Source organism: Ranitomeya variabilis, chromosome 2 (assembly GCF_051348905.1).
Source record: "Ranitomeya variabilis isolate aRanVar5 chromosome 2, aRanVar5.hap1, whole genome shotgun sequence".
Taxonomy (NCBI): Eukaryota; Metazoa; Chordata; class Amphibia; order Anura; family Dendrobatidae; genus Ranitomeya; species Ranitomeya variabilis.
In genome coordinates, this window is record NC_135233.1 from 845881342 (window position 1) to 846025520 (window position 144179).

Genomic DNA, 144179 nt, shown 5'->3' on the forward strand with positions numbered 1-144179 from the left:
GCTGCAGTCAAAACCTGATCTCTTGGTAGTAAGAAACTTGCTGTAAGAAAAAGCAGGTTTTGTTTAGTTTTTGTTGCGTTTTTGTGATGCTACTTTTGTCTCTTGTGTATGCCGATAAAGTTTAGTGTTCCCCCAAAAAAATCTGGTTTGGGCACCAAAAACGCATCAAAACCTGATACCTGCATTTTTTTCAGCGTCTTTTTCACTACCCATTGCTTTCAATGGGCGAAATACACTGAATAAACGCTGAAAGAAGTGACATGATGCATTCTGCAAAACTTCAAATTTTGCACAAAATACTGAGGACAAAAAACCTAGCTGTGTGCAGGAGATTTGTGAAATATCATAGAAATAGTTGGTACTGTAAAACGCAGCAAAACACATACATGTGAATATATGTATACATATATACATATGTATATGTATCATAACAGTGAGAAGTCCCACGTTTAGCTCACAGAGCTTTGTGTAGACCTGTGTTTCTGAATCTTTTTAAATCAAGTCATTTCTGCACTCAAATAACATCAAACTCCAAGTATATTAGAAATACATGAGCACAGAGGGAGTAGTAACCTTCCCCTGGCCCATCACCATAGATATGGGTACCCCTTGGGGTAAACAATTGTTACGAACCTAGGGAAAACAAGGCACAGTTGTACTCTATCTTTATTTTTTTTGCTGATAATAGGTTTGTACCGCTTTGCAGCATCTGAGCAAGAGAAACAAAAGTCAATAAGAATTTGTCTCACGAAGCATCCAACATTAAGACTGGTGTATGAAATGCCAGTCTTGGAGCTCATGCAGAGTGCGTAGATCTCGATCCTATTACTGACCGTAATGTACAAACTGACTGCGGGTCTCCCGATGGAGCGTGACAGTTTAATATATTTCTAAGAGGCTGTCATGCTTAAGTCAGGAAACCCACAGCCAGACTGTGCATTGCGGTGATGGGACAGAGATCCATCAAATTCTCCATGATCCCTTAATGAATAGGCGCCAATGACATCAGCTCTGCTCACCAGATGAATTGGAAGTGAGTATCACCAGAAAACCCTTTTAAATCTCTGTGTTGCAAAGGTGTAAATGAATAGTGTCAGGACATACAGGTGTTTATCACAAAATTAGAATATTGTCAAAAAGTTAATTTATTAATGGTGGAATCTCCAGCTCCTATATGACCATGCACATGTTGAGTTTGGGTGTAATTATGGAGTGACAGTTCATATTGCCTCCTTGTCCAATACATCATGTTTACTGCTTAATATTCAAAAGATTATATACAATACATGATTATTTGATGGAAAAGCTGAGATCACAGTGTTATTGATATATTGCACAGATATCCTTTGTTAGTCATGTTGTTCTGCCAGCCATGTTGGCAGGTGGCTGTTTGTTTTGAATTTTGAAAACTTAATAAAAATTTATTGGAATAAAAAAAAAAGTGAATTTATTTCAGTTCTTCAATACAAAAAGTCAAACTCATACTGTATATTATATAGTCATTGCAAACAGAGTGATCTATTTCAAGTGTTTATTTCTGTTAATGTTGATGATTATGGCTTACAGGCAATGAAAACCCAAAAGTCATCATCTCGGGTTTCCCTGACAGAGAGGAGCCAGAAGACCGCAGCTTCTGATTTCTCCTACACTGATTAGAAGCACTTCACCTTCATATTAAAGGTGCAGGCTTCTTTTAGCAGTGCAGGGGATAATCTGCTCAGTTGAGAGCTCCTGGAAGCTTTCCTGCATTAAAGCTCAACTGTTCAAAGTTAGTCACTCCCATCTCATCTCTGGGCCCTGGCTAGCACTCATTGTCAGAGTTAGCTTATGCTGCATGTCTGGATGGTGTTGATGGTTGTTATTTGAGAAGATTTGAGAAGATATTTGGTGGATTTATCTGTTACTATTGCTAGGTTTTGGGTGTGTGATTATTCCCCTTCTCCTACTTTGGTTTAGCCCCATCCTCCACTCCCCGCTGCATTCCTCTGTTGTTTGTATGAGTATATTTGTATTTTTTGCTATCCCTATTCGTATTACCTTGTTAGTCTAGTTGGTGTATTACACTACTACTCCCCTCTTCCCTAGGTGGGGGAAGGGTACAGACTGAGGTCGGATTCAGGAGCTAAGGCAAGGTACATGGCCCAGGCATCTTCACCATCAGAAGCAATCCAGGGAGCAGGGCGAGCTAGGGAACCCCTAGCATTAGGGACAGGACACCCAACACCAGAGTCATGATACCAGGATGGGGGACATACATACCAGGTGTCACACTGCTGCAATGCAGGTAGGTGCAGGTTCCACTAGATGGCAGTAGAATTGAAGCAGTACTGCACTTAAATAGAGCTGACCTGCAGTGCAGCAGTGAGGCCACCACAGGTGGCAGATTAGTCAAATCCTAAACTGTAGCGCAGTACTAAAGGAATAAGCAAACTCATGGTCAGAGACAAGCCAGGGAGTCAGTAACGGTCAGGAGCGGATAAGCCAAAGATAGAAGCAGGTCAGGATACAAGCCAAGTCAAAACCATGGAGTAAGCACACTAAAGCGAAACATGGAGTCAAGAAGGGAATAGGGGAAAACAGAGACATGGGTTCAGACAGCAAATGAAGCAGGACAAATAAAAGCAATCAGAGTTAGCTACAGCAGCACTAGGCAAAAACTATAACTGGCATAGTCTGCAGGAAGCAGCGGCAATAAATAGCCAACCTAAACCCAGACAGAGGCCGAGAAAGGTTAACTCTTGACATGACCAGACCAAGAAAAAGAGAAAACAGGTCTCAAACCTGGTCTGGATCATGACACCAAGATGAGGTATATATGTATATACCAGGATAAGGGACATATATATGGATTGCCCCATGGGGCCATGGGGTACTCGGTACCGGGTCCTGCGGTTCACAGGGGGATGTCATGGTGGCTGACCCGGTCCATGGCCCTGAGACGTCCGTGTAAAAAGGAAAGGTCTTTAAAGGGGAAATGTTTGTGATGCCACCTGTGGTATTCGGTCAGGGTGACCGACGCTGCTTTAAGGGGTCCGCTGGGGTGATGTTATGGCAGCTAGATGGAATACCTTCCTACAGGTGAAGTATGTCCCCAGGGCTTTCCAGTGTGTAGATGGTGAATGATGAATGGCGCAGTGAAGAACGAGGACACAAGGTTGCAGTCTCTTTACCTTTACTGAAGACTTCAGCATCCACAGTCCAGGGCACCAGATCACAGGGCAGGCAGAGTCCAGCCAGCTTGGAGGCATGTCCAGAGTCCCCTTTGTCCAGGTGGAAACCAGTAGCCTTCCTCCAGCGCTGCAATGTTGTAGTCCCTTACTGCTAAGCTTCTCATAAGGTCCTCACAACTGTTGTAGATGTTGTGTCTCTCTCTCTCTGTCCCCCGGATAGGATATGACAAACCCGTATGACTGGTGTCTTGAGGCAGTTTATAGGGACTCTATCATGCCCCAGCCTCTAAGGGGTGCCACCGTGCCTCCTGGGTGTAGGGCGGACAGGTAACGTGAAATTAGCTGTCCTGCCGGTCTCTGGAGCAAGGCATAAAGAACATTACTCCCTCGGTGTTTCGGCCACCAGGCTTCTGCGCCTCAGAAGGAGGCAGCCTGTGTAGGGCTGGTCCCCTTCTGATATCCACTCCTTTGCTACGACTTCTTTTGCACGCTCGCTGCAATACAATTCTGCCTTTGATGTCTCTTTCCAGGAGCTGCAGCTCTGAGGGCATGCACAGCTCCATGTCCTTCTCCTTTGCTCTCTGACAGGATCCCACCCCTGCCAAGGACCAACTAGCTACAGTATATATATACTAGATGGTGGCCCAATTCTAACGCATCGGGTATTCTAGAATATGCATGTCCATGTAGTATATTGTCCAGCCACGTAGTATATTGCCCAACCACGTAGTATATTGCCCAGCCACGTAGTATATTGCCCAGCCACGTAGTATATTGCCCAGCCACGTAGTATATTGCCCAGTGACGTATTTTGCCCAGTTACGTAGTATATTGCCCAGTGACGTAGTATACAGCACAGAGCCACGTAGTATATTGCACAGCGACGTAGTATACAGCACAGAGCTACGTAGTATATTGCACAGCGACGTAGTATACAGCACAGAGCCACGTAGTATATTGCCCAGCCACGTAGTATATTGCCCAGTGACGTAGTATATTGCCCAGTGACGTAGTATACAGCACAGATCCACGTAGTATATTGCACAGCGACGTAGTATACAGCACAGAGCCATGTAGTATATTGCACAGCGACGTAGTATACAGCATAGAGCCACGTAGTATATTGCCCAGCCACGTAGTATATTGCCCAGTTACGTAGTATATTGCCCAGTGACATAGTATATTGCACAGCGACGTAGTATATTGCCCAGCCACGTAGTATATTGCCCAGCTACATAGTATATTGCCCAGTTACGTAGTATATTGCCCAGTGACGCAGCATATTGCACAGCGACGTAGTATACAGCACAGAGCCACATAGTATATTGCACAGTGACGTAGTATACAGCACAGAGCCACGTAGTATATTGCACAGCGACGTAGTATACAGCATAGAGCCACGTAGTATATTGCACAGCGACGTAGTATACAGCACAGAGCCACGTAGTATTTTGCCCAGCCAAGTAGTATATTGGCCAGTCAAGTAGTATATTGCTCAGCTACGTATGTCACAGGTTAAAAAATAAAAAATAAACATATACTCACCTTCCGAGGGGCCCCTTGTAGTTCTGTTGCCTGTGTTCGGTGCAGGCGGCAGCTTCCGGTCCCAGGATGTGATGACGTTGTGGTCACATGACCGTGACGTCACGGCAGGTCCTTCTCGCACAGGCGCACAGGACATGTGATGACGTCGCGGTCACATGACCGTGACGTCATGGAAGGTCCTTCTCGCATACCATCCTTGACACCGAAAGGTGCCGCTTGCATAGAGGGGTCACTGGAGCGTCGCGAGGAGCGGCAAAGGCGGCGGAAGGTGAGTATATAATAATTTTTTATTATTTTAAACCTTAGATGTTTTTACTATTGACGCTGCATAGGCAGCATCAATAGTAAAAACTTGGTGACACAGGGTTAATAGCGGCGATAACGGAGTGAGTTACCCACGGCATAACGCGGTCCATTACCGCTGGAATTAACCCTGTGTGAGCGGTGACTGCGGGGAGTATGGAGCGGGCGCCGGGCACTGACTGCAGGGGAGTAGGGAGGGACTAATCGGACTGTGGCCGTCGCTGATTGGTCGCGGCAGCCATGACAGGCAGCTGGCGAGACCAATCAGCGACTTGGATTCCATGACAGACAGAGGCCGCGACCAATGAATATCCGTGACAGACAGAAGGACAGACAGACAGACGGAAGTACCCCTTAGACAATTATATAGTAGATAAATATATACAGTCATGGCCAAAAGTATTGACACCCCGGCAATTCTGTCAGATAATACTCAGTTTCTTCCTGAAAATGATTGCAAACACAAATTCTTCAGTGTTATTATCTTCATTTAATTTGTCTTAAATGAAAAAACACAAAAGAGAATGAAGCAAAAAGCAAAACATTGATCATTTCACACAAAACTCCAAAAATGGGCCAGACAAAAGTATTGGCACTCTCAGCCTAATACTTGGTTGCACAACCTTTAGACAAAATAACTGCGACCAACCGCTTTTGGTAACCATCAATGAGTTTCTTACAATGCTCTGCTGGAATTTTAGACCATTCTTCTTTGGCAAACTGCTCCAGGTCCCTGATATTTGAAGGGTGTTTTCTCCAAACTGCCATTTTTAGATCTCTCCACAGGTGTTCTATGGGATTCAGGTCTGGACTCATTGCTGGCCACCTTAGAAGTCTCCAGTGCTTTCTCTCAAACCATTTTCTAGTGTTTTTTGAAGTGTGTTTTGGGTCATTGTCCTGCTGGAAGACCCATGACCTCTGAGGGAGACCCAGCTTTCTCACACTGGGCCCTACATTATGCTGCAAAATTTGTTGGTAGTCTTCAGACTTCATAATGCCATGCACACGGTCAAGCAGTCCAGTACCAGAGGCAGCAAAGCAACCCCAAAATATCAGGGAACCTCTGCCATGTTTGACTGTAGGGACCATGTTCTTTTCTTTGAATGCCTCTTTTTTTCTCCTGTAAACTCTATGTTGATGCCTTTGCCCAAAAAGCTCTACTTTTGTCTCATCTGACCAGAGAACATTCTTCCAAAACGTTTTAGGCTTTTTCAGGTAAGTTTTAGCAAACTCCAGCCTGGCTTTTTTATGTCGCGGGGTAAGAAGTGGGGTCTTCCTGGGTCTCCTACCATACAATCCCTTTTCATTCAGATGCCGACGGATAGTAGGGGTTGACACTGTTATACCCTCGGACTGCAGGGCAGCTTGAACTTGTTTGGATGTTAGTCGAGGTTCTTTATCCAACATCCGCGCAATCTTGCGTTGAAATCTCTTGTCAATTTTTCTTTTCCGTCCACATCTAGGGAGGTTAGCCACAGTGCCATGGGCTTTAAACTTCTTGATGACACTGCGCACGGTAAACACAGGAACATTCAGGTCTTTGGAGATGGACTTGTAGCCTTGAGATTGCTCATGCTTCCTCACAATTTGGTTTCTCAAGTCCTCAGACAGTTCTTTGGTCTTCTTTCTTTTCTCCATGCTCAATGTGGTACACACAAGGACACAGGACAGAGGTTGAGTCAACTTTAATCCATGTCAACTGGCTGCAAGTGTGATTTAGTTATTGCCAACACCTGTTAGGTGCCACAGGTAAGTTACAGGTGCTGTTAATTACACAAATTAGAGAAGCATCACATGATTTTTCAAACGGTGCCAATACTTTTGTCCACCCCCTTTTTTATGCTTGGTGTGGAATTATCTCCAATTTGGCTTTAGGACAATTCTTTTTGTGTTTTTTCATTTAAGACAAATAAAATGAAGATAATAATACCAAAGAATTTGTGTTTGCAATCATTTTCAGGAAGAAACTGGTTATTATCTGACAGAATTGCAGGGGTGGCAATACTTTTGGCCATGACTATATATATATATATATATATACACTCACCGGCCACTTTATTAGGTACACCATGCTAGTAACGGGTTGGACCCCCTTTTGCCTTCAGAACTGCCTCAATTCTTCGTGGCATAGATTCAACAAGGTGCTGGAAGCATTCCTCAGAGATTTTGGTCCATATTGCATGATGGCATCACACAGTTGCGGCAGATTTGTCGGCTGCACATCCCAAAGATGCTCCATACAAGGCAGGATGGATCCATGCTTTCATGTTGTTTACGCCAAATTCTGACCCTACCATCCGAATGTCGCAGCAGAAATCGAGACTCATCAGACCAAGCAACGTTTTTCCAATCTTCTACTGTCCAATTTCGATGAGCTTGTACAAATTGTAGCCTCAGTTTCCTGTTCTTAGCTGAAAGGAGTGGTACCCGGTGTGGTCTTCTGCTGCTGTAGCCCATCTGCCTCAAAGTTCGACGCACTGTGCGTTCAGAGATGCTCTTAGGCCTACCTTGGTTGTAACGGGTGGCGATTTGAGTCACTGTTGCCTTTCTATCAGCTCGAACCAGTCTGCCCATTCTCCTCTGACCTCTGGCATCAACAAGGCATTTCCGCCCACAGAACTGCCGCTCACTGGATTTTTTTTCTTTTTCGGACCATTCTCTGTAAACCCTAGAGATGGTTGTGCGTGAAAATCCCAGTAGATCAGCAGTTTCTGAAATACTCAGACCAGCCCTTCTGGCACCAACAACCATGCCACGTTCAAAGGCACTCAAATCACCTTTCTTCCCCATACTGATGCTCGGTTTGAACTGCAGGAGATTGTCTTGACCATGTCTACATGCCTAAATGCACTGAGTTGCCGCCATGTGATTGGCTGATTAGAAATTAAGTGTTAACAAGAAGTTGGACAGGTGTACCTAATAAAGTGGCCAGTGAGTGTATATATATAGCGCACGACTCTACTTCAGTATACTCTCAAAACTAATAATTCTTTATTACAATTCATCATTTCATATTACAATCTCAATAAAACATAAAATTCAAAGAAAGCACACATGATGCAGAAAACAAGTTCTGGTGGTAGGCTGTCATATTTTTAAATGATTACAAGTGTACATATTACCCAATGAGCCGGATAAATATATTAATATAATTATTGACAGATAAATATATATAAGAATCATCAACTTCTCCAAAAATTAATTACAAGTGTATCCATGACACAAAGTGAACAAGTAATAATCTTACAAAAGGAGAAAATTTTTTAGAATTTCATTTTTCAGGGCTGGTACGACATCATATATGCATCACACTGCACAGATGACGTCGCAACAGCTTTGGCTAATAAAAAGCCGAATCGGGGATGCCAGAAGATAAGAGACTTGAGGGCTTCCTGTCTAGCCGCTAGGTACCACTGACCTTGATGCTGGACTAGAGTCCTGCAAATCCATCCGCTCATCTCTAGTGTTAATAGAGGGCATTTTGAAAAGGGAGACACCAAATCAGGTGGTTTACCATAATAAGGCAGCTGGGTATAGCACTTGCATCAGGGTATTGCACTCCAAGTACTTCTGTGTTCGACGTCCAGCAAGCCACCGTCCATCCCGTCCACCAAGGCATAATGTGTCAAGATGCGGATGGGGCCCATAAGTATTTTGAATGGGATTTATAATCCCTCTTCCAGGCTTCCCTTGGTTATTCTATCAGGATCAATTATTATGGCTATCGCATATTAATATGTGCTGCCTGCTGGGATTGCTCAGGGCGCAGCTATTAATTGCTGTGGGCGGTTGCACCCATCATGGGGTATCTTACTATAGGCAGTGTGCCCTAGTCTCAGGGCGCCACCATCATGGTCTGCTGCGCAACCCATCCTTCTGCTGTGGTGTTGATCCATTTCTCTACATGACACATCTGGGAGGGGTGGTGGCTTACTGGATGCTGAACCCAAGAGTAACTGGAGCACAGTGCCCTGATGTGCAAGCAATCCTCAGCTGCCTTATTTCAGGTAAACCACCTGATCGGATGGCTCCCCTTATAAAGCACTCTCTAGTAAAACATTTCTTTAAGCTCCTTCTCAACACGCTGTCACGAAACACGCGTCAGGGTGCTCTTGGTGGAAACGTTAATTACTTTTGATATTTCAGACTGAAGTGGAGTCTTGATCTATATAGGATATATTTGAATTGATTATAAAGACTCATTACTTATTGGGCCAATTCGGTTGATGTTAATGATATGCAAACGGCCTAAAAATGCAATCATGGCCTACAGCATCTCTGGACTTGTCTCCCATCTAGCACATTTGGGACATCATTTGACAGAAATTGCATAGGGAGCTGCCAGCATCAGATCTTGATGATTTGTGTGTCCAAGTACATTTAACATAGCACAATATTCATGAGACAACCATATATACAGTGGGGCAAAAAAGTATTTAGTCATTCAGCAATAGTGCAAGTTCCACCACTTAAAAAGATGAGAGGCGTCTGTAATTTACATCATAGGTAGACCTCAACTATGGGAGACAAACTGAGAAAACAAAATCCAGAAAATCACATTGTCTGCTTTTTTATCATTTTATTTGCATATTATGGTGGAAAATAAGTATTTGGTCAGAAACAAACAATCAAGATTTCTGGCTCTCACAGACCTGTAACTTCTTCTTTAAGAGTCTCCTCTTTCCTCCACTCATTACCTGTAGTAATGGCACCTGTTTAAACTTGTTATCAGTATAAAAAGACACCTGTGCACACCCTCAAACAGTCTGACTCCAAACTCCACTATGGTGAAGACCAAAGAGCTGTCAAAGGACACCAGAAACAAAATTGTAGCCCTGCACCAGGCTGGGAAGACTGAATCTGCAATAGCCAACCAGCTTGGAGTGAAGAAATCAACAGTGGGAGCAGTAATTAGAAAATGGAAGACATTCAAGACCACTGATAATCTCCCTCGATCTGGGGCTCCACGCAAAATCCCACCCCGTGGGGTCAGAATGATCACAAGAACGGTGAGCAAAAATCCCAGAACCACGCGGGGGAACCTAGTGAATGAACTGCAGAGAGCTGGGACCAATGTAACAAGGCCTACCATAAGTAACACACTACGCCACCATGGACTCAGATCCTGCAGTGCCAGACGTGTCCCACTGCTTAAGCCAGTACATGTCCGGGCCTGTCTGAAGTTTGCTAGAGAGCATTTGGATGATCCAGAGGAGTTTTGGGAGAATGTCCTATGGTCTGATGAAACCAAACTGGAACTGTTTGGTAGAAACACAACTTGTCGTGTTTGGAGGAAAAAGAATACTGAGTTGCATCCATCAAACACCATACCTACTGTAAAGCATGGTGGTGGAAACATCATGCTTTGGGGCTGTTTCTCTGCAAAGGGGCCAGGACGACTGATCCGGGTACATGAAAGAATGAATGGGGCCATGTATCGTGAGATTTTGAGTGCAAACCTCCTTCCATCAGCAAGGGCATTGAAGATGAAACGTGGCTGGGTCTTTCAACATGACAATGATCCAAAGCACACCGCCAGGGCAACGAAGGAGTGGCTTCATAAGAAGCATTTCAAGGTCCTGGAGTGGCCTAGCCAGTCTCCAGATCTCAACCCTATAGAAAACCTTTGGAGGGAGTTGAAAGTCCGTGTTGCCAAGCGAAAAGCCAAAAACATCACTGCTCTAGAGGAGATCTGCATGGAGGAATGGGCCAACATACCAACAACAGTGTGTGGCAACCTTGTGAAGACTTACAGAAAAGGTTTGACCTCTGTCATTGCCAACAAAGGATATATTACAAAGTATTGAGATGAAATTTTGTTTCTGACCAAATACTTATTTTCCACCATAATATGCAAATAAAATGATAAAAAAAACAGACAATGTGATTTTCTGGATTTTTTTTTCTCAGTTTGTCTCCCATAGTTGAGGTCTACCTATGATGTAAATTACAGACGCCTCTCATCTTTTTAAGTGGTGGAACTTGCACTATTGCTGAATGACTAAATACTTTTTTGCCCCACTGTAACTTCATTGATAGCATTCCAAGGCGCCATGCCATTTGCGTGTACTTCTGTGTGGAGCGCTCACACTTGATACTGAATAAATAAAAAATTTTCTTTCCAATTTTTCATAATTTGTGTACTCCCTTTACACGCACATAGAAAGAGACAAATAATTCTTGCTGAGCAGTCTGGGAAAAGCTGGTGGGACCTGACTCTTGGACTAGTCAACTCATCCTTGGCCGCACTTTCAATTATGTTCTTCTCCCAAATGCTTAATGTTTCAAATTGAAGAATTGATGTTTAAGATCAAGATGCTGGCGACTAATTCATGGTGCTCGAAACACAGGCAGCAGCAATCAGCTGATGGTTTCCTTTTAATCTTCTATATTACGTTGCTTCCACCAATACCATAAATTCACATTAATAATGCAAAGGTATCTGACAATGCCAGAAGTTCATGCTCCCTTGCATACTGTACTGTAGGACTTGTTGATAGGTTGTGTGGTGGGAAGTGACCTGGCACTGTCCCCATCATGTGTAGTATGTGTTATGCCATAGAAATATAATGGATTATAGTATATCAGCTTTACAAAAAGGAAAATCATATTGTGCTGTCTACTACTGCCCTCTGCTGGTAATTTATGATATTGCAAGGTAATAAAAATATAAAGCTTTTTTCCAGTTTAAAAAAATATTGAAGCATCTGTGACTTTTTTTTTTACAAGCAGGAGGAACCAGTGATTATAAATGTCTCTATTTTCCAGTTCACAGAGACTGCGTCTATGTTAATATCAGTATTCTGGTCTGTAGACGTTACTCACATTCTTTATGATTTATCATGGGTTCTCCAATAAGCCTGATAGATTATTATCTGTCCTTGATTATTTTGATAAGTTGTCCAGAAAAAAAGAAATAATTAGGTTGCAAACCCTGGTGTACAGATACAGTCATCACTCATGTCAGTGTACATGTATCACAAGCGTGAAGAGTGATGGTATTTGCAACATGTTCTGTAGATTGTGATCCCTCGCAGGCAGGGTCCTCTCTCCTCCTGTACCAGTCGGTGACTTGTCTTGCTCAAGATTATTGTACTTTTTTTTATTTATTATGTATACCCCTTTTCACATGTAAAGACCATGGAATAAATGGCACTATATTAATTATAACAATAATAGTTTATAGGATATTTCAAGTGAACCTGTCACCTTGGAAAACATTATGTGCCGACAGATTTAGGAGTTATCTCCAGCTATATAATGTTACAATACTTCCTCTCCTCCTTACTGAAAGCACAGCTACTGGGAGAAACTTATTTCTTTTTAGGAGCCGCTGATTTTCAGTCTTGGGGTGTGCAAGGCTGCTGTAAGCACAACCCACTACTTTGTTTGGCAGCCAGCTCTGCAGTGTGTATGTACATAGCAAGCTATTAGTGATGAGCGCAAGTGCTCGTTATCCGAGTTAGCCTAGGGTGCTCGGGTATGCACTTACTGTAGTAGCGTGCGGGTGCTCGAGTGACATGTTCACGTCTCTACACCTGCATATTTCACAAAAAAACATGCGAGGATTGCACTTCCATGTCAGACAATCCCCGCATGTTTTCTGGGTGTATAACAGCCGCAAAACAAGGGGACGCGAACATGTCACTTGAGCACCAGCGATACTCTGCACATACCCGAGCACCCGCAGCGAACTTGAGTAACGAGCACTTGCGCTCATTGTTCTGTCCTTTCTAAAAGAAGGACACAAGGTTTAGCACTAGTTCTGGTTTTGCTGTGTTATAGCACCACCCAGTGGTGGATAAATTTATAACCTGTGTTTTTCATGTAATAATAGAGTGTTGCATTGTGGGTTTCAGCAAGGCATTCTGGGATGGGGAAATTCCCATTCTCTCTCTGTGCATCTCCCTGGACACACGCGTTATCTGCTGTTGGAACTACCTCACTTACTTCTAATCCTTGTTAAGTTTATCCGGTAAGGTCATTACCCCTGTTCCTACAATGTAGTGTAGTACAGTGTGTGATTAACTGTATAGCAGCCAGTACACAGGAAATGTGGTTACCAGGAATCTGCTGTATGTAGTTATGTAGAAGTTGCACCATACTGTATGTTTCCCTGTTAGTTGTAGTTGTGTTATCGTTTAGCCCAATACTTATACATATCATTTGTATTATTCTAGTTTTACCGCGCTCATGTTTACCAATAAACAAGTTAGACTACAGAGAACAGTCTGCTTATTTGGGAGACAGAAGTGGTTTATGCCGTATGTCGGATCACACACCGTATCAACGTGTATGAAGACAGAACAGTAAAACGGAGACTTAATACCAGCGGAGGCCAGTAAAACGGAAGCTGGGCGCCGGGATTACAGTAAAGGGAGGCTAGACGCCAGCGAAAGCAAATACACCTACGCAGCCGCTTGTACCACACCGCACTACCTGCAGATACCGCAGCGGCCGCCATACAGTCACAAGTACCGAGAGTGCAGCCCACCAAGCACCACACGTCTCAGTCCACGCCGAAGTCACCCCTACCCGCTCTGAGACGTCCTACAGCCTGCAAACGGACATAAAATGTCTGCAAGTCAAACATCTTCACTCAAGACGAGATCCCAAACAAGCCGCTCTAGCAAGTCTTCCTCGAAAAGGTCTGCCACCCTCGCCCGAGCAGAAGCTGAGGCGGCGAAAGTGAGATCCTCCTTCGCTGCACAAGAGATGCAGTTAAAGTTAAGACAAGCAGACCAAGAAGCAGAAAGAGCCCGCCAAGAAGCAGAAAGAGCCCGCCTGCAAGCAGAGCAAGAAGCAGAAAGAGCCCGCCAAGAAGCAGAGCAAGAAGCAGAAAGAGCCCGCCTGCAAGCGACCTTAGAAAGGCTTTCCGCTGAAAAAGAAGCAGCAGCCGCAATAGCCAAAGCTGAGTTTTTAGAAGCCGTGGAGTTTCCTGAATCCGAGCGAGGCAGCGACATACGCGGACCAGACCTTGATCATCAGGACCCTGCTCAACGCGTCTCAGAATATGTCCGCCAACATTCCAAAGTGGAAGACAACTCTGATCCGTTACACCAACCAGCCTATACAGATTACCAGAGATCCTTCCTCCGAACACCGTACTGGAAGCAGGAAAGTATACTGCGAAACGACATTGATCACCACTACCGTCCTACGGAACAGAAGGTACGGCCTCCGCCCAGACTGACAGGGACACCCTTCGCCACTGAACGGGTTTATACAGACTTTCCTATGCCAGAAGCTCCTACCAGGTATGAGGATGCACCACAAACACCGCATAACAACAGCACACCAGCTCACGTCGGCACAGACTCAGCCACTATGAACTTTGCAAGGTTCTTTACCCGCCGGGAGCTGGTGACCAAGGGACTTGTAAAGTTCACTGATCAAGCTGAAAGCTACAGAGCATGGCGAGCCTCTTTTCAGAATGCCATCAGAGACTTGCATCTTTCCAGTAGTGAAGAGTTAGATCTACTGGTTAAGTGGCTTGGGAGCGAGTCAGCTGAACATGCCAAAAGAATCAGGAACATTAACATAAAGTACCCACACACAGGACTTCGTATGGTGTGGGAGAGACTCGAAGAATGTTATGGGTCAATAGAAGCTATAGAAAATGCTTTGTATAAAAGAATTGATGATTTCCCCAAGATAGCAAATAAGGGTTATCAAAAGCTCAGGGAACTGAGCGACTTGTTAATGGAGGTACATGCTGCTCAGGCAGAAGGTGATCTACCAGGGTTGGCATTCCTGGACACTGCCAGAGGTGTCAACCCGATTGTCCAAAAGCTCCCTTACAACTTACAAGAAAAGTGGGTCAGTCACGGGTCCCGTTACAAACAGGCTCATAAGGTACCATTTCCTCCCTTTGGGGTGTTTGTAGACTTTGTCGCTCAGCAGGCTAAAGTTAGAAATGACCCTAGTTTCGATTTCACTATGTCATGTACCGCTGCCTCTGGTGTAAAACCCAGTAAAACACCAGTGGCAGTCCACAAAACTAATGTTACCTCCACAGGTTTTCCTTCAGGGCAAGTAAGTCCTCTCCAGAAGAGGACAAACCGCAGGATCTCAGCAAATACTGCCCCCTACACAAGAAACCTCATCCTCTACTAAAATGTAGAGCCTTCAGGGAGAAGTCTCTAGAAGACCGTAAGAGTTTCCTAAAGGAAAACAAGATATGCTTCAGATGCTGCGCGACAACCTCACACTTCGCCAAGAACTGTGAATCCAGTGTGAAATGCACAGAATGTAGTAGTGTGGAACACAACACGGCCTTACATCCTGGACCACCCTCAGGGGTATCGTCGCAAGTAGAAGAGTCTGCCGAAAAACAGATGGACACTGACATGGACACCCCAGTGGTCACTTCTCGGTGCACAGAGATCTGCAAGGAACTCGTAGCAGGAAGATCCTGCTCAAAGATCTGTCTTGTCAGAGTATTCCCAGCGAGCCAACGGGATAAGGCGATCAAGGTATATGCAATCTTGGATGATCAGAGCAACAGGTCTCTAGCTAAGTCCTTTCTCTTCGACACCTTCAACATTGCTGGTCCCGGCTCTCCGTACTCCTTGAAGACATGTGCAGGTACTGTCGAGACGGCGGGGAGGAGAGCAACTGGATTCAAAGTAGAGTCTATAGACGGTCAAACCTGCTTATCCTTGCCATCAATACTGGAGTGCAACCAGATTCCAGACAACAGGTCTGAGATACCTACACCAGAGGTAGCAGCTCATCACACCCACTTGAGATGTATAGCTCACCTGATACCAGAGCTTGACCAAGGAGCTCCTATCGTCTTACTTCTCGGAAGAGACATACTACGGGTCCACAAGGCTAGAGGGCAGATCAACGGCCCACAAAACGCCCCATATGCTCAGAGACTTGACCTAGGATGGGTCATTGTGGGAGATGTCTGTTTGGGTGGAGCACACAGGCCGACATCAGTCAACAGCATGCTCACCAATACCCTTGAGAATGGACGCCCGTCTCTCTTCCAGCCATGCGAGAGTAGTTTCCTGATTAAAGAATTGCCACACCACACCCCTCCACCTTGTCCGTTAGCTGATCCTTCCTGTGAAGACCATGCATGCGACGGTGAGCAAGATCATATAGGGTGCACAGTTTTCCACAGGAAAAGAGAAGACAACCAGGTAGCAATGTCCATAGAGGACAGACTGTTCTTGGACATCATGGAGCGAGAGATAGTAAGAGATGAATCAAAGAGTTGGGTCGCACCTTTACCATTCAAACCACAGAGGCAACGCTTACCCAACAACAGAGAACTTGTCTACAGTCGATTTGTTTCCCTTACGCGCAAACTGCAGAAGGCACCAGAAACAAAACAACACTTCTTTACCTTCATGGAGAGAATATTCCAGAGTGGCCACGCGGAAATTGCACCTGTACTTCAAGATTCCGAGGAATGTTGGTACTTACCTATTTTCGGCGTGTATCATCCGAAGAAACCAGGTCAGATAAGAGTGGTATTTGACTCAAGTGCCAGATACGAAGGTGTTTCTTTAAACGACGTCTTCCTGTCCTGTCCAGACCTCAACAACAGACTTCTGGGAGTACTTCTTCGTTTCCGCAAAGACGCAGTAGCATTTATGGCTGACATACAACAGATGTTTCACTGCTTCCTTGTTAAAGAAGAACACAGAAACTACTTGAGGTTCTTCTGGTACCACAATAATGACCCCTACAAGGACATCGTGGAATATCGTATGAAGGTTCACATTTTCGGGAACAGCCCTTCCCCTGCTGTCGCTATCTATGGCCTTAGACATTCAGCCAGAGAAGGTGAAGCGAAGTATGGATCGGATGTAAGATCTTTTGTGGAAAAGGATTTCTACGTAGATGACTGCCTGAAATCCACACCCTCAGAGGAGTCGGCAGTCAGTCTCCTGAAAAGGGCACAAGAAATGCTCGCTTCATCCAATTTGAGGTTGCACAAAATTGCTTCCAACAGCCAGAAACTAATGGCAGCCTTTCCCTCTGAAGATAACTCAACCGATTTAAAAGACTTGGATTTAAGCACAGACTCCCTTCCCATGCAGCGGAGCCTGGGTCTACTCTGGGATTTGAAAAAGGATGCATTCACCTTCCAGATCAGCGAAGAAGAGAAACCCTTCACGCGTAGAGGCGTCCTGTCCGTTGTGAACAGCTTGTACGATCCTCTGGGATTTGTAACCCCTGTAACTATCCAAGGTAAAATGATGTTGAGAGACTTCACCCAAGAGACATCCGATTGGGATGATCCGCTTCCCAGCGATAAAAAAGAATTGTGGGAAAGATGGAAAAATTCTTTAGAAACCCTGTCAAGTCTCTACGTGGCACGACCATATGCTTCTGTGCCTTCATCAGAAATCAAGGTGCAAAGGCTTTGTATCTTCTGTGATGCTTCAACCAAGGCAATTGCAGCAGTGGCATATTCGAAAACAACTGACATCAATGAACAATGCCACGTAAGGCTTGTTATGAGCCGGACAAAATTGGCCCCACTCCGTGAACACACAGTACCCAGACTGGAACTCTGTGCAGCTGTGCTGGCAGTAGAGTTAGCTGAGCTTATCTCGACAGAAATGGACCTGGAAATCAAGGAAGTCGAGTTCTACACTGACAGCAAGGTAGTGCTGGGGTACATTTGCAATGAAACTCGTCGCTTCTATGTCTATGTCAGCAATCGGGTGCTAAGGATCAGGAGATCCACCGAACCTAAACAGTGGCACTATGTGTCCACGCACCACAATCCGGCGGACCACGCAACCAGATCCGTTGAAGCAAGACAACTTAAGGACACAACCTGGTTCACCGGCCCTACATTCTTATACCGTTCGACGCCATATGTGGACGAGTCAAACATCTTTGAATTGGTGGATCCAGAGGCAGATGAGGAAATCCGCCCTCAGGTATCCGTTCTACGTACTGTGACTAAAGACAATCACCTCAAATCCCACCGCTTCAACAGGTTCTCAACTTGGGACTCACTTGTTCGTGCCCTCGTTTGTTTAATTCATGTGGCTCGATCCTACAAGTCAACGTCACCCGCCATCCAGAAACCTTGCAAAGGTTGGCACCACTGCAAGCTTGCTTTTACCGTTCCAAGCATGGAAAATGCCAAGAACGTCATAATTCGTACCATACAACGTAAATGTTACGCCAAAGAAATAGATAACCTCAATAAAAGCCAACCCGTTTCCAGAGATAGTGTCTTGAAGAAGCTTGATCCAATCATTGACCAGGATGGGCTGTTAAGAATTGGAGGTCGTCTTCAAGAAGCTGAAGTGGAATTTGGGGAGAAGCACCCTATAATAATTCCTGGACATCATCATGTCACGACCCTACTTGTGCAACACCACCACGTCTTGGTGAAACATCAGGGACCACTGTTTACTGAAGGAAATCTACGAACTGCTGGACTATGGATAGTCGGAGCAAAGCGATGCGTGAGTAAACTCATTTACAATTGTGTGATTTGTCGCAAACTCCGTGGCGGGACTCAAAAGCCGAAGATGGCCAATCTCCCACCAGACAGACTTAGTACAGAACCTCCATTTACCAACGTCGGACTGGACGTATTCGGACCATGGTCTGTGGTTGCACGGAACACTAGAAGAGTCCAGGCCAATGCCAAACGTTGGGCTGTTATGTTCACCTGTATGTCCATTAGAGCAGTCCACATTGAAGTAATTGAGTCCATGGACACTTCAGGGTTTATAAATGCACTCCGACGTTTCATCGCCATCAGAGGTCCCGTGAAGCACATACGCTCCGATAGAGGTACCAACTTTGTAGGAGCAGTGAAAGAACTTCAAATTCCTTCCAACCTAGACACCACCGGTGTGGAAAGATACCTGAGTGAGCAGGGATGTACCTGGACTTTCAATCTACCACACTCTTCTCACATGGGAGGTGCTTGGGAGAGGATGATAGGAATAGCACGCAGAATCCTTGACTCCATTTTCTTGCAGGCAGGTAGTGCAAGACTCACACATGAAAGTTTGACCACATTCCTAGCAGAAGTTTCGGCCATCATTAATGCCAGACCGTTGACTTCACTTTCTAGTGACTCTGAGGATCCGACCATTCTCACTCCTGCCATGTTACTTACTCAGAAAGCCAGCGTTCTCAGCGCTCCACCTGGAGAATTTAGCAACAAGGACCTCTACAGACGACAATGGAGACAAGTCCAAAGTCTCTCCAATACCTTCTGGGACAGATGGAGGAAGCAGTACCTCTCCACCTTACAACCAAGGAAGAAGTGGCAGACCGACAAACCAAACATCAAAACTGGTGATGTCGTTCTCATGAAAGACAGCCAGTCACACCGTAATGAGTGGCCACTAGGCCTCATCACTAAAGTATTCCCAAGCAAAGATGGGAAGATCCGCAAGGTCGAGGTCAAAGTAGGCAAGTCTGGGGAAAGCAAACTATTCCTCAGACCAGTGGCGGAACTTGTCTTACTGTTTTCGCCAAAAGAACCTGTAGGTGGCATCGGTTGATGCCAAGCGGGGAGTGTTCTGTCCTTTCTAAAAGAAGGACACAAGGTTTAGCACTAGTTCTGGTTTTGCTGTGTTATAGCACCACCCAGTGGTGGATAAATTTATAACCTGTGTTTTTCATGTAATAATAGAGTGTTGCATTGTGGGTTTCAGCAAGGCATTCTGGGATGGGGAAATTCCCATTCTCTCTCTGTGCATCTCCCTGGACACACGCGTTATCTGCTGTTGGAACTACCTCACTTCTAATCCTTGTTAAGTTTATCCGGTAAGGTCATTACCCCTGTTCCTACAATGTAGTGTAGTACAGTGTGTGATTAACTGTATAGCAGCCAGTACACAGGAAATGTGGTTACCAGGAATCTGCTGTATGTAGTTATGTAGAAGTTGCACCATACTGTATGTTTCCCTGTTAGTTGTAGTTGTGTTATCGTTTAGCCCAATACTTATACATATCATTTGTATTATTCTAGTTTTACCGCGCTCATGTTTACCAATAAACAAGTTAGACTACAGAGAACAGTCTGCTTATTTGGGAGACAGAAGTGGTTTATGCCGTATGTCGGATCACACACCGTATCAACGTGTATGAAGACAGAACACTCATCACTACAAGCCACCAATAAAGTAGCGGGGCATGCTTACAGCTATAGCGCTCAGTATAGTCAGCATGCTGTAAGTCTAAGGTGACTGCCGCTCCCGTGCCTGAGGAAGAGACCTATAAGAAGTCCCAGAAGCTTGCTTTCTAACATCATTTATTTTATCTTTGTTAGCCATTAAAATGTATCATAACTACAAGGTTATCTTGTTTTTCCCAGAGAGCAATCTTTAGCGGCTCCCTGCACCGCCTATATGACTGAAAGCTGACTGCTCATGGGCACAAATAAATTCCCCAGTAGCTGCTCTTTCAGTAAGGTGGCTGGGCAGCACTGTAACACTATTTTCCTACAAACTAACCCTATATCTTCAGGTAAACAGCATTCTCCGAACCGATGCATGTATTGCACAGTTGAGAAAAATCAGTTTGGTTACCATTGCATAATCAGAGACTCAGCCGTATACTGTATATGCTCTCATTTCTACAAAGTGTACACCCTGTACTGTAAATATTAACCCCTGACCTCTTCGGGTATGTTTCCATGGTCATTATTAGGCAGCGCTTTCGACGCAGCACGTCCGCACCGTCCAGAGCGCTGCCGGCTTGGAACGCAGGTGATTCCGTATGTGTTCATTGAACCGTGTGGAATCACTGCACCCAATACATTGGACTGTTGATAGTTATCTTGCAGAGACTGAGCGTCTCCTCATGATAAATTGACATGCTGCGGTCTCGAAAGACGCTCTGCATGTCTGTCTCTGCAGGGAAGCCGGAGGCGTCCCTGGGCGCATAGTGGCCATGGGATATCTTCAAAGCCCATCCACTATCCTGTAACATCTGGCCGCTGCAGGTTTGACGCTGCGGATGAACGCAGCATCAAACCCACAGCATTTACTGAACGTGGAAACATACCCTTCCGGGTCTGACTCTGACCTGTTATCTATATATATAAAAGATAAAAGTGTGCGCGTCTGCGCGTGTGCGTGTGTGTCAGCCATGCCCCCTCCACTAAGCCCCAACCAATCACTAAGCATGAGTGTGTGTATATCAGCCACGCCCACTCCACATAGCCCCAACCAATCACTAAGCATCTTTCATTTCACCAGGGCTGTTTAAAAGAAGCTGAGCTGCGATTGGTTGCTATGAGCAACAGTTATCCTTGTAGACAGTTGTGGTAACTGAGGCCTATTATTCTTATCATTTCTATGGTTTTATCATCCTTTTGTAAAGCTGGAAATAACACAATTTATTACCATGCCGACACAGACCACCCTCTGCCACAGACTGCAGGGGGAGCCCAGAATCAGGAACTTCTCTTTTGGCATGAAGCATCTCATTAACTTAAAACTTCAAACACAGATTAAAAAAAGAAATAAAAAAAGGATTTCTCAAACCAAGGTATCATTTTAATCGGTGTAAAAGTGCCAACCTGACAATGTTGGCTCTGACGGGATCATGTGGGATATTAGGAGTAGTAGTCCGGTGGCTCTGGCTGACGGGATGATGTGGAATATCAGGGGTAGAAATCCGGTGGCTCTGATGGTATGATGTGTGATATTAGGGGAAGTAGTCCGGTGACTCTGGCTGATGGGACGATTGGGATATTAGGGATAGTATTCCAGTGGCTCCGGCTGATGTGGGATTTAGGGGTAGTAGTCCGGTGGCTCTAGCTGACGGGATGATGTGGGAAATCTATTCATCTTTGCACTGGAAGGAAAAACCAAAAATGTTGTTTACCAAAAGGCTCATGGAAGAGTTGAAAATAAAATACTATCAATATTTGGGTAATCATTTAGTCAATTTGTGTTGCAAATCTGTAGTGTTGAATATATGATGTGAAATGTTTTTATGTGCAATATAATAATTATAATCTATCTATATAATCGTCTAAGGGTCACTTCCGTCTGTCTGTCGGTAATGAAATCCCGCGTCGCCATCTCACGAGACCGCAATGCATTCTAGGGACCGGATCATTGCGAAGAGCATCACTAAACACCTCGCCTGGATCCGGGGGCCGCCAGAAGGTGAGTATATAACTATTTTTTATTTTAATTCTTTTTTTTAACAGGGATATGGTGCCCACATTGCTATATACTACGTGGGCTGTGTTAGATACTACGTGGGCTGTGTTATATACTGCATGGGCTGTTATATACTACATGGGCTGTGCTATCTACTACGTAGCTGTGATATATACTACGTGGTTGTGTTATATACTACGTGGCCTGTGTTATATACTATGTGGGCTGTGCTATATACTACATAGCTGTGCAATATACTACGTGGTTGTGTTATATACTACGTGGCCTGTGTTATATACTACGTGGGCTGTGCTATATACTATGTGGGCTGTTATACACTGCGTGGGCTGTGCTATATACTATGTGGGCTGTTATACACTGTGTGGGCTGTTATATACTACCTCACTGTGTTATATACTACGTGGGCTGTGTTATACACTGCGTGGGCTGTGTTATATACTATGTGGGCTGTTATATTCTACGTGGGCTGTGCTATATACTACATGGGCTGTGTTATACACTGCGTGGGCTGTGCTATATACTACGTGGGCTGTGATATACACGGTGTGGGCTGTGCTATATATATAATATGTGCGATATTGGAGCGGGATTTAAACACTGCTTCACTTTTTACTATTGATGCTGCCTATGCAGCATCAATAGTAAAAAGATATAATGTTAAAAATAATAATAATTAAAAAAATCATGATATTCTCACCTTCCGGCTTCCCCGGCAGCTTTTCTCGCTCCTTGTGATGCTCCGGTCCCAGTAATGCTTTGCCATAATGACCCCAGATGACGTAGCGGTCTCGTGAGACCGCTACATCATCATGGGTTATTGCCGCAAAGCATCGCTGGGAACGGACCTGGCAGGAGCATCGCTAAAGGCCTGGGCTGGATCCGGGGGCCGCCAGAAGGTGAGTATATAACTATTTTTTATTTTAATTATTTTTTTTTAACAGGGATATGGTGCCTACACTGCTATATACTACGTGGCTGTTATATACTACGTGGGCTGTACTATATAGTACGTGGGCGGTGCTATATACTACTATACTACGTGGGTTGTTATATACTACGTGGGCTGTGCTATATACTGCGTGGGCTGTGCTATATACTACGTGGGCTGTGTTATATACTACATGCGCAGTGTTATATACTACATGCGCTGTTATATCAATTCCAAACAACGTAGACAATCCAGCTCCAGCAAGATAGGTAAAAAAATGTATATTTTATTAATCCAACATGGCAATAAAAAGGAAAAAACTCCTTACAAAAGGTAGACCAAGCAGGTGATTGTATAAATACGGCTACGCGTTTCGACCCATATAGGTCTTACTCATGCCTATGCAATTCCAGGAATGAGCGTTATACATATAGCACATTCAGACCTCTGACACACCCCTCGTGTCACATGATTAGTCTGTAAGGTCCTGGAACCACATATATTCTAAATACATTTTAAAATACTACACAAAACACATTAAAACATCAACTGTAATGATACATAATTTTATTTCTCTTGTTCATGCCTGCAGGGAAGCGAGTATTTAAATTATAGATCCAAAAAGCCTCTCTCGTGAGTAGGCGTCTTTTTAGATCTCCTCCGCGATATGACAGATAAACTTTCTCAATGCCGTGCACTTTTAAAGGGAACCTGTCACCCCCAAAATGGCTGGTGAGGTAAGCTCACCGGCATCAGGGGCTTATCTACAGCATTCTGTAATGCTGTAGATAAGCCCCCAATGTTACCTGAAAGAGGAGAAAAAGACGTTAGATTATACTCACCCAGGGGCGGTCCCGGTGCGGTCTGGTCAAATGGGTGTCTTTGGTCCGCTCCGGCGTCTCCCATCTTCATTCCATGACGTCCTCTTCGGGTCTTTACGCCGCGGCTCCGGCGCAGGCGTACTTTGTCTGCCCTGTTCAGGGCAGAGCAAAGTACTGCAGTGCGCAGGCGCCGGGCCTCTCTGACCTTTCCGGCGCCTGCGCACTGCAGTACTTTGCTCTGCCCTCAACAGGGCAGACAAAGTACGCCTGCGCCGGAGCCGCGGCGTAAAGACCCGAAGAGGACGTCATGGAATGAAGATGGGAGGCACCGGAGCGGACCGGAGACACCCATCCAACCTGACCTCACCGGGATCGCCCCTGGGTGAGTATAATCTAACGTCTTTTTCTCCTCTTTCAGGTAACATCGGGGGCTTATCTACAGCATTACAGAATGCTGTAGATAAGCACCTGATGCCGGTGAGCTTACCTCACCAGCCATTTTGGGGGTGACAGGTTCCCTTTAAAGCCGTGATGCCCCCATTATGTTGCATATAAAAATGTTTTGACACCATAGAAATATTCCTATTCATCACATTAGGATTAGTAGCATCTCTAATGTGTTCAGTTACACGTGTTTTTAATTTCCGTGATGTACATCCTATATAGGAGATATGACATAGTGTGCAATCTACTTTATAAACCACGTTTTTGGTGTGGCAATTAATGAAGCTATTTATTTTATACTCTTTAGTTTTATCTGAGTTTTCAAAAATATTACCCGGCTGTATGTGTGCACAAGTGCTACAAGCGGGAGTACCACACCTAAAAAAACCCTTACAATCGAGCCATGTATTAGATCTGGCTTTAGATGAAACTGAATTCGGGGCAATTAAATCACCAATAGTTTGTGCCCTCCTTGCTACCACACTTACTCCATCCTTTAATATATCCAGTAATGTATTATCTTCATACAAAATAGGTAGTCTTTTGTTAATTATCCCCTTGATTTGATTAAATTGAGAAGAAAACTGCAAGCAGACGTACGGCTTTCCTTCATATTTTTTCTTTTTTTTTGTTATATACTCTGTGGGCTGTGCTATATACTACATGGCTGTGCTATATACTGCATGGGCTGTGCTATATACTGCATGGGCTGTGTTATATACTACGTGGGCTGTGCTATATACTACGTGGCTGTGCAATATACTATGTGGCTGTGCTATATACTACGTGGCTGTTATATGCTCTGTGGCTGTGTTAAATACTACGTGGGCTGTTATATACTACGAGAGCTGTGTTATATGCTACGTGGCTGTTACATACTACGTGGCTGTGCTATATATTATGTGGGCTGTTATATGCTACGTGGCTGTGCTATATACTACGTGGCTGTGCTATATACTATATGGGCTGTGTTATATGCTATGTGGGCTGTGCAATATACTACGTGGCTGTGTTATATGCTACGTGGGCTGTGTTGTTATGATCCTTAGTGGTTGAGGATCACAAATTACTCCAGCTAAGTAACAAACATAGGACAAGCTCTAGGGAGGTGGCAAACTGGACTGGCCGCAAATCTGAACCTATCCAAACACACTAGAAGTAGCCGGTGAACGTGCTTAAAAATCCTAGACGTCCCGAGCCAGCCTGAGGAACTAACTACCCCTAGAGAGAAAGAAAGACCTCTCTTGCCTCCAGAGAAATAATCCCCAAAGATATAGAAGCCCCCAACAAATAATAACGGTGAGGTAAGAGGAAGGCACATACACAGGGGTGAAAGCAGATTCAGCAAATGAGGCCCACTAATACTAGATAGCAGAAAATAGAAACGGGAATCTATGCGGTCAGTAAAAAACCCTTACAAAATATCCACTCTGAGATTTCAAGAACCCCCACACCAACTAACGGCGTGGGGGGAGAAACTCAGTCCCCTAGAGCAACCAGCAAGCGAGGAAATCACATTTTAGCAAGCTGGACAAGAAACATAATGAATGCTGATAATCAAAAAATGAACAAACAAAAACTTAGCTTGTCTTGGAGAGACTGGGAGCAAGGTAGTCACAAGGAATCTGAAGAGCACTGAATACATTGAAAGCAGGCAAGGAACTGAGTCTCCAGGTGAGCTAAATAGGAAACCAACCAAGGATAACGAACCAGCTGATGCTGCCAACCTGCAGAAAGACAACACTACACAGTACCGCTTGTGACCACTAGAGGGAGCCCAAAAATAGAGTTCACAACACTGTGTTATATGCTATGTGGCTGTGCTATATGCTACGTGGGCTGTTATATACTATGTGGGCTGTTATATGCTATGTGGCTGTGCTATATGCTACGTGGGCTGTGTTATATACTATGTGGGCTGTGTTATATACTACGTGGGCTGTGTTATATGCTACTTGGCTGTGCTATATTTCTCTGCTGTATCTGTGCATCATGAATCGTGGTATGTGATAAAGGGGGGCCCACTGAGACTCTTTCACCTGGGGCCCTCCAAAACCTGGAGCCGGCCGTGGCTTCACTGATTGGTCGCACCCGGCCGGGCGCAACCAATCAGCGACAGGCGCAGTCCGGCCGCGAATTGGCACGGGATTTGAACCACGCTTCGCTGATTGGTCGCGCCCGGCCATCCGAATCCTGTGTATTCATTGCATTATTCTTAAATCTTCATAAATAAACTACATACATATTCTAGAATACTCGATGCGTTAGAATCGGGCCACCATCTAGTTTGTTATAACTAACCACAGTTTGTTACTATGCCTGGGCAATGCCGGGCTCTTCAGCTAGTATACTAATATAATGGAAACACCTAAACTCCTTATAGCTAAGTCATAAAGCGTAACCTGTATACCAAAAAAGAGACCTGTATATATAGGCCATGTAAAAATTAATTACTTTATTAAACAGACATTTATAAAACCGATAAATAAATATAAAAAGTGAAACATCACAGAAGAGGCAAATGGTGGGTATGCCTGGATGTAAACATACAAATATTAGTCAGGCACCCTGTACATAGATTGAACAGCAGCTCTATCAAGAATTACATATACTGTACATACATCTGTGTGTGCAGAAAATACATATATCTACATATATCAAACTATTACATACATGTGACACCCCCGGAAGAAGCGTTATACGAAACGGCGTTGGGGTTGGGGACGTGCAGCTGTTATGGTCCTGTCTTTTGGGTCCTTTTACCTACTTCATTGCTTCAGGTCATGTACTTTCTTCCTTTTACCTATATAAATGTTGTACCCTTGACATTTCAGAAAGTAACATTATAGAATGTAACCTGCTGTGAACTGCTTATTTAGGATTTCCTCACTGCACTAAGCACTTTAATTTTGTTGTAACCCTGAACACAGACATAGCCTTAAAATGATTTATATGTTTTGAAACCTCAACCTGCTTTATATTAGAATGTATTCTTAAATGACCCAATTGTTGACCCAGACATTTTTTGCACTTCCCCCCTTGGAGGTTTATTCCCGACCTGTATTGTCTACTCATTTTTATTTTCATGTTTAATTTTAAATATATCTAAATAAACTATTGGTTTTATTAATATATTGTTGGAATCACTCTGTATCTCTAGACAGCGATATCTCAAGTGGTCTGAGATAGTGTATCTATGTTCACACTTTGCAGTTTTGCTACTTTTTTAATGCAAATTGTAAGTTGCGTTAAAGCTGCTTACAAAAAGGTTTTGCTTCATTTTTGCTTTCTCTTGTACATGTTGATAAAGTTTAGTGGCCCAAAAAAGCCTGATTTAACTTCCTCAGGTTTTTGCAGCAAAAAAATTATACTTGCATTTTTTGCCATGTTTTTACACTAAGGGCAGAGACAGACTGCCGTATTTCTCGTGCAACAATCTCATTGTAAACCTGGTACTGGCTGCTGGTTCTCCTGACCTGAGCTTGACAGCTGCATAGAAATACATCATACTGTCTTGCTCAGGTCAGGAGAGGTGCCGGCCAGTCCCTGCAGTGCGATGCGATCCTCGCCCTAGTTATACGGCAGTCTGACTCAGCCCTTACCCACTGTTTCCTATGGGTGAAAAAACCTTGCAAATACACAGAAAAAAAACGCTGAAAGAAGTGACATGCTGTAGTTTGCAAAAACGCAGCAATTTTCCAAATCAGACAGGAAAGTAGAACTAAGGTGTGGGCATGAGATTTCTGAAATCTCATAGACTTTGATGGTACTGTGAAACACAGCTTAAAATTTGCATTAAAAAATAAATGCAGCAGAAAAAAAACCGCAACGTGTGAACATATTATATTATATTATTATTATTATTATTATAACATAGCCTGGAGGTCTGTAAGCTCAGTACAGGATATAGGACAGCTGGACAGGGATATGGAGATGATGTTTGAGTCATTTCTCATAGTGTCCCATTTGGGCAGAGAACAATATTCTGTTGGCGGACCATCTTTTTTGGGTAAAATGTGTGAAAAAGAATTCTCCTTTTGCCCTTATGGCAATTGAGAAATACCTAAAATGCTGCGGAACACTGTAAATACTTCCCTTTATACATCTTACACTGCTTCTGGTCGACATCTTGTTTTCTTCATACTTCATAAGTGAAAGAAAACATTCAGATTCTTCCTCTTTCTTACGTGTTTTCCACAGATATCACTGTGACCGGATAACTTACCCCTGAGTAAGGCTGTGTTCAAACTACATAATTGGCAAGATTTATCAAAAGAAAAGCTTTGTTGTTCATAACAACCAATCACAGTGCAGCTTACATTTTACCAGAGGTGATTAAAAAATAAAATCTGAGTTATGATTGGCTGCTATGTGCAACAAAGAGTTTTCTTTTAGACCGTATTACTATGATAAGCCTGATGTTAGGGATTTGACATATTCCTCCAATGACAAGTTCAGACACAATGTTACATGAGCTCTCACTGCTCTTTGGTTACAGAAAGTCTGCAAAATTGTAAATGTAATCTTATGACTGCATGACTGTGGCAAATTATGACATGAAAAGTATTTATAAAATCTTTACATTTACCACACTCTTGCCAAATCCCGATTTTATCAGGAGAATTCTTAAAACTGGACCGCAAAAGGTACAGAATTAGCAATTCCATGCTCAGAAGATGCTGTATAGGGATGTAACACAGGGGTTGTTCCTTTTCAGAAAATGTTTTCTTATAGGTTGTGTTAATAATAATAATAATAATAATTAAAAAAAAATTACTCACCCTCCCTGGGTCCAACGCTGAGTATCTGCCACTGCTCCCGATATCAGCAGCTCTTCCTATGTAGATGGCACAAGCTGATGAGCTCAATGATTGGCTGCAGTGCTGTCAACGTGATGACAACGCTGCAGACAACAACAGACAACGGGATCAGTAGGGTAGGCTCCGCATTGGAGCAGGGAGGGTGAGCGAAGCACAGTTTGTTCTTTTACTACTAACAAAGCTTTTCTGAAAGGGGACAACCCCTTTAAATGTCCTAAACTTTGCAATGCAAAACTTACCTATTCAAGAAAATATCCAGAATTAGAAAAACATAGCTATTTTTTTCTAAAACTAGTGACAAACTTGTTCATAGGTTGTATGTGGTATTGCAGCTAGACTCTAGTTATGTCATTATGTTGTTGTAGCTAAATAGCAATACCAGACAACCTAAAAAGAGCAGTGATACTACCAAATATGCAGCTTGCAATACTCAGGAACATTGCAAACTTGGAGAGGAGGTTAGAGCTCACTGAGCATGTGCTGGCTGGCGCCAGTGATATGGAGGAGGGTGGAGGTGGGGAAGATCAGGACCCAGAAGTAGGCAGCTCTAACAGTTAGAAGAATTGGCAGCGGGAAAAGTGTCAGGAAGCTCAGTCTTGATCTGGCACAACCTAGTAAATATGCCTGTTTGGCTGGTATTAGGCATGCAAGCCCAAGACTGGGATCAATACAGCAGGACACTGTTCAAAATGACTGCTGTAAGAAGGAGGAGAAAGCAGTACAGCAAAGGCCAGACAGATTTTGGTGGTAGGGGACTCAATAATAAGGCAGACAAACAAGGTTATCTGCCGCCAAGACCGTGAATGCCGAACAGTGTTTTTGCAGGGTGCTCGGTTTCAGCATATTGTGGATTGGATAGACAGATTTCTATGAGGATCTGGGAAAAACCCAGAGGTCATGGTACACATCAGTACCAATGACAAAGTAAGAGGGAGGTGGAAGGTCCTTAAAAATGATTACAGGCAACTAGGAAAGGAGCTGAAGGCCAGGACCTCCAAGGTGTTTTTTCAGAAATACTGCCAATACTGCCACGAGCGTCACTAGAAAGGCAGAGGGTGCATAGGGAGATAAATAAGTGTGTTAGAAATTAGGGGAGGAAGGGTTTGGGTTCATGGAAAACTGGGTCAACTTCTCTATCAGCTACACGCTCTACAGTAGGGATGGGCTGCACCTCAATTGGGAGGGTGCAGCTGTGCTGGGGGAAAAAATGGTCAGATGGATGGATTAGCTTTTAAACTAGGATCTGGGGGCAGGGAGGGTAGTTGGACCAATAAGGGGATAGATAGAGTAGGCAGAGATATTGAAACAGTAGGGTTTATTGATGATTTAGGAGGGGCTGGGATATGCAAGTAAATTAGGGAGGTGAGTAGGAGTTATAAATGTGCTGATAGTATTGAATGTCTGCTAGCAAATCCAAGAAGTCTTGCAAGCAAAATGAATGAACTGGAGACTTATGTCGGCCACAGAATGCGATGTGGTGGATGTTTTGGAAACCTGGCTTGACAAAAGCCATGACTGGGTGACAAACTTAGAGGGCTACACTACTTTAAGAAAGGACAGGAAAGACAAAAAATGTGGAGGTGTGTGTATTTTCATTAAATTCAACTTTAGACCTGTGTTCAATGATGACTTTGGGGGGGGAGCTGCAACAAAGTAGAGTCAGTATGGGTAAATGTACATGGGGATGGCAATAATTGAAATCTGCTAATTAGTGTTTTGCTACAAGCCTCCTACTATAGTGGAACAGGTAGAGGATGAAATGCTGCAACAAGTTAAAAATGCAGCATATAATAATAGGGTCCTTATTATGGGCGATTTTAACTATCCATTCAATGGGACATAGAATCTTCTGGTTGTGTTAAAAAGCTGCAAGTTCTTATCTGCAATTCAAGACAATTACCTATCTGAGCTGGTAGATGAACCAACCAGGGGAGATAATCTGCTGGATCTGGTCCTATCAGATAGACCAGATACAATTTAAGGTCTACAGGTTGGAGAGCATTTGGGATGCATCAACCATAATATGGTAAGATTCAATGTAATATTCAATAAAACATTTCAAAGAGGAAATTAAAAAAACTGTAACTTTAGGAAAGCTGATTTCAACAAATTAAGGGAAGAGCTTAATTGTGTAGACTTGGACCATGTCATGGTAACTGTGGATACAGAACATAAATAGGGCATGTTTAAGGATGTACTACTAGAAACCTGTAGAAAACTTATACCCTCTTGTAATAAAATGTCCAGAAATAAAAAGAATCCACTATGGATAAATAAGACAGTATTATAACAGGCTGGGTGGTGGAATACTGTGCCGTGGACCAAGGAAAGCCTGGGTGGGCATGACTGGGCGCCTCACCAAATCCGACCTTGGAAACATGGCGGCTGATGATACCGTGATCCAAAGAGGGACTAAGGAGTTTTACCAGGTGCTACTCCACAACTGACCTTGGAAAAATGGCAGCTGACCCCCTAGGGCCTGAAGGAAGGAACAGTAGGGGATATGAGCACTGGGACCTGATAACAAACTTACAATGTTGCAAAGGCACCTCCATGCTGGAGGAGGTGCCTTACATAGTAAATGTCCTCCAGCAACTGGCTGGGGACACTTTAGAAGGACGCAGAAGAAGGAGAGAGCATGACAGCAGCGGCAGTGGCAAGTATGCTGGCGTCTCTGCCAGAGGAAGACAGCAAGAGGCAGAGACACCAGCACTACAAGTACATTCAAAATCTTGAAGTCCGAGAATACAGAAATAGCATTTCAGGAGTATAAAGATCTCAATAAGAAATGTAAAAAAGAAATTAAGCTAGCAAAGTTAGCCACTGAAACTCAAATTGCCAGCGACATTAAAATAAATCCCAAAATTTTTTATAAATACATCAATGCCAAAAAGAAAAAAGTGGATGGTATCAGACCCTGAAAATAATAACAAGATCATTATAGAGCAAAAAGAAAAGGCTGAGATATTAAACAGGCACTTTTTATCCATGTTCACCAAGGAACTGACTGTTCCAGGGACTATTCAATAAGGCAAAAATGAAAGTTCACCACCTGATATAACTAGTTTAACACAAGAAGTATGGCTGCATCTGAGCAAACTAAACATTGATAAATCCTCCGGGTCAGATGGCATTCATCCCCAGATATCGAGGGAATTGAGCTCAGTAATTGACAGACCGCTGTATCTCATCTTAGACTGTCTTGTAACAGAGTTGGTGCCACAGCATTGGAAGATGGCTGACGTGGTACCAATATTTAAGAAAGATAAGAAGCTGGATCCAGGCAACAACCGTCTGGTAAGCATGACATCAGTAGTATGCAAAGTTTTTGAGAGCAATATAAGAGATGACCTGCAGAAATATATTACAGAATACTATAAATGATAACCAGCATGGATTCATGAAGAATAAGCATGTCTAACCAACATGTTGGGTTTCTATGAGGAGTTAAGTGCAAATCTGGAAGTTAGTAATGCGGCTCATGTAATTTATCTGGAATTTGCAAAGGCATTTGATACTGTACCACATAACAGCCTTTTACTGAATCTACAGAAGCAAGGACTGTGGGAAACTATATGCAGATGGGTAAGGAATTGTCTAAAAGACCGGACACAAAGTCGTCGTAAATGGTACATTCTCCAAATGGGATATAGTCAGCAGTGGGGACCACAGCGATCTGTGCTAGGACTGACTATTTTAACCTCTTTATTAATGACCTTGTGGGTGGGATTGATAATCAAAAGTCAGTCTTTGCTGACGACACCAAACTATGTAAGATATTAAAATCTGACCTTGACATTACAATATTGTAAAACGATCTGGATAAGATGTCTGAATGGGCAAACACTTGGCAAATGAGATTTATGTTGATAAATGTAGAGTAACACACCTAGGACAGAGTAATCCTATTGCTGTATTTACATTAAATGGGAGAATACTTGGGACCATAGAACAGGAGAAGGACTTGGGTATTCTGGTTACAAGTAAGCTGAGCAGTAGAACTCAATGTCAAGCAGCAGCTGCAAAAGCAAACATGATTTTAGAGTGTATATAAAGAGAGATAAAATCCTATGATCCCAATGTATTGATACCCCTTTATAAATCACCTAGATGTGGCCTCACAGAATATGGGAACCAGTTTGGGGCTCCACATTTTAAAAAGGATATTCAGAAGTTAGTTCAAAAGCGGGCAACTAGATTATTACAAGGGATGGAAGGCCTCTCATATGATAAGAGGTTGGAAAAGTTAGGATTGTTTAGCTTACAAAAAAGATGTCTCAGAGGGGATCTCATTTACATGTATAAACATACGTGTGGTCAATACAAAGGACTGGTACATGAATTATTTCTTTAAAAGACCATACTAAGGACCAGGTGGCCCTCATTATGGGTGGAAGAAAGGTCCTTCCAGTAGGTAGTTAAGGGTTCTTTACAGTTAGAGCAATTAGAATGTGGAATGCCCTACCACAAGAGGTAGTAATGGCAGACACCATAACAGCTTTTAAAAAAGGGCTGGATGATTTACTCAATACACATAACATTTCGGGCTATAGATAATTTTGTCACAAGATGTATAATTGGTGGCGAAAGGTTGAACTTAACGGACCTGGGTCTTTTTTCAACCTATGAAACTATGTAGCTGCTTCTAAAGCAAGCCATGTTTTTCTATTCCTCTACAACTATTTTATGTGTTTGCAAAATATTATTCTAGATACAATTCGATGAAAGCCCCCCCCCCCCCCAGTAGTAATATCATAAATTGTGAGGCAGCTTAAGATGGGCATTTTATGCCAATGTAATTGCAGCGCCCCCACTGCCGCAGGGCCGAGGGGTACCCGGTACCGGGCCTCTGAGTCTCTGCTCTGGGGTTGTCACGGTGGCTAGGCCCCGGTCCGTGACCCTGCCGAGGGGCGCACAGTATCTGATGATAATGATAGAAGGATGTGGATAGTGGTAGTGGTGCTGTGGTGGTGCGGTGCAGTAAATAACGAGGACACCAGGTTGCAGTCTCTTTACCTCTTTACTGAAGATCTCTGGGTCCTCAGTCCGGATAACCAGGCTGCGCAAGTCCGGCCGGTCCAATGGCACCTCCGGAGTTCTCTTAACAGGTGGAAATCTGTGCCTTCCTGCTAGCGCTATGTGTTGCGGTCCTTCCCTGCTGTGCTTACGGAAAGTCCCCACAACCGTTGTGTCTGTTTCTTAAGTTCCCTCACAACTCGACTAGATGATGTTCTGCTAATCCTCCGTCCCTCCCTGATGTTACGGTTAGGACGGCACCCGTTTGACGGGTAGGCTCGGAGCTCTTCCGGGACCCTAGAGTCGCCCCTCTCCACAAGTTGCCCCCCAAGACTGCATAGGTGATTTAGGTGAGACAGCCCGCCTTTAACTGACTGTCCTGCCGTAGGTTCGAAGTATTGCCTGAAGCTGTATATAGAAATACTTCCTTCGGCGTTCCGGCCACCGGTTGTTTGCGCCTCAGTAGGATGTTGCCTCGGTCTTACAGCACGACCCCTACTGGTATTCTCCTTCTTGCTTTGATCTCGTTTCTCACTCAGCACAATCTATCTCGCTTCCAATCCCTCCTTGGGCACCGCCGCTATACTGAGCAGGCACGGTCCCGTTACGTTCGCTCAAGTTGCCAAGCCTCTGTCAGGATCCCACCCCTGACAGGGACCCCACTGAATCTTCTCCTGCAACACCCTCTGCCACAAGGTGTTGCCTGGCTCCAACCCAGTCAGCTTTCTGTCTAACTTCCTGCCTGACCCCCAGTTTTACCAGTGTGTGGAGAGTGGCCTAGTAAATAGAACCCTTAGCTCCCCCTGGAGGCCCGGCGGTGAAATGTATTGGTGTCTGTGATACCTGGTCAGATGAACTCCTTCAGTGCCATCAGACGTACCATAGCTCCCCTTAGTGGCGGAGCCACAGTACTGCAATGACCAGGACTCTGGGGCGCTGCACTCCCCCCTGGTTAAATCCAGTACTCCTGGACTGGGAAGAAAACAACAATACAGGTTAGCAAAAAGACATACAATTTTGTTGAGTGCAATAACCATAAGCTTATTTGAACAGAGCTTCCCTTTATGGGAGGTGAGGACACTTGAACGTTACAAACATGGTTAAATATTATAGCAACATGCTATAAATAACTTTTCTTACCCAACCGGGTATTCTACTTAGTACAAACTCTTGAACAATAATTTAACATCGCCTTTAAGGATGTACACTCTAAATCCGCTAAAGACCTTCTTATAATCACATTATAAGGCAATTTAACTTTTACATTCTCCTTCTTTAAATCTGCAGGACCGCCTGTCCTAACGGCGCCAGACCTACTGCCTCTCCTTTCTTACAGGACCGCTCCTTTCAGCCCGAGCCTTCTGTCTTTTCAACTACTATACACAGTATAGAACATAACATTACTTTCAGTTTAAGATCAATGAGCCATCTCTATATGGCTCCTAAGAGGACTCACTAACTAACCCCATACGGGTTCACTCTCTGTCCTCATTTTTCTATCAACATTATCAAACATTTTTCACAATCAACTTGTTAAATACACATAACTTTCTCATGCAAACATTATCATCACTTTCTTTTTGTCAAGACGTTATCGCTATCTCTCAGTCTTAAAGCAATACCATTCTTTAAATGCAACAAGTGAACATCCCCTTTAAGAGGGGACCAAGTCTCTATGAGGTAGTATATCTTCTCAAGCTACCAGTCCATACTCAGCAAAGGCTCCGGTGTGGTATCTTCGCAAAGAGTCCTTCTTTAAGTAAAACCAGTAGGGAGCACCTTTAAGAAGGTGCAAACTATTTACAAGCAGTTTGTATCATGCACTGTTCATGATTGCGGCAGTTCTGGAAACTTGTGCAAAACTTAGAAAAAGTAAACAAAACAATAGGGATCCCGGGTCAACAAAGGGATCCCTTTAAAAGTTAACCCAGGACGGGTTTGGCAGCAAACAGTAGACAAACAGTTAAGCAAGGAACTATTTACATTCTCGTGGTATCGAGGTTTATCTTCATAGTAAATCACAAGACATTAGCCGAAAGTGGGCGCCTTTCGACTGTGCAGGCCTTGATCCTAGGTCAGCAGCTGATGCCGCACCAGTATCACTGGTGGATTTCCCTGGTGCAGTCAGACCACCTGATGTCTGAACCTGAAGGCGGACTCTAGCCGCCAGCTCAGTCGCTGCAAGGAGACGTACGGCGGCAATATTGGTAAGATCTGTCACGTCTGGTTCCATCATGGTTGACGTAGCAGATGACGCTCTCCCAAGCTCACAGCGGCGCACGTTCCGGGCATACCACCCGTATGCACTCTGATGATGGGTGTAAGTCACCTGATCCCCCTTTTGCAATGGATCACCACTTCGGCCACAGCAGGGAGTCTTCACGTTGCAACTGGCAACGAAGACGTCAGTTAGTAGCCCCGATTCCTGTATGGAGCCCCATCCCCTCTTCGGGTGGAAGGCCAACACAGTGCCCCGCTTTACCATGTCCCTGTCATCACATGCAAGAGGCGATTGTTGTACCCTCGGTGGGTCGGTCAGCTCTGCCTATTTTTGCCTTTTCCAAGGTAGGATCAAGCATTGTTTGTATTGTTCCCAGGTAAGCATAGCAAGGGTGAATCCTTCCTCCCGAACTCCATCTGGCCCAACCCGGGGGGTGTCCCACTGGAGGATCACCCCATCTGGGCCCACGTCGATGGGTTCTCCTATCCTAGTCGGCAGCGGTGGTACCAGCTTCCCCATCGCATCGGGGGGTAACACCACTAGCTCCGCCGAGAGGAGCCGGCTTTTACTGGAGTGAGGGCCGGTCGCGGGAGCGGGATCGAGCGGGGGAGCAGGGGCGTCTTCCATACCTGCGCCTGATGCGATTCCACCGATGTCGATCCGGTCCATTAACGAGGGCGCTGGAGTTGGCTGCAGCCCGGACCGCGGCTCCTCCGATGTGGTCCCCGGATGCGGCTCCGCCCACCATGGTTCCTCCTCCACTGGCTCTGAGGACGGGATGGGTAGACTCAGTTCCGCGGCCGGTTCCAAGGAATTCAGATCCTTCCGCTGCGGTGGACGTAGGTCCGCCTCTGGTGGATGAGGGCAAGCCGGTGTCACTCCTCCCTTGTTCAGGCACTTGCTGTTCATCATCGCTGCCTGATAGTCGGTGGCAGTGCATGCACCTGGCTCCGCCATTCCTCCGAGGTCGAGCTTCTCCGTCACCCGCTTCCTGCCATTGCACATCAAGGGGTCGTCCTCTGCTTTGAGGCAGGTCTTCGCTTTGCAGCAGGAGGTGCAGGGGGCGGTCGCCACTTCTGCAGTCTCCTCCCATGGCACGCCCTCCTTCTTCGGTGTAGCAATGGCGGCGGTTTTTGGCGGGAACTTTTGGCGGCAAATGGCACAGCACAGTCTTTATAATAAAGTACCGTCCAAGCACAATAAATCACAGTTCCAAGGCACACATGACCTGATTCTTCAGGCTTAAGTAGATCCTGTTCGTGACGCCAAGTTTTGCAGCGCCCCCACTGCCGCAGGGCCGAGGGGTACCCGGTACCGGGCCTCTGAGTCTCTGCTCTGGGGTTGTCACGGTGGCTAGGCCCCGGTCCGTGACCCTGCCGAGGGGCGCACAGTATCTGATGATAATGATAGAAGGATGTGGATAGTGGTAGTGGTGCTGTGGTGGTGCGGTGCAGTAAATAACGAGGACACCAGGTTGCAGTCTCTTTACCTCTTTACTGAAGATCTCTGGGTCCTCAGTCCGGAATCCGGATAACCAGGCTGCGCAAGTCCGGCCGGTCCAATGGCACCTCCGGAGTTCTCTTAACAGGTGGAAATCTGTGCCTTCCTGCTAGCGCTATGTGTTGCGGTCCTTCCCTGCTGTGCTTACGGAAAGTCCCCACAACTGTTGTGTCTGTTTCTTAAGTTCCCTCACAACTCGACTAGATGATGTTCTGCTAATCCTCCGTCCCTCCCTGATGTTACGGTTAGGACGGCACCCGTTTGACGGGTAGGCTCGGAGCTCTTCCGGGACCCTAGAGTCGCCCCTCTCCACAAGTTGCCCCCCAAGACTGCATAGGTGATTTAGGTGAGACAGCCCGCCTTTAACTGACTGTCCTGCCGTAGGTTTGAAGTATTGCCTGAAGCTGTATATAGAAATACTTCCTTCGGCGTTCCGGCCACCGGTTGTTTGCGCCTCAGTAGGATGTTGCCTCGGTCTTACAGCACGACCCCTACTGGTATTCTCCTTCTTGCTTTGATCTCGTTTCTCACTCAGCACAATCTATCTCGCTTCCAATCCCTCCTTGGGCACCGCCGCTATACTGAGCAGGCACGGTCCCGTTACGTTCGCTCAAGTTGCCAAGCCTCTGTCAGGATCCCACCCCTGACAGGGACCCCACTGAATCTTCTCTTGCAACACCCTCTGCCACAAGGTGTTGCCTGGCTCCAACCCAGTCAGCTTTCTGTCTAACTTCCTGCCTGACCCCCAGTTTTACCAGTGTGTGGAGAGTGGCCTAGTAAATAGAACCCTTAGCTCCCCCTGGAGGCCCGGCGGTGAAATGTATTGGTGTCTGTGATACCTGGTCAGATGAACTCCTTCAGTGCCATCAGACGTACCATAGCTCCCCTTAGTGGCGGAGCCACAGTACTGCAACGACCAGGACTCTGGGGCGCTGCATAATGAATATGGAAACAACCTATGCCCCTAGCACTGGCGGGCACAGACAGAAGAGGGCCCTTCTGAAAGGACAATATACAGGCTCTTTGTAGCCTAATAGCTCATCATAATGCTCAATTCTACCTGCTTTTGGAGGTAATAGTGGGCCCCCTTATGGCCTCACAGCTTACACCAATGATATGTCCGCCCCTGGGGCCTAGTATCTGCTGTGGGATTAAACAAGGATGCAATAAGCACGTTGGATAGTAACATAACTGAACCTTTGTATAGCTGCGAGTGACATGTGTAGCAGCTACAGTATAGATTAAAAGTTTGGACACACCTCATTTAAAGATTTTTCTGTATTTTCATGACTATGAATATTGTACATTCACACTGAAGGCATCAAAACTATGAATTAACACATGTGGAATTATATACTTAACAAAAAAGTGTGAAACAACTGAAATTATGTCTTATATTCTAGGTTCTTCAAAGTAGCCACCTTTTGCTTTGATGACTGCTTTGCACACTCTTGGCATTCTCTTGATGAGCTTCAAGAGGTAGTCACCGGGAATGGTCTTCCAACAATCTTGAAGGAGTTCCCAGAGATGCTTAGCACTTGTTGGCCCTTTTGCCTTCACTCTGCGGTCCAGCTCACCCCAAACCATATCAATTGGGTTCAGGTCTGGTGACTGTGGAGGCCAGGTCATCTGGCATAGCACCCCATCACTCTCCTTCTTGGTTAAATAGCCCTTACACAGCCTGGAGGTGTGTTTGGGGTCATTGTCCTGTTGAAAAATAAATGATGGTCCAACTAAATGCAAACCGGATAGAATAGCATGCCGCTGCAAGATGCTGTGGTAGCCATGCTGGTTCAGTATACCTTCACTTTTGAATAAATCCCCAACAGTGTCACCAGCAAAGCACCCCCACACCATCACACCTCCTCCTCCATGCTTCACGGTGGGAACCAGGCATGTAGAGTCCATCCGTTCACCTTTTCTGCGTCACATAAAGACACGGTGGTTGGAACCAAAGATCTCAAATTTGGACTCATCAGACCAAAGCACAGATTTACACTGGTCTAATGTCCACTCCTTGTGTTCTTTAGCCCAAACAAGTCTCTTCTGCTTGTTGTCTGTCCTTAGCAGTGGTTTCCTAGCAGCTATTTTACCATGAAGGCCTGCTGCACAAAGTCTCCTCTTAACAGTTGTTGTAGAGATGTGTCTGCTGCTAGAACTCTGTGTGGCATTAACCTGGTCTCTAATCTGAGCTGCTGTTAACCTGCGATTTCTGAGGCTGGTGACTCAGATAAACTTATCCTCAGAAGCAGAGGTGACTCTTGGTCTTCCTTTCCTGGGGCGGTCCTCATGTGAGCCAGTTTCTTTGTAGCGCTTAATGGTTTTTGCCACTGCACTTGGGGACACTTTCAAAGTTTTCCCAATTTTTTGGACTGACTGACCTTCATTTCTTAAAGTAATGATGGCCACTCGTTTTTCTTTACTTAGAATTTGTATTATGGTAAGATAAAAGCAGCTAACAGTCTATTCAGTAGGACTATCAGCTGTGTATCCACCAGACTTCTGCACAACACAACTGATGGTCCCAACCCCATTTATGAGGCCGGCATCACACTGGTGTATTGCATCCGATGGGAGAGCATCGGATGCAATATGCTAATGACACTCGGCTCCTGCTCGCAGCAGAGCAGGAGCCGAGTGTCATGCGTCTGTGCTCCGATTCTCTCGCACAGGGAGGATCGAAGCACAGTTGCGGAGGAGGCGGAGAAATGAATTTCTCCATCTCCTCCTTTGCTGGGGTCCGCTTATAACGCACATCACTCGAATGATATCCGAGTGGTGTACGCTGTCTCACTCGCACCCATAGGTTTATATGGGTGTGAGTGAGCCGAGAGTTTTCCTCGGTCCGAGACAATCACAGCATGCTGCAATTGTCTCGGACTGAGGAAAACGGCCAACAAAAAGTCAGCTGGTGGGAGCTGCCCCATAGCTGAACATTGGTAGGAGTGCAATGCGATTTTTTATCGCATTGCACTCGGCCGTTTAAAACGCCAGTGTGACGCCAGCCTAAGGCAAAAAATCCCACTTATTAAACCTGACAGGGCACACCTGTGAAGTGAAAACCATTCCCGGTGACTACCTCTTGAAGCTCATCAAGAAAATGCCAAGAGTGTGCAAAGCAGTCATTATAGCAAAAGGTGGCTACTTTGAAGAACCTAGAATATAAGACATAATTTCAGTTGTTTCACACTTTTTTGTTAAGTATATAATTCCACATGTGTTAATTCATAGTTTTGATGCCTTCAGTGTGAAGGTACAATTTTCATATTCATGAAAATAAAGAAAAATCTTTAAATGAGGAGTGTCCAAACTTTTGGTCTGTACTGTACCTAGCCACCACTTTTCATGGCCACAAACACTACAGTTTTTTTAAAATAGTTCTAAGTAATAAATATTTGCATAAAAACCGCTGTGATGCAGTGACCCCTGTGGCAGCTACGGGGCGCTGTGTGTGCTCCTTGGGATATGCATGGAGGCATGTCTGTTGTTATAATGGAGGTGAAACAGTGACTGGCAGTGTTGTGAATGGCCGATATGTGTCGCAGAGGGAGTCTGCGTGGTAAGTCTGATGCAATGTTGTTGTTCTGGGACCTGTAATCCCTCAAGAGTTTGTACAGTTATGAAGGGAGACTTACTAGGCTAGTTATGTGAGTTGGGCGGGACAAACTAGCCACACCCATACACTCCCACCTGTGGGAGTGGTTACAGGTATATTATGTGACCAGGGTGTGGGTCATATGGTTGTTGTGTGGGTCTTGTGTGGTTCCTGTGTTGGATTTCCTGGGAGTAGGAATCCTGAAGAGCACATGCCAGTGTGTTGGACGGTCCCATGTGGGATGGACGTCTTGAATACCACACTGGGCAACCTGTGTTGGAAGACCTGGGAGTAGGCTTCCTGAAGAGCACAACCTGTGTTGGATCTCCTGCGAGTAGGGATCCTGAAGAGCACATGCCAGTGTGTTGGACGGTCCCACGTGGGATGGATGTCCTGAATAGCACACAGTAAGACTATGGTTCTGGATGGTCTATGTTGGGGAAGCTACCATCCTTCGGTGGCTCTGGACTGACTGATATGTGCCGGCCAGGCATGTTGGTGAACCCCGTAAGGCAGTTTCCCCAGGAGAGAGGACTGACGAGGAGTCAGCAGGTGGAACAGGAGCTCCCATAAGGTACCATTGACTGTTGGTGCTTGTGATAGTCAATGAACTTTGTGGTCTCCCATGGCAACTGAACGAGGTGAGGTTCAGCGTGTTTAGAGACCACGACCCAATGTCATGTGCGCTACATGACTAGGGACATTGGTGAACTGTTCGGCGTACGGACACCCATGGTAACTGGACGAAGTGAGAGGTCCAGCATGTTTAATGTCTGTGAGACAAAGCCGTATATGAAGTGTACAAGATAAAGCTGCAAGTTAATATCACCAGTTGGTGCCTATTGTGTTCTATGAAATGTATAACATGAACTGTGCATAACCCGGTTTATGACACTTTAATAAACCGTATGGACTGTTTTGTTTGGAAAAATCGTGCCTGACTACGTTAATCCCGTACTAAGCGAGTGTCCCCCAATACACTCAGTAAGTGCAACCTTACACGCAAAAAAACATTTCTGCCACATATTAAAAACCCTTTACATTATTAGAGATAGTAACAGTTCTATATTGTCTTACGTCTTGCTGAAGGGAGTGTCTGTGTCTTAGGGATGGAGGTCTAACAATGAAACCTGTTCCATTTTAGAAATGGGCAGTCCAGCCCTTTTCGCTGATCTAGATCACTTAAGTCCGTTCATCAGAAAGAGCCGGCAATTTAAGATTCTAAATAGATTCCTAATAAATATGTGCTCACCCCATTTTTTATGATCCAGCCTCAAACATTGGGGAGCTCTTCAGATGAGTTCTGATTTATTGTATTTTTTAAAAAGGAATTCTTATCACATTGTGGGAAAATCTTTCAGTTATGTTGCAAAAATCGCAGTGAGAGGACCATAGCACAGACGAGAAAGTTTATCATTAAGCATAAGGTAGATTTTTCACTTCCATGGATCTGCTCAATAAACAAATTATACTGTATTTTAGATATGTTGGATTGGTATTATCTCCTATACTGCAGCATGAGAGCAGACGAGGCTTTGGGCTCTCCTGCTATTCAGTATACTATACTGCTTGGCTAACGTCCGAGATTCCTAATGGAACCTGGTGCTCATAGAACTCTTTCTTTTCTCTTTTCCATCAATATCCAGTTTTGTACATTTCTTAAATAAAGTGTTTAATGTTCAGTTTGTCACTCTCAAATTATTCTTTTTGTATGAGAAAAATTGTTAAGAATATACAGTATGTATTAGAAAAGTTCAGTAATCAATACTGACTGTAGATAGATTTTCCAAGACTATTATTGTTGGCACATAGAATAGACTGCAATATCTGATCAGAGGATCTGATTCGTCAGTGGTAACCCAGGCACATTGTCTTACAATCAGTTGACACTATGCCTGGTACTGCAGCAGCTAATGTTGGTTACTCACGTCCGTGAAAGCAAAACGCGAACCGTGCTCAGATTGGAATACCTGACCCAACCACTGGGTATCCTGAGCTGCGATATCATGATCATGCATGCCTATGATGAGACAGTTGGGTCAAGTCAGGAGACCTACGAGTCAAGCAGTGAATTCAGATCTGAGAACGGTTCATGTTTCAGACGTGTGAAACCGGCCTCAGCAGCTGCAATACCAGGCAAAACTAATTGTATGGCGCGGTGCCTGGGTAAACAATGAAGAATGAGATCCCCACTGATCAGAAATTGATCAGACCATCTATATTACAGGATCAGAAAGCTCCTTTGGGAATCTTGGAAACCTGTGTGAACCCCGCCTAAATCTGACCTATCAACGCTACAAGTATATGTACAGCGCTGTGCCTGGCAAACAATGAAGTGATGGGTCTCCTTGATTTGTAGTACCATTACCTTTAAACTCATTTTTTTAGGTGATTGACCATTAGCACTACTTAAAGAGAATGCTACACGCCTCTGCCGCACACCTGTGAGCTGTGTGCAGAGAAGGCAAGGGCATCAATTTTTCTTTAATTGTTTTAAGAAAATTTGTCTTTCAGGATACTAAACACTAGAAAGACATTGCTGCTCATATCCTGGTTTAGCATTAGCATTTTCTGTTTCACTTTTGCCTTCGAACACTGACAATCAACCACATTGGGCAATGCTGATTTGAAATAAAAAGACATATTGTTGGTCACTCCTTTTTGTATATTTATAAGCAGAAATGATGGGGCATTGGGTGCGCAGTCCTTTCCCCAGAGCACAGCTACAGTTACTACTTACTATGCTGTTACAAGACCGGCGTCTTCATTCTGTATGTGTAATACTTAGCCATTTCCAGTAGGGGGAAACCTTACAGTCTCTTCTTATATTGCTGTAGAAGCTAAAAATATTTGCAATAGATAATCAAGGGAAAAAATTCCCTTTACTTCACGCCCGCAACATGGAAGATAATTATAGACGGCAAGTTGGCAAGCACATTATCTTCCTGCGTATACAGTATCTCACAATTCTTTACTCACTGTTTTCCACTTCTGGCTACAGGTTAATTATATTTGGAAACACAGGAAAATTCCTTTAACCTGACATTCAGTGTTCCAGAAAATAACAAATTTGGCACCTGAATGCAGCATGGTACTACAATATCATTTTCTAGCTTACAACGTGATCATAACAGTTTGAGAAAAATCATAGTTTTAAAAAAGCCAGATATAAGTAAAAGAGCACCTGCCTTTGTACCGGATTCAGCTTAGTTGACAGGTCTTCCCTTATACACAAACAGGGATAGCTCTGTCAATCAAGCTTAGCAGCTCGGGAAAAAACTGGAGGATAGCAACCCAGCAGACACTTTGAGCTCTATTCATTAAGACTGGCATTGTATATGGAGGTTTTAATGAAGGAGTGTTGTGGAGCAAGATGCACCTAATTCATTAAGAGGCACATCTTATGGAATATGCATTTGTGCGCCTCACCAGAAATGTTACTCCAGTCAGGGACCAGAGTACATCATCGATATAGCCTTTGAAGAATTTGTAGGGCTGGCTTTTCTATGACTCATCTTATCTATGATCCGCTCACTTTGGTGAACTTTGAAGGAACTTGCATGAAACCACCAAAAGTCACAAAAGCTTTACACAACTTTGAGTTCTGCAAAAATGCTGCAACTTTTCAAAGTGTTTTACACCAGAATTCTGGCAAAAACACTGATGAATCAGAGCCTTTGTCCCTACCCCAGCACTTAAATGGGTACTCTCAAGTTATCTGTTGATCAGCTCAGACCAATGCAGTCTCCTAAAGTCCTGGTGTCTAGCAGGGTGAAATCTCCTCCTCCAGTGACAGTTCTGATGAGTAGCAGAGCTGTAGTATAAGTAGAACTATAAAGCTCAGCACAAGCTCTTCTGTGCCACATTCAGCACTCAGTGGTTTGTTCTGGAGTGTGCTCTGTTAACACTGTATTCACACATAGAGAAATCAGGGCATTTGAACAATCACACAGCTCCAAACAGCTAGAGCAGTGATGATTATTATTATTATTATTATTATTATTATTCACTTTTATAGCGCCATTTATTCCATGGCGCTTTACATGTGAAATACGGGGCAAATATAGACAAATACATTAAACATGAGCAAAAACAAGGCACACGGGTACATAAGGAGGGAGGACCCTGCCCGCGAGGGCTCACAGTCTGCAGGGGATGGGTGATGATACACTAGGAGAGGGCAGAGCTGGTTGTGCGGCGGTTCAGTAGGTTCAGGATCACTGCAGGCTGTAGGCTTGTCGGAAGAGGTGAGTCTTCAGGTTCTTTTTGAAAGTTTCTATGGTAGGTGAGAGTCTGATGTGTTGGGGTAGAGAGTTCCAGAGTATGGGGGAAGCACGGGAGAAGTCTTGGATGCGGTTGTGGGAAGAAGAGATGAGAGGGGAGTAGAGAAGGAGGTCTTGAGAGGATCGGAGGTTGCGTGTTGGTAGGTACCGGGAGATCATGTCACAGATGTATGGAGGAGATAGGTTGTGGATGGCTTTGTAGCATTGTGAGGGTTTTGAACTGGAGTCTCTGGGCGATAGGAAGCCAGTGAAGGGCTTGGCATAGGGGAGAGGCTGGGGAATAGCGGGGAGACAGGTAGATTAGTCGAGCAACAGAGTGTAGGATGGATTGGAGTGGTGCCAGAGTGCTAGCGGGGAGTCCAGAGAGTAGGAGGTTGCAGTAGTCGAGGCGGGAGATGATAAGGGCATGCACTAGTGTTTTTGTGGTGTCACGGTCAAGGAATGCGCGGATCCGGGAAATGTTTTTGAGTTTGAGGCGGCAGGAGGAGGCAAGGGCTTGGATATGTGGCTTGAAAGAGAGGGCAGAGTCGAGGATCACCCCGAGGCACCGGGCGTGTGGGACTGGGGAAAGTGAGCAGCCATTGACATTGATGGATAGGTCTGGTGGAGGGGTAGAGTGAGATGGGGGAAAGATGATGAATTCTGTTTTGTCCATGTTCAGTTGTAGAAAGCGAGCAGAAAAGAAGGCTGAAATAGCAGACAGACAGTGCGGGATTTTGGTAAGTAAGGAGGTGAGGTCAGGTCCGGATAGGTAGATCTGCGTGTCATCAGCATAGAGATGGTACTGCATACCGTGGGATTCTATGAGCTGTCCCAGACCGAAGGTGCAGATGGAGAAGAGTAGGGGTCCTAGAACAGAGCCTTGAGGAACACCGACTGACAAGGGGCGAGGTGAGGAGGTGGGGTGGCGGAGGGAGACACTGAATGTCCGATCTGTCAGATATGATGAGATCCAGGAAAGGGCCAAGTCTGTGATGCCAAGAGATGAGAGGATTTGTAGCAGAAGGGAGTGGTCCACAGTGTCAAAGGCAGAAGACAGGTCCAGGAGAAGGAGGACAGAGTAGTGTCGCTTGTTCCTGCCAGTTAGTAGGTCATTGGTGACTTTAGTTAGGGCAGTTTCAGTTGAGTGATGGGAACGGAAGCCAGATTGTAATCGATCAAAGAGGGAGCAGGAGGAGAGGAGAGAGGACAGTTCAAGATGGATGTGTTGCTCCAGCAATTTGGAGGCATAAGGAAGAAGAGATATCGGGCGATAGCTAGACACAGAGGATGGGTCGAGGGAGGGCTTTTTGAGGATGGGTGTGATCTTGGCATGCTTGAAGGATGAGGGGAAGACACCTGTTGTGAGTGAGAGGTTGAAGAGGTGTGTTAGGGTTGGGATGAAGACCGTGGAAAGGTTAGGGATGAGGTGGGATGGGAGCGGGTCGAGCGTGCAGGTGGTGAGGTGTGATCTTGACAGGAGGGTGATTATCAAGACTTGCTGGGAAACCTGCTGGCTGGTGATGTTGAAAGAGTTATCACAGCATCTTTTCAAAAGATGAGAGGGAGGGTAAGAGAATGAGCAACTAACTGCTGTATAGAAATCAATGGGATGGAGAGAACTGACAGGTATGTTAAGAGTTAACTCCTTGGAATGTAATTACTGTGCACTATTGGCTAGGGTTTTGAGGCCGAACTCCATGGAAATGACCTGTACACTATAAAAGATAAAAGCTTCCATTGCAAAAGAATAACAGCAGATAGAAAGAGCAAGTCCAATGCAAACTTGCTTATTTTCATGCTTTTTGTCTAACTAAAGTAAGTTAAGAACTTGAGACTAACCCTTTAAGACCTGCTGGGAAGACAGTCGGCGTTGCTTTAGGGCTCGTTTACACTGGCCAACCAAAGGCTGTAAGCAAAGACCAATCAGCTATTTAATAGCCTGTTTAGAAAGGCCTACGCCACTTCTGATGCGCAGAGAACGATAGAAAAACATGGATTTCTCTGGAATAAGATATCAGATATCAAGATATCATTATAGTCAGCTGCCTGTGACCTACATACCATATAGACAGCTTAGGAGGGTTGATCCTAGTGACAGATTACCATTAAAGACGTCAGACTTCGCAGGCCAAGTTTAATTTACACATCTTCCGATATAAAAAGGGCTCTTGCACTTGTTGAAGGAAACTTGAGATTACTTTGTAATCATTGTTCAAATTGATTTTAATTTTCTTCCAACTCCCTTAACGAACAATTATTTTGCTTTAGCGTTTGTTTGGGACATACGGCGATGCCCTGCAGGCAAAACACAAAGTGCCGCAGGAGGTTTCAGCCATAGGAAGGATTTCTCCCTGTCAGAGTTTTCATTTTATAATTATTGCTTCTTTTCATTGAACACCTTAAATCCCCTAAGTTAGAGAGCAAGGTAGATCTCTAGCTAAAGTTGACCACAGTCTTGAAAAATAGTGAATGCAGAATTTGTTCTCTGTTATTGGCCGTTCGTTGTCATGTTTTATGTGCAGTATGTATATGTAAATCATTATACATGCTAGTAATTCGAAAAATAGTCACACATCAACCAAGTGTTGTAACGATCTGTGGCCAAACTTAGACGTTGTGTACATAGCTGTATCACCGCTCCATACAACCACTGAATAGCTAGTGTGCGACACTCTACAAGATGTTCAACATTAATACATTTCAGAGGCCATTTAGAACTTCAATAGAGATTTAATAAGATAAAACACAGATTACTTACAGCCACCACTAGTAGGATTACGGGCGCTCAATGTGAGTTATGCCGGGGTCACACTTGTGAGTGCAATGCGAGAAACTTGCGTGAGTCTCTTACATAATAATAATAATAATCTTTATTTATATGGCGCCAACATATTCCGCAGCGCTTTACAGTTTAACAGTTTCAAACAACAATCATAGGTAACAATGTTAGCAATACAATAATAAAGCAAAATAAGACGCAAAATAAGACGACCCTGCTCGTGAGAGCTTACAATCTACAATGAGGTGGGGGAGATACAAAGTACAGGTGTGTATTTACCATGATGTATTTACAATGATGGTCCAGCCATCTTCAGGGGGTGGGGGATAGATGGAGATAGTGGAAGGGCTACACACACACACAAACATAAAATGACCTTGATTAGTTAATGTGGTAGGCAGCTCTGACCAAATGTGTTTTGAGGGAGCGCCTAAAACTATGCAAGTTGTGGATGGTCCTAATATCTTGTGGTAGAGCATTCCAGAGGATTGGCGCAGCACGGGAGAAGTCTTGGAGTTGGGAGTGGGAGGTACGGATTAATGCCGAGGTTAGTCGAAAGTCATTTGCAGAGCGCAGCGGTCGGCTAGGCCGATAAACCGAAATGAGGGAGGAGATGTATAGGGGTGCCACACTGTGGAGAGCTTTGTGGGTGAGAAAAAGAACTTTGAATTGTATCCTGTAATGAATGGCCAGCCAGTGTAATGACTGGCGAAGAGCGGATGCATCTGAGTAACGATTAGCCAGATGGACAACCCTGGCTGCTGCATTAAGGATGGACTGGAGAGGGGAAAGTCAAGTAAGGGGGAAGGCCAATTAATAGAGCATTGCAGTAGTCAAGGTGGGAGTGGATCAGGGCAACAGTGAGGGTTTTTGTTGTCTCCATGGTAAGAAAAGGGCGGATTCTAGAGATGTTCTTTAGGTGTAAGCGGCACGAGCGGGCAAGAGATTGTATATGGGATGTGAAGGAGAGATTGGAGTCAAACAAAACACCCAGACAGCACGCCTGCTGCTGGGGTGTTATTATGGTGCCACCCACGGAGAGGGAAATGTCAGATTTAGGGAGGTTAGTAGATGGCGGGAGCAGAAGAAGTTCAGTTTTGGAGAGGTTGAGTTTCAGATAGAGAGCGGACATGATGTTGGAGATTGCGGACAGACAGTCAGTGGCGTTCTGTAGTACAGTGGGGGTAAGGTCAGGGGATTACGTGTATAGTTGTGTGTCATCAGCATAAAGATGGTACTGAAAGCTGATGGTCTGTCCAATTGGGGCTGTGTAGAGGGAGAAGAGAAGGGGGCCAAGGACTGAGCCCTGGGGTACCCAGACAGTGAGAGAAAGAGGAGATGAAGTGGAACCAGAGAACAGAACACTGAAGGAGCGGTCAGAAAGATAGGAGGAGAACCAGGAGAGAGCAGTGTCCTTAATGCCTAGTGACTGGAGTCTAGAGAGTAGGAGAGGGTGGTCAACAGTGTCAAAAGCTGCAGAAATGTCGAGAAGAATGAGCAGAGAGTGGTCACCGTTACATTTTGCTGTCAGAAGGTCATTGGTCACCTTGATGAGTGCAGTTTCTGTCGAATGTAGGGGGCGGAAACCGGACTGTGAAGGGTCTAGGAGGGAATGAGTGGAGAGGTAACGGGTAAGGCGGGAGTAGATCAGGCGCTCCAAGAGTTTAGAGATGAAGGGGAGATTGGAGACCGGTCTGTAGTTGTTTGTGCAGGATGGGTCGAGGGTGGGTTTTTTTTAGTAATGGAGTAATGATAGAGTGTTTGAAGGAGGAGGGGAAAATGCCAGAGGAGAGGGAGAGATTAAAGATTGTGGTTAGGTGAGTTGTGACAACTGGAGAGAGTGACTGGAGGAGGTGTGAGGGAATGGGGTCGGTAGTGCATGTAGTTGGACGAGAAGAGGAGAGGAGCTTGGAGACTTCTTCTTCTGTGATGGGATCGAATGTGGAGAGTGAGCCAGGGGAGATGCAGGGAGGGATGGGAGTCATTGCACTTGGTGTCTGGGAGCGGATTTCCTGACGGACATTGTCTATTTTCTCTATAAAGTGGGAGGCCAGGTCATCAGCACAAATGTCTGTGATAGGATCTTGTGCTTTTAGCCTCAGGAGGGAGTGAAAGGTGTTAAAAAGTTTCTTGGGGTTGCTGGATAGTGAGGAGATCAGAGTGGTGTAGTAGGTCTGTTTGGTGAGGTGAAGGGCAGAGTTATAGGTTCTTAACATAAAATTGAAGTGTGTGAAGTCTTCTGGTGTGCGCGTTTTCCTCCATAAGAAATCAGCACTCCTAGAGCATCGCTGGAGAAATCGGGTTTGCGATGTGAGCCAGGGCTGTTTCACTCTGTGTTTGGAGGTTCTGAGGGTGAGGGGAGCTACTTGTTCAAGGGTGCTTCTAAGAGTGTCATTGTAGTTATGTACGGCCAGATCAGGACATGAAAAAGAAAAGATTGGGGACAACGATGAGTGTAGGGAGTCTGAAAGTGTATGAGGGTTAATGGCATGTAGATTTCTGAATGTGTTGTAGGTAGGAGAGTGCTGGGGTGGGGGAGGAATTTTGAGTGTGAAGGATAGAATGTTGTGGTCAGAGAGGGGAAGTGGTGAGTTATCTAGGTAGAAGATTGAACAGAGCCGGACAAAGACCAGGTCCAGGGTATTACCGTCTTTGTGTGTTTCAGAGGTTGAGAGCTGTGAGAGGCCTAGAGAAGTGGTTAGTGATAGAAGCTGGGATGCAGATGTGGAAGTGGGGCTGTTAATGGGGATGTTGAAGTCTCCCAGGATAAGGGTTGGAAGCTCTGAGGACATGAAGTGCGGCAGCCAGGCTGAGAAGTGGTCCAGGAAGTGTGTGGGTGAGCCTGGGGGCCGGTATATGACCGCTACTCTGAGGGAGAGGGGACGAAAGAGCCTGATGGTGTGGACCTCAAAAGGGAATGAGAGTGATGGAACTGGGGGTATAATCTGGAACGTGCATTGTGGGGACAGGAGTATGCCGACTCCACCACCAGGTCTGTTTGTGGGTCTCGGGGAATGGGAGAATTGTAAGCCACCATGAGAAATGGCAGCGGGGGAGACAGTGTCAGAGTCCTGGATCCAGGTTTCAGTGAGGGCCAACAGATTCAGAGAGTTGTTCATAAAGTAGTTGTGCAGGACAGGAAGCTTGTTACATACAGACCGTGGATTCCAAAGGGCACAATTGAAAGAAAGAGGTGAGGGAGTGCAAGTAATATTAATAAGGTTAGTATGGTTTTGATATGAGGTAGGGTAGCGGTTGAAGTTGGGGGATGGGGGACCGGGGTTGGGGGAGATGTCCCCCGAAATCAGTAGGAGTAAGAAGATAAAAAGCAAGTAGTTTTTGTAAGTGTACAAAGTTTTTTTGTGCGGTGTGTTTGGGCAAGTTGGGCTGAGGTTTTCCAGGAAGGTGAGAAGTGCATGGGAGAGGGAAGGAGAGAGCAGCTGATGTATATGAGTCGTGGTGAAGGGGGGATTGGGCGGTGAAAGTGGATTGCAAGGGAACATAGGAGGATAGGAATAAAGCATTTTGATAGAAGGGAGAGCAGAGTGTGGGTTACCTGACTCCTGCCCTGACTAACTGCCATGGAATAACTGCTGTATCATGACGCTTATCTTCGTGACGCTTTCCTTCTGGGACGCTTGCGTGCACCCCTAAGGATGGTTCTAAATTTATAGTCCAGACTGCTGGGTCAGAAGAGATGGATTGTGAGACGAGGGTGGGGATAATTTGGCAGCTGGGGCCAGCACACCAGGGGGTGGTTAAATGATTAAACACATTGTGACTGGCAACATGCTATAACACCTTCACCTGATAGTATCTAGAGTGGCCACAGTAATGGATATAGATCAAACAGTGAGTAAATCGTACAATGCAACAAATGAAATATACCAATCATTAAGCAGGCACATTAAAATATGTTGTTAGATGGTAGAGTGGCAGATGACAGACAGCAGACAGAAAGCAGATGAAGTGTATACCATTAGAGTCTATAGCAGCAGATGAGACAGCAATCAGAGGTAGGAAGTTGCACCATTTGAATATGTTGCAGGAGACAGCAAGCAGAGGGACTTTATATCAATATCCGGCATTGCCGCCGGCACTCGGGACCGGAGCGGGCGACTGCATGTATTTCTGTGCAGCTGAACGCTCAGGTCCCGAGTGCCGGCGGCAGTGCCGGGTATTGAGGCGCGAGTTTCTCGCATTGCACTCGCAAGTGTGACCCCGGCCTTACATTGACATACGTGATAGACAGTATGCAGTGAGCTCCTGCAAGCTAACAATATCGGATCTTTCAAATCTATGTCTATGTTGGAGGATTTTTGGAGTTCACAAAACCAGAACTCCAAATTCTATAAGGATATATTAAGAATTTTGAACTTGAAAACAAAATTATAGAAGTTTTTGAGTCGCTGTAAGGTTCAGCTTTGCATGTATTACCATAAGGATGTGCTCATGTCTGCATTTAAACTCGGCGAGTACAATATGAGAAAACCTCGCATTGCACTCACTACAATGTTAGTCAGTGAGGCACTGATTTTTTTTCCCTCACCTGGAATTGGGGTGAGGAAGAATTTGCAGCATGCTGTGTATGGCCTGTTTCACACGTCAGTGGCTCCGGTACGTGTGGTGACAGTTTTCTCATGTACTGGAGACACTGACTCACGTAGACACATTAAAATCAATGTGTCTCTGCACGTCAGCGTGTTTTCACGGACCGTGTGTCCGTTTGAAAAACACGGAGACATGTCAGTGTTCGTGGGAGCGCACGGATCACACGGACCCATTAAAGTCAATGGGTCCGTGTAAACACGTACCGCACACGGATGCTGTCCATGTGCCGTCCGTGTGCCGTGCAGGAGACAGCGCTACAGTAAGCGCTGTTCCCTGCTTTGGGTGCTGAAGCCGGAATTCATTCCTTCTTCCCAGCAGCATTCGCTGGAGAGAAGGAATTAAAAATCAATGTTTTTTTTATTATTTTTGTGTGTAAAATAAAGATCCTTGTCACCTGCCACCTCCCACCTCCTGTGCGCCCGCCTGCTGGAAATAAAATACTCACCCAGCTCCCTCGATGCTTCCTCTCAGCTTGTCCTGTATGAGCGGTCACGTGGTGCCGCTCATTACAGTGATGAATATGCGGCTCCACCTCCCATAGGGGTGGAGCCGCATATTCATCACTGTAATGAGCGGCACCACGTGACTGCTCATACAGGACAAGCTGCGACGCTGAGAGGAAGCATCGAGGGAGCTGGGTATTTTATTTCCAGCGGGTGGGCGCACAGGAGGTGGGAGGCGGCAGGTGACAAGGATCTTTATTTTAAACACAAAAATAATAAAAAAACATTGATTTTTCATTCCTTCTCTCCAGCAAACACTGCTGGGAAGAAGGAATGAATTCCGGCTTCAGCACCCAAAGCATGGGACAGCGCTTACTGTAGCGCTGTCTCCTGCACGGTCCGTGTGGTACCCAGTCGGCACACGGGCGGCACACGGCTGCTGCACGTGTGCCACACTGATGTGCCACGTGAGCACACGGACACGGATAACTCCGGTACTGATTTTTCCGGTACCGGAATTATCTGGACGTGTGAGACTGGCCTATGGCCGCATGAAATGGGCAAAACTCACCAATGAAAGTCAATGTATGTGAGAAAGAAAAAAAAAAAAAAAGCACAAAAAAAAAAGCATGGGACACAGACCATTCGTGTACCATGCGATTTTTACACATCCATCTCATAGGAAATCCGATATTTCATATTCATCAACCAAGTACAGTAAATTCACAGTGTGAACCGTCAGAGTATAATAGAAGAGATATATATACATAGAATAAGAGAAAAAATGGCTTGGGTCAACATATTATTCTTAACCAACTGAGTGAAAACCGACAGCTGGGGGCTGATGTTTATAGTCTGGGAAGGGGGTAATAAACACGGAGCTTCCCAGGCTATTAATATCAGCTCACTGCTGTATACGTAACCTTTACTGGTTATTAATAAGGGTTGCTCCCCCCAAAAGAAATTACTTAGGGTCCGCCTATTTTTAATAATCAGCAAAGACTAGGCAGACAGCTGCGGGCTGATAATTGGCTAGGAAGGGCCCATGGATATTGGGAAGCTCCATGTTTATTATCCCTTTCCCAGACTATAAATATCAGCCCCCAACTGTCAGCTTTCCATCAGCTGGTAAAGAAATTTAACCCCTTCACCCCCAAGGGTGGTTTGCACGTTAATGACCGGGCCAATTTTTACAATTCTGACCACTGTCCCTTTATGAGGTTATAACTCTGGAACGCTTCAACGGATCTTGGCGATTCTGACATTGTTTTCTCGTGACATATTGTACTTCATGATAGTGGTAAAATTTCTTCGATATAACTTGCGTTTATTTGTGAAAAAAACGAATATTTGGCGAAAATTTTGAAAATTTCGCAATTTTCCAACTTTGAATTTTTATGCCCTTAAATCACAGACATATGTCACGCAAAATACTTAATAAGTAACATTTCCCACATGTCTACTTTACATCAGCACAATTTTGGAACCAAAATTTGTTTTTGTGACGGAGTTATAAGGGTTAAAAGTTGACCAGCAATTTCTCATTTTTACAACACCATTTTTTTTTAGGGACCACATCTCATTTGAAGTCATTTTGAGGGGTCTATATGATAGAAAATACCCAAGTGTGACAACATTCTAAAAACTGCACCCCTCAAGGTACTCAAAACCACTTTCAAGAAGTTTATTAACCCTTCAGGTGTTTCACAGGAACTTTTGGAATGTTTAAATAAAAATAAACATTTAACTTTTTTTCACACAAAATTTATTTCAGCTCCAATTTGTTTTATTTTACCAAGGGTAACAGGAGAAAATAGACCCCAAAACTTGTTGTACAATTTGTCAGATACCCCATATGTGGGGGTAAACCACTGTTTGGGCGCATGGCAGAGCTCGGAAGGAAAGGAGCGCCATTTGACTTTTCAATGCAAAATTGACTGGAATTGAGATGGGACGCCATGTTGCATTTGGAGAGCCCCTGATGTGCCTAAACATTGAAATCCCCCACAAGTGACACCATTTTGGAAAGTAGACCCCCTAAGGATCTTATCTAGATGTGTGGTGAGCACTTTCACCCAACAAGTGCTTCACAGAAGTTTATAATGCAGAGCCGTAAAAATAAAAAATCATATTTTTTCACAAAAATGATCTTTTCGCCCCCAATTTTTTATTTTCCCAAGGGTAAGAGAAGAAATTGGACCCCAAAAATTGTTGTGCAATTTGTCCTGAGTACGCTGATACCCCATATGTGGGTGTAAACCATTGTTTGGGCGCAGGGCAGAGCTCGGAAGGGAAGGAGCGCCATTTGACTTTTCAATGCAAAATTGACTGGAATTGAGATGGGACGCCATGTTGCGTTTGGAGAGCCCCTGATGTGCCTAAACATTGAAACCCCCCACAAGTGACACCATTTTGGAAAGTAGACCCCTTAAGGAACTTATCTAGATGTGTGTTGAGCACTTTGACCCAACAAGTGCTTCACAGAAGTTTATAATGCAGAGCCGTAAAAATAAAAAATCATATTTTTTCACAAAAATGATCTTTTCGCCCCCATTTTTTTATTTCCCCAAGGGTAAGAGAAGAAATTAGACCACAAAAGTTGTTGTGCAATTTGTCCTGAGTACGACGATACCCAATATGTGGGGGTAAACCACTGTTTGGGCGCATAGCAGAGCTCGGAAGGGAAGGAGCGCTATTTTACTTTTCAATGCAAAATTGACTGGAATTAAGATGGGATGCCATGTTGCGTTTGGAGAGCCCCTGATGTGCCTAAACATTAAAACCCCCCACAAGTGACACCATTTTGGAAAGTAGACCCCCTAAGGAACTTATCTAGATGTGTTTTGATAGCTTTGAACCCCCAAGTGTTTCACTACAGTTTATAACGCAGAGCCGTGAAAATAAAAATTCTTTTTTTTTTTCACAAAAATGATTTTTTAGCCCCCAGTTTTGTATTTTCACAAGGGTATCAGGATAAATTGGACTCCAAAAGTTGTTGTCCAATTTGTTCTGAGTATGTTGATACCCCATATGTTTGGGGGAACCACTGTTTGGGTGCATGACAGAGCTCGGAAGGGAAGGAGCGCCATTTGGAATGCAGACTTAAATGGATTGGTCTGCAGGCGTCACGTTGCATTTGCAGAGCCCCTGATGTACCCAAACAGTACAAACCCCCCACAAGTGACCCCATATCGGAAACTAGACCCCCCAAGGAACTTATCTAGATGTGTTGTGAGAACTTTGAACCCCCAAGTGTTTCACTACAGTTTACAACGCAGAGCCGTGAAAATAAAAAATCTTTTTTTTCCCACAAAACTTATTTTTTGGCCCCCAGTTTTGTATTTTCCCAAGGGTAGCAGGAGAAATTGGACCCCAAAAGATGATGTCCAATTTGTCCTGAGTACGCTGATACCCCATATGTTGGGGTAAACCCCTGTTTGGGCACATGGGAGAGCTCTGAAGGGAAGGAGCACTGTTTTCCTTTTTCAACGCAGAATTGGCTGAAATTCAGATCGGATGCCATGTCCCGTTTGGAGAGCCCCTGATGTGCCTAAACAGTGGAAACCCCCCAATTATAACTGAAACCCTAATCCAAACACACCCCTTACCCTAATCCCAACAGTAACCCTAACCACTCCTCTAACCCAGACACACCCAACCCTATTCCCAACCGTAAATGTAATCCAAACCCTAACCCTATCTTTAGCCCCAACCCTAACTGTAGCCCCAACCCTAGCCCCAACCCTATCCCTAACCCTAGCAATAACCCTAGCCCTATCACTAACCCTAGCCCTAGCCCCAACCCTAGCCCTAACCCTAGCCCCAACCCTAGCCCTAACCCTAGCCCTAACCCTAACTCTAGTCCTAACTCTAGCCCTAACCCTAGCCCTAACCCTAACCCTAGCCCTAACTCTAGTCCTAACTCTAGCCCTAACCCTAACCCTAACCCTAATGGGAAAATGGAAATAAATACATTTTTTAATTTTTTTATTTTTCCCTAACTAAGGGGGTGATGAAGGGGGGTTTGATTTACTTTTATAGCGGGTTATTTAGCGGATTTTTATGATTGGCAGCTGTCACACACTGAAAGACGCTTTTCATTGCAAAAAATATTTTTTGCGTTACCACATTTTGAGAGCTGTAATTTTTCCATATTTGAGTCCACAGAGTCATGTGAGATCTTGTTTTTTGCGGGACGCGTTGACGTTTTTATTGGTAACATTTTCGGACACGTGACATTTTTTGATCGCTTTTTATTCCGATTTTTGTGAGGCAGAGTGATCAAAAACCAGCTATTCATGGATTTCTTTTGGGGGAGGCGTTTATACCGTTCCACGTTTGGTAAAATTGATAAAGCAGTTTTATTCTTCGGGTCAGTACGATTACAGAGATACCTCATTTATATCATTTTTTTATGTTTTGGCGCTTTTATACGATAAAAACTATTTTATAGAAAAAATAATTATTTTGGTATCGCTTTATTCTCAGGACTATAACTTTTTTATTTTTTTGCTGATGATGCTGTATGGCGGCTCGTTTTTTGCGGGACAAGATGACGTTTTCAGCGGTACCATGGTTATTTATATCAGTCTTTTTGATCGCGTGTTATTCCACTTTTTGTTCGGCAGTATGATAATAAAGCGTTGTTTTTTGCCTCGTTTTTTTTTTTTTTTCTTACGGTGTTTACTGAAGGGGTTAACTAGTGGGGCAGTTTTATAGGTTTGGTCGTTACAGACGCGGCGATACTAAATATGTGTACTTTTATTGTTTTTTTTATTTTATTTAGCTAAAGAAATGTATTTATGGGAATAATTTTTTTTTTTTTTTCTTTATTTAGGATATTTTTTTTTTTTTTTTTTACACACATGTGGGGAATTTTTTTTTTACTTTTTTACTTTGTCCCAGAGGGGGACATCACAGATCATTGATCTGGCAGTGTGCACAGCACTCTGCCAGATCTGCGATCTGCTGTGCAGGGCTGCAGGCTTACCAAGTGTCTGCTCTGAGCAGGCACTCGGTAAGCCACCTCCCTCCCTGCAGGACCCGGATGCCGCGGCCATCTTGGATCCGGGACCTGCGGCGAGGAGGGAGGTAGGAGACCCTCGGAGCAACGCGATCACATCGCGTTGCTCCGGGGGTCTCAGGGAAGCCCGCAGGGAGCCCCCTCCCTGCGCGATGCTTCCCTATACCGCCGGTACACCGCGATCATGTTTGATCGCGGTGTGCCAGGGGTTAATGTGCCGGGGGCGGTCCGTGACCGCTCCTGGCACATAGTGCCGGATGTCAGCTGCGATATGCAGCTGACACCCGGCCGCGATCGGCCGCGCTCCCCCCGTGAGCGCGGCCGATCGCGTATGACGTACTATCCCGTCGGTGGTCATACGGGCCCACCCCACCTCGACGGGATAGTACGTCAGATGTCAGAAAGGGGTTAAGGGGTACCCCCATGCAATAATTTTCTTTTATTTATGAGCTAAATATATGTACAGTAAGCTACACAGGCACTGCACTAATTATATATCTCACTGACATATTTCTAGCTATATATGTATATAAGATTGTTTTCTTAGTTCAAAAACTAGCTTGAAATGACAGAATTACTGTATGCGAAAGCTAATGTTAAAAATGCATTGCATACGGATTGCATAGCATGTCATACGGATGCTAGGTGAGAGAAAAAAACTCACACTTGCATAGCACTCACATGGCATACAGATGTTAGGGGAGACTAGATAAGAAAAAAAATGCATGACAATCGCCTGACACTCTCCAATTTTTGTAGTTGAGAATCTCAGCTGCTTTTTATATGCAGATGTGAGAGCACCCTAATAGTTGTTGCCATGTCATTTGTACAGATATGTCAGCAGCTTGCAATGAGTTTCCTGACATATCATGGGTGAAACATAATCCGGGCATATGTGCACCCAGGTGTGTTATCACGCCTACATTAGCGTTCCTATGGGTGTGTCTTTATTGTGATGGATGTTTGCAGTAGTTACTATGTAAGTAAGACAGAAGGAAAGCAGGAAACGAAAGAAAACAGTATATTAATAAAGTGAACATTGTATCACCTGCTATACAATAGAAGTTCTACATCTCATTACATCTGGAAAGCTGCAGAATAAGCTACAAATCTATCTAGAAATAGTTTTTTTTTTCAAATACATTAAAGCAAAGTATCCCCGCTAAATCCAGGAACATGATGCACTGCTCCAAAGTGACGGATTCCAGTGTCTGCCAGTCTACTTATTTTTGGCTTTGATCTGTGCTTTTCACCCCTTGGCTCAGATGTTACAGCATGGATTTAACATACACACTTAATATCTACTGCACCATCTACATACTTACTATTTATACAACCGATTGACAGCTGTCCATGAGATCACTGTTCCCAGGTCACATCTCAGCGGCATCTCCCTCTACTTGCGGTTCACGAATCTTCACTTGTAATTTTAGTCTCCTGGAGGTTCATGGAAATTTATGAATTCAGATTACAATTGACCAATTACTTCTGTTTTACCTGTCACTGCGACCGTATCATCTCACTGGGAGTCTGTTCTTGCTATGGCAGCTATAGTCCTGGAGTAGTGGGTATATCCACAGAGTCCTCACTAAAACAATGAGATTTGCAATCTTAGTCTATGGTCACACGATCAGTATTTGGTCAGTATTTCACATCAGTATTTGTAAGACAAAACCAGAAGTTGAACAGTCAGAGGAAAAGTATAATAGAAACCCGTCACCACTTCTGTATTTATCACCCACTCCTTACAAATATTGCTGTGAAATACTGACCAAATACTGATAGTGTGACCGTAGCCTTATACAAACAATCTTTATATGTGAGACACATTTTAAAGGAAGCATCCATAGTATACTGCCCCTCTGTGGTTAAAGCTAGAAGTGTAGGCCATGGTACCACACTGCATCAACGGTCAGTGTGACGTACACAGACACACTGCCAGATACTTGGAATCCACATGCCAGCAGTAATAGAGCCCAAATGTAGGTCACACTTTTGTACAGAGAGATTAGCACATTATCCCATTAGACAGAAGCACAGGCTCACATCAGATATAAAGGCATTTTTGTTCAAGAATGACTTCAACACAATGAAATGCAAATTCTCTAAACCTATTGTGTCATAACATGAGATCTGAGAACATTTACCATTATACCTATAGAACAGGATTCTGACATGGAAATAAAGATGTAAATTGATAGTCTAAAGGCCCCGTCACACACAGCGATGCTGCAGCGATACAGACAACGATGCTGATCGCTGCAGCGTCGCTGTTTAGTCGCTGTGTGGTCGCTGGAGAGCTGTCACACAGACCGCTCTCCAGCGACCAACGATGCCGAGGTCCCCGGGTAACCAGGGTAAACATCGGGTTGCTAAGCGCAGGGCCGCGCTTAGTAACCCGATGTTTACCCTGGTTACCAGTGTAAAATGTAAAAAAACAAACAGTACATACTGACCTTCGCGTCCCCCGGCGTCCACTTCCTGCACTGACTGAGCGCCGGCCCTAACAGCAGAGCGGTGACGTCACCGCTGTGTTGTACTTTCACTTTACGGCCGGATCTCAGTCAGTGCGGGAAGCAGACGGCAAGGGACCTGACGGACACCGGAATGTGAGTATGTACTGTTTGTTTTTTTTTACATTTACGATGGTAACCAGGGTAAACATCGGGTTACTAAGCGCGGCCCTGCGCTTAGTAACCCGATGTTTACCCTGGTTGCCAGTGAAGCCATCGCTGAATCCGTGTCACACACACCGATTCAGCGATGTCAGCGGGACCTCAACGACCAAAAAAAGGTCCAGGCCATTCGGACACGACCAGCGATCTCGCAGCAGGGGCCGGGTCGCTGGTACGTGTCAAACATAGCGAGATCGCAACTGAGGTCGCTGTTGCGCACTGGCGTAGCTAGAGCTTTTGCCGCCCGGGGCTGTTTCCGAGTTTGGCGCCCCCCCCCATTGCTGTCACTCAACGCCGGGCACCGCCCCCTCAGCACTGTTTACCCATGAAATCCGGTGCCTGCGCTGTGTATCGCTGTTTGGTGCAGGCGCAGACAGCTCTGGCCGTCTGACGTCACAGCCAGGCTTGCAGACTGCGCCTGTGCGGCCACCCACCTTGGTAATCCCAGCCCCGCAGTGTGTTATGCATTATGCAGAGTTCGGGGCTGGGATTCACAAGCAGGGCGGCTGCACAGGCGCAGTGTCCAGCATTGCCCCAGTGTGTCCAGCAATCTGCCCCAGTGTCCAGCATTGCCCCCAGTGTGTCCAGCATTGCCCACAGTGTGTCCAGCAATCTGCCCCAGTGTGTCCAGCATTGCCCCAGTGTGTCCAGCAATCTGCCCCAGTGTCCAGCATTGCCCCAGTGTGTCCAGCAATCTGCCCCAGTGTCCAGCATTGCCCCCAGTGTGTCCAGCATTGCCCAGTGTGTCCAGCAATCTGCCCCAGTGTCCAGCATTGCCCCCAGTGTGTCCAGCAATCTGCCCCAGTGTCCAGCATTGCCCCCAGTGTCCAGCATTGCCCCCAGTGTGTCCAGCAATCTGCCCCAGTGTCCAGCATTGCCCCCAGTGTGTCCAGAAATCTGCCCCAGTGTCCAGCATTGCTCCCAGTGTCCAGCATTGCCCCCACTGTGTCCAGCAATCTGCCCCAGTGTCCAGCATTGCCCCCAGTGTGTCCAGCATTGCCCCCAGTGTGTCCAGCATTGCCCCCAGTGTGTCCAGCATTGCCCCCAGTGTGTCCAGCATTGCCCCCAGTGTGTCCAGCAATCTGCCCCCAGTCTGTCTCCAGCAATCTGCCCCCAGTCTGTCTCCAGCAATCTGCCCCCAGTCTGTCTCCAGCAATCTGCCCCCAGTCTGTCTCCAGCAATCTGCCCCCAGTCTGTCTCCAGCAATCTGCCCCCAGTCTGTCTCCAGCAATCTGCCCCCAGTCTGTCTCCAGCATATTGCCCCCAGTCTGTCTCCAGCATATTGCCCCCAGTCTGTCTCCAGCATATTGCCCCAGTCTGTCTCCAGCAATCTGCCCCCAGTCTGTCTCCAGCAATCTGCCCCCAGTCTGTCTCCAGCATATTGCCCCCAGTCTGTCTCCAGCATATTGCCCCCAGTCTGTCTCCAGCATATTGCCCCCAGTCTGTCTCCAGCATATTGCCCCCAGTCTGTCTCCAGCATATTGCCCCCAGTCTGTCTCCAGCATACTGCCCCCCAGTCTGTCTCCAGCATATTGCCCCCAGTCTGTCTCCAGCATATTGCCCCCAGTCTGTCTGAGTCAGACATAAAGAAGAAAAAAAAAAAAAAGTAAAATCCTCACCTCTCCCGTTCCCAGTGCAGGTCCTGTGCACTCAGCGTCTCTCCGGCTCTGCAACGCTCAGGACAGAGAGGCTGAGCGCGCAGTGATGACGTCATCGCACCCTCTGCCCTGAGACGTCGCAGAGTCAGAGGGCGCCGAAGACGCTGCAGCTGCCGCAGGAACCAGGAGAGGTGAGTATTAGAAGGGGGGGGGGGCAATGCCAACGCTGGTATGGCGGCCCTGGTCGTGGCGTCGGCGCCGCCCGAAGATTTAAAGGGCCCGCGTCTCAATTTTTTTTTTTTTCTTCCTCCTCCTCCTCCTCTTTGGGTCGGAGCCGCCCCCGGCATTGTGCCGCCCGGGGCGGCCCGCCCCCCCCCGCACCCCCCTTCCTACGCCACTGCTGTTGCGTCACAAAACTTGTGACTCAGCAGCGATCTCGCTATGTGAGACGGGGCCTTAAGGTCCACTGCAAAATAGTTCTGGTTCCTAGAAACCCTCATGCTATTCCTTGTACTGTTGTCATATTGTTCCTTTAGGCACAAGGCCTCAGCTTTGATTGCTCTGAACCAGAGTTGGAAAAACTGCAGATGCAAATGGAGCGCCCCCGTCGGTACTGGGTCCTTCGGTTCACAGGTGGGGATGTCACGGTGGCTGACCCGGTCCGTGGCCCCGGGGACGTCCGTGTAAAAGGGAAAGGTCTTTAAAGGGGAAATGTTTGTGACGCCACCTGTGGTATTCGGTCAGGGTGACCGACGCTGCTTTAAGGGGTCTGCTGGGGTGATGTTATGGCAGCTAGATGGTATACCTTCCCACAGGTGAAGTATATCCCCAGGGCTTCCCAGTGTGAAGATGGTGGATGGTGAGAGGCGCAGTGAAGAACGAGGACACAAGGTTGCAGTCTCTTTACCTTTTACTGAAGGCTTTAGCATCCACAGTCCAGAGCACCAGATCACAGGGCAGGCAGAGTCCGGCCGGTTTGGAGGCAAGTCCAGAGTCCCCTTATCCAGGTGGAAATCAGTAGCCTTCCTCTAGCACTGCAGTGTTGTAGTCCCTTACTGCTAAGCTTCTCATAAGGTCCTCACAGATGTTGTAGATGTTATGTCTCTCTCTCTCTGTCCCCCAGATGGATAGGACAAACCCTTATGACCGGTGGATTGAGGCGTTTTACAGGGACTCTATCATGCCCCAGCCTCTAAGGGGTGCCACCTTGCCTCCTGGGTGTAGGGGTGGACAGGTAACGTGAAATTAGCTGTCCTGCCGGTCTCTGGAGCAAGGCATAATGGATCGTTGCTCCCTCAGTGTTCTGGCTACCGAGATCCTGCGCCTCAAAAGGAGGCAGCCTGTGAGCTGATCCTCTCCTGGTATCCACTCCTTTGTTACAACTTCTTTCACCCTTTCTGCAATACAGTTCTCCTTCAGTGTCTCTGGTAGCTGCAGCTCTCAGGGCATGCACAGCTCCGTGTCCTTCTTCCTCGATCTCTGATAGGATCCCACCCCTGTCAGGGACCAACTACCTGAGCGAAGCTCAGCCAGCAACTAACTTCCTCCCCAGGCAACCAGTTTTACCTAATTGTGAGAAGTGCCCTAATAAATAGGAGCAGAGCTCCCCCTGGTGGCCTGGAGTGTGAAATGTGTTGCATGTTTGTGATACCTGGATGCAGTTGTCCTTCTTTGCCTCCAAACGTAATATCACTCCCCCCCAGAGGAAAATTACATTACTGCAACGACCAGGACCCTGGGGTGCTGCACAAACACTGGCTGTTTTTAGCTTCGTTTAATATACCTAGCAAGCGAATACCAAAAAGTAGATACATGGAAAGTGTACCACTGGGTCTTGTATATTATGTTACTAGTTTCCCAAAGACTAGCATCACCAGACCACATAATTTACCATAGGCTAGCCTCACTAGACTATTTAGTTTACCATAGACAAGCCTCACTAGACCACCTAGCTTACCAGACTAGCCTCACTAGACCACTTAGTTTACCAAAGACTAGACTCACTGGATCAACTAATTTAAACATAAAATAGCCTCACTAAACCACGTAGTTTACAATGGATAAGCCTCACTATAGACCATCTAGTTTTTCCAAAGACTAGCCTCACTAGACCACCTCGTTTATCATAGACTTGCCTCACTAGACCACCTCCTTTACCATAGACTAGCCTTACCAGACAACATAGTTTACCATAGACTAGCCTTTCTAGACCACCTAGTTTACCAAAGGCTGGTCATACAAGATGTTTGCCAGCAAGAGCTGACAACAACATAATGTCTCTGGTGCCTGCCTGACTGTCTCTAAAAAAGGATCTGAGAGGGTGGATTTCAAGCTCAATCCTCTGCTCCTTGGGAAATAAGTGAAATATTTTCAGCATATTGTTCCTTTGGAATAAACATGTCCGCTCAACCAATCCAAGCAGCAAGATCCCGTACAATGGTCTGCAGGAAAGGGGATCCGAACTGGAGATGGGGCTTATTTATAGCGGATGTTGTATTCATGAAGTGTTTGTGTTTTGCCTTATGATGACAGAATGTTCTTTGTCTGTCTGGTAGGCTGGTCTGTTTCTCCTCTTGCCTCCATAGTACATCACTCTGATGTTCTCTTACAAATTTGCTCTGAAAGTAGTAAGTACAACACCGTTATTCTCAAAACCAAAGTATTTCCCAAAGTATATAGAAAAATTGCAGCATCAGATATTAGTAGAATTAAACACTCACACTGATAGTTTACTGTTAAAATGTGACTTCCAGTTAACTGACAGTTTTACTTTTACTCCTTATAAGGAACCATATAATGATGAGTCCACCAAGACAAGGCGAGAAATGGTTGAGATGTCTACAAGGAAAATGTTGGGAGAATGGTGCTCTGTCCTAAAGGAATGCAACATTCTAAGCTTAAATACAGAGTGATAGGGCAAAATGATTGCCTCAGTATTCATAACCATTCTTACCCTGTTTTAGACGGGCCCCTAATTTAAAAGATTCATTGGTAAAAGCAGACATTGGTACAAACAAATCGGTACCCCGCCAACGGTTCCTTCAAAATCCTAGAACAGGGACCTTCCCCTGTATACACTGCACACAATGTCATAATGTCCTCAAGGGTACGTCCTTCCACCATCCCCATTCGGGTAAGACATTTAACATTCCAGATTTCTTCACCTGTGACACGTCATGGGTGGTATACCTGATAAAATGCCCATGCGGCCTGTTATATGTGGGGGAGCCCATACGCGACAGAATATCAAAACATAAGTCTACCATACGTTGCAAAAATCTTCTCTTGCCAATTCCCCCTCACTTTGTTACTCGTGGCCACAGCATTACCCAGTTGAGATTTCAGGTGATTGAGCACATACCCCCACCTAGACGTGGTGGCGATAGGATCGCCTTACTGAAGCACCGGGAGGCCTTCTGGATACACAACCTGGAGACTCTTCATCCAAAAGGCCTCAATAGAGACTATGATCTGGCGTCCTTCATATGATTATGTTGTAGTATTTGCCAATTATTCCTCTGTCTGCTGTTTTACCACTACAGGGAACATGTGTGCTGGTCACTTATATGTAATTGAGTGATTAATCTTCATCCCGTTTACGGCCATAATTACCATCTTCTCTATACTCCAGTGTAAGCTTTAAACTTTATTTGAAGGTGTATACATTATACTCCCTCTCACTGGGTATCGGCCGCCGATGATATCTATTATTATCCTGTTCTTCCGGCTCTAATTCTAACAATTGTTTCTTTTTCTTATAGAGCCGACTATATTGAAGTTGTAGGTGACTTCACCTGTTCATCACAACACCTCCCACCGAGACTAGCTCCACTGGATTGTTCCACTTCCATAAGCTGCCTTATACATCCATCACTGGACAGCCGTATCCTTAGATACTCCATCACAGCGCTCTGGACGCTACAGGCACCTCCCCTCTGCAGGAACCTTCCCTACATCAAATCATCCCGGCCTCTCATATAGTGGAACGCACACCGCTCTTCTAGTGACACGCAGGGAGAAATTAGTCTGCACTCATGGTATATCAACAAAAGGTGCGAGTGTAACGGACACTAAGTCCCAAGTAATAGTAATGAGAAAATACACCGCACTCACGGATGGAATATATTGCATATTGTTCTAGTGACACGCACGGCCATACTACTTCCGGCTTCATAGTACGCTCTTCTGTTGCCTGGCAACATATTCCCGCCACCACCTCGTGTCTATATAAAGCCCGCACTTTTACCTCACACCAGACCAACGGGGGATACCGCGTCTGGACACCAGCTATATGAGGTAATGTATATACATCGCTGGCACCCCCTTTTTTCCACTGGCCGACACTTGCCATGTTTCTTGCGCATGTACACCTAAGTGGTATATTAATGTTACTATAACTTATCTTTATCCCTAGTCCACTCTAAATTGCCAAATTATTATCTACGCAGTAACAGGTATGTTCTCGTACTCCTCCCACACATCACTGAATGCGCACTGACGTCATTAGCAACTTTATTCTATGTCACCATAGACGCAGATCACGGTGTGCCCTTTGGTAACAGTGTCACCACTTCCAATAATCCCACTACTGGTACGGTATGTTTTATGCTCATTTAACCATGCCTTATACTTATTGGGTCTCATTCGACTGGACACTATATTGTCTATTCCGTTTTTTCCAATATGACCGCATTGTTTCCCATTATTGGTTTGACATTTTGCATTTTGTATATACGGTACTTTCTTTTTTGTTTTTTCCTTTATGTATTTGTAAATGTTACCTTTTTGTATTCACATTTGTAGTAACTGATGAAGGTCCTGACGTAGGACCGAAACGTTTTGGGTACTACAATTAAAAAATTCTCACGAGCATTAAGTTGAGTGCCAGGTTCTTTCTTTTGAGTTTCAGTATTCAGAACCGAGAGGGAAAGACACACTACCCAAATTTCATCTATATACTACAAATGTTCAAAGTGACAAGGCAAATCTCTAGGCGGTAGTCCAGTTCTGTTCAGACATGTGCCAGCATATCCTGAAATATTGATTTCACTGTGTTGTCTCCGGTCATTCAGATCCTGTGGCTGGGAGATGCGAATAATCTTAGGCCCCGATTTATCAAGACCGATGTGAATAATGCTGATCTTGATGACAAGGCATCTTGGAGTCAGATGCTCTTGATTTATTAAGAGTCCGCAGTAGGATTTCATGCTAACTAAACAAAGTGTTTTAGAACTGATTTGTAGCAAAAATACTTTTATGAATCAGGACCTGAGTCTTAGGCTGGAGTCACACTACCGTACAATACAGCCCAGTGTTACGCTATGGGGAAATCCAGATCAGCGTATTTGGCGTGCGTGTAAAACCGCAGCATGCTGTGATTGTACGTGTATATCGTCCGAGACTCACCAATGCAAGCCTATGGTGCGAGAAAAACTCAGACCCCACACGGACCATCCGTATAGCTTGTGACAAATACGCACACATTCATATGCCCCATGAAAAGTATACCATATACAAGTAGATCCAGCATGTATAATCACGATGCCTTTCCACATTGTTTGGTTCCTCAGGAGAACATACTGGTATAGCCCTACATCAAAGAGCAACTTATCATAGATGTAAAGATCAGCATGGGAATGGTGGACACTGACTCCCGGTTTGCGGCGGATGGGCATCATTCCCATGCTGATTTTTACATCATTTGTGGCGCTGATAGAAAACCAAACATGTCTCCTTGATATTTGCACTGACACACTGTCCATGAAAAAACAAGGACATGTGAACAACCCCATAGACTATAATATATGTTCTACATATCTTTTTCACAGTCGATGATAGCCATCCCAAATTCACAGTCACCTTTTGGTCTGTACTCTAGGGTATGTGCACATATTAAGTATTTGGTGCAGAAACTTCTGCATCTCTTTGCAGGAAAAACACCCTGAAAAATAGATAGATTTTTCCCCACTCATTAGTATGAGTGAAATCTGCAGCAAAAACAGTGAAAGAATTGAACTGCTGCAGATTTCTGCGCAAAATCTGCAAGTCAAAAATAAGCAATGTGCGCACAAGACTTCAGGATTCTCATTCATTTAGCTGGCATCTGGAAACCCTTTAGGTTTTTTGACAAATCTGCGCAGAAAAGAAAAAGGAACAATTCCGCAAAGTGTGCACAGGCCTTTAGGTGTGAAAATACAGTAGCTTATTCTTGTAGCGGCAAAAAAATAAATGAAAGTAGACAAAAAGCTGTTTAAGTATATGGTACAATCTAACTACATTTATAGCATAAAATGTATACAATAGTGGATACAAAATGTCGCTATTTCATGTATGTAACCTAACAGTCCTCTTTTTTTCAGCAGAGGCAATTTGCATACCTAACAAACTGTCTGTTGAAGAGCAAATAAACGAGACCCATAGAACGTTGCAAATGCTTGTTATCTATTTTCATTACCTAGATAACAGTGCCATCTGGTGGCAGCACATAGGTTTACAATTAGTCTTTTCCAAAGTACAGTCATGTAGATGTATAAGAAATTGTTTAGAATATTGTTTGTGCATTTCTGTAATCATTGAGGTGTATTATTGGGAAATATACAGAAAAAAAGGACTTTATGCTTTGAATGGATCTATTTTTACCTGTTACGCTATCAAACACAATGTTCAGTACGTTTTAGGAAAAATAACTTCTCCCATTATTCTCACTTTATTTTCATCATGTTGAGTGAGTGAAACAGTTTAATATCTATTGACCTTGTTATTTTTCTTTGGGTACAGCACCTGTGTTTTACAAATTCTTGGCTAAATCTAGAACCATATGAGACAATTAATTACTTAAGCATTTATAGTACACATTGCTGTAAAAAGGCCATAAATAGCAATACATGGTTAAATACCTGTCCATTCCCCAGCAGGATGCAGACAGGACCCAACAGTACATGCTGGAGCTGCCACAGGTACAAAGGACTGATGAACATCCACTCAGACACCAGTCTTCTATAGGGGCTGCAGTGTGGTTTTGATGCCTCTTTGGGCTGTATTTTTGCTCTGAGTGCGATCCCACAAAACATTGGATCACAATCGGACCAATCTTATTCTAAGGAGTCCTGCACATTAAAGTTATTTTCTACAGACTGAGCCGGTCCGAGAATAAAACAGCTGTTTCCTGAGTTTGAGTCCATACTCGGCCATGCAAGTCAGTGAGTCTGTGGAAAACATCGAACTGCACTCGGATGCCAACTGAATGCAGTCCAATATCCACGGACTGACAGAATGGAGACTTTTTTTCCTTCATCTTCACCTCATCCGAGAGAATAGGAGCACACTGTGATCTCAGTGTGATTAGTGTAATCGGCCAGATACTCTCGGATGAGAGAATACGCGGTTGTCTACACTTTTAGTGATTTGTGCTCATATCATATTCTACGGTCTATCTTTTCCCTTGATATCAATTGATTAGTCACATTCCCAGAATGTGACACATAGAGCATTCATTTCTGCCTTCATATATTACAGAAAGCACAGAGAGAATGTCAAGGAGGTGTAAAGCGATAATTTTAGTACTGTACTGAGAGATGACTGAAGGCACACCGGCCGCCTCTATGACTGAAAGCCAGAGGTTGATTAAAGTTCATTTTCTGCCAGCAGAGGGGATGCTTTGAGCGGTGACCACACGGCTTCAGAGCACTATTAACGTGCTCATTAACCCTATCGCTGCTGTGTTTTTTTAAATGAGAGGTTCCCTTTAAGAATCCTCTGTTCCCTTGACAGATTTCATTGAGACAAAATGTATTCACTTCATCTGTTACTGGTTTTGATGTTATGGCTAATTTGTATACTTTCTTATACAAACATATATGTCAGATTCGGCCCAAACAAAGCGTGAACGGGGAGAAATTGCTGAGTATTCCCATGACTGCCTCCGCTGCTGGCTTACAAGTCAAAGGCTTTTCTAATTCCATTTCGATAACTTACAACTCGTCATCTGAACTGGGAATCCCCTGCAATGTTTGTACACTGATTTCATGGCTCATTATTCAGACTGGAAACCTCAGTCAGTTGGCCTGTGGCCAGTGCACTCAGACAGAGATCAGACACTCCTATTTTTCCACTCTTCAGTTTTTTGACAGTACAAACCATGGGGCTGGAGTTTGGGTGTGTCAGTTAGGCCACATTCATACAGCCATGTTTCACAGGCCATAAAATGGCTGGGGGTCCAGGGACCCAAACTCAACAACCTCATATATGCCTTTGAGGTTTTGAAATTTGGGTCAGGAGAACCTCGACTAGTCTGTGAATCGCTGTCCTAAGACCACAAAACACGGATGTGTGAATATGGCCTGAAAAGGGACTCCCATGATGCCTTATGACTGAAATGTTCCTAGCAATGTCTGCCGGACGCAGCTGTTCCTCATACAATAATGCTACATGGGAGGGGGAATTCCTGCGTCCTATAATAGCATCCAACCAGCCCCTCACCGTCTGCTCTGGTTTAGCTCCTTTGGTAAAATGAGATGCAGACTGCACATTATTTGTTTCACCTTAGGTGGAGTGAGCTCGATGTCAAGCTTTCAAGTAAAAATACAAATCTTTAATTACTATGATAAAACACATTATCATAAACTGGTTCTAGAAAGATCACTAAAAACAACCTTGCCATGTGTGCGTCTGAGCACTTTGGGGACAATTCATCATGACTGGCTTTTTTCACTCAGCTGCCATAGGGCTCATGCACACGGCGGTATTTTGGCTCTATAAAACCTCTGCGCTGAATGGAAATGTATGAGGTTTGTATACGCCGCTCTTTCAGTCTTGATGAAGGGTAGATGCGTAAAATGCGCCAACGGTGTGTGCCTCTTCATGAATTTGGATCATCTTTCAGCTGCCATGCCCCAGAGTCAGAAATGTACCCGTCATAAACATGTTTTAAATTACGCCACTCCGTGAGGTAAATTGTGATGAATTTGGCAGGCTGCACTCGGCCATGCCCATCTTGGTAAGCTCCGGCCACTTTTCGCCGGTGTAAAAACAAGAAAAGTTGCTACCTTTTTGCCATACTATGATTTGTGAAAAATAAAAAAAGCCAGAATTTATTATTATTATTATTTATTGTTATAGCGCCATTTATTCCATGGCACTTTACATGTGAGGAGGGGTATACATAATAAAAACAAGTACAATAATCTTAAACAATACAAGTCATAACTGGTACAGGAGGAGTGAGGACCCTGCCTGCGAATTTCAAAACGTTTTCTAGCACAAACCAATTAATCGGCCCCTTTGTGTCTATAGCTTGAAGATCTGACCTGCCGGAGAAACATTGTGAGAGATCAAGGATCCTTGCACTTCACAGTTTGGGAAAGAAAACATCACATATTACTTTAGGAAATATAGGTTAGGGTATGTTTCCACGTTCAGGAAACGCTGCGTGTTTGACACTGCGCAGAGCCGCAGCGTCAAACACGCGGCGTCCAGATGTTACAGCATAGTGGAGGGGATTTTATCAAATCCCGTCTCCACTATGCGTGGTAACACGCACCCGGCGGCCCTGCGATTCTGGACATGCGGCGCATGTTTTTAGAACGCAGCATGTCCGTTTACCTTGCGGCGACGCTGGCCGCCGCAAGGTAAAACACAGGGCTCTGTGTGGGGTGCGATGATGCCAGATGTGTGCAATGAACACATCCGGCATCATCGCGTCACAGAAGGGGGCGGAGCTTAGGGCGGAGCGGGTTGTCCAAACCGCCGGCCATCCTGAAGGTGGACACGTACCCTAATTCTTCCGCCCCTGACCTTAGACCTATAAAAAACAAACAAACACAGGGAAGTGTGATCTCCTTAGGCCGGGGTCACACTAGACCATAATACGGACGAGTGCTATGCGCTAAAAAAAATCGCATAGCACTCGGCCCAATGTTAACCTATGGTGCAGCTCCCATCATCCGATATTTTCTCCACCGTATTCAGGATCCGAGGGAAATCGCAGCATGCTGCGATTGTCAGCGTATCTCGGCCGAGACTCGCCAATGCAAGTCTATGGGTGCGAGAAAAAATCGGATTCCACACGGACCAGCAGTGTGACTTGCGAGAAATACGCAGCGGTGTTAGAGAAAAGCCGGTAATTCAATTGCCGGCTTTTCATTACTCCTGCACAAACCCGACAGGATATGAGACATGGTTTGCATACAGTAAACCATCTCATATCCCCTTTTTTTTTGCATATTCCACACTACTAACGTTAGTAGTGTGTATGTACAAAATGTGGGCGCTGTAGCGTGTAAAATAAAGGGTTAAATCGCGGAAAAAATTGGCGTGGGCTCCCGCGCAATTTTCTCCGCCAGAGTGGTAAAGCCAGTGACTGAGGGCAGATATTAATAGCCTAGAGAGGGTCCATGGTTATTGGCCCCCCTGGCTACAAATATCTGCCCCCAGCCACCCCAGAAAAGGCACATCTAGAAGATGCGCCTATTCTGGCACTTGGCCGCTCTCTTCCCACTCCCGTGTAGCGGTGGGATATGGGGTAATGAAGGGTTAATGCCACCTTGCTATTGTAAGGTGACATTAAGCCAGATTAATAATGGAGAGGCGTCAATTATGTCACCTATCCATTATTAATCCAATTGTATGAAAGGGTTAAAAAACACACATTATTAAAAAGTATTTTAATGAAATAAACACACAGGTTGTTTTAGTATTTTATTGTTCTCTCAATCCATCTCAAGACCCTCGCTTGGCAAAATAATAAACCCACAATATACATACCCTCTCTGATGAACTGTCAGGTCCCACGAGGTAATCCATCTGAAGGGGTTAATTATTTTACAGGCAGGAGCTGCGCTAAAGCACTGCTCGTGCCTGTAACCCCCGGGGATTGAAGGAAAGCTGGGTGATCTGTACTCACATTGAGTTGCGGTGAGGCGCCCTCTGGTGGATGTTCTCATGAACTGGAGCCTTGGAAAAGTTCCCACGCTCGAGTTCATATGAGTTCATCCACCAGAGGGCGCCTCACCGCAACTCAATGTAAGTACAGATCACCCAGCTTTCCTTCAATCCCTGGGGGTTACAGGCACGAGCAGTGCTTTAGCGCAGCTCCTGCCTGTAAAATAATTAACCCCTTCAGATGGATTACCTCGTGGGACCTGACAGTTCATCAGAGAGGGTATGTATATTGTGGGTTTATTATTTTGCCAAGCGAGGGTCTTGAGATGGATTGAGAGAACAATAAAATACTAAAACAACCTGTGTGTTTATTTCATTAAAATACTTTTTAATAATGTGTGTGTTTTTTAACCCTTTCATACAATTGGATTAATAATGGATAGGTGTCATAATTGACGCCTCTCCATTATTAATCTGGCTTAATGTCACCTTACAATAGCAAGGTGGCATTAACCCTTCATTACCCCATATCCCACCGCTACACGGGAGTGGGAAGAGAGTGGCCAAGTGCCAGAATAGGCGCATCTTCCAGATGTGCCTTTTCTGGGGTGGCTGGGGGCAGATGTTTGTAGCCGGGGGGGCCAATAACCATGGACCCTCTCTAGGCTATTAATATCTGCCCTCAGTCACTGGCTTTACCACTCTGGCGGAGAAAATTGCGCGGGAGCCCACGACAATTTTTTCCGCCATTTAACCCTTTATTTTACACGCTACAGCGCCCAAATTTTGCACATACAGGTCCTTCTCAAAAAATTAGCATATAGTGTTAAATTTCATTATTTACCATAATGTAATGATTACAATTAAACTTTCATATATTATAGATTCATTATCCACCAACTGAAATTTGTCAGGTCTTTTATTGTTTTAATACTGATGATTTTGGCCTACAACTCCTGATAACCCAAAAAACCTGTCTCAATAAATTAGCATATTTCACCCGTCCAATCAAATAAAAGTGTTTTTTAATAACAAACAAAAAAACCATCAAATAATAATGTTCAGTTATGCACTCAATACTTTGTCGGGAATCCTTTGGCAGAAATGACTGCTTCAATGCGGCGTGGCATGGAGGCAATCAGCCTGTGACACTGCTGAGATGTTATGGAGGCCCAGGATGCTTCAATAGCGGCCTTAAGCTCATCCAGAGTGTTGGGTCTTGCGTCTCTCAACTTTCTCTTCACAATATCCCACAGATTCTCTATGGGGTTCAGGTCAGGAGAGTTGGCTGGCAAATTGAGCACAGTAATACCATGGTCAGTAAACCATTTACCAGTGGTTTTGGCACTGTGAGCAGGTGCCAGGTCGTGCTGAAAAATGAAATCTTCATCTCCATAAAGCATTTCAGCCGATGGAAGCATGAAGTGCTCCAAAATCTCCTGATAGCTGTCATGATCTCAATGGCAAGAGAACATAGCATAAGCATATATAGGAACTAGCTCTTGGAAGATGGGAACTGAGCTGACCATGAACTAAACCTAACGCACAACTAGCAGTGGCCGGGTAGCATGCCTACGTTGATTCTAGATGCCCAGCCCAGCCGGAGGACTAAATAAAGCTAGCAGAGGAAAATATTAGTCCTAGCTCACCTCTAGAGAAATACCCCGAAAGGAGACAGAGGCCCCCCACATGTATTGGCGGTGAGTTGAGATGAAATAACAAACGTAGTATGAAAATAGGTTTAGCAAATTTGAGGTCCACTTACTACATAGCAGAAGACAGAAAGGACACTTTCATGGTCAGCTGAAAACCCTATCAAAAAACACCATCCAGAAATTACTTTAAAACTCTGGCATTAACTCATAACACCAGAGTGGCAATTCCCGTTCACAAGAGCTTTCCAGACACAGTAACGAAACTACAGCTGTGAACTGGAACAAAATGCCAAAACAAACATGGACAAGAGTCCAACTTATCTAGTAGTTGTCTAGGAGCAGGAACAAGCACAGAGAGGCTTCTGATAACATTGTTGACCGGCAAGCAACTAACAGAGCAGCAAGGTTATATAGCGACTCCCACATCTTGATGGGAACAGGTGAACAGAGAAGATGAAGACACCAGTTCAATTCCACCAGTAGCCACCGGGGGAGCCCAGAATCCAAATTCACAACAGATAGCTAGCTGCATTGACCCTGCCCTTGATGAAACACAGTGGACCAACACCAGCAGCTGACATGGCACCCCACACCATCACTGACTGTGGGTACTTGACACTGGACTTCAGGCATTTTGGCATTTCCTTCTCCCCAGTCTTCCTCCAGACTCTGGCACCTTGATTTCCGAATGACATGCAAAATTTGCTTTCATCAGAAAAAAGTACTTGGGACCACTTAGCAACAGTCCAGTGCTGCTTCTCTGTAGCACAGGTCAGGCGCTTCTGCCGCTGTTTATGGTTCAAAAGTGGCTTTACCTGGGGAATGCGGCACCTGTAGCCCATTTCCTGCACACGCCTTTCCACACCAGACTCAGTCCACTGCTTCCTCAGGTTCCCCAAGGTCTGGAATCGGTCCTTCTCCACAATCTTCCTCAGGGTCCGGTCACCTCTTCTCGTTGTACAGCGTTTTCTGCCACATTGTTTCCTTCCAACAGACTTACCATTGAGGTGCCTTGATACAGCACTCTGGGAACAGCCTATTTGTTGAGAAATTTCTTTCTGGGTCTTACCCTCTTGCTTGAGGGTGTCAATGATGGCCTTCTTGACATCTGTCAGGTCGCTAGTCTTACCCATGATGGGGGTTTTGAGTAATGAACCAGGCAGGGAGTTTTTAAAAGCCTCAGGTATCTTTTGCATGTGTTTAGAGTTAATTAGTTGATTCAGAAGATTAGGGTAATAGGTCATTTAGAGAACCTTTTCTTGATATGCTAATTTATTGAGACAGGTTTTTTGGGTTATCAGGAGTTGTAGGCCAAAATCATCAGTATTAAAACAATAAAAGACCTGACAAATTTCAGTTGGTGGATAATGAATCTATAATATATGAAAGTTTAATTGTAATCATTACATTATGGTAAATAATGAAATTTAACACTATATGCAAATTTTTTGAGAAGGACCTGTACACACTGCTAACATTAGTAGTGTGGAATATGCAAAAAAAAGGGGATATGAGATGGTTTACTGTATGTAAACCATGTCTCATATCATGTCGGGTTTGGGAAGGAGAAATGAGAAGCCGGCAATTGAATTACCGGCTTTTAACATATCTCGTGCTGAATTAAATATAAATACAGAATATATATATATGTGTCTCAATGATATATATATATATATATATATATATATATATATATATATATATGTTTTAACGAACATTTGAGCACATAAATCCATTAGATGTCGGTTTTGCAAGCCTGCGAGAAAATCTCGGCATACGGATGCCATACGGATGTCACACGGATGTCAAAGGGATCATTTGATGCAAGGAAATCGCATCCTCGCACTGCACACGGATCACTGTTTTGGAAACATTTCTGCGATTCTCGTTCGTGAAAAACGGACCGTTTTTTTATACGTTGTGTGTGTCCCCGGCCTAAAAGAAAGGGTCTATTTCTCCCTCTGCTCAAGCCCTATGAGTGATATCAGAAGAACTTACCATATTTACCCTGCAGATGTGATATTTTGATATTTTGTTATTACACTCGCTGCTGGGTGTTTGGATGTATCTTTGGTAAATGGATTTTTTGGCGTTCAATGTATTGTAAACATGATTAGGGTTAGTGCTGCATGATAACTGTATATATTATGGATTGGTTAGTTCTAGCTAAAGAATCAGGAGTTGGAGTTTTTAAATGTTTTTATTCATGAGAACTTAATTAAAGAAAACCTGACACCAGAAAAAACGCTATGGGGTTAATCTACAGGTTAAGGCTGCCGTCACACTAGCAGTATGTGGTCAGTATTTTACATCAGTATTTGTAAGCCAAAACCAGGAGTGGAACAATCAGAGGAAAAGTATAATAGAAACATATGCACCACTTCTGTATTTATAAGAAAAAAAAAAAAGAAGAGAAGCCAGCACTGCTAGTGGTCAGAACTAGTGTTGAGCGATACCGTCCGATACTTGAAAGTATCGGTATCGGAAAGTATCGGCTGATACCGGCAAAGTATCGGATCCAATCCGATACCGATACCCGATACCAATACAAGTCAATGGGACTCAAGTATCGGACGGTATCCCTGATGGTTCCCAGGGTCTGAAGGAGAGGAAACTCTCCTTCAGGCCCTGGGAACCATATTAATGTGTAAAATAAAGAATTAAAATAAAAAATATTGCTATACTCACCTCTCCGACGCAGCCTGCACCTCACCGAGGGAACCGGCAGCGTTGTTTGCTTAAAATTCGCGCGTTTACTTCCTTACGTGAAGTCCCGGCTTGTGATTGGTCGCGTGCCGCCCATGTGGCCGCGACGCGACCAATCACAGCAAGCCGTGACGTAATTTTAGGTCCTTCAGGATTTTAAAATTACGTTCTGGCTTGTGATTGGTCGCGTCGCGGTCACATGGGCGACGCGACCAATCACAAGCCGTGACGTCACGGGAGGCTGGACACGCGCGCATTTTAAAATGCGCGCGTGTCCAGCCTCCCGTGACGTCACGGCTTGTGATTGGTCGCGTCGCCCATGTGACCGCGACGCGACCAATCACAAAGCCGGAACGTAATTTTAAAATACTGAATGCCTAGAAGGACCTGAAAATTACGTCACGGCTTGCTGTGATTGGTCGCGTCGCGGCCACATGGGCGGCACGCGACCAATCAGAAGCCGTGACGTCACGGAAGGAAGGAAAAGCGCGCATTTTAAGCAAACAACGCTGCCGGTTCCCTCGGTGAGGTCCAGGCTGCGTCGGAGAGGTGAGTATAGCAATATTTTTTATTTTAATTCTTTATTTTACACATTAATGTTGTTTCGATACCGATACCCGATACCACAAAAGTATCGGATCTCGGTATCGGAATTCCGATACAGCAAATATCGGCCGATACCCGATACTTGCGGTATCGGAATGCTCAACACTAGTCAGAACGCAATACAAATGGTGCACATGCACCTACTGAATTCTAACTGTAGTTCAAATATGAGACATTTAGCAAATAATTGATCAATTTTTTGAGCTACCCCGCCACTTCACGGCAATCTCATAATGGGGCAGTCCTACTCTACGTTTTTTATTAACGTTGTGCCATTACGGCCTCCTAGATGTATAAAAAGAGCATAAAAAGAAAGACACCATTACTATACTATGACATGCAAGCTGTACCTGGAGACATTTTCAGAATCACCCCCTTGGTGCCAGGAAGGACAAGCGTAGGTGAAGGCCGATCAGGTCCAGTGCGGACATGTCAGATCTGGCCTCCACGCCTCCAAGCCAGCACCAAGGTTAAAGAGTGAGACAGGTTCAGACACAGCTGCAAAATTAACTAGAGCCTGAGGCAGGGCAGGGCTGCTGTGTGTGTGAACAGCAGCCTATCAATCACAGAGAACACAGAAAGAATGGCGTACGTAACCCAGCGTGCGCGGCAACAGTGGTGGTCAGCCACTTACCAATGTAAAAGAAAAAAAAAAAAGAGAGAAGCCAGCACTGCTAGTGGTCAGAACGCAATACAAATGGTGCACATGCACCTACTGAATATATACTTCTGTATTTATCACCCACTCCTGGTTTTAGTTTGCAAATACTGATGTAAAATACTGACCAAATACTGCTAGTGTGACGGCAGCCTAATAGTAGTGATGAGCGAATATACTCGTTACTCGAGATTTCCCGAGCATGCTCGGGTGTCCTCCGAGTATTTTTTAGTGCTCGGAGATTTAGGTTTTTTTGTCGCAGCTGAATGATTTACAGCTACTAGCCAGCTTGATTACATGTGGGGATTCCCTAGCAACCAGGCAACCCCCACATGTACTTATGCTGGCTAACAGATGTAAATCATTCAGCTGCGGTGATGAAAACTAAATCTCTGAGCACTAAAAAATACTCTGAGGACACCCGAGCGTGCTCGGGAAATCTCGAGTAACGAGTATATTCGCTCATCACTAGTTAATAGCACTATAATGCTGACTGGCGCCTGCACATGACTGTATATGGGCTCCTACTCACTTGTGCGAGACTCGGATGAGTCTCGCATGTTAATATCCGGCGCTGCTGCCGGCACTCAGATAGGAGCGTGCGGCTGCATATATTGCTATGCTCCTCTGTGCCGGCAGCAGCGCCGGGTATTGCCGTGCGAGACTCATCCGAGTCTCGCACAAGTGAGTAGGAGCCCTAACACAGACGAGTTCTATCTTTGGTTTTGACATAAAGAGCTTTTGGTTGGTGACTTTTTGCACTGCATTTTTTTTAAATGCAAGTAACCTATTTTACTTAATGGGTGCAATAATAGTGCAGAAAATCTGTAACATCAAAAGCTCATTGTGGGAACTTAGCCCAAAGACACATGCACACAATGAATATTTGATGAGTTTTTTACCTCAGTATGTGTAAGGCTAGGTTCAGATTGCGTTAGTGGGTGATCGCCAACGGACAGCGTTGCACGGCGAAAATGTCACAATTAACGCCGTGCAACGGGTCCGTTAGCGCACCCATTGACAGCAATGTTGTTTCTGCCTGAAGCGCATCGCTAGCGCGTGCCTTTTTCGGCTCGCGCTAGCGATGTGCCGTTCTTTTGTGGCGCGCCTCGGACGCTGCTTGCAGCGTCCGCGGCGCGCCCAAGGTCCGTTCCCCGCTCTCGCAGATCGGGTATCTGCGAGAGCGGGGACGTTAACGCGACCCCTAAACGCGACCCCTACAAATACATTGCGTTAGCGCAATCCGCTAGCGCTAAACAGATTGCCCTAACGCAATGTGAACCTTACCTAAGCCAAAACCAGCAGTGGAAAGGTATAATAGAAACACATCACCATTTCTGCATTTGTCACCCATTCCTGGTTTTGGCTTACAAATATTGAGGGGAAAAAAACCCAACAAATTCCCAACATGTGCACAGGGCCTTAGCGCCTTAGGCTACTTTCACATTGGCGTCGTGTGACGCACGTCGCAATGCATCGTTTTGGAGAAAAAACGCATCCTGCAAAGTTGCCCGCAGGATGCATTTTTTCTCCATACACTTGCATTAGCAAAGCATTGCGACGGATTGCCACAAGTCGCATCCGTCGTGCGACGGATGCGTCGTGTTTTGGCAGACCGTCGGCACAAAAAAAAGTTCCATGTAACTTTTTTTGTGCGTCGTGTCCGCCATTTTCGACCACGCATGCCCCCTCCTCCCCGGACATTACAATGGGGCAGCGGATGCGTTGTAAAACTGCATCCGATGCCCCCGTTGTGCTACATTAACACACTGTCCGTCGGTACGTCGGGCCGACGGTTTGCGATGGCCCGTACCGACGGACTAGTGTGAAAGTAGCCTTAGGGTATGTGTCCACATTCAGGAAACGCTGCGTTTTTGACGCAGCGCTGAGCCGCAGCGTCAAAAACGCAGCGTCCAGATGTTACAGCATAGTGGAGGGGATTTAATGAAATCCCGTCTCCACTGTGCATTAAAAAACGCATGCGTTTTTCCCGCATAAATGCACATGCGGTGCGTTTTTTCAGAACGCAGCATGTTGCTACAATGAGCAAAACACGCAGGAACACCGCAGGTGACCTGCCAGTGACCTCAGGTGCATTTTTGGTCAGGATTTTACCTGCATAAAATCCTGACCAAAGCCTGAAGCAAACCTGAACGTGGACACATACCCTTAGAATCGGATGGCACTCGCACATTCACTTCTATGGGTCTGTGGAAAATCACAGATAGGATTCAAATAAGAAAAATGGTGGTGTGCACAAGCCCTTTCAGTGGGGAGGAGCAGGACTTCCCAATCTGTGTAGATTGCATCACTTTAGATATTTTTCCCCTATATTCACACACAAATGGCAGCAAGGTAAAGGGTATAGAGCCAAAATCACTCCTATCCATAAATAATTCTGCATGTAATTTCTAAAGAGATGATTGATAATTTGTTTATTGAGAAGTGCACCAAGATCCTGCTTCTGAGCTGTTTTGACTCTAGGTTTCAGAGTTGAGACATGATTGATCATGTTTTTTTTCTGTAGAACAGCTGTTTGTGGCCTTATGCTTGCACGTTCAGGATTTGCCTATGGCAAATCCGTCATGTAGTTTTCATGGAATCTGCAGCAGAATTCCCATGTTTGATCTTGGATCTCTGCAAAAGTATGTGCCAATCAGTGGTATAGCTAAAGGGGTCTTGCTGGTTGCAGTCTGAACCACACCTTGATACTGGTTGATCCTATGACTCCACTTGAACAGGGTTAGTGTGGTAATTGGAGCTTTTACTACAAAAGCTGTAATTACTATACTAACGTCATTGACAGACATAATGCAGGGGGTCATATGGGACCAACTATGAAAAATTACTTGAGCCTTTTACTACAGTGATACCATCAGATACTTACCCTCCTTGCTTCTTAAGGCCTCCATACACATTCGACTAATGTCTGACCCGGTTGATATTGGTGTGTTCGCGGCTGAGAACTCTCTAGTGTGTATGGGGGTGTCGGCCAACTGACTGTCATGGTAGATGTTAATCCCGCATATATCCGATATCGGACTGCCAATCGCTTTGGGAAACCACCACCAGATATGTCTGTTGGGAGCATTTTTGAACATACAACTTCAAGGCCAAGCGAGGTTCCCTGTGTTTAGGGTATGTGCACACGTTGCGGATTCTGCTGCGGATTTCTCCGCAGCGGATTTGGAAAATCCGCAGTGCAAAACCACTGCGGTTTTCACTGCGGATTTTCGCGCGGTTTCTTCTGCGGATTCCTTTAGCAGTTTTTCAACTGCACTTTCCTATTGGTGCATGTTGAAAACCGCTGCGGAATCCGCACAAAGAATTGACATGCTGCGGAAAATAATCCGCTGCGTTTCCGCAGCATGTGCACAGCGGGTTTTTTTCCCCGTAGGTTTACATGGTACTGTAAACTTAGGGAAATCTGCTGCGGTTCCGCAGCGTCAAATCCGCTGCGGATCCGCAGCAAAATCCGCAGCGTGTGCACATACCCTTAGGGTATGTTTCCACGGTCAGGAAACGCTGCTTGTTTGACGCTGCGCAGAGCTGCAGCGTCAAACAAGCAGCGTCCAGATGTTCCAGCATAGTGGAGGGGATTTTATGAAATCCCGTCTCCACTATGCGTGGAAACCCGCACGCGGCGGCCCTGCGACTACGGACATGCTGCGCGTCTTTTCAGATCGCAGCATGTCCGTACACCTTGCGGGGACGCAGCGTCCCCGCAAGGCATATCACAGGGCGCTATGGGAGAGAGCGATCATCCCGGATGTGAAGAGTTAACACATCCGGCATGATCGCGTCCCAGAAAGGGGGCAGGGCTTAGCGCCGAGCGGCTTCGCCGCTGCGGCGATACCGCCGGCCATCCTGACAGTGGAAACATACCCTTAGAGTACTCTTGTATATAATTTGGAAGCCATCTAATGTGTATGACCGACTTTAGTTTGGTCCTTTCTGGTTCTGGGCATAGCACCGAGTCCTTACATCATCTGGGTGAGAACACTGTATATCCAGTGTACACAGCATCCTGACAATGATCAGTCAGGACATAGTGCAGTGGTGCCCTGAGCTGACAACGTGCAACACCAGAGCAAGGAGATTAAATTCATTGCAGTGTTAGGGTATGGCTCCACGGTACGGAGGGGCGGCGGTATCGCCGCGGCGGTGAAGCCGCTCGGCGCTAAGCCCCGCCCCCTTCCTGGGACGCGATCATGCCGGATGTGTTAACTCTTCACATCCGGGATGATCGCTCGCTCCCATAGGGCCCTGTGATATGCCTTGCGGGGACGCTGCGTCCCCGCAAGGTGTACGGGCATGCTGCGATCTGAAAAGACGCGCAGCATGTCCGTAGTCGCAGGGCCGCCGCGTGCAGGTTTCCACGCATAGTGGAGACGGGATTTCATAAAATCCCCTCCACTATGCTGGAACATCTGGACGCTGCTTTTTTGACGCTGCAGCTCTGCGCAGCGTCAAAAAAGCAGCGTTTCCTGACCGTGGAGACATACCCTAAGGGTATGTGTCCACGTTCAGGATTGCATCAGGATTTGGTCAGGATTTTACGTCAGTATTTGTAAGCCAAAACCAGGAGTGGAACAATTAGAGGAAAAGTATAATAGAAACACATGCACCAATTCTGCATTTATCACCCACTCCTGGTTTTGGCTTACAAATACTGACGTAAAATCCTGACCAAATCCTGATGCAATCCTGAACGTGGACACATACCCTTAGACTTTAGAACCACCAGAGAATATATTTGGTGGACCCCGATACAGTTTATTTAGACAGCGTTCCACTCATAACAATGTAGACTGAATTTTGATCAAGAGAATCGATGAGGGGCTTAGCACAACAAAGCCACCATTTTCCCTTCTCCTCATTTCTATTTTTGTGCCATTTAAACTAAGCAAAAATTCTGATCTTAAGGGCTTGCTCACACGAGCGTACAACACAGCCGAGTGCTATCCAATGTTTTATTGTGTTGGGCAGTGCAGATCTGCATTTCGGCATGAGAAAACAATAACAGCATGCTGCACATGCATCCAATGATTGAATTATGCACACCCATACATGTCTATAAGTACATTTGAAAGATCAGACCACACTCGGATGTCATATACCGTATATACTCGAGTATAAGCCGACCTGAGTATAAGCCGACCCCCCTAATTTTGCCACAAAAAACTGGGAAAACTTATTGACTCGAGTATAAGCCTAGGGTGGAAAATGCAGCAGCTACCGGTGAATTTCAAAATTAAAAATAGATGCTCCATACCATTCATTATGGCCCCATAGATGCTCCATATAAAGCTGTGCCACATATAATGCTCTGCACCGTTCATTATGGCCCCATAGACGCGCCACATAAAGCTGCCCCATATATAATGCTCTGCACAGTTCATTATGGCCCCATAGATGCTCCATAGAAAGCTGTGCCATATACAATGCTCTGTACCTTTGATTATGGCCCCATAGAAAGCTGTGCCATATACAATGCTCTGCACCTTTGATTATGGCCCCATAGATGCTCCATAGAAAGCTGTGCCATATAAAATGCTCTGCAGCTTTGATTATGGCCCCATAGATAGCTGTGCCATATACAATGCTCTGCACCTTTGATTATGGCCCCATAGATAGCTGTGCCATATACAATGCTCTGCACCTTTGATTATGGCCCCATAGATAGCTGTGCCATATACAATGCTCTGCACCTTTGATTATGGCCCCATAGATGCTCCATATAAAGCTGTGCAATATACAATGCTGCTGCTGCAATAAAAAAAACAAACACGTACTCACCTCTCTTGCTTGCAGCTCCTCAGCGTCCCGTCCCGGCGTCTCTCCGCACTGACTGATCAGGCAGAGGGCGGCGCGCACACTAGTACGTCATCGCGCCCTCTGACCTGAACAGTCAGAAGAGGACGCGAAGACAGAGCGGCGCTCGGCGGGTGGAACGTGGACAGGTGACTATGAGATACTTACCTGCTCCCGGCGTCCCTGGCTCCTTCTCCCGGACAGCTGGTCTCCGGGTGCCGCAGCCTCTTCCTCTGTCAGCGGTCACCGTTACCGCTGATTAGAGGAATGAATTTGCGGCTCCACCCCTATGGGAGTGGAGTCCATATTCATTTCTCTAATGAGCGGTCCCACGTGACCGCTGAACAGGGGACGAGCTGCGGCACCGAAGACCGTGGGACGGGCAGGGGGAGCGCCAGGAGCGCCGGGACTAGGTGAGTATGCGACACGCTCTCTCCCCCTCACCCGCCGACCGTGACTCGAGTATAAGCCGAGAGGGGCACTTTCAGCCCAAAAATTTTGGCTGAAAATCTCAGCTTATACTCGAGTATATACGGTAGTTATATTGCAGTTTAACCACTTAGGCTATGTGCACACGTTGCGGATTGGGGTGCAGAATTTTCCGCACAAAATCCGCATCTCCTGGCAGAAACAGCAGGTGCAGATTTGCCGCGGATTTTGTGCGGTTTTGATGCGGAATTAATGCGGATTTTGTGTGGTTTTTACCACTGCGGTTTTCTATAATGGAAGGGTGCAGAAACGCTGCAGTTCCGCACAAAAGAAGTGACATGCACTTCTTTTCAATCCGCAGTGGATTCAGTGCAGATTTTTCCGCACCATTAGCACAGCTTTTTTTTCCCCTATTTATTTACATTGTACTGTATATGTATATCACTGTGCGGAACTGCAGCATTTCTGCGCGGAAAAATCCGCTGCGGATCCGCACCAATTCCGCATCATGTGCACACAGCCTTAACGACTAGGCAATTTTCCATTTGTGCCCTTTTGTCGCCTCTCCCCCCCCCCCTCCCTTTCAATAATGTCTTTACTTTACTTTTATCTACATGAGGACTTGATATTTGCTTGATGAGTTGTAATTTTGACTGCCAGCATTCAGTGAAATTGTAAATTATATTTCTTTTTTTTCATTTACGTAGACAAAAAAAATCTGAAATTTGTGAAAAAATAAATAAAAAAATTAGGTTTGTGCCACCTTTTTCCAAAACCTGTAACATTTTTTGTTTTTCCGTTGTTGTGTGAACTTAATTTTTTACATGGCAGTCTGACAGTTTTATTGATATCAATTAGGGGTACAAGTGATGTTTTGATTACGTTTTATTGCATTTCTTTTTTGGTGTAGGGGAGTAGTAGTGATAAAAAAGCAACTTTTTTGTTGCAGTGTTTACCAATCAGGTTAATTAAATATACCGTATTTTGATAGATCCAACTGTTATGGATGCAGTAATTTTTTAAAAATGTCTTTACCTTTAGGCTATGTGCACACGCTGTAGATTTTTCTGCGGATCCGCAGCAGTTTTCCATGAGTTTACAGTACCATGTAAACCTATGGAAAACAAAATCCGAAGTGCACATGCGGAGGAAAAAACGTGCGGAAACGCAGCGGTTTATATTCCGCAGCATGTCAATTCTTTGTGCGGATTCCGCAGTGGTTTACACCTGCTCAATAGAAATCCGCAGGTGTAAAACCACAGGTGGAATCCGCACAAAAACCGCTGTAAATCTGCAGCGTGGTTTACCGGCGGATTTACCAAAATCAGTGCGGAAAAATCCGCACACCATTCCGCAGCGTTTGCACATACCCTTTATGGAGGAGAAGGGGGGTGATTGACTTTTTATTACCCACAGTACTCCAGGATCCATGTTCCAGTGGATATCAACGTCATGCAATGAGGCAAATTTGTGACTTGTGATTTATTTTCCACTTCGCTTTACATACATTATCATCACTGTCCCCATTGGGGCTCATAATTTAAATTTCCTATCAGTATGTCTTAGGAGTGTGGGAGAAATCCATAGTACCTGGAGGAAACCCACAGAAATATACAAACTCCTTGCAGATGTTGTCCTTGGTGGGATTAGAACCCAAGACCCCAGTGATGAAAGGCTGTAGTGCTAATCACTGTGTTGCTTTGCAAGCTGACAAAATTCATTTTTCTAGGCTATTGATTCTGCAAGGAGGTACATAATATCCCAGTCATTTGCATTGGTTGTGGAATGTCTGGATTTTGCCTAGATGCAGGCGTATAGACTGAAAGCCTGTAGCTGAATTCCCTAACATTTGGGAGCCAGATCGGATTCTCTGTTTGTCCCTATGTGACTTACCAGCCGTTGGTTGCTGCAGATACCAATGTGCACCTATAACACCTGGTATCACTATATGGACATCTCTCTTAATCATTGCCATTAGGTGCCGACTCAGTACTTCCTGCTGAGCTGATGATTCTGATGATTCCCTGACCTTTAACCCAAATTATTGCTCCAAACGGGGAAGACAAAAAAAAATGAGGTGGAAGCAAATTATCCTCATCTATGGGAAAATGTTCTTTCCCACTTTCAATATTGTAATCCTTTGGAGAATTCACTACACCACTTCCTCTGGCAGTTTGTTCAATAGTTGCATTGCATTTACAATAAAGAATGCCTGTCTTCAGTTGAGCAGTGCATTATGTGATGTTTTTCAGATAAAAGTCACCTGACCGCTGACCGCTAACCAATTACAGGCCACAGTCATCATGCTGCTGTTAGACTGATGAAGTTTTCACTACCCGTGCCCACAGACAGTGTGTGCCAGTGGGTATCACGTGTGCAGGATCCAGGTGGGTGCCAGTGGGTATCACATGTGCAAGTGCCAGTGGGTATCACGTGTGCAGGATCCAGGTGGGTGCCAGTGGGTATCACGTGTGCAGGATCCAGGTAGGTGCCAGTGGGTATCACGTGTGCAGGATCCAGGTCGGTGCCAGTGGGTATCACGTGTACAGGATCCAGGTAGGTGCCAGTGGGCATCACGTGCACAGGATCCAGGTGAGTGCCAGTGGGCATCACGTGCACAGGATCCAGGTGTGTGCCAGTGGGCATCACGTGTGCTGTACTCAGGTCAGTGCAAGTGGGCATCACGTGTGCTGTACCCAGGTGTGTGCCGGTATCACGTGTGCTGTACCCAGGTCAGTGCCAGTGGGCATCACGTGTGCTGTACCCGGGTCAGTGCCAGTGGGCATCACGTGTGCTGTACCCAGGTGTGTGCCGGTGAGTATCACGTGTGCTGTACCCAGGTCAGTGCCAGTGGGCATAACGTGTGCTGTACCCAGGTGTGTGCCGGTGAGTATCACGAGTGCTGTACCCAGGTGTGTGACGGTATCACGTGTGCAGGATCCAGGTGGGTGCCAGTGGGCATCACGTGCACAGCATCCAGGTGGGTGCCAGTGGGCATCACGTGTGCTGTACCCAGGTCAGTGCCAGTGGGCATCACGTGTGCTGTGCCCAGGTGTGTGCCGGTGAGTATCACGTGTGCTGTACCCAGGTCAGTGCCAGTGGGCATCATGTGAGCTGTGCCCAGGTGTGTGCCGGTGAGTATTACGTGTGCTGTGCCGAGGTGTGTGACAGTATCACGTGTGCTGGACCCAGGTGTGTGTCAGTGGGCATCACGTGTGCTTTCCAAGTGTCTACCGGCGGGCATCACGTGTGCTGGATCCAAGTGTCTACCGGCGGGCATCACGTGTGCTGGATCCAAGAGTGTATTGGTGTATTTTTCAAGATGATAATGCATCCTGCCATTCCTTGAAAAAGACACGAGGTTATGTCATGGCCTGCAAATAGTCCGGATCTCAAACCAGTTGAAAATCTTTGGTGAAAGTTGATGAAAATGGTCCATGACAAGGCTCCAACCTGCAAAGCTGATCTGGCAACAGCAATCAAGAGAAAGTTGGAGCTAGATTGATGAAGAGTACTGTTTGACACTCATTAAGTCTATGCCTCAGAGACTGCAAGCTGTTATAGAAGCCAGAGGAGGTGCAACAAAATACTAGTGATGTGTTTGAGTGTTTTTTTTTGTTTGTTTGTTTTTTCATGATTCCATAATTTTTCCCTTATGTCTGGTTAAAAAAAGTAACCATTACTGACTACCACATTTTTGTTCTTGATTTCTTTTAGTGTTTCTTAAAGCCAGAAAGTTTGAAATGACTTTAGTTTTGCACCATCTCTGTGATCTGCTGTTTTGTCTACAAAATTAAACAACAGAATGAACATCCTCCAAGGCCGGTGATTCCAGAATTTTTGCCAGGGGTTGTATATTGATGACCCATCCTTGGGATAGCTCATCAGTCTCTGATCGGTGAGGTAGCCCCTTATCAATGGGAGCTGCAGTATACAGAAGAGGACAGCAGCGCTCCGTAGTCTGTAGTCGCCACTCCCGTGCGCTACTCAGCTCCTAATATCTTAACTAAAAAAAATAACTGGAGTATAAGTTGGTATGCATGCAAAATAGGAGCATGTTCACACTGTCCATTTAACAGACAGAACAACAAAAAAAAGAACATATACCCTGCTGTAAGTAAAAGCAATAGTGCATATAAATAACATGGGGTACTTAGTGCTTTTTTTATTATTATTGTTTACTTAGTGCAGGAAGGGCTGGCGTCAGCACCCGGGCAAGTGTCGGCCCTGGACAAAGGGGGGCCCACTTGCTATTGGAGACACCGTGCCAGCATCCATTTTCCAGTCCAGGGGCGGGCTGGGCCAGGGAAAAGGGGGCCCGGGCCGCTCCTTCAGCATATGTGCAGGGTCGCCTGTTTCTTCGGCGCTGATTGATGGCCGTCACTTAAACAGATATGGCCGCTTACAATTCGGCTGTGTCTGCTAGTAGTGACGTGGCCAGGCCAACACACAATCAAAATTAAAGGCACAGTGCCGGCCCAGTCGCGTCATTGCTAGCAGAGACCGCTGCGCGCGACCATGTCTAAGTGACAGCCATCAAGCAGGGTTCCCTGCAGTTACATGCCTAAGGAACTGGATTGGAGACAAGACGGGAGACAAGCCGGGGGGACATGAGCGAGGCTTGTTGCTAGCTTCCCCATAGTAAAAATATTTCCAATGTGTCTGTATGATCTGTGTGTGTGTGTGTGCATGCATCAAGTATATATATATTATATGTGTACATGTCTGTGTATGCATGTCTGCATACTATATGTGCATGTCTACATATTGTGTGTCTGCATGCCTGCGTATTATATGTGCGCATGTCGGTGTACTGTGTGTGCATGTCTGAGTATTGTGTGTACATATCTGTGTACTGTATGTGTGTGCATGTCTTGGTATTGCGTGTGCATATCTGCTTACTGTATGTGTGCATGTCTGCATACTGTATGTGTGGGTGCATGGTTGGGTATTGGGTGTGTGCATGTTTGCGTACTGTACGCGTGTGCATGTCTGTACTGTGCATGTCTGCATAGTGTACTTGTGTGCATGTCTGCATAGTGTACTTGTGTGCATGTCTGCGTGCTGTACGTGTGTGCATGTCTGCATGCTGTACGTGTGTGCATATCTGCATAATGTACGTGTGTGCATATCTGCATAATGTACGTGTGCATGTCTGCATTGTGTACGTGTGTGCATGTCTGCGTGCTGTACGTGTGTGCATATCTGCATAATGTACGTGTGCATGTCTGCATAGTGTACTTGCGTGGATGTCTACGTGCTGTACGTGTGTGCATGTCTGTACTGTGCATGTCTGCATAGTGTACTTGTGTGCATGTCTGCGTGCTGTACGTGTGTGCATGTCTGCATGCTGTACGTGTGTGCCAGGGCCGGACTGGCCATAGGGCACTTCTGGCAAATGCCAGAAGGGCCGGTGCCAGTGGTGGGCCGCTCAATCCGCCGCCCCCGCCGTCGCATTCAACTATACCGGCGTATAGACGCCGGTACAGTTGAATGCAATGATGGAGGAGAGAGCGTCTACAGACGCTCCTCTCCCATCATTCCCCGCTCTGCCTCTGACACTGCGGGTGCGCGATGATGTCATATCATCGCGCACCTGCTGTGTCCCGGGCAGACTGCAGCTGCTGAGACAGGAGCAGGAACCAGGAAGCAACGCTGGGCACGAGGAGAGGTGAGGAGAGTTTTTTTTTTTTCTGGACTGTGGGGCCATTCTCGGAGGAGGTGAGGGGAGGAAGAGAAGAGATGTGGGCTGTATATAGTTCTCTGTGGGCTGTGCTCTGTGCTGTATACTGCTGTGGGCTGTATATAGTTCTCTGTGGGCTGTGCTCTGTGCTGTATACTACTGTGGGCTGTATATAGTTCTCTGTGGGCTGTGCTCTGTGCTGTATACTACTGTGTGCTCTGTGCTATATATAGTACTCTGTGGGCTGTGCTCTGTGCTGTATACTGCTGTGGGCTGTATATAGTTCTCTGTGGGCTGTGCTCTATACTACTGTGGGCTGTATATAGTTCTCTGTGGGCTGTGCTGTATACTACTGTGTGCTCTGTGCTATATATAGTTCTCTGTGGGCTGTGCTCTGTGCTGTATACTGCTGTGGGCTGTATATAGTTCTCTGTGGGCTGTGCTCTGTGCTGTATACTACTGTGGGCTGTATATAGTTCTCTGTGGGCTGTGCTCTGTGCTGTATACCACTGTGGGCTGTATATAGTTCTCTGTGGGCTGTGCTCTGTGCTGTATACCACTGTGGGCTGTATATAGTTCTCTGTGGGCTGTGCTCTGTGCTGTATACTGCTGTGGGCTGTGTATAGTGCTCTGTGCTGTATACTACTGTGTGCTCTGTGCTATATATAGTTCTCTGTGGGCTGTGCTCTGTGCTGTATACTACTGTGGGCTGTATATAGTTATCTGTGGGCTGTGCTCTGTGCTGTATGCTACTGTGGGCTGTATATAGTTCTCTGTGGGCTGTGCTCTGTGCTGTATATAGTTCTCTGTGGGCTGTGCTCTGTGCTGTATACTACTGTGGGCTGTATATAGTTATCTGTGGGCTGTGCTCTGTGCTGTATGCTACTGTGGGCTGTATATAGTTCTCTGTGGGCTGTGCTCTGTGCTGTATATAGTACTCTGTGGGCTGTGCTGTATATAGTACTCTGTGGGCTGTGCTGTATATAGTACTCTGTGGGCTGTGCTGTATATAGTACTCTGTGGGCTGTGCTGTATATAGTACTCTGTGGGCTGTGCTGTATATAGTACTCTGTGGGCTGTGCTGTATATAGTACTCTGTGGGCTGTGCTGTATATAGTACTCTGTGGGCTGTGCTGTGTATAGTACTCTGTGGGCTGTGCTGTGTATAGTACTCTGTGGGCTGTGCTGTATATAGTACTCTGTGGGCTGTGCTGTATATAGTACTCTCTGGGCTGTGCTGTATATAGTACTCTGTGGGCTGTGCTGTATATAGTACTCTCTGGGCTGTGCTGTATATAGTACTCTCTGGGCTGTGCTGTATATAGTACTCTCTGGGCTGTGCTTTATATAGTACTCTGGGCTGTGCTGTATATAGTACTCTGGGCTGTGCTTTATATAGTTCTCTGTGGGCTGTGCTGTATATAGTTCTCTGTGGGCTGTGCTGTATATAGTTCTCTGGGCTGTGCTGTATATATTACTTTGTGGGCTGTGCTGTATATATTACTCTGTGGGCTGTGCTGTATACTACTGTGTGGACTGTGCTGTATACTTCTACGTGGGCTGTGCTGTATACTACTGTGTGGTCTGTGCTGTATACTACTGTGTGGTCTGTGCTGAATACTGCTGTGTGGGCTGTGTTATCTACTATGCGAGCTGTGCTATAGTATGCAGGCTGTGCTGTATACTATGCGGTTTGTGCTATATAATATGCGGGCTTTGCTATATACTATGGGGAGTATATTATATTCTATGGGGGAGGCCATGTTATGTACTATGTGGCTGTGTTATATACTATTGTGGGGGTATATTATATTCTATGGGGGAGGCTGCGTTATATACTATGGGGGGCTGCATTATATTCTATGGGGGGCTACATTATATATTATGGGGAGGTGGGCTGTATTATATTCTATGGGGGTTACATACTCTGGGGTGGCTGCATTATACTCTGGGGTGGCTGCATTATACTCTGTGGGGTGGCTGCATTATACTCTGGGGTGGCTGCATTATACTCTGGGGTGGCTGCATTATACTATATGTGGGCTGCATTATACTGTATCGAGGACTATGGGGAATACGTTAGACTATATGAAGAACTATGGGGTGCATTATACTGTGGGAAGTGAATTGTACTACATGGATGACTGTGGCGGTGCATTATACTATATGGAGCACTATGAGGATTGTATTATGCTATATGGAGGACTATGAGGATTGTATTATGCTATATGGAGGACTATGAGGAGTGTATTATACTATGTGGAGGACTGAGCAGTGTATTTTAATATATGGAGGACTATAGGGAGTGTATTATACTATATGGAGGACTATGGAGCACATTATAATATATGGAGGACTATGGGGTGTATTTTACTAAACAAGTAAAATGCTGCATATTCGGATTGTTTTTGCTGGAACAAAAAGCCTTGTTGTCAGCAGCACATTGCCAGTGTAAACTGTAGATGTGCTGCTGAAAACATGATACTGTATGGTGATCTATTAGTGATCGTTCTGTCTCATCATTATTCCTCAGCTGGTGGAAAGAGGCCGGGAAACAAGCGTTGAACAACTTCAGTATTGTCGATCAAACTCGTTTAGCGGCCTGAACTCAGCGCACGTAAATACAACAGAAAGGCTTCTGTGTGATGTGCAATATGTTAGCATTTGGGGACCCATTTTAAACTTTGCCTAGGGCCCCACTTTGCCTAAAACCGGCCCTGCCTACAAGTGTACAAAGATATTATACAGTCACCATGTGACAAGTGGGCCTGTGTAACTTCAAATGCCAGGGCTGAATTTTAGTCCCAGTCCGGCCCTGGTGTGTGCATATCTGCATAATGTACGTGTGCATGTCTGCATTGTGTACGTGTGTGCATGTCTGCATAATGTACGTGTGCATGTCTCCATAGTATTGTGAGCGCGGCCGATCGCATATGACGTACTATCCCGCCGGTGGTCATACGGGCCCACCCCACCTCGACGGGATAGTACGTCAGATGTCAGAAAGGCGTTAAAAAAAGAAAAACTCAAATATCACATGGTCATAAGTATTCAGACCCTTTGCTCAGTATTGAGTAGAAGCACCCTTTCTAGCTAGTACAGCCATGAGTCTTCTTGGGAATGATGCAACAAGTTTTTCACACCTGCATTTGGGGATCCTCTGCCATTCTTCCTTGCAGATTCTCTCCAGTTCCGTCAGGTTGGATGGTGAACGTTGGTGGACAGCCATTTTCAGGTCTCTCCAGAGATGCTCAATTGGGGTTATGTCAGGGCTCTGGCTGGACCAGTCAGGAATGGTCACAGAGTTGTTCTGAAGCCACTCCTTTGTTATTTTAGCTGTGTGCTTAGGGTTATTGTCTTGTTAGAAGGTGAACCTTCAGCCAAGTCTGAGGTCCAGAGCACTCTGGAAGAGGTTTTCATCCAGGATATCTGTACTTGGCCGCATTCATGTTTCCTTCAATGACAAGCAGTCGTCCTGTCCTGCAGCTGAAAAACACTCCTTATCATGATGCTCCCACCTCCATGTTTCACTGTTGGGATTGTATTGGGCAGGTGATGAGCAGTGCCTGGTTTTCTCTACACATACCGCTTAGAATTAAGCCATGCGCCCAAACAGTGGCTTTCCCCCCATACGGGGTATTGGTGTTCTCGAGAAATTGCACAACAAATTTTGAGGTCCATTTTCTCCTGATACCCTTGTGAAAATAAAAATGTTTAGGCTTAAAGTGATTTTTTTGTGAAAAAAGTAAAACGTGTATTTTGTGTGACCCCACTCTTTGATTTAAGTGTACAAAAATTAAAAGTTTGAAAATTGTTAATTTTTAAAACCATGAAAGACAACCACAGTCAAACACGACAGACAACCGTGCTCTCTGAACATAACCCTGTCAACAGACCCTATATCACACTGCCTATCTGTGGAGGTTGGCACCCTAATACACAATCGAGAATGGCGCCCCCGCTCGTCGTCAGCTGCCCCTAGAACTCCTGTAGCTGCCCTGAACTGGTGTCACACTTGGGCTCACAATTGCTCAACAGGAAATGGATAACCAGGGGATAGAGATATCACACAGCCGATGTTGGCTATTGCTTTGCCAACAAAAACACTTGGTAGTGACAGGGTGAGAGACACAGACAAACAAGTGCAAAATAGTGCTGAAGTGAACATATATAACCTTGCTATGCTGCTCCCTGCTATACTTAATCCTGCCTACCTGTGGGGGTTGGCACCCTACTGTACAGCGGATATGGCGCCCCCACTCCACGATGGCTATCCCTCTGATGCCCTATGGGTAGCTATATAGGCCAGAATGATGTACACTAATATGTCTTACATTGGTGGCCATATCCTTAATTGGACAATAGATACATAGTTACTGGCTCTATATTTGATTGTCTACCAATGTACACATAAATAAATAAATTATAGCAGCAAGCAAGGAAAGATACTTATCATTTCCTGATATCATAGGATCGTCAGGAGGCCATGATATATGGATGCTTCATGAAGCATCCATATATCATGGCCTCCTGACGATCCTATGATGGTGAAACGCGTTGAGGCGTGTTAAGATATCAGGAAATGATAAGTATCTTTCCTTGCTTGCTGCTATAATTTATTTATGTGTACATTGGTAGACATTATTTAACCCCTTCAGATGGATTTACTTCGTGGGACTTGCCCTGAGCGACGGAAGGTATGATATATTGTTGTTGTTTTTTACTTTTCCTTTGTTACAGAACGAGGGTCTTCAGGTGGATTACCAGTATAATAAAATATTACAACAACCTGTGTCTTTATTTCATTAAAATACTTGTAAATAATGTGTGTGTGTTTTATTAACCATTTCGTACTATTGGATTAATAATGGACAGGTGTCATAATTGACGCCTCTCCATTATTAATCTGGCTTAATGTCACCTTACAATAGCAAGGTGACATTAACCCTTCATTACCCCATATCCCACCGCTACAGGGGAATGGGAAGAGAGTGGCCAAGTGCCAGAATAGGCGCATCTTCCAGATGTGCCTTTTCTGGGGTGGCTGGGGGCAGATGTTTGTAGCCGGGGGGGGGGGGGGGGCATTAACCATGGACCCTCTCTAGGCTATTAATATCTGCCCTCATTCACTGGCTTTACCACTCTGGCGGAGAAAATTGCGCGGGAGCCCACGCCAATTTTTCCGCCATTTAACCCTTTATTTTACAAGCTACAGCGCCCAAATTTTGCACATACACACTACTAACATTAGTAGTGTGGAATATGCAAAAAAAAAAGGGATATGAGATGGTTTACTGTATGTAAATCATATCTCATATCCTGTTGGGTTTGGGAGGGAGAAATGAAAAGCCGGCAATTGAATTAGCGGCTTTTCACATATCTCGCGCTGAATTAAATATAAATACAGTATATATATATATATATATATATATATATATATATATATATATATATATATGTGTGTGTGTGTGTCTCAATGACATATATATGTATATATACACATACTATATATGTTATAACGAACATTTGAGCACATAAATCCATCAGTTTTGCAAGCCTGCGAGAAAATATCGCAGTACGGATGCCATACGGATTACATACGGAGGATGCCATGCGCAAAATACGCTGACACACCCTGCCTACGGATGACATACGGATCACTATTTTGGGGACTTTTCTGCGTGTTACGGCCGTAAAAAACGGACCGTATTGTCTTACGCCTAGTGTGACGCCGGCCTAACACGAAGTACAATATGTCATGAAAAAACAATCTCAGAATCAGTGGGATCCGGTTGAAGTGTTCCAGTGTTATAACCACTAGTGATGGGGGAGTATACTCGTTGCTCGGGTTTTCCTGAGCACGCTCGGGTGGTCTCCGAGTATTTGTTAGTGTTCGGAGATTAAGATTTCATCCCGGCAGCTGAATGATTTATAGCTATTAGCCAGCTTGATTACATGTGGGCAACCAGGCAACCCCCACATGTACTCACGCTGGCTAATAGCTGTAAATCATTCAGCTGCCGGGATGAAATCTTAATCTCCGAACACTAACATACTCAGAGCTCACCGGAGCGTGCTGGGGAAAACCTGAGCCACGAGTACACTCGCTCATCTCTAATAACCACATAAAGTGACAGTGGTCAGAATTGTAAAAATTGGCCTGTTCATTAAGTACCAAATTGGCTCTGTCACTCAGGGGTTAAATCAAAGCAGTGTTTACTAAGCCCCCTACATTATTTATACGCACTATTACAGCAGGGTACAGGGTGTTTTCGGTCTTGGGTGCCAGCCCCTAGTGAGGATGATGAGCGCTGAGGTGCAGTACCGAAAACAGCCACTACACTCTCAGCGCGCTGCAGTACCCACGACCAGCCACTAGACTCTCCGGCGCAGTGCATGTTATGTGCCTACTATCACAGCTCACCAATATATGACTCCTGGCCCATCCCTTTAATATTGGTAGTAAGCCGTTATATCAGTCACACTACATGTGGCTTAATATAAATGTGAGCTGATGGCTGTCACACCGGCAGGAGCGGGGTCTCTCCTCGGCCAACACAAACAATGGGCAGTTTCTCCAGTACCTGTCAGGCGGCCATGAGCAGCGCCAGGCGCCATCCATCACCTCCGAGAAGCCCCGCCCCCGGACACAAGCCCCGCCCCTCACTGTACCGTATGCGCCGGTCACTGCACGTTACCGAATATACCTAGCCCTCTGCTCCTGCCGCCACATAACCGCTGCGGTAATTCTCCCCCCAGCTACCAGTCATAACCGAGAGTGTGAAAAGACTTATGAGACCAGTGTGACCCCTACACGCTTCCTGCTGCACGCACACACAATGGCCGCCCGCTCTTCTCCGTAGCTGCTGTCTGTGGCGACCTGTAGTGCAGTCACAATTAGGGCTTCCATTCTACAACGCGCAGTTATTATGTCCTGCGCTCATACAACGCTTATTTTCTCTCAGCGAGCAGTGCTTTGCCATATTCTAAACCCCCCCGCGTGTGAGAAATGGTACAATCCCACCTGGGCGACTGTGAAGAAATTCTCCCAATATGGTAAAGACACGCAGACTATACCACTGTAATGTGTGCCGATGGGGGTGTCACTGGATTCGGCACATGGTAAATCCTGGAAGTGGAGCACGAAGTCGGAGAAGCCGGCGCTCCTCACCTCACTGTACCGCGGGCGGGAGGGAGCGCGCTGACGAGTGCAGGCCGGGCTGGCTCCCTGGTTGTCGCTGAGACACCAGTTGTTTTTGAACCTTTATGTTCCTGTTTTTTTCTGTTACCTTTTTACACGTTATTTTCCATCCTTTGAGGCGTATTCCCATCTCATGTTTATCAGACGCCCAGTGGGACCTGTATCTATCACTACAGTAAGACCCTGGGTGTCACAAGACCCATGTGTATGCGTGGGAACGTCTCCAGTGACAGCGACGCACGTGTCCAGTGACAGCGACGCACGTGTCCAGTGACAGCGACGCACGTGTCCAGTGACAGCGACGCACGTGTCCGACCCATTGGCGGGAGCCGCGTGCACGGCACATCATTTATTGATAACCAGTTTATAAGGTTTATGAATATTCAGTCCTGTAAATCTGTGGGGTCCGCGTCCTGACACCTCGCCCCACCCAGCCGCCATGACACAGCTTCGTAGCGTAGGCCTTCTGTTCATTCTATAGTCAGCTCTTTGATCGCATCGAACTGGAACTGCGCACCTCTTGGGGTGTGTGGGGGCTCTGAGTGGTCGGTCTCAGAACCTAGCCCCCCATGAATCTGATGATAACTGGGCAATGAAATAACAAAAAAAAAGTTTAGTTAATCTTTTAGGAAAAAAAATAATGCAGGTATGAATCTGGTCAAGTCTTTTTTATTCTATCATCCTCCAGCACTACGATCACCTTTGTGCCATCCAGCATTAAAAAGGATGTAAGCAGTACAGTGATAAGATGCTGGCAGATTTAGGATTGTGAGGGACAAGGGAGACTCCATTTTGGATTTATTAACTCAGGCCCCATAGATTATCCAGAGATCGCCCTTCCACAGCAGGGATGTGGCTCCACCCTTGGGATAAGTACACAATTCCCAAAAGAACAGAACTTTACCATATGCCGGAGAATTAGAGGCCACGTGTTAATGAAGGCAAGAAGGAGCAGAGCTGAGACCCCCCTGCTGTCTTTTGTGCAAGGCTGCCAGCATCAATTATCTATCAATGGAAACTATAGACCGATTGTCGCAAACATCTAGAGATGAATTATTAGGCTGCGTGTCCACGTTCAGGATGGCCGGCGGTATTGCCGGAGCGGCGAAGCCGCTCGGCGCTAAGCCCCGCCCCCTTTCTGGGACGCAATGATGCCGGATGTGTTAACTGTACACATCCGGGATCATTACACCCTCGCATAGCGCCCTGTGATATTACTTGCGGCGACGCAGCGTCGCCGCAGGTAGCACGGACATGCTGCGATCTGAAAAGACGCGCAGCATGTCCGGAGTCGCAGGGAAGTCGGATGCGTGTTTCCACGCATAGTTGACACGGGATTTCATAAAATCCCCTCCACTATGCTGGAACATCTGGACGCTGCGTGTTTGACGCTGCAGCTCTGCGCAGCGTCAAACAAGCAGCGTTTACTGACCGTGGACACATACCCTTAGGATATGTGCACACGTTGCGGATTTGCTGCGGATCCGCAACGTGTGCACATACCCTCAGAGTACCGTGCATCTCGGGGTTAAGTCCAATATACCACCAGAACCCTGGGAGCCCTCTGCACGCACGCCTGCATCTCATTTTTCTCTAGCGGTCCCGGATACTGAGCTATCGAGACTGGCTCTCCAGAACTTCTTAGCCGACCCAAGTTTAGACTCTCCATATCGGTCCAGCCCCAACCAACCCGCTGAGACATCAGTCGTCCCGTTCAGACCTCCCACTAGGAAGTTATGACCCATCCTAGATACTGGGAATTATTTCAGCTAGGAGGTCAAGGGAGGAGAATTCAGTCCAACCCAGAGGGGCGGTGGTGAATATGGGAGGGGGCGAGCTAGGGGTTAGAAGCTAGCTACACACCTTTAGCCAGTGTCATTGTTCTGCCATGGAAGCCGCACACGTCACTCGTGGAGATGGACCAGAAACTAAGAAAGTGCCTGTGGATACGAGAGCTTCCCTCCATCCACAAGTTATAAAAATTTAAGAAATGGTAACGTGATGCATACAGCTAACTGCTATCCCCAACCTGTACCCTACTTTTATCTGTACTTCTGGCTGTAATATCTGTATATTCCTCTGTATACAGGTCCTTCTCAAAAAATTAGCATATAGTGTTAAATTTCATTATTTACCATAATGTAATGATTACAATTAAACTTTCATATATTATAGATTCATTATCCACCAACTGAAATTTGTCAGGTCTTTTATTGTTTTAATACTGATGATTTTGGCATACAACTCCTGATAACCCAAAAAACCTGTCTCAATAAATTAGCATATCAAGAAAAGGTTCTCTAAACGACCTATTACCCTAATCTTCTGAATCAACTAATTAACTCTAAACACATGCAAAAGATACCTGAGGCTTTTAAAAACTCCCTGCCTGGTTCATTACTCAAAACCCCCATCATGGGTAAGACTAGCGACCTGACAGATGTCAAGAAGGCCATCATTGACACCCTCAAGCAAGAGGGTAAGACCCAGAAAGAAATTTCTCAACAAATAGGCTGTTCCCAGAGTGCTGTATCAAGGCACCTCAATGGTAAGTCTGTTGGAAGGAAACAATGTGGCAGAAAACGCTGTACAACGAGAAGAGGTGACCGGACCCTGAGGAAGATTGTGGAGAAGGACCGATTCCAGACCTTGGGGAACCTGAGGAAGCAGTGGACTGAGTCTGGTGTGGAAACATCCAGAGCCACCGTGCACAGGCGTGTGCAGGAAATGGGCTACAGGTGCCGCATTCCCCAGGTAAAGCCACTTTTGAACCATAAACAGCGGCAGAAGCGCCTGACCTGGGCTACAGAGAAGCAGCACTGGACTTTTGCATGTCATTCGGAAATCAAGGTGCCAGAGTCTGGAGGAAGACTGGGGAGAAGGAAATGCCAAAATGCCTGAAGTCCAGTGTCAAGTACCCACAGTCAGTGATGGTGTGGGGTGCCATGTCAGCTGCTGGTGTTGGTCCACTGTGTTTCATCAAGGGCAGGGTCAATGCAGCTAGCTATCAGGAGATTTTGGAGCACTTCATGCTTCCATCGGCTGAAATGCTTTATGGAGATGAAGATTTCATTTTTCAGCACGACCTGGCACCTGCTCACAGTGCCAAAACCACTGGTAAATGGTTTACTGACCATGGTATTACTGTGCTCAATTGGCCTGCCAACTCTCCTGACCTGAACCCCATAGAGAATCTGTGGGATATTGTGAAGAGAAAGTTGAGAGACGCAAGACCCAACACTCTGGATGAGCTTAAGGCCGCTATTGAAGCATCCTGGGCCTCCATAACATCTCAGCAGTGTCACAGGCTGATTGCCTCCATGCCACGCCGCATTGAAGCAGTCATTTCTGCCAAAGGATTCCCGACCAAGTATTGAGTGCATAACTGAACATTATTATTTGATGGTTTTTTTGTTTGTTATTAAAAAACACTTTTATTTGATTGGCCGGGTGAAATATGCTAATTTATTGAGACAGGTTTTTTGGGTTATCAGGAGTTGTATGCCAAAATCATCAGTATTAAAACAATAAAAGACCTGACAAATTTCAGTTGGTGGATAATGAATCTATAATATATGAAAGTTTAATTGTAATCATTACATTATGGTAAATAATGAAATTTAACACTATATGCTAATTTTTTGAGAAGGACCTCCCTGGGACTGGTGATGTATATACCGCCCTCACTGCAGAGCGCCCCAATAACTAGTATGCGACAGGGCAGCCTCTCCAGCGACTACTTATCCTAGGTGCAGTTCCCTGACTGACCTGAGGGTAAAGGGGTCACTAGAGAGTGACTGTAAGCTCTGTCACAGATTTGTGACGGGGGGGGTTTATCCTAAAGGTACCTTCACACGAAGCGACGCTGCAGCGATAGCGACAACGATGCCGATCGCTGCAGCGTCGCTGTGTGGTAGCTGGAGAGCTGTCACACAGACCGCTCTCCAGCGACCAACGATGCCGAGGTCCCCGGGTAACCAGGGTAAACATCGGGTTGCTAAGCGCAGGGCCGCGCTTAGTAACCCGATGTTTACCCTGGTTACCAGCGTAAAAGTAAAAAAAACAAACAGTACATGCTCACCTGCTCGTCCTCCAGCGTCTGCTTCCTGACACTGACTGAGCTCCGGCCCTAACAGCACAGCGGTGACGTCACCGCTGTGCTTTCACTTTCACTTTAGGGCCGGCGCTCAGTAAGTGTCAGGAAGCAGACGCTGGAGGACGAGCAGGTGAGCATGTACTGTTTGTTTTTTTTACTTTTACGCTGGTAACCAGGGTAAACATCGGGTTACTAAGCGCGGCCCTGCGCTTGGTAACCCGATGTTTACCCTGGTTACCAGTGTAAAACATCGCTGGTATCGTTGCTTTTGCTGTCAAACACAACGATACACAGCGATCGGACGACCAAATAAAGTTCTGGACTTTATTCAGCGACCAGCGACATCACAGCAGGATCCTGATCGCTGCTGCGTGTCAAACGAAACGATATCGCTAGCCAGGACGCTGCAACGTCACGGATCGCTAGCGATGTCGTTTCGTGTGAAGGTACCTTTATCCCCTGACTCGCCTCGTGTGTTTTCCTTACAGGGATCCTGTGCTACCATGTCTCTGCTGTGCTGTTTGAATGCGGTTTCACGCCTAGTCGTAGCTGACCATCTTTGTATTACAAGTGAATCAGTAAGGGAACGTGCCCAGGATCAGAAATAGCGTTTTGGATGCAGTGGACTTGTGCTTCGTTCAAAACACTGTGTTCTACAGTACAAGCACAGTGATGAGATTTATCGAAGTCTCATGCCCACTGTGCTTCTATTTGACGCTGCGTAAACTCACCCGCAGTGCGGCTTTACGGGCCGCGCAGCATGACAATTTCTGTTGCAGAGACTATAGTCTCTGCAGCAGAAATTTCCACAATAGAAATGTATTAGATGCAGTAGATCCGCATGGTTCAGTGAACACATGCGGATTTACCTGCATGATTCGAACTCAGCGAAAATACTCTGTGCCCAAAGCTCTGCTATATCCTCATCTTGAGCACATTCCCTAATGATTTTGCAGCAAAATCCACACGGTTTACCTTCTGATTTTACTGTGGTTTCACTCCAGATTTCAGTCAGATGACATCTGAGTGCTGCCCAATTTCTACAGCACAGAATTTCTGCAGCATTTCCACAAAATAATAAGCAGGTAGATTTTAACCCCTTTATGCACCCAGACGCCCAATCAGCACTGGCGTCACTGTCTCCGCCTTCAGACAAATCGATCATGAAGAGGAAGTCTGGGGTGCAGCAGATCCCTTACTTCCACTTCATGTTCCAATTGTCCGAAGGCGGAGACAGTGACGCCAGCATCATGTTTCAAAACACTGCACAAGAGCCCCAGGGAGAGGGAGTGCTGACACCGCGGGAATGGCGCCAGCACTGGAGGAGTGTATAGACTTTATTATTTTATTGGGGCCAAGCCAGGGGTATGAGAAGTTGTCCCAATTAGTGGACAACTTCTTTAAGCTATAAAGAAAACCTTATGAGTTTGATATCACTGTGTTCATAATAATTTGGAAAATCATATTGACCGGTAATTTTTGCCACTTAATGCCATTAAAATGTCAGAATTGCGTTTTTTTACCTCTCTTTTTCCCATTTTTCAGTTATATTGCCAATTAAATGGTGTTATTCAAAACTACAACTTGGCCCGCAAAAAAAAAAACAACCTTCATAGGGCTATGTCAGTAAGAATATAAAAAAAAATGTGTGGCTCTTAGGGAAAAAAAGGTCACAAGCAAATATGATAAATCTCCTGATCATGCAGGGGTCAAAAATGTGCAACATGCTTATTTTTCCATTACATATGGATGAGGTTTTGAAAACCCTATGCACATGTACTGTAATTTGCTACAGATTTGCAATGGAAAATCCTTACTGAAAATCTGCAGGAAACACACATCTGAAATTGATCTCAACTTGTTAATGTTGGTCTGAACTTAGAGGGACTCCAAGTACAGGCGCTCAGTGCATCATGGTGGAGCTAATCATTTATTATACACCTTCCCACCCGTTTGTTTTTGATCATGTCCTCTCTTCTTCTCTCGCTCTATAAAGTCTGAGCTGTCAATCAACGAAGGAAGGGGGGGTGGAGATTGAGGGAAAATAAGTAGGTGGGAAGGTGTAGTTAAATGATTGACTGTGATGCACTAAGCGGCGGGACTTGGTTTGAACAGTCATTCTTTAAAGGGAATCTGTTACCAGGTATTTGCCGCCTAATCTGAGAGCAGCATGATGTAAGAGAAGAGAACATTATTCCAGCAATGTATCACTTACTGGGCTGCTTGCTGTAGTTTTGATAAACCCACTGTTTTATCAGCAGGAAATTATCTTTGGAGTTCTAGTACACCTGCTGCCATGTTGTCCTACATATATATAACCTCTGTGTAACCTACCTCCATCACTGACTTAAAGATTTCTGCCTATGCACAGCTCAGCATTCAAGGAACTCATAGATTTGCAGCAGATAAAACAATGGTTTTATCAAAACTACAACAAGCAGCCCAGTAAATGACACATCGCTGGAATCGGGGTATCTACCCATACATCAGCAGAAACATGGTGAAATAAAACTGATGGTTTGTTTTTTTCAATAAATCAATAGTACACATGAAGATAAGAAAAACAAGAACTTCTTTTCCCTCCTGAACTGATCATTCTCTAAATTCCCAGTGAATACAGACGCTCTCATTGAGATACAGGTGACAGGTAGCACTCGTCCGTATTATACGGTAGTGTGACCCCGGCCTTAAGCTCCGCCTACTTCCGCTTTCATCCTGCGTCGTCCTTCGTACCTATCTTTAACATTGGGTACGCAGGGACATGCGTTGTATGCAGATGCGTCTGCATGCGACGTTTTGACGTGCCTGCCGACCGCATGGGAATTCAAAAAGTTGGGGTACGGAAAGTATTCAGACCCCTTTAAATTGTTCACTTTTTGTTTCATTGCAGCCATTTGGTACATTCAAAAAAGTTCATTTTTTTCTCATTAATGTACACTCTGCACCCCATCTTGACTGAAAAAAAACAAAAATGTGGACATTTTTGCAAATTTAATAAAAAAGAAAAACTGAAATATCACATGGTCATAAGTATTCAGACCCTTTGCTCAGCATTGAGTAGAAGCACCCTTTTGAGCTAGTACAGCCATGAGTCTTCTTGGAAATGATGCAACAAGTATTTCACGCTTGGATTTTTGGATCCCACGCAAACACGGAGAGAACATGCAAACTCTCAGATGTTGTCCTTGGTGGGATTTGAACCCAGGACTCCAGCGCTGCAAGGCTGTAGTGCTAACCACTAAGTGTAAGCTAAAGGTGTCTTCCAATACCTTTATATTCATGGCCTATCCTTAGGAGAGGTCATTAATATCTGATCATTTGGGTTGCGACACCCGGAATTCCGACCAATCGGTTTTTCTCATTGTTGGCTGCAGTTGATTGTGATCAGTTGTGCAACAGTACAGCATTCGAATAGCGGCTGATGTGCCGTAATCCGCCTGCAACCACTGTGCAGTTGATGGAGCTGTGCAGTTCTGCAACTGATCACATCCGGGAACAGCTAATTGGTAAGTATGCAAGGTGTCGCCATCAATATAAAAGTACTGAACAACCCCTTTGATATCATTCAGTGGGACTGACTTGACATTGTAATTGATCGCTATGTTAAGGTTGTTTATTTATTCAAGTTCTGATGAAGGTTCTTATGCTGCATTCAGGTACTAAGGATGGTTCTCTACTACATTCATGCACTGATAATGGTTCTGGTGCTGTATTCATGTTTTGATTGTGCTTCTCGTGTTGTATTCATATACTGATGTTGGTTCTGATCTTAAACAGATGTAGTTATCCATAATTTGTCAGATGACGTGCTTCAAATCTTACTCCAGTTGGGGCCTGACGTAAGATTTGTGGCGTAACGAATGTCGCCATTCGTCATGCATTTGATGAGCAGGGGCTACCACACCCCGTCCCTTCCAAACTCTACCCACTTTGTTAGAACTGGGCATGAGAATGCCAAAAGTCACAAAACTTTAGCACCGCCTCACATTGTGCCAAAAGTTTGCAACTCTTCAAACTGTTTTTCACCCCAGAATTCTATTGTAAAAGCTATGATGGTTTGGAACCATTGTATTTGGTAGGAGACGAAAGATGGGAGTGTGGCCTCGGAGTGCTATGTAATCTGTGTAGATGCAGAAATCTCATGGAATAGTGGTATATCATATACTACATTATTAGTAGAGATGAGCCATCTCCCTAGTGTTCGGGTTCGGTTCGTCGAACAGGGAGATGTTCGCCGAACTGTTCAAACACCGTTGAACCCCATTGAAACCAATGGCAGGCAAACACAAACACATACACATACAAACACATGGAAAACACATAGAAAACACCTTAAAAGGTGTCCAAAAGCTGACAAACTGCTCAGAAGACATAACAAACACATGGAAAAGTCACAACTACACATAGTCATGCGAAAATAAAAGAGGTGGAGGAGTAAAAGGAGGAGGAGACACAGATATAGGCATGTCATGCCCTTCTAAAGTTAAGAAAGGCTGGAGTAAAAATCTAAACTCACTCTACCAACACCCAGACGTCTTGACAAAAAAAAAAAAAGAAATATCTTTAGGTAGAATGGCGGCGGGTCCATTCAGAACACTTTCCTTAGAAGACGTAGTGGTACCCCCGTTGAAATTTGTGCCAAAAAATGAACCCAATACATTCAGACTAATCAACCATTTGTCATATCCAAGGGGCAGGTCAGTAAACGACAACATCGACACGGAACCAAGTACAGTACTATGTACTGTACCTCCTTTGACGAGGCAATCAGGTGGGTCAAGAAGTTGGGAAGGGGCACCCTAATGGCCAAAACAGACATTGAGGGGGCGTTCCGGTTACTACCTGTGCCTCCGAATAGTGTCCTCCCATTGGGTTGCTTCTGTGAAGGAACAAACTTCATAGATCTCTGTTTGCCCATGGGGTGCTCCATATCCTGCTCACTATTTGAGGCGTTTAGTTGCTTCCTCGAAGTTGTCCTCATGGACGTTTGTAAGGCGGCACATATTATCCATTACCTCGATGACTTCTTATGCCTGGGCCCAAAAGATTTGCCACAGTGTGAAAACACGCGGTAGTCCACCTGTGAGAAGGAGAGAGCTGGAGGGAGAGTGGACGCCCCAGAGCCGAGGGGTTAGATTGAGAAAGAAAGAAGGCGATGTAGCTTGCTTCATGGGTGGGGTACTCTGCTGAGTAGCAGAAATTGCTACTAGGCCCAAAAGGATTTACTTGGCCAAATGCCTTTAAAAAATAGTAGTTAGGTAAACAGGCGGTGGTAGCTTGCTTCATAGGTGGGGTACTCTGCTGAGTAGCACAAAATGCTATTAGGTACAAAACGATTTCCTGGGCTAGATCAGTTAAAAATTAGTAATTAGATCAACAGGCGATGTAGCTTGCTTCAAGGGTGGGGTACGCTGCTGAGTTGCACCAAATTCTACTAGTCCCAAAAGGATTTCCTGGGCTAGATGCCGTTACAAAATAGTAGTTAGGTAAACAGTCGGTGTAGCTTGCTTCATGGGTGGGGTACACTGCTGAGTTGCACCAAATTCTACTAGGCCCAAAAGGATTTCCTGGGCTAGATGCCGTTACAAAATAGTAGTTAGGTAAACAGGCGGTGTAGCTTGCTTCATGGGTGGGGTACGCTGCTGAGTAGCACTAAATTCTACTAGGCCCAAAAGGATTTCCTGGGCTAGATGCCGTTACAAAATAGTACTTAGGTAAACAGGCGGTGTAGCTTGCTTCATGGGTGAAGTACGCTGCTGAGTAGCACCAAATTCTACTAGGCCCCAAAGGATTTCCTGGGCCAGATGCTGTTAAGAATAGTACTTAGGTAAACAGGCGGTGGGTGGCTGGGCTACTCTGCTGACTAGCAGACACTGAAGCTTTGGAGCAGGCCTCTGAATCCCAGGCCATAGTATGAGTAAACAACTCTGCAGACGACCCCACCCACCTGGAATTGATGAATATCAACGTCATATAAAACTCAGCAAGGAGACTAAATCAAAGAGTCTCCATTTTTTCCAAAAATTCGGCCACAGACACCACTTAAGTGGCATCAATTTCGCCAGAGTTTTTTTAAAACGGTTGGTGAGGTGATTTTCAAAAATCATCAAGCTTTTAGTTTCCCCAAGATGACACAGGGGTAGAAAAGTCCTTGCGGATCCAGGATTTGTTCATCTTGATGAACGTTAGTCTGTCTACATTGTCACTGGACAGCCGCGTGCGCTTATCTGTCAGCACACCACCAGCAGTGCTGAACACACGTTCAGAGAGAGCGCTGGCTGTGGGGCACGACAAGATCTCCAAGGCATGAGTGGCGAGCTCAGGCCATTTTTCAAAATTGGAAGCCCAAAATGAGCAAGGGTCCAGTTCCACAGTCATGGCATCGATGTTCTTCTTGTACTCCTGTGGCCTTGCAAAGGATGGTCTAAAAAAATCTTGAAACGATTGGAAAAAATTGCTGTTACCACCACATACGATGTTACTGTTACGGTTTGAGTGATGACTCGATAGTCCCACGGTTGGCAAGTTAGAACTCAGAGATTCACTACATGCACCACTGGTGTTTTGTGGAAAAGCAGATGTTAGATTCTGTAACAGTCTCTGCTGATACTCCTGCATGCGTGAATCCCTTTCTATGGCAGGAATTATTTCGCCAAATTTGCTTTTGTACCGGGGATCTAAGAGTGTGGCAACCCAGTAGTTACTTCGGATTCTGACAATCCGAGTGCCATGTTGCAGGTAGTGCAGCAAGAAGGCACTCATGTGTCTTGCGCATCCAGGAGGACCAAGTCCTTGTTGTCTTGGTGGTGGCGAGGTGAGAATCATGCTTCCATCGTCTCCCTCTCCCCCCAACCTCGCACAACAGAAATTTGATCAAGGTCTCCCTCATCTGATGAGTCTTCCATGCCCAGCGCCAGTTCGTCCTCCAATTCTTCCTCGCCTCCTGCACCTTCCTCAACAGTTTGGCTGCTACCATGCGCCCTCGGTAATCCCTCTCCCCCAGCCTCCAATGCCAGCCGCCTTGGTGCTGCCAACCTTCTTGACCTTGGAGATATGATCCCTTCCGCATACGACTCCTCCTGTTCCTCCTCCTCCTCCTCTTGTTCCACCACCTGACTCCGAACACTGTGTAAGGTGTGCTCCAGCATGTAAATCACCGTAATGGTCATGCTGATAATGGCATCGTCAGCACTAAACATCTTCGTTGCTATTTCAAAACTGTGCAGAAGGGTGCATAGGTCCCTGATCTGAGACCACTCCTGCAGCGTGATTTGCCCCACCTCTTGATCTCGTTGGCCCAGGCTATATGTCATAACGTATTGCACCAGGGCTCGTCGGACAGTGCAGACACTTCTCCTAGGCCAAAACTATTAACTAGATTAGATGCAGTGAAAATAGAGATACACAGGCGGTATAGTTTGTTTCACAGGCGGGCTACTCTGCTGACATGCAGACACTGCTACTAAGCCCAAAACCCCAAAACGATTTACTGGGGTAGATGCCGTAAAAATTGAGATACACAGGCGGTGTAGTTAGTTTCACAGGCGGGCTACTCTGCTGACGTGCAGACACTGCTACTAAGCCCAAAACCCCAAAACGATTTACTGGGGTAGATGCCGTAAAAATTGAGATACACAGGCGGTGTAGCTAGCTTCACAGGCGGGCTGCTCTGCTGACGTGCAGACAGTGCTACTAGGCCCAAAACTATCAACTGGATTAGATGCAGTGAAAATAGAGATACACAGGCGGTATAGTTTGTTTCACAGGCGGGCTACTCTGCTGACGTGCAGACAATGCTACTAGGCCCAAAACTATCAACTGGATTAGATGCAGTGAAAATAGAGATACACAGGCGGTATAGTTTGCTTCACAGGCGGGCTGCTCTGCTGACGTGCAGACAGTGCTACTAGGCCCAAAACTATCAACTGTATTAGATGCAGTGAAAATAGAGATACACAGGCGGTATAGTTTGTTTCACAGGCGGGCTACTCTGCTGACGTGCAGACAATGCTACTAGGCCCAAAACTATCAACTGGATTAGATGCAGTGAAAATAGAGATACACAGGCGGTATAGTTTGTTTCACAGGCGGGCTACTCTGCTGACGTGCAGACACTGCTCCTAGGCCCAAAACCCCAAAACGATTTACTGGGTTAGATGCGGTAAAAATTGAGATACCCAGGCGGAGTAGCTAGCTTCACAGGCGGGCTACTCAGATGACTATCAGACAATGATACTAGCCCAAAAGGATTGGCTGAGCTAGATTACACCAAATGCTGTGACTATCACTTGCTCAGCACTGGCTCAGACCTGCCTGGCAAACAGTGCTATGAACTGCTGTAACCTACCCTGGAAAGGGCTGATATTACAACTAGTCCCAACTCCCGACTCCCTAAACCTATCTCTCAGAAAATTCGCTGGCAAAAGACTCTTAGTCCGTATAGCGCCCACAGCAGCAGCGGTGCCGTCTAACACTAAACTGCAGCAGTGAGGAAATGGTGACGACGGGGCACATGGCTGGTTCTCACTGGGCAAGAAGTGACATGTGACATACACAGCCAATGACACATGCCCTTGCTTGTCTGCATCACATGCACATTGCTGTGTGTGTGTGCACTGCTGATAGGCTGAGAGACTGCACCGCCCCTCTGTAAATGCGGGAAAGAAAAAAAAATGGAGATCGGCGTTATTTCAGCACCGATCTATCCCCCGCCCACTATACAACTGAAACAGTCCATTAACAATGATAAACAGTTTTAATGTGCAAATCAAGATAGGCTTTTGGTGAACGAACAGTTATCGAACAGAAACTCGAACAGCCGAATTTTAAGCAAATTGTTCGGGTTCGTCGAACGACTCGAACACCGCCCAAAACAGCTCGCATTTGAAATTGACGAACAGTTCGACTCGAACACCGCTCATCTCTAATTATTAGTACTCATTACATATTAAAGGGTTTGTACACTACTGGACAATCATTGCGTAATCAATTCAGGGTCCCATAGAAAATCAAAACAATGTATACTCCTCTCCTGCAGGCGTGCTGTTCAAGTAATGTGAGTGTTGCTGTTCCTGGTGGGTGATGTCACATTGTTGTGTCACGTGATCTCTATAGTCAATTAGCAGCAGCCGACTGTTTGCAGCCTTTTCCTATTTTGTCAAAGTAGATGTTCTAAGTGATGGAATATTGATGAACTGCAGCCACAGTGCCCACATGATACAATAATGTCTTTATTTTTATGAGGGAGGGTATGTAAGTGGGTATGGTTTGTAGAAAGGGGCATTGTCTGAAAAAGGACATAATTTCCCTCATGCAAACTGGGAACCTCTGTTTTTGTGGATAGAAAATGAAGCCGTTACAATGAATGGGCCTTTACACCTGTCCTTTGTTATGGACTGATTGCAAAAAAAGCGTACCGCTATGTTCACACGCTGCGGTTTTTGCTGCGGATCCGCAGCGGTTTTGAGGCTGCGGATCCGCATCCTTTTTCCATGCAGGGTACAGTACAATGTTACCCTATGGAAAACAAAAACCGCTGTGCCCACTATCCTTTTTTCGGCATGAAAATCCGCGCTGATTTTCTGCGGAAAAAAAGAAGTACCATGTCTATTCTTTCTGCGGATTCCGCTCCTGTTTTCCAACAGCACCAATAGGAAAGTGCAGTTGGAAACCCGCAGTGGAATCCGCAGGAGAAACCGCACAAAAAACCGCAGTGGTAAACCACCGCGGGTTTGCACTGCGGGTTTTCAGAATCAGGACCTGAAAAATCCGCAGGCAAAAAAGGATAGTGTGAACAAGCCCTACATGTCCTACTTTGATTGGAGTTACGGATCTAACTTGAAAATACAAGTTAATGGTCCTGTGGAAAAAAGGGATAGCACACATATCAGATGTGTCCTTATTTTACTGTTTGATGGATAGGAGAAGAGAAGTTGTTTTTATCTTTTGTGAAAAATGGATGCAATAAAGATTGCCAATAGTGGTCCACCACACTGAAAAAAATCACAAACCGTTTTTCACATATGAGTGAAGAAAAGGATGACCTAATGTAAAGAAAATATGTAAGTATTGTCCAAAGCAGTCAATTAATTGTTTTCATTTGCCAAAGGCTTCAGAAAAATATAGGCTTGAATCTGATTCGTTGCTATGGGCAAAAATCCTTTACTTATTTGCATTTGTTTTAATAAATCTCCCATAATGTTTTATGATTTCAGATAAAAGAGAATTGATAATGGTGACTTAAGTGATTTTATGTCTTAAGGTATTCTGATGATTTGAAAATAATGACCTTTTTGCATAAGTTTAAAAGTAGCATTGCATGTATTTTTCAATAATACTCAGTCAGAAGGTTCCTTCATAATGCCTAAGACCTCAGGATCACGTCCGTGTAACACTTATGGCCTATTCTTGTTTTTCATGGATAGAATATGTAGATATCTTTTTCATGTTTGTTTTAGAGGAATGCTTGATAAGTTTTTTATTTTCTTTTTTTTTGCAGAATAGAAAAACTGAAACACTGACACACTGACCAAACAATGAAAATGATCACTCACAGTGACGAAATTCAGTCCGTTTTTTTTCTCTTTGGAGAAATAAATGGACTTCTTAATGAAGCCTTATTCATACTGCCGTATCCAATTAGCCATCCACAAAGTAACAAACAGATCCAATTTGGTGTGCAATTTGTTTAAAACTAACTGTTATACAGATTAATAGCGGAGTCTGATCTACAAAAAAAAAAATTCAAATAGGACATGCACTGGTTTTTCTTGGATATATAACATGGGTTTGTGAAATAAATAAATATGTAAATAGCGCCATTGAGTTGTATAAAAGGGAAATAGTACTGCACAGCAGCCACTAAACCGTTTGCAGTGCTGTGATGTTCTGGCTTTGTTCACTGTTTACATTCGGCCATCGCCAGAGATGATAACACTGATAAGTCGAGTGTTGAAGCCCCACTGATTTTATACTGGTGACCTATTCTAGGATGGTTTATTATTATAAAAGTAGCAGACAACCCCTTTAAAGGGATTGTTCAGTCCAAATCTATAAGTCTGCAGTCACTGTGTGGTTGCAGACTTATGAATCCACCCAGCGCGCACACTGTGCGCTGCAAGGATTCTCCAGTTTCAGACCCGAGACTGGAGTGTATGTATGCGCTATTCATACTCCTGGCCAGTGGGGGCAGCATTGCTTGCATACACTTGTATAGAGCAAGGCCGCGCTCTCTAGTTGGCCACACCCACTATCCGACCATTTCACTAGGCGTAGGGTAGCCTCACTCAATACAAGCGTATGGAGTGAGTCCACGCCAACTGGCCAGGAGTACGTATAACTCATGCATACCCTCCGGTCCTGGGTCCGAAACTGGCGAATTCCTGCAGTGCACAGTGCGTGACTGCGGATTTATCAATTTGAACCGGACAACTGCTTTAAGGACCGGTATGCATGGACAGGGCTTAAAGCGAAAATTACTTACCAATTACACAGCACCATATAGCAAGTAGATAGAATAACTTAAACTGTGCAATGCATTATATAATGTATATCTATGAATTACAGCCCACAAATTAGAATAAAACAATGTGCCAATATTAATAAATCTCCCCCAATATTGTAGCAATAGATAATTTGTCCTTAGTTTGATATCAGGGACTTGGACTTTTTGTTTGCTCTGTTGTGTGTGTAGAAGATTGATGTTGTGATTTGTTATCCAAATTTAGCCTTTTATTGAAATATGGCAAAACTACTATAGATAATATAGTATTCATTAGATTAGAGAATGGCCTAGGACACAGTAGTCCTTCTGGAGTTTCGTCCACACCCTTAGGAAATGCAAAGGTGACAATCACTGTAAAAAAAAAGAAAAACATATCAACATTGATATTTGTATTGAAAACCTTTAAATAGAGCCAGGGAACTCTGATTACTGTGGAGGACTTTTTTCTCTAATAAGGGACAGAGCCTCTGTCTGATAGTTTTTTTGCCTTCCTCTGGATCAACTTGGTTTTTTGCCTTCCTCTGGATCAACATGTGAGGTTGAACTCAATGGACTTGTGTTTTCTTTGGACCTTAACCCCTTAGTCACAGAGCCAATTTTGTGCTTAGTGACCAAGCCAATTTTTACAATTCTGACCACTGTCAATGCACACCTAATGCTAATCCCAACCCTAACCCTAATCCCAACCCTAACCGTAACCCTAACTTTAGCCCTAACCCTAACTTTAGCTCAACTCATTTTAGCCCAACTCTAACCCTAATGGAAAAATGGAAATATATTTTTTTATTTTATTATTTTTCCCTAACTAAGGGGGCGATAAAGAGTGGTTTTATTTACAATTTGTATTTTGATCACTGTGATAGGGTCTATCACAGTAATCAAAATTAACCAATAGGAAATATTTCCTTCTGTTGCCTTGCCGGGTGCTGACTGGCGTATCTTGGCGGGTGCACTGCGCATGCACCCGCCATTTTCTCCCAGAAGATAATGCCGGCGGCCCGGGGGACTTCATGGTGGGATGCCTGGACACCAGAAGTACCGGGAAGGTGATTGGGGGACCCTATTTCTCTCTCCTCCTAAATGGGAAATCAGTCTTTTTTTTTTGCTGTCGCCGTTATACCGTTAATAACAGCGATCTCAACAACCGGGGTCAGTAAAAACCGACCCCAATCATGTTGTCTGGGGTCTCAGTTACCCCAGGTTGAAAAGCGGTGCTGTGGTTTAAGTATCCTTAACTGCTGCCGCTAAAATGCGTATCGGTGATTGATAAGGGGTTAAAACTACAAAACATACTATCATACAGTCATGGCCGAAAGTGTTGGCACCCTTGGAAGAAAATGAAGTATTTCTCCCAGAAAATTATTGCAATTAGACATGTTTTGTTATACACATGTTTATTTTCTTTGTGTGTATTGGAACAACACAGAAAAACAGAGAAAAAATGGAAATTGGATATAATTTCAAACAAAACACCAAAAATTGCTGCCACTTTTCCAAAATTCTGGGTAAACAACTTTTGTTTCAAGCATGTGATGGCTGTTTAAATTCACTTGTGGCAAGTGACAGGTGTGGGCAATATGAACATCACGCCTGAAACAGGATAAGGGCTGTCCCACACGTCCAGATAATTCCGGTACCGGAATAAATCGGTACCGGAGTTATCCGTGTCCGTGTGCCTGGGAATTCACGTAGGCCATACGTGCGGCACACGTGTGCCGCCCGTATGGCGAGTGGGTACCACACGGAGCGTGTGGTACCCACGCATCTGGTCCCCTGCATCTGGGCTGAAGCCGCGATTCATATGTTCCCTGCAGCAGCGTTTGCTGCAGAGAAAATATGAATAATAGTGTTTAAAATAAAGATCTATGTGTCCGCCGCCCTCCCACCCCCTGTGCGCCCCCCCGCTGTTCAGAAAATACTTACCCGCCTCCCTCGCTGCTTCCTGGTCTGGCCGCGGCTTCTAGTGTATGCGGTCACGTGGGGCCGATCATTTACAGTCATGAATATGTGGCTCCACCTCCCATAGGGGCGGAGCCGACTATTCATGATTGTAAATGATCGGCCCCACGTGATCGCATACAGTGGAAGCCGCGGCCAGACCAGGAAGGAGCAACAGCCAACGAGGGAGCGGGTGAGTATTTTCAGAACAGCGGGGGGGCGCACAGGGGGTGGGGGGGCGGCGGACACATAGATCTTTATTTTAAACACTATTATTCATATTTTCTCTGCAGCAAACGCTGCTGCAGGGAACATATGAATCGCGGCTTCAGCACCAGTGGGGGGGACAGCGCTTACTGTAGCGCTGTCTCCGGCACGCCACACGGACCCCAGACGGAGAATGTCCGTGTGAGGTCCGTGTTTTACACGGACCCATTGACTCTATTGGGTCCGTGTAATCCGTGCGCTCCCACGAACACTGACATGTCTCCGTGTTTGGCACACGGAGACACGGTCTGCAAAAAATCAATGACATCTGAACAGATGCATTGATTTTTATGGGTCTACGTGTGTCAGTGTCTCCGGTACGTGAGGAAACTGTCACCTCACGTATCGGAGCCACTGACGTGTGAAACCGGCCTAAAAAGGGAGAAGTTGACTCAGTCTTTGCATTTTGGGTATGTATGTGCCACACTAAGCATGAAGAGCAGAAAGAGGCGAAGAGAACTGTCTGAGGACTTGAGAACCAAAATTGTTCAAAAATATTAACAATCTCAAGGTTTCAAATCCATTTCCAGAGATCTTGATGCATAATCAGGAAGTTTACAACCCATGGCACTGTAGCTAATCTCCCTGGACGTGCACGGCAGAGAAAAATTGATGAAAGTTTGCAATGCAGGATAGTCTGGATGGTGGGTAATCAGCCCAAATCAAGTTCAAAAGAAATTCATCCTGTCCTGCAGGCTCGTGGTGCATCAGTGTCAGCGCAAACTATTCACTTAAAATTGAATGAAATGAAATGCTATGGCAGGTGACCCAAGAGGACCCCACTGCTGGTCGAGGTTAATTGCAGGAGGTAATACGGACAAGAACCCAAAAAAGGCGGCATGCTAGCTTAAGGCCTCAACTAAAGGGTTAATATATATTTTGTAGAGGTGGAGGCACCGCAGAAGAAAACAGTTGGGCTCCAAAAATCATGTTACTTGATTAATACCTAACAGAGTTCACAGTCCATGTCATTCAGTGTAAAAAACACCTGCGCTTGAAGAGCTGATATAGCAAAAAAGGTGGTTCTTTAAAAAAGAAATAAACTGAAGTTTAAAGTGCAACTCTCATTTTTATAAAGCTTTTTATATATTAGAGGCTGTGCATTGTGTTGCTGATCAGTCGAGGTTCTAGTCCTGAGACCCACACCAAAAACACTGAAGTCTGCAGCTCCTGTATGTGTTTTTACACAAAGCGGTATAGGGGCTCAATAGTAAGGCTATGGGTCCGTACAGTCACTCACACAGAGCTGAGTAGGGGCCCTTACACTTACTGCTGAGCCCATACACTGGAGGAGCTGCATAATTCAGAGCGGTGTGTTACTGATCAGTAGGGGGGTCAGGACCCGGTCCACCATTGATCAGTAACACAATGCAGCAACTGCAATATAGAAAAAACACTTATAAAATAACCGTTACACTTTATGGATAGATCCAGACATTGAAGAAACTTCAGAATATTTTTTTCTTCACATTTCATGTTATTTTTCTTCCAAAATCGTCTGCATTTCTGCAACACAATGGTATGCTGAAGATTTTAAATCTGCAACATGCTCAGATTTGTTCTACTAGGTATGTATTCTGCTGTGAATTGTCACAGAGTTTTATGGTGGAATCCATTGTGAAAATCCATGACAATCCTGAATCTGGCTTTAGTGTACAGGACATTTTTTAACTATAGTTTTTCTTGGGTTTTCTGTATTACTTTTTTCCCAGTTTCCTGTTTAGTAGTTTAGGTAGTGTAAGAAACTCCTGTTGTGCAACAAGGCTGGCAAAATCAACTTTCTAACATTGCCTAAGGAATTGCTAATGAGAAAAATGATAATATCAGCCATTTTCTTTTCTTCATTTCCTCCATACCTGTGTTTTGTTTTTCTGCTATAACCAGGTTGCTGTTCATCACCACTCGTTCTTCATGAGTGACCTGTGGATTATATATCCTTCTACAGAAGATGTGCTTAGAAGCTGTTGGCTATGTATAGCACCAGCACAGTACTGATCTAGGCGTTCTCTTGTTCCAGCCTACCTTCTTTAATAGACAGGCACGTTCTCTATGGAGCATCTGTCACAGTTTTCGGAGTTATATTACAATATAATCTCAAAGGAGTATTCCATTACACATTGCCACTTAGATTAGGTTCTAAAGTAATCTGGCCCTACAGATCATAGTACACATGTGGCCATGCAAATAAAATATCCAGACATTGCACAGTGCCCACAGGCTTCTATAGGGCAGACATTGTTTCTTACATTGTTTTACAGTACTAAAGTGAAGGCTGATAAGCTTCCCATAACAGCAGCAAAATGCAATAAATGTATACTCTTTTGCAATGTATGTCATGCATAAATATACAGTTTTATACATTGTATTTCATTTTTGCATTATACCTTTATTGGACAAATATCCTACTAAAACTTGTTTTTAAGTAGCTGTTTTCCTACCGTTGCTTTGTGAATGAGTCTGTAAGGGGTTTGCCTGTCTCTGAAGGAGTCTGGACTTTGACTCATTGGATTTGCTGTAGCCTAGCAGTGTGTGCGATCGGTCAAGAGAGAATTTGACCCCAAGCAGACCCATCTGAGATTTTTTAAGTGCATGCTTCCTTTTTTTTCCATTTTAGGCATTGTGCATGACACAAAAACTGTTTTTCTCCCAACAACTACTATACGGTTTTGGGTATTTCCCATTGTCTTCCTGTTTCAAGTGTTTCCTCTTTTCATTTTCAAGGGGGTCCGATGTGAAAATAAGAGTTGTTTTTTTAATGACCTCTATTTCTTACAGAAAGAAGTGTCAATTTATTGGTCACTTCATTGAAAAACAATGTATTCAGTTTTTCTAATCTAAAAAAGCTGTGAACAAACTATATAGACTATAGGTTTAATAAGAGTAACATGCATGTTACCTGCACACTTTAAATGTACCAACAAAGGAAAAGAAAGCAGTTGTATTAACCACCCAGAAGCCAACAACGCCTGCTATAAGCTTGTAAGAAGCTTAGGCCATATTCAGACAGCCTCAGTAAAGCACCATACGGAAGCTGTTTAATTTGCTAAGGACAAGATCTGATCTCATCAGAACAAATCAGAGAAACCCTTTAGAAAGGTTTCCCTGCTTTGTTCTGTGGAGATTCAGTTGAGTTTTTAACAATTTCAGTCCTTGAGGAACTTAAATAATTTATGATCTGAGAATATCATCTTTTTTTTGTTGTTGTTTAAAAAAAAGGTGGTCTGTCATCACAAAATGACTGTTCAAACCAACAGATGCTCAGGGCACCCTTGGTGTGGCCAGGAAGTTCGGTGCACTTTCCCACCTACTTGTTTTCTATCTCCACCTCTCTAGATGCAGAATAAGTAGGTGGCAAGGGACACTGAACCGTTTAGCCATGCCGAAGCCGGACTGACTGCCTGTGCTTGGTTTGAACAGTCATTTCATGCCGACAGACTCCACTTAAATTAACGTATGGCCCTACTGTGGTGACAAAATAGACAAGTACGGTATATATTATTTCCTATCTATTCCCAGACACTTATTTGTCAAACTGGCTATTTACCTCACTAGTCTCCTTTTCTTCTGCCATTTGACTGTAGAAAAAGGTTGAAAAAGTTAAGTGCCAACCATGCCAGTAGAGGAGACTGGCTGGGGACACAGGAGTAGGATGGACAAGCAGTGATAGGTAAATATATGTCGTTTTTTATTTTTCTACCAAACTGGGGCTATTATGTAAGCTTAAATGGAATCTGTCACCTATTATGAGAGTGGAGCGCCTGCCAGGGCCTAGGGGTACTCGGTACCGGGTCCGGTCATCATTAAAGGGATGGTCACGGTGGCAGCGACCCGATCTGTGGCCCTGGGAGTATAAATTAAAAGGAAGGTTTTTTAAGGGGTTATTAGAAATAAGAATGTTTGTGATGCCACTTGTAGTATTCGGTCAGGGGTGACCGGCGCTGCCTAAAGAGGTCCTCTGGGGAGTGATGGCTCTGCAGCAAGGATGGTACGGCTTCCCACAGGTGAAGCTGGGTCCCCAGGGCTCCCGATGTATGCGGCAAAGATAGTGTGGTGCCAGAAATAATCAGAGGACACAAGGTTGCAGTCTGTCTACCTGTTTTACTGGTGGTTTACGACTACAGTCCAGGGTACTGAACTCATTAACTCCTCCTCCAAGCCAGAATATATATGTCTAGGGAAGCTCCCCTGAAACAGGGTCCAGAGCTCCCCCATCTGGCCTGGAGTCAGAAAGTGTTGCATGTACAGATTACATGTCAAAGGGATCTTCCTCGTCTCCAGGCATGACATCACCCTCCCCGAGAGGAAGGCAATACGACTGTGGTAACTGAACTCCTGGGGTGCCACAAGAGCAGCATAACTTAGTGGTAGAGACCCTGATTCCAGTGATGTGTCACTTACTGGGCTGCTTAGTGTAGTTTTCATAAAATCTCTTTTTTTTATAGGTGGAGATTATCACCAGGGGACTAGTACACCTGCTACCAGGTAGTCTGCTGTATACATGAGCTCTGTATAAACCCACCTCCACCATTGATTGGCAGCTTTCTGTGCGCACTGTATATGAACAGAAAGCTGACAATCAGTGGTGTGGGTTTGGTTATACAGAGCTCAGTATTTAGATAACTGGTAGATCAGCAACAGATTTAACAGTGATTTTATCAAAATGACATCAAGCAGCCCAGTAAGTGATAAATCGTTGCAATCGGGGTCTCAGCCCCTACAAAATGCTGCTCTGAGATGGGGTAGCAAAAAATGGTGACAGAATCCATTTAAAGAAAGTAAGGAAAAATCCCTTTAATACTGCAGAGATATATTTAAGATATATTTAGTAATTGCCACCGGTATTTAATCTACGGGAGAGGTGAATAAGCATGTTCTGTTGAAGCTGCTGATGGTGTAACTATACTTTCAGCTGTTGGGTGTTTACATGATGGATAATACTATTTCTGGTGATTACATGACTTGTATCCTGCATTTTTCAGTTTTTCTCTCTGCAGGTTATAGTGATTAGCAGTGGCAATATCTTCATACTATTTCTTTCTACTTGTGTCCCCCTAGTTGTTTTCTCCCACCTCCCTGTAGACTTGTGTAGGCAGCAGGTGTAATCTGACGCCTTGCTGATGACAATTCTGAGCATTTCTTGAGTGAATGGTCAGTAGATAAGTGACAAATGATAAAGGGTATCTTTCTTTAATAACTTCTATTAGAAAATCTTCACTTTTAGGGCTCTTTTCCACTTGCGAGAAAAACGGACGAGTGCAATCCGTTAAAAAATCGGATTGCACTCGGACCAATGTTATTCAATGGGTGACATCTCATCTGTGATTTTTTTCTCAGCTGAAATCGGACTGAGAAAAAAATCGCAGCATGCTGCGTATTGCTGCGATTCTCTGACGAGACTCGCCAATGTAAGTCAATCGGTGCTGGAAAAAAATCGCACAGCACTCACACCATGCGAGTTCTGTCCGATTTTTACGCACTGGTGTCCTTTGAAAAGCCAGCAATTCAGCATGGTGTACAGTAAAATCACACTGACAGGTTAGAATAGCATAGATATATACACATAGAATAGGTATATATACATATATATATGTCAGTGAGACACCTATATATATATATATATATATATATATATATATATATATATTTAATGCAGCGCTAGATAGCAGAAAAGCCGGTATTTCAATTGCTGGCTTTTGCTATCTCCTTCACAAACCCGACAGGATATGAGACATGGTTTACATACAGTAAACCATTACATATCCCTTATTTTATTACATATTCCTGACTACTAATGTAAGAAGTGTCTGTGTGTAAAATTTGGGGGCTCTAGCTGTTAAAATAAAGGGTTAAATCACGGAAAAAACTGGCGTGGGCTCCCGCGCAATTTTCTCCGCCAGAGTGGTAAAGCCGGTGACTGAGGGCAAGTATTAATAGCCTAGAGAGGGACCATGGATATTGGCCCCCCCTGGCTAAAAACGTCTGCCCCAAGCCACCCCAGAAAAGGCATATCTGGAAGATGCGCCTATTCTGGCACTTGGCCACTCTCTTCCCACTCCCGTGTAGCGGTGGGATATGGGGTAATAAAGGGTTAATGTCACCTTGCTATTGTAAGGTGACATTAAGCCTGGTTAATAATGGAGAGGCGTCAATAAGACACCTATCCATTATTAATCCAATACTAGTAAATTGTTAATAAAACACACACACATTAGGAAAAAAGTATTTTAATGAAATAAAGACACAGGGTGTTGTAATAGTTTATTATACTCTCAATCCAATTGAAGACCCTTGTCACCTGAAACGTTAAAATAAAAAATCAACAATATCCCATACCTTCCGTCCTTCAGTCTTGTCCCACACTGTAAATCCATTTGAAGGGGTTAAAAATTTTTACAAGCAGGAGCCTGCTAATGCAGCTGTGCTCCTGCCTGTAAAATCTGGGAAATGAATGGACTGCAGAGGAACGTAGCTACCTAGACTTGCGGTGCTGCGCCCCCTGCTGGCATAAACTCATATGAACTCCAGCGTGGGAATTTTTCTGAATATTTTCTGTATATAGGTGTCTCACTGACATATACACTCACTGGCCACTTTATTAGGTACACCATGCTAGTAACGGGTTGGACCCCTTTTGCCTTCAGAACTGCCTCAATTCTTCGTGGCATAGATTCAACAAGGTGCTGGAAGCATTCCTCAGAGATTTTGGTCCATATTGACATGATGGCATCACACAGTTGCCGCAGATTTGTCGGCTGCACATCCCTGATGCGAATCTCCCGTTCCACCACATCCCAAAGATTTCATGTTGTTTACGCCAAATTCTGACCCTACCATCTGAATGTCGCAGCAGAAATCGAGACTCATCAGACCAAGCAACGTTTTTCCAATCTTCTACTGTCCAATTTCGATGAGCTTGTGCAAATTGTAGCCTCAGTTTCCTGTTCTTAGCTGAAAGGAGTGGTACCCGGTGTGGTCTTCTGCTGCTGTAGCCCATCTGCCTCAAAGTTCGACGCACTGTGCGTTCAGAGATGCTCTTAGGCCTACCTTGGTTGTAACGGGTGGCAATTTGAGTCACTGTTGCCTTTCTATCAGCTCGAACCAGTCTGCCCATTCTCCTCTGACCTCTGGCATCAACAAGGCATTTCCGCCCACAGAACTGCCGCTCACTGGATTTTTTTTCTTTTTCGGACCATTCTCTGTAAACCCTAGAGATGGTTGTGAGTGAAAATCCCAGTAGATCAGCAGTTTCTGAAATACTCAGACCAGCCCTTCTGGCACCAACAACCATGCCACGTTCAAAGGCACTCAAATCACCTTTCTTCCCCATACTGATGCTCGGTTTGAACTGCAGGAGATTGTCTTGACCATGTCTACATGCCTAAATGCACTGAGTTGCCGCCATGTGATTGGCTGATTAGAAATTAAGTGTTAACAAGAAGTTGGACGGGTGTACCTAATAAAGTGGCCAGTGAGTGTATATATATATGTATATATACATATTCTATATGTATATATCTATTCTATCTTTTCTATTCTAATCTGTCAGTGTGATTTTACTGTACACAGCACTGATTTGCCGGCTTTTCAAAGGACACCGGTGCGTAAAAATCAGACAGCAATGCGGATGTAATACGGATGTCATACGGATCTTGCGATAAAAAAACGCATTAAAATTGCATGAACTCGCATGGCAATCACATGTTTTACCTCCGTTTTATCGGTCCATAAATCGGACCGTTTCTTTCTCTCAAGTGGAAAAGAGCCCTTACTGTTATTTTGGGGAAAAAAAAACAACAATAGCTAAGTTACACTACATTAATGAAAAAATGAAGTAGGTGCCCACAGCTACCTATCAGGTTTTAGTAATCATTTTTTTAAAAGTGCTTTTGAGAAATTTAAGCCATAATCAGATTAACGTCTATGGTCACTACTATATACTCCCTTCATTGTATGAAACTGTGCACTGTCTGTGTAGTAAAATATTCTCTATGGACTGTATAGTCCTGAATATCAAAAAGTCATACAGTTATATGAAAAAGTTTGGGCACCCCTATTAATCTTAAGCTTAATGTTTTATAAAAATTGCTTTTTTTGCAACGGCTATTTCAGTTTCATATATCTAATAACTGTTGGACACAGTAATGTTTCTGCCTTGAAATGAGGTTTATTGTACTAACAGAAAATGTGCAATCTGCATTCAAACAAAATTTGACAGTTCAGTGGGAGGGGAGTCCTCATGAACAAAAATGTTAATTGAAAAAAATGAAAGTCAGGAAATAAGTAGTAGAATATGTGATTACACTTTGACTAACTGTAAAATTAATGATACCCCACAAATCCTGAGAAGAGAATTCCATGATTGTATCATAAACGTGGCCACACATTCTGTTGACCTCTGGCAGACTATATTCACATGCAGCAGATTTGTTGTAGAAATGTTATGATGGAAGTTCAGTTTCATACATCCGAATGAGAAGTGCATGAATTCCTGCGAGTCCCAATCGGGTGAAGGGACAGTCTACATGGGAATTTTTTTACAAATCTTGTAAATCTACCCTTCCCCGTGGGCCCAGCTTGCTGTCTCTTAATCTCCCGCAGAGTATAATAGTCAATGACCCTGCATGTTTGGCCTCCTTTCTACTGTGGATTTGAGGCAGGGGACCTAAAATGTATTAGGCTAGTTTCACACTAGCGTTTTGAGGAGCTGCGGAGAGCTGCGGACTTCCTCCGTGAAGCTCTTCTCTCTGCCGCACCTCCGCCGCTAGCTCCGCCTACTTCTGCATGCGTCCTGCGTACGTACCTTTAACATTAGGTACGCAGGTCGGGCGGCTGTATGCGGATGCTTCCGCATGTGTCGTTTTGACGATGCGGCGACCAGCGTAGGACGCAGCCGGTAGCAATTTCTTTTTTTCGCCGCATCGTTCAAATGACGCATGCGGAAGCATCCGCATACAGCCACACGACCTGCGTACCTAATGTTAAAGATAGGTATGCAGGCCGCATGCAGAAGTAGGCGGAGCTAGCAGGGGAGGTGCGGCAGAGGGCGGGGCTTCACGGAGGAAGTCCGCAGCCCTCCACAGCTCCTCAAAACGCTAGTGTGAAACTAGCCTTAGAGGGGCTTATACCGCAGTAAGTTTACCACTAAGGGTCTGTTAACATCAGATATCCTAAACATATGTATATATAAACTAAACATATTAATACAGCTCTGGCAAAAATTAAGAGACCACCACATCAAATCCCTGTCATGGGCCGCCCAATCTGCAGACCTGAACCGCATTGAAAACCTCTGGAATGTAATCAAGAGGATGATGGATAGTCACAAGCCATCAAATAAAGAATTGCTTAAATTTTTGTGCCAGAAGCAGTGTGAAAGATTGGTGGAAAGCATGTCAAGACGCATGAAAGCTGTGAATAAAAATCATGGTTATTACACAAAATATTGATTTCTGAACTCTTCCTGAGTTAACACATTAGCATTGTTGTTTCTAAATGATTATGAACTTGTTTTCTTTACATTATTTGAGGTCTGAAAGCACTGTTGTTGTTTTTTAATTTTGACCATTTTTATTTTCCAGAAAAAAAATACAAAATTTATTGCTTGGAAATTCGGAGACATGTTGTCAGAAGTTTATAGCATAAAAGAACAATTTACATTTAACTCAATAATATACCTATAATGAGAAAAATCTGACAAACTGACATTTTGCGGTGGTCTCTCAATTTTTGCCAGAGCTGTATATATGCTGTAGCCATAGATGTCTGCTTAAAGTGTTCTAGCATAATCGGGAAGTCAGCACATGGATTGTACAACCTATCATGTGAAGACTCTGTTGTCGACTTCCTCCATTGTGTCACTGTGTTCTGAAACATATACTATCTGACACCTGGCCATTTATACTGATGAGGTCCTTTATACAGACACGTAATAGAGCATGGAGCCTTACGGTGAATATTTAGTGCCAGTTGTGCACTGAATATCTGCAACAACGTATAATGCAATGTACATGGATAAATATTTAAAATCACATTTATAAGTAATGGAGAAAAAGATTGTGGAATTAACAGGATGCGGCAGACTTTCAAATGTGCAGCATGGCAGCAACCCTTTCCAATATCTGCCATTCATGTATGATGCACCAAGCAAGGAGCTCCCCAAGATGTCATACATATAAAGCATGGTGATGGAGCTGAGCACACTCAATCAGCAGCCGCTGTCAGATGTATATTGTAGCTGTCACTGACACCCTGCTGCAACAATCAATCAATGCACACACTGATCGTGGCCTTTCGACAAACTAGATGCCGTTATCAAAAGCAACCACGGTATCTAGATGTTACCCCATCACTCTCATCCCCACATGATCTGATCGTAGGTCGCTTTTACAATCTGAGACCAACCAGTGGACTGCCAGCTACAATGACCTGTTAGGCCCCGCCATAAGCAGTGGCGCTTCTTGCCTTTAGAAGGAGGGAGCACCATTGCTGATATACGCCCAAACACTAATGTTTCCCCACACATATGGCTTTGCGGTACTTGGGAGAAATTATTTTCTTAAAGGGTATAGTTTAAAAAATGGGGTCACTTTTGCTCTGCACATGCAACAATCTGTTCCGGCCTCTCTTGCACTCTAAAAACTACATGACACCCCTTCCCTTTTGAGCTCTGTAGTTTCCGACCATACATGAGGAATTGCTGCCTGCATGAGAAATTGCAATATAAATTGAGGTGTCTTATTGCCCCTTATCAAACTAAGGCTGGTTTCACACTTGCGTATGGGAGTGCTGCGGATGGCAGCCTACTTCCTCCCTGAAACCACGCTTACGCTCCCTTGCGTCCTGCGATGCCCTGCATACCTATCTTTATCATTGGGTATGCAGGGACGTATGCTGTTTGCGGATGCCTCTGCATGCGCCGTTTGGACGCTGCGCTAACCGCAACAAAATGCAACATGTTGTGTTCAGCGCAGCATCCAAATGGCGCATGCGGAGGCATCCACAAACAGCACACGTCCCTGTGTACCCAATGATAAAGATGGGCACCGCAGGACACAAGGAGGCGAAGGCGGAGCATAGGCGTGGTTTCAGGGAGGAAGAAGGGAGGAAGTACGCTGCCATCCGCAGCCCTCCCATACACAAGTCTGAAACCAGCCTAAAAAATGTGGGGCTACAGCAACGTTTTAGTGGTGAAAAATTGATTTTTCACTGGCCAATATTATAAAATTCTGTGAAGCACCCTTGGGTTCAAAATCCTCCGAACCCCCCTAGATGAATTTGCTGAGAAGTGCAGTTTCTATAGTTTAAAAAATTACATCACTTTTGAGGATTTTCTTCTGTTCTGGCAACTTGAGCAAATGTGACATGGCGTCCACAAATATTCCAGCCAAATTCAGGCTTCAAAAATGAAAATGGCACTACTATCCCCACCCTTCCAAGCTCTGGTTTGTACCTAACCAATAGCTTGTGACCACATATAGGTTATTTCCACTTGAGAAAATAGACTAAAGCAATATTTTAGCAGAAAAAAATATAATTTGTCATTGTTACTTTAATTCCTTTAGAGCACCTGAAGAGTTAACACATACACTCACCGGCCACTTTATTAGGTACACCATGCTAGTAACGGGTTGGACCCCCTTTTGCCTTCAGAACTGCCTCAATTCTTCGTGGCATAGATTCAACAAGGTGCTGGAAGCATTCCTCAGAGATTTTGGTCCATATTGACATGATGGCATCACACAGTTGCCGCAGATTTGTCGGCTGCACATCCCAAAGATGCTCCATACAAGGCAGGATGGATCCATGCTTTCATGTTGTTTACGCCAAATTCTGACCCTACCATCCGAATGTCGCAGCAGAAATCGAGACTCATCAGACCAAGCAACGTTTTTCCAATCTTCTACTGTCCAATTTCGATGAGCTTGTACAAATTGTAGCCTCAGTTTCCTGTTCTTAGCTGAAAGGAGTGGTACCCGGTGTGGTCTTCTGCTGCTGTAGCCCATCTGCCTCAAAGTTCGACGCACTGTGCGTTCAGAGATGCTCTTAGGCCTACCTTGGTTGTAACGGGTGGCGATTTGAGTCACTGTTGCCTTTCTATCAGCTCGAACCAGTCTGCCCATTCTCCTCTGACCTCTGGCATCAACAAGGCATTTCCGCCCACAGAACTGCCGCTCACTGGATTTTTTTTCTTTTTCGGACCATTCTCTGTAAACCCTAGAGATGGTTGTGCGTGAAAATCCCAGTAGATCAGCAGTTTCTGAAATACTCAGACCAGCCCTTCTGGCACCAACAACCATGCCACGTTCAAAGGCACTCAAATCACCTTTCTTCCCCATACTGATGCTCGGTTTGAACTGCAGGAGATTGTCTTGACCATGTCTACATGCCTAAATGCACTGAGTTGCCGCCATGTGATTGGCTGATTAGAAATTAAGTGTTAACAAGAAGTTGGACAGGTGTACCTAATAAAGTGGCTGGTGAGTGTACATTGAGGGGTGCAGTTTTAAAATTGGGTTTGGGGGTTTTCTGGTCTATAAGCTCCTAAAGGTCAATTTAAATGGAGGTACACATGACTTCTTTTAAACTTGTGAGAACCCGATGAGTTTTTCAAGCAGAAGACGCTTTAGGAAACTCTGCCGTTTATTTCCTAAAGTGTCTTTTGTGTTATTTTGTGTTTTGTGTTATTTTGGTCTTTTCCTGAGCAATTTGTCCCCACGGTTTTGGCTGCCGGCATTTTTTTTGCAGTGGTTTCCCTTGGTTTTTGTGACATCTTTTTTAATGTAGTTTTCCAGGTGTGTTTTTTCCGCTGCATTGAGTAATGAGTAAACTGCTGTGTTTTTGTTGCTTTTTTAAAAAAAAGACAATGGCTGATTGCTCTCAATTTTAAGCCTTCCCAATGACTTGTATTGTAAAGTGCAATGCATCTTCGGATCAGAAAACAGCAGAATGGACATGTCACTTTTTTAACCACTTGACATTTTTAAAAACCAAAAGTGTTTAAACGTTGTTCAGAAGCCCGAACATATATACACCAAGCTGTTTTTACATAGAAATGCATATTATAAGTTCATTCTTTTGAGTGTTTTCTGCCTGAAAAAGGCCTGGGGAACATACCCAAAAAGTGAAGTGATCCCTAAAAAAACAGATTCCCCAGCATCACTTTTTTTTATAAGTGAGAAAAAACTTTAAGTGCGTGCAAATTCCAAGTTACAAAATTGCACTTTTTCTGAATTTTTGGTGAATTTCAGACACTTTCAACAAATTTTATCGACCCAAATATACCACTAACAAAGTACATTATATCACACACAAAAAAAAAGTCAGAATCACTGGGATTGGAAGAAGCATTACAAAGTTATTGCCACATAAAGTGATACTGGTTAGATGTGAGAAATGGAACTTTGTCAGGAAGGTCAAAACCAGGCTTTGGCAGTAAGGGTTAATGTGGATTTCACTCTTCGTAATACAGATTTCACGCCGATTTACGCCTCATTCAGACGTGGGTAAAACACGGTTCGTGTATGGACTGCGATGTATGGATTGGCCGTAGGTCTCCTGACCTGAGCTGGAGAACCTCAGTCATGTATGAGGCTGTAGCGTCTGAACGAGGCTTTATTGTGGATTGTGGGAAAGTCTGCCATGTGATGAGGTCTCGCTGTATTCTGTATGCCTGTTGTGTAAACAGTGCCTGCAGATATTTGACAGGACAAACATTTGTGCCGGATCATTGCCTCATGACAAGCAAACTCATTTAATTACATATTTTATGCAGACCTCAAAATAATCCCTTGTGTAAATGGTCGTTGTGTTGCCAGCAATGAAACCATATGGCTGCACATACTGCAAAATGAGAAGCAATTTATTTGCTATATCATCGATGGGTGCTTGTTAAGGGCTGATTGTCTGCAACAATCCACTTTCGTGAAGCATTTGCCCCTGCGCCACTGTTAATGAATCCGCTATACTGTTCATTACAATGGGTGATATAAATCTGTGTTATATAAAGGATGGATAACAAAAAGATAAATAACAGTATGGCGCCTCCTGCTGGTGCTGACCTGTACTTACTGTGTTTTTTTTTCCTTCCTGGCTTTTTAGAAAAGAAAATGATCTTGTATACATTGCTTGGTGCTACAAATCCACTGTAAACTCATTCAACTATATCCTTAACAAAACAGTACTTGTTGATGCATGACAGTCTGCACGGAGCGACATATAAAATGATGACTTGGCACAATGAATGGATTTGGTAGTGCTGTGTTGCTTATTCAGCACCGATTCCTTTTATCAGCTCTATATGTGAAATCCTTTCTAGCATAAGAGGCGTCTGTCATATACATTTGTGTAAAAGAGCAGCAGTCGGTGCGATTCCTGAGCTGAGGTCTTGTGTTATTGCAGAAAGGTTCCTGCAGTGATTCTCAGGACAAGTCACAGCCATAGACCCGTTCCATGGAGGAGCCCTCAATAGTTTGTTCTTGGGTCAAAGAAGCTTGGTGTAGGGGCAGCTAAAGTAAGCTATATTCTGACAAGCAATTGTTACCTGCTTTGCCTGTCTCCATGGCGGACATCTCTGTGCAGGCTGAAATAAATTTGCTAAACGCACAAAAACATCTACTACTAATTCCGCAGCAAAACTGCTTCAAAATTTGCATGTGTACAAAACAGATTCTGCCTTTTATTTCATCCATGTACATTGAAGTTAGTGAAACCTACAGAAAGAACTGACACACTGCAGATGTTACCCAGCACAGGAGGTCAATTTAGGTGTGCAACATTTCCGTAATGCGCAGAAAATTTTCAGTAAAACTTTTTTGTACTAAAAAAACATCTCTTATTTGCAGAATTGCAAGTTTCACAGGCCTAGACAAGAATGTAATTTACTCGTTCATAAACAAAAAACTATGATATGAATGAGAACACGAAAAAGAACTGGGAAGAAAGAAAGCCCAAATGACAAAGGGGTGTCAAGGAAAAGGGAAGATACACTCACCTTGCGGAGTTGCTTAATGGCAACACATAAACGGCATGTAACAGCTGCTGCACAGATACCGGTCGAAACGGACGACCACAAATACAAGGGCTCATTTCCACATGCGAGTCACACGTCCGTATCTCGCATGTGGAAACCAAGCTGTGAAGCCGGCACTCAGGAGCGGAGCTGTGCGGCCGCATAGGAACACATGGAGCTGCACAGCTCCGCTCTACAGTGCCAGCGCCAGAGCTTGGTTTCCACATGCGAGATACGGACGTGTGCCTCGCATGTGGAAATGAGCCCAAGGGAAAGGAACGGACGTATCACCTATAGGTTTGTCCTGATGAAGAGGTCCTGTTTGACCTCAAAACGCATTGACTTTTAAACCGTTCAAATTAATGTTTTGATTTTAAGGATTACTCCATCTCCGCAGCGCATAAGTGATATCTCCGTTCATTTCCTATGAATGAGAACAGACACTACAGCCACACAGCATAGATCCTGACATCTCTACATTTTTTATTCTGGGGAAATGTAATTTATTGATAAATAACCTAACACAAGTCCATTAAAAGTGAATGTGGGAAAGCAGTTCATAACGCACTTTTCATTGCTTCGTATTACATAAAGAATAGGCAGGTAATGTTATGTTGAATGTCCATGTGAAGGAAATGTTGTGTTCCTTAGCAATATCACGGCAAAAGAAAATTCCTATTTGTGTAGACCTCGGTCTTCAAGCTTTTTTTTTTTTTTACAAGACTGGAAATGAAGGTTTGAGATCTAACTTACCTGGAAGCTACATCAATATATTGCAGCAAGCAGCCACCTTGTGGGAGAAGGGTTCACTCCATGCCAGCTGCTTATTCCCATGCATGTTAACATGGACACTTACAGTTCAGTGCACAAATGGTCTTCTAAAGGTTTGCTTCTCATGGGAATAACAGCCCATGCATAACTGAAAGCCAGGCTGCTAGCTCTTCCCTTAGCTGAAAGATTAATGTGTCACTATCAAATTTATTAACCGTCCTAAAAGGAACAAGCTTATTGGAGACAACGTGAGAAAGTTAATAAATGTTCACACCTCCATTAGTGTAATTAGTGCGCGTCACGTGTTTATATGCTATACATTTATTTGCGCCCCTTTGGCGTGCAATGACTCTGGACCATAAAAGTAGAGAACTAAGAATGTGATTGTAGTATTTTCACCCTGCCAATTACGGCCAGTGCACTCCCACAGTAAGACTCCCCCCTGCAAATCCCTGCACAGATGGACCATACAGCCATATTATAGCTTGCAGATGTCACTCTTGATGGCGATCCTCCATTACATCACCGCCCTCTTCACTTAGGCTAGTTTTAAGGGTTACACAAGCAGATTGTAGGCAGTCATTACATGAATTTTCTTTCCGCAAATGAATCCTAAAGCTTTACATTGAAAATGTGTGATATGCTGAAAACGCAGAAACAACATGCACCACGTCAAATTATAGACAAGTGTAAATTATAGCAGTCTTTAACACTTTACTGACATTTGTTACATAGTTCATGTCACAGCCTAGCACCACACAAAACGCATCGTCACGATGGAAGCACAGTGTAAGACTTCATTGTCCGTGTAAATAGAGCTTTATTGAAGTGTAGGGACAGAGGGAACGTTGTCGCTATGTGAGATACAGCCTGCACACAATGCACAATGACACAGCACACATCCAGAGGAGACCTACTGAGAACAGCTATGGGCAACCTGATTGACTTTATTTATATTACATATGTTTAAGTGTCTTGTAGAAATGTAACTTTATGGGGCAGAGCCTGATCTCGTCTCAATAAGACTCTTTATTTTCTAGGATGACAACAATAACATTTCTACAGTATAGTATGCGAAATCGCTAGGATCCCTTGGTTATTGCATGTGTAAATCTGACTTTAATAAGATTATCATTGCCGGCATTTCTTTAAAAAAAATACTGTATATACATACTCAGCCACTGTCCAAATCAAAAGGAAAAAACATGCATACCGTGTTACACAAATACCTGGAAATGTAGTCCTAAGCCCGTCTGTCATACAGCAGGGTATGGGGGTGCACAGGGCTGGGTGCATCAGTCATTCTGTACACATCCTGCCAGTCTTTCAGAAACAATTCACATATATACAGTTTCCTTTGCAGCAAACCCCCTCCCCCTTATGTATTTTTTTCATTCTGAAGCTTTGTGATTTTTATTTTCCTTCACTCCTTACCTCTCTTCCTCCTCTCAGTCATTGTTCTTGCCAGCATTGTCCCGCTCATCTCTCTTCTCCCTGCCTTCAGATTCTGCATCGCCTTCTCCTATAACCGAAATCATTTTAGCACCTTCCCTAATTGTGGTGTGAGTTTTCTCTTCTCTCTGGTTATGTAGCCCTGCTCCCCCCTATTTTTGAGGGGAGGGTGTACAGTTGAAAGGTCTGAGAAAAAAAATGCATTAAGGAAGAAAAAAAATATGAGGAACCACAGTATAAACATTACAATTTTGAGGTAGCTAGGAATAGGAGGGAGAGCCAGGCATATAGGAAAGGCGAAAACGGGCGCCTACTGTTAAGTTGTAAGGGACTTAAAGCTATATGTTTAGATATTTTCATATCTTTCTAATTATTATATATGGAAACATATTGGTTCATTACAATATTAATACTTAGTAAAAATCATTGTAACACAGTATCATTAAAGATATTTTACAATGCTTTTCTCATCATTGCAATTGTAAAGAATGGGTTAACAGTAGCTAAGCCCTCCTTGAAATCCGCTTGTGCTCTAAAACCTACTTTCCGCAGAAGCATCTCTGCTAGGATGAAATAGGGCAACAATGAACGGGGTGGGATCTAGGAATACTCCCCCCTCCTTCCTGCCATCTGCAGTCTACCTGCTGACATCGATGTGTGGGGGAGGGGGAGCGACACAGACAACAGCGCATTGTAATAATGATTTTGACACAGTATTACTGCAGCTTTGTTCATTGCGTTACTGTATATAGTATGGGAGAGTAATCACACAAAGCTTCTGGGCCCCAATGCAAAATCTCTAACCGGTTCCCTCAACTATCAGGTATAATACTGGTGTATTCTTATGTGTTATAGGAGGATTTGGGGACCCCTCAGTCTCAGAGGCCAGGGGTGAATTTGCAGCCTCTATTCCCCAGATAGCCATCAGAAGCTTGATTAAAGCACTCGGCTTCTTTCTTTATTACATTCTGCCACGAACCCCCCTTTATATGATTCAATTAGTATTACCTTACTAAAAATTCATAGTACTCTCTCTTCAGTTAGGTCATGTGCACAGACGTTGGCACCTGGGGAATAACATGGCTTTATGTTGCCTGAAGGGATTCACCATCTCCTTTCATCAAAGTACCTATATGATGCAATTGTATGGAATGTACTACACACTTTCTCCGCAGAGGGGAGAAAAACAAATATCACAGTTTATGAAGATGATTGCACAGCTAGTGTCAAACATTCAGAATGTAGGAGGTCACAGTTCTGCCTCGTTACTGTGTACTGATAATTCCATTAGTGCACTTCGGAGAATATGGAGGAGAGGATAATCGCACTTTTACCACAGCCCACATGGCTCCAGCTTGTTATGAGATGCAACATGAGATTGATAGCAGAGATAAAGGGAAAAATGCAGGATGAAATATGAAATTCAAAATGGAGGCAGAAAGAACAGGATTGACAAATGTGGGTGCAGGGATGCAAAGCTAAAAAAAAATCTGGAGCGCTTCTGAAACACATATAGTAATGTATATGAAATTAGAATCATATCAGCAATCCATGCAAATGCATGAACTCTGCCATGGCCTACAATTCAATGTGTTTTATACTGATTTGCTAAGTAATTTCATATCATTTTGAAATTGCCTATATATTTTTGACAAACGTTTCCCCTTTATATGTCTAATAGAGTGGTAACAACGGTTAATTTTATTCCTCCCCCTAGCTCCTATGTCCTATTGCCTTGAGATGGGAGATATGGAACAAATCACCTTGGTGGCCTTAGAAAGACCTTTTTGAATCAGGGCTACCATCCAATAAAAATTGAAAACCAGATTGCAAGATTCAAAAGAATATCAAGGCATCATTTCCTACATTAGAAAACCAAAGAAAAAAGCAACCAGGTACCTATAGTAGTCACCTACCATCCAAATCTGGAGGTGTTAAGGGGATCTGAACGGAAACTACAACCTCTATTACAAAAAAGATGCCCTATTAAAATCTATATTTCCAGACCCCCCACTATTGTGTTTTCGGCAGCCCACAAATCTAAGGAGCATCATTGTCAGAAGCTCCCTGTCCTCTCCAACAGGAATCTTTACCTGCCAGCAGAAAAAATTTAAAACCTGTCCATCTATAACGACAACCGACAAGATGGAGATTCCCAACTCACATCAGGACTATAAGATTCTTGGTACTTTCAGTTGCACTGCAACTAATGTAGTGTATTTAATTATATGTGCCAGATGTCCAACTGGGGATCCGTACATAGGAAGCACAGGACAAAAACTTAGAACAAGGATGAATTCTCATCACCACAAAATTAAAGAAAAAAAAATAGACCTACCTGTAGCCAAACATTTTTGTAGATTTGATCACAGCTTCATGGGCATGAAATTGCTAGTATTGAAATGTAACATCAAGTTTTGGAGAGACAGAAGGGTCTGGTAGTACAAACGTATGATGACCTTTGTCACAATCAGAGCAGGAATGAATGTGTCACATGGATTAATGTATTTTTACATCAATTAAGGAATGTGCTTCTCAGACCATTTGGGGGCATCACAACCCTGGACCAGACCTCAGAGGGCAACAAAACTTTTACACTCCTTATCTATGAACTGCTCCAATATTTACTGCTACAACTGTGTCTCCCTTTCCCATATTGATAGTTCTGCTTCATGTCACTCGTTATTTACTGCATTATTCCTGTGTCCCGTTGTTCATAAATATGTGACACTTCAGATTCTGAGTTATACTATGCCTGATGAAGAGACCTGTGTAGTCTCGAAAGCTTGCTATTTATTATCATCTGTGCAGTTAGCCTTAAAAAGTATGTCACTGATGACTCTCAAATTTTAATATTTAAAAAAAATAGAATTTATGAATTAAAATGGAAAGTGAATAAAAGTACCAATGAAATCAATATTTGATGTAACGACCTTTTGCATTTAAAACATCAATTTTTCTAGGTACATTTGCACATTGTTTATGAAGGAACTCTGCATGGAGATTGCTCCAAACATCTTGGAGAACCAACCATAGATTTGTGGTTGTAGGCTTGTGTAACTCCATGTAACTCTTCATGTAATCCCAAACAGACTTGATGATGTTGAGATCAGAGCTCTGTGGGGGCCATATAATAATAATTTTATATATCGCCAACATATTCCGCAGCACTTTACTATTAGGCGGGGACATCTACAGAAAATAAACTTGCGTGAGTCTCTCGCATCAATGCCTGGCACTTCCACCGGCGGTTCAGACCGGAGCTTTCAGCTGCATAGAAATATATGCAGCCGCACCCTCTGGTCCTGAGTGTCGGCGGTAGTGCTGGGAATTGAGGCGAGAGACTCGTGCAAGTTTCTCACATTGCAGTTGCAAGTGGGACACCAGCATTAAAGAAAGAGTGAGGGCCCTGCTCGCAAGCTTACACTCTATAAGGAAGTAAAGGGAAAGGGATAGTAGTAAGTAAAGTAGGAAGTAAAGGGATACAAAAGGTAAAAAGTGCTTGTCATGTATGGTCTAGCAATCAATACAATAAGTGGGGGTATTTTAAATAAGATGCATGATCCGGTCATCAGCCAGTATCTGTCGAAGTACAGTTACCAAGTGCTCTTGGGTGAATGGAGGATGTGGAGGCAGATGAATAGGAGGGAACAGATTCTGAGGAAAATTTAGAAAGAGAACAGGGAGGAGATAGATTAGTGAAATCAGGTGACAAGCCTGTCTAAAGAATTGTGTTTTTAAAATTTAAAAATATGAGGACTATTAGTTGGATCATCTGGGATAGTGCATTCCAGAAAACTTGCACAACACAAGGGAAGTCCTGGAAATGAAAGTGGGAGATTCAGATTATGGAGGATGTTAGTCTTAGATCAGTTACAGAACAGAGAGCACATGTACAGTGATAGAGATGAGGGAGAAGATGTAGGGTGGTGGAGAGCTTTGTGGGTAAGAGAGATAAGTTTGTATTGTATTCTGTAACAAATGGGTAACCAATGCAATGACTGGCATAAGTGAAGCAGCTGGATAGAAATAAGAAAATTGCGAGTATGCGATTTTCATACGTCTGGCCACTTTCCAACTAGACTTTCTCAAAACACTTGCATTGAGCAAAGCCGCGAACATCTAGTTTTCCTGTTCCCACATTTATTAAAATCACATACTTGTGTCACAGATCCGCCACTCCTGGTGGTGGGAAGTTCTAGAACCAAAAGAAGTGCTGAAGACCCCTAAAAATTAACTTTTATTGATATATTAAAAAAACTCTCACTACTAAAAAAGAGGTGCTAAGAGCAAAAAAGGGCCACTAGGGACAAAATATAAACAGTTGGAGGTATAATAACATATGCAAATTGCCTCTGCTGAAAAAAAGAGGACTTAACTCTATAGCGCCACCTATTGGAAGTAGCGATCCTACAAGTCACAATCAACCCTTTAACGAGTCGTGCAATATGACTTAGGATAAAAGCCAAATCAGTATCTCAATTCGCAGACACGGTGTTTCGGGGTGTTGGCCTCGAACACCGTGTCTGCGAATTGAGATACTGATTTGGCTTTTATCCTAAGTCATATTGCACGACTCGTTAAAGGGTTGATTGTGACTTGTAGGATCGCTACTTCCAATAGGTGGCGCTATAGAGTTAAGTCCTCTTTTTTTCAGCAGAGGCAATTTGCATATTTAAATTCCCAGAGGAGCATTGCACGGCGAATAAGCCTCCTTACCTTGACAAGCCAGCTGGTATGTCACTCTCCATAAGGAGAAACGTTACCCCTTAGACCCCAGGTATAATAACCAAATTTAAAAAGATAAAAAAAAGCCTTTACAGTCGCCCTACCTACCTTAGTGGAGGTTGGCACCCTAGTTGTTAACATGATGGCGCCCCCGCTCCACCTCGGTAGCCCTGAAGACACTATCACACCCTAAACATACCAAAAATAGAAAATAGAAAAACACAGGAAAAACATGCACACATAGAAAAACGGTATAAATATTGTTTATATTTTGTCCCTGGCGGACCTTTTTTTTTTAGCATTGAGAGTTTTTTTAATATATTAATAAAAGTTAATTTTTAGGGGTCTTCGGAACTTCTTTTGGTTCTATAATATTTTAAGACCCCACTTATCCTCTAAGGTTCTTTTTTGCCAGGAAATTCTTCAGTGTGCGTGGTGTGAGGAGCCACAAGTCTGTAGGCTCATATAATGACTTTCAGACTTGTACCCTAATGTTGGTCAACTCCTTTAAGCCCCAAACTTGCAAGGCATCTTCCCATGCTTCATTGTTGCCTGCAGTCACCAATCTCCAGCTTTTCAACATAAAACTGCTTGCGTTACAGCCAAATATTTTACATTTTGACTCATTAGTCCAGAGCACCTGCTGGTATTGTCATGCCATTTCCCCAATTTGATTTTTGGGCATAGTTGAATCACTTGGCTTTGTTTACCTGTCAGAGTTATGGCTTTTTGACTGCAATTCCGTAATCAACAATTCTGGTCAGACTTCTCTGAAGAGTATGTTGTTGCCATTTCTGAGTTGATAGCACTGCTGGACCTCTTTTAGTTTCAAAGCGAAGTAAACATGATGTATCTTTCATCTGGTACACTTTTTCTTTGACCGACCACTGCATTTGTGGTCCTCAATGTTGCCCCTTTCTTCATGCTTCTTACAAGCACAACTTAAAAACCACAATCTGCTTTGAAATCTTTGCATGAGAGAGATTTTGCTAATGCAGTATAACTACCTCAAGTCTTGTTACGGTGCTCAGTCCTGCCATGGTGTATGATCTGTGACCTGAAACAGTCTTTCACATCTTTACTTTTGTAGAATAGGTTGGCTGTCTTAGCCCTGCTGTGGAACCATGAAAAAAATCACTGCTTTGGTACCATGGAGTCTATATGACCCCAGGCTCAAATTCTTCATATTTCATTAAAATGAAGATGCTGGGCTGTTCAGAATAATCAAGTTTTATTCTGTCATAATTTCAGAACACAGTTATGAAATCAAACGTAAGTTTGAAGTGATTTATTTGTCATCAAACACAAACTGACATTTATACCAAAATGCTTTATGTGAGGCAGTGACCCCTGTTACAGCTAGGGGGTGCTGTATGTGCTCTCCAGAATGTGCATGGAAGCGTAGTGAGGCTATGAGGGCGTACTGCAGACACAGGTGTGGCTGTAATTAGAATAGGGAAGCAGTGACTGATTAAAAGCCCTGTAGTAGAGGGGGAGCTGTGTCAGTGTTGGTTTGGAAGCAGACAGAGGTTGTCTGCAGAGCTCTTTGTGTGTGGAGCAACACAGGGGCAAAATGAACTGACACCCTGCGTCCTGGGCTGTCTTGTGTTTGCCATGCTGCAATCCGGAGGGTAGCGTTTGGTGCATGGCGTGAGTAAAGAGACTTGGTATCGGCGGGCGGTCACCCCAGGGAAACTGGACGGGGAAGTCTGGCCTGTGTAGGGACTGCAAAAGTAAAGCCGGTTACTGTGTATTTTTGATGGACTGTGTGAAGAAGCTGTGTACTGTATATTTTCCTTTAGCCTGGTTGAAGAAGCTGTTTAATGTGTATTGCTAATAGACTGTGTGAAGTAACACAATAAAGAAACATTTTGTTTGAGCTTGCTTGAGTCACTGCAATTTCACTGCGTATTGTCCTACCGCTGCATCACATATGGTGGAAAGAATGCGGGCCATGTGAACTAAGGCATACCCAGAGAGTGCTGTAGATTGTTGTGCAAGTCTGCTGGAGAAATGGAGGAGCTTTTGGACCAGGTTGTGCTCAATCAGCAAAGGCTTCAGCAAGAGACGCTGCAGTTTCAGTGTTCACAGCAAGAAGTTCTGCATCTGCAGGAGCTGCAGTGGCAACATCAGCAAAAGGCCCTACAGTGGAAGCTAGCAGAGCTTCAGCATGTTTATAATGGAGACCCCTAAAGTGAAGGGTGAACAGCAGAGTCCTGAAGAGACCCCAAGCGTAAGGAGAGATCATTGGGTGTACCAGTGGTCCTTTGTAGAGACTCGGTCTGCCAGGTCTCAAGCAAATGATTTATTGCAATTGGTGGAGGAGTGGCTCCAGCCTGAGTTCTGTTCTCCGTATGAGATGGAGAGAATCGTGGCTGACCAGATGGCGATGGCTCTGACGGCCGCCATGCAGCGTTGGGTCGGGCTGAGGCACCTAGGCCACCTGGAACTGCTGATAGAATTGATTGATAAATCCACTCAGGATGTTGCACCAGAGCCCGGGTATGGGGCTAGTAATTGTTCGGTGACAACTAAGCCCATGGACTGTGGGAACACTGGTCAGGAGTCTATGTGTGCCCAGCCTGTCTGTATCACCACTACGGGCACAGCCGGCAGCGAACCAGAATTGTGCCAGGTACTTGTGAATGGGTGCTGAACAGAGGGTCTCCTGGACACGGGGAGTAAAGTGACTCTGGTCCATCGGTCCTTTGTTGTCTGGGACAACCCCAAAGGACTGAAAGTAGAGGTGATGGGTATCCACGGGGAAATCTGGGAGTACCCAACCATGGAGGTAAATTTTTCCACACTCTGTGGAGACATTAAGCATGTGGTGGGAGTGGTAACGACCCTTCCATATGGGGCTGTGTTGGGGAGAGATTTGCCACTGTTTTGGTGTTTTGGTCCCTGTGGGAGACCAGTGTAAACCCTCTCAAGGAAAGTGTTGTACCGGGTGCAGAACCCAAAGATATTGAGATACCTGCCATAGGGGTCGCCAACCTAGGGACAGAGTGTAATCCCGGTAGGCTTCCCCTAGAGGTAATGGCAGGAGAAACTAAAGATGTTGTTTCGGGTGCAGAACCTGAAGATCCTAAGATGTATGCCACAGGGGTCGCTAATTTAGAATTAGAGTGTAATCCCGATAGGCTCCCTCTAGAGGTTGTAGCAGTAGAGGTTGTGGGGACCCCATTGAACCCTGAGATGGAGGTGTTCCCTGGTAAGGTCGGGACAACTCAGATCCAGGGTCCCACACAGAGACGCAGGTATAAAAGACGCAGGTATGAGAAGAGCCGGGAGTGTATGGTCGCGGAGGTGACTGGGGACGTGCGCACGAGGAACCCTCTGGCACTGGTCAAGGATGGGACCGGGGGTCAGGGTAAATTAGATAGAGGCAAACGAAGAGGAAAGCAGCAACACTTCCGTTTTGTGACGAAGAAACCTTAGTCCTTTATTTCCAAATTCATGGACAAGGTAAACAGGGCAGGGACAGTGCAAGTAAAAAGGAAGACGGCCGTTTCGCGTTAACCACGCTTCCACGGGTCCAGAACAACATGGGGGTTGTGATTTTTTTATGCTATGTGATAATTTTTAATGGAAAACTTTTTTCAATAAAAACTTCAACAAAATAATTTTAAAACTGTAGCTGGATTATTCTTTGGATACTCTGGAGTTGTGGTACATTCTACACTTGCAGAAATATGACATTTATGGAAGAGTCATCAGAAGAAAACCTCTCCTGCATACTTACCATAAAATTCAGCATCAGAAGTATGCAAAATAACATCTAAACAAGCCTGATGCATTTTGGAAACAAGTCCTGTGGACCAATGAGGATAAAATAGAACAATTCGGCCACATTGATTAAAAGTATGTGTGGAGAAAAGGGGATGAATTTCAAGAAAAGAACATCATGCCAACGATTCATAGGGGTGGGTCAATTATGCTTTGGATTTGTGTTGGAGCCAATGGCACGGGGAACATTTAACAGGTAGAGGGAAGAACGGACTCAATGAAATTTCAACAAATTCTTGATGCAAACATAACACCATCTATAAAAAAGCTGAAGTTGAAAGTAGGATGACTTCTACAAATGGATAACTAAACACATTAAAATCCACAATAGGCTACCTCAAAAGGCGCAAGCTGAAGGTTTTACAATGGCCCTCACAGTCCCCTTATCTGAACATCATTGAAAATCTGTGGCTAGACCTCAAAAGTGCAGTGCGTGCAAGATGACCCAGGATTCTCACAGAACTGGAAGAATTTTTCAAGGTAGAATGGATGAAAATCCCTCAAGCAAGAACTAAAAGACTGGGCTGGCATCAAAAAGCGTTTACAAGCTATGATACTTGCAAATGGGGGGGTGCCACTAGGTAATAATCATGCAGGGTGCCCAAACTTTTGCATTGGCCCCTTTTCCTTTTTGTCATTTTTAAAATTTAGAAAATTAATATATATTTAGAAAAAAAAAATACAAAGGAAATTTGTCATTTTAAACTTTAGCCTTTTTAGAGATCATTTATTCTTCAACTTGCTTAAAGGGCCACTGTCACCCCCCTCCAGCCGTTATAAACTAAAAGAGCCACCTTGTGCAGCAGTAATGCTGCAGTCTAACAAGGTGGCTCTTTTAGTTTTTGATTCATTTATTACCTCAATAAAGCGTTTTAAAAATTGGCCACAGATACCAGATATTGTATCTGGAGGCGGTCCGAATCGTCCTCTATGAATCTCCCAACTGCCGTCACTCTTCTCTTCAGGGGCGCTGGTCGCCGCCCCCTTCGCGCTGTTGCTTCTTAAATCCGGCGCCTGCGCTGTGCGTGCCTGCCTGGGGCAGGCGCAGTCTTCATTGTCAGTCACAGCTCAGACGCAGGGTGCCTGACTGCGCCTGTGCGGGCAGTGCGGCCACCCTGTTCCTGAATCCCCGCCCCGCACTGTGTTATTCATTATGCACAGTGCGGGGCTGGGGTTCCTGGGCATGCGCACTGTGCTTGTCAGACGCTCCCCCGGTCCCCCGCCTTCCAGCGTTGTTCTTTGTGGCTGTTCAAAACGTCGGCAATGAAACCTGTATATTCCGGCAATGCTGGAAGGCGGGGGACCGGGGGAGCGTCTGACAAGCGCAGTGCGCATGCCCAGGAACCCCAGCCCCGCACTGTGCATAATGAATAACACAGTGCGGGGCGGGGATTCAGGAACAGGGTGGCCGCACTGCCCGCACAGGCGCAGTCAGGCACCCTGCGTCTGAGCTGTGACTGACAATGAAGACTGCGCCTGCCCCAGGCAGGCACGCACAGCGCAGGCGCCGGATTTAAGAAGCAACAGCGCGAAGGGGGCGGCGACCATCACCCCTGAAGAGAAGAGTGACGGCAGTTGGGAGATTCATAGAGGACGATTCGGACCGCCTCCAGATACAATATCTGGTATTTGTGGCCAATTTTTAAAACGCTTTATTGAGGTAATAAATGAATCAAAAACTAAAAGAGCCACCTTGTTAGACTGCAGCATTACTGCTGCACAAGGTGGCTCTTTTAGTTTATAACGGCTGGAGGGGGTGACAGTGGCCCTTTAACTGTTCACAATAACAGTAATTTTGACCAGCGGTGCCCAAACTTTTACATGCCACTGTACACTCACCGGCCACTTTATTAGGTACACCATGCTAGTAACGGGTTGGACCCCCTTTTGCCTTCAGAACTGCCTCATTTCTTCGTGGCATAGATTCAACAAGGTGCTGGAAGCATTCCTCAGAGATTTTGGTCCATATTGACATGATGGCATCACACAGTTGCCGCAGATTTGTCGGCTGCACATCCCAAAGATGCTCCATACAAGGCAGGATGGATCCATGCTTTCATGTTGTTTACGCCAAATTCTGACCCTACCATCCGAATGTCG

General features: G+C 44.7%; 1 protein-coding gene and 1 long non-coding RNA gene across 2 annotated transcripts; one reads left to right on the forward strand and one right to left on the reverse strand.

Annotated features, from left to right (window-relative positions):
* Window positions 1–12748: 12748 nt before the first annotated feature.
* On the forward strand, window positions 12749–20379 carry LOC143803967 (uncharacterized). Its single transcript, XM_077281718.1, has 3 exons — window positions 12749–12993; window positions 13199–14396; window positions 20338–20379. Exons 2-3 carry the CDS (start codon window positions 13593–13595, stop codon window positions 20377–20379), a joined length of 846 nt encoding a protein of 281 aa, XP_077137833.1. The 5' UTR covers window positions 12749–12993; window positions 13199–13592.
* A 1148-nt stretch (window positions 20380–21527) lies between these two features.
* On the reverse strand, window positions 21528–97968 carry LOC143808001 (uncharacterized). The gene is made up of 3 exons (XR_013221857.1): window positions 97912–97968; window positions 59951–60213; window positions 21528–21824 (listed from the first exon to the last, which is right to left on the reverse strand). It is a non-coding gene; the product is annotated as an uncharacterized LOC143808001 (long non-coding RNA).
* Between the last annotated feature and the right edge of the window lie 46211 nt (window positions 97969–144179).

Coding starts and splice junctions, on each gene's coding strand:
- LOC143803967 (XM_077281718.1), top strand. CDS start 13,593: ATGTCTGCAAGTCAAACATCTTCACTCAAGACGAGATCCCAAACAAGC. Junction 14,397..20,337: donor AGCTGGTGACCAAGGGACTT/GTAAAGTTCACT, acceptor TGTTTTTCCCAG/AGAGCAATCTTTAGCGGCTC.